At 29.7% G+C, this 144,179-nt stretch overlaps 5 protein-coding genes across 9 annotated transcripts; 3 read left to right on the top strand and 2 right to left on the bottom strand.

The window, feature by feature from the left end:
• Positions 1 to 40,312: 40,312 nt before the first annotated feature.
• Positions 40,313 to 55,005, top strand: LOC107453565 (speckle-type POZ protein B). The gene is made up of 2 exons (XM_016070437.4): positions 40,313 to 42,454; positions 54,398 to 55,005. Exon 1 carries the CDS (start codon positions 40,808 to 40,810, stop codon positions 42,410 to 42,412), a length of 1,605 nt encoding a protein of 534 aa, XP_015925923.1. The 5' UTR covers positions 40,313 to 40,807; the 3' UTR covers positions 42,413 to 42,454; positions 54,398 to 55,005.
• Positions 55,006 to 60,148: 5,143 nt separating this feature from the next.
• Positions 60,149 to 72,300, bottom strand: Hakai (E3 ubiquitin-protein ligase Hakai). Its single transcript, XM_016070436.5, has 7 exons — positions 72,075 to 72,300; positions 71,671 to 71,877; positions 63,576 to 63,697; positions 63,399 to 63,485; positions 62,130 to 62,191; positions 61,921 to 62,047; positions 60,149 to 61,258 (listed from the first exon to the last, which is right to left on the bottom strand). The coding sequence occupies exons 1-7, from the start codon at positions 72,085 to 72,087 to the stop codon at positions 60,329 to 60,331; spliced, it is 1,548 nt and encodes a 515-aa protein (XP_015925922.1). The 5' UTR covers positions 72,088 to 72,300; the 3' UTR covers positions 60,149 to 60,328.
• Positions 72,301 to 72,411: 111 nt separating this feature from the next.
• Positions 72,412 to 102,130, top strand: LOC107453563 (uncharacterized). Of its 5 annotated transcripts, none has more exons than XR_015429342.1 (6): positions 72,412 to 72,511; positions 74,870 to 74,938; positions 76,199 to 76,302; positions 96,871 to 96,955; positions 99,412 to 100,135; positions 100,482 to 102,130. XR_015429342.1 is itself a non-coding variant. In XM_016070431.4 (5 exons), exons 2-5 carry the CDS (start codon positions 74,914 to 74,916, stop codon positions 99,576 to 99,578), a joined length of 381 nt encoding a protein of 126 aa, XP_015925917.2. In that variant the 5' UTR covers positions 72,412 to 72,511; positions 74,870 to 74,913; the 3' UTR covers positions 99,579 to 102,130. The 5 variants fall into 5 exon arrangements, 3 of the variants coding, with proteins under 3 accessions (XP_015925917.2, XP_015925919.2, XP_071042917.1); XR_015429343.1 differs by having other exon boundaries at positions 72,468 to 72,555; XM_016070431.4 differs by having other exon boundaries at positions 99,412 to 102,130.
• Positions 76,309 to 79,564, top strand: mus301 (mutagen-sensitive 301). The gene has a single exon (XM_071186815.1). It carries the CDS (start codon positions 76,393 to 76,395, stop codon positions 79,291 to 79,293), a length of 2,901 nt encoding a protein of 966 aa, XP_071042916.1. The 5' UTR covers positions 76,309 to 76,392; the 3' UTR covers positions 79,294 to 79,564.
• A 30,837-nt stretch (positions 102,131 to 132,967) lies between the features above and the next one.
• On the bottom strand, positions 132,968 to 136,029 carry LOC147804250 (uncharacterized). Its single transcript, XM_087150523.1, has 2 exons — positions 135,598 to 136,029; positions 132,968 to 134,628 (listed from the first exon to the last, which is right to left on the bottom strand). Exons 1-2 carry the CDS (start codon positions 135,895 to 135,897, stop codon positions 133,555 to 133,557), a joined length of 1,374 nt encoding a protein of 457 aa, XP_087006649.1. The 5' UTR covers positions 135,898 to 136,029; the 3' UTR covers positions 132,968 to 133,554.
• Positions 136,030 to 144,179: the final 8,150 nt, after the last annotated feature.

Here is a 144,179-nt window from a genome sequence, read left to right as displayed (position 1 = left end):
AAATAAAAAATATGGTTTTTATTAAATGGGATATATTTTTGTAAATGTAAAAAAATCTGTTAATTTAGTGTAATACCTTGGAGCATGGCATAAAAACCATTTGTTCGATAAAATTTACTTTTCAGTTTTGCAATTTTTACAAATTTTGTTTCAAAGAACTATAATTTTGAAAACCAGAATTTCCGATAAAACGTTATCATATGAAGGAAAATAATATTGAATGAATGTTATAAATACCGTACATTTTGGTTTTATTTACCATAATTATTATTATTATTATTGATTTTAACCAAAAATATCAGTACTATACTGTACGGTAATTTATAATCTCAGTGCAGTATGACACATGTAGATAGTTTAAATAAATATCAAGATACTTCAGTTTTAATTAATTCTAAAAAATATAATACGAACTGTATAAGTACCTAATTATTCTTGAGCTGAAAGGACTCCTTAACATTTTCACAATATTTTAAAGCTGTTCTACGTTGCTCCATTCTGGTTCCAGGCGCGTTAAATATTCATTCATTTCATCTCTGAATACATTGCTACAGCAACAATGTTATAACATTTTATCCGAACCACTCACTGAAAGGGTATTTCTCTTGGTATACTTTGAATTGTGCAGGATGGAACTTTTGAAACAGCGTAATTTACACAAACGTATAGAAAAGTGGTAACAGGTGGAAGTACAAATTTATAGCATGCCATTTTTAGTTTCATAATTAGGCCAGGAGAGCTATCCAAAGTTTGGATCTATTAATGTTAATTTTACTTTTTGCGTATTTCGTCATAACTCGAAAACTTTTAATTTTTGCACATAATTATAAAATAAATTTATTCAAAGATAATTCCGAGTAAAAAATAAATTTTAGTAAATACTAATTATTTTTTATTATTTTATTAATTAGTAGAAAACATTTTAAATTGTAAGGCATCTAACTTTTCCCGTCCTTTTTGAAGTATGTACTCTTGCATGGTAAAACAAAAAAATTTAAGTTAAATCGATCGAATAGTTCCTGAGAAATCAAATTTCAAAAAATTTGTACATTTATAACTCTATTTCTCATGAGCTATAAGACAAATTACGCTCAAATTTTGTATTTTGCCGCGTAAAATTACATAATTTAAAGTAACGTAAAAATTGTATAGCTTACAATTTAAAGTTAGTAAGACTATTATTAAATAAAACAATAAAAAATAATAAATATTTACTAAACTTTATTTTTTGCATGGAATTATCTTCGGGTACATTTTTATAATTGTGTGCAAAAATTGTTTCAATTCACTTAAAAAGTTCAAAAAATATGGCGAAATAAACAAAAAGTGAAAGCATTCTTGACCAAACTGTGAGGACTATATTTTCCAGATTGCGGTAACCCCATATATTTAGGGGTTCGGAAATCGGAATTCGTTAAAAAAAAGGTATGTTTATTCATAGAAAATACATTTTTCTACTAGATTTTGTGACTTAAATTATCTTCTGCTCTAATTAATTAGCATATTTGAGGTCACCCCCTTGAACCGTCAAGAATGAGTACTAGAACGTGAAGATCCGATCATTAGATCAAAAGTTATTCAGTCTTGTTCGCTCTGTGGCGCACTGTACATTTAAAGTTAAATTTGAAATATTTAAAAAAATGTTTTAGATTTAAACGATTTTTTTAAATGTAAATTTAACTATTGTAGTTGCAAAGTATGATAAATTGCATTTAAAACATGCTCAAGAGACCCAAAACACCCCATAATAAAATGTTTTATTAATTATTGATATATCACCGGTTAACTAATTTAGGGTAACATTTTGTAAACATTAAAAATGTATCACTAACTTGCAGGCATTTTGATATTCGTAGGTAGTGTTATAACAAAAATTTTTACAAGAAAATTTTTGCATTTCAAAAACTAATCAGTAAAATAATAAAATTATTCAAACTGTCGCAAAAATCTCTCTTTAGGAAATTGTAATATTTGCTTCCTGGCAGTCTGAATGCTGTGAAATGATAAAAAGCTTTCTAAATTTAATTATTTGAAATGTTTACAAATTCATTAAATATTAATAACTAGATAGTTTAAGAATTTCCTAAAAAAATAATTAATAGTTAATAATGAAACTACTACCGCTGGGGTAAATCAATTTTATTTTATTTACAAATTCAGCAGATTATACGAGTTTTATGTTTCATTTACGTCTTCAAGATATTTTTATTTCAAATTGTTTTTTTTTAATTTTAGTTATTTCTATGAAAAAAAGCGTAATAAACTAGCTTGAAACAAATATTTAATCGTTTTTATTATTATGCTTTAAATAGCTTCCAGACATATAGCATGAGATATTGTTAATTTAAATAATTGCATTTCTTAATTTAAATAATTGCTCATTATTTTGAATAATGTTCTTCAATAAATAAGTATTTTTTCCTTAAACAATTATCTTTTCATTGATGGAGCGTGGCTTGTAATTAAGTGTGGCTTTTTATGCATTAACTATTTTTCCCATTCAAATTTTGACGTTTACACATTGCATATTTATGGTCTAGAATAGATGTGGTCTGGAATGTGGTTCTATAAATTAAATGTTAAAATGTTTGATACAGATGTTTAATATAAATGTCTTAACTTATTTTTTTAATAGATCGGAATTCGTCTTTAAACTATTCTTATTTCATTGGTTTAGACATGCTTGAACTTAAGCACTGCTTTTCATGCAGTACTGTATTTCCCATTTACCCCATTTAACTTATTTCACTTAAGCATTTGGTTAAAAACCAATCCACACCTTTATGCTCTAGATTTCTGTAAATTGAATGTTAAAATGCTTAATATAAATGTCTTAACTTATTTCTTTTTAATGGATGAGAATGTTTTCAAGCTTTCTTATTTCATTGCTTTAGCGGCACATGAACTTAAGCACGGCTTTTCATGGGGTACTGTATTTCCTATTTATCCCCATTTAACTTACTTCACTAACGCATTTGGTTACAAGCTAGTCTACAGCATTTTGCATTTTTGCTCTAGATCTCTATTGAATGAAATGTTAAAAAGTTTAAGTAAAATGGTTTAAGCATGTTTTTGATAAATGTGATTTTTTTTTCTTGTAATTGGCAGTCTTTAACATTTTATCTTTGTATTTTTTGCTTTCTGAAAATTAAATGCTAGAATGATTAATATAAATGTTTTAAAAAACTTTTTTTTGATAAATGTAAATTTTTTTCAACTATTCCCATTTATTTTCTTCGATGGTTTTTGCCCTTAAGTGCGTCTATGAATTACTATTATATTTCGCTTTAGCCTTGGCACTTATACAGTTGATTATTGGCCAGTTTATGGCATATACACTGGTGTGCAAAACTTAAGCAACAAGTGGTTTTTCGGCCACAGCTCCCTAACAACGTATAAGATAGCCATGAAATTGCAGTATAATATGCACGTAATTCAGTAGAAAGATTATTTGTATGCAAATTTTAGAAATAAAACGTCGTAGGTGATGTAAGTGTACGTAAACCTTGTGGGTCGGCGCGCGCAGGTCAAAGCTGTGATAAAAGGATGAAGAACACCGTAGTTAAAGACATTCGCTACAAGTGCAAGTGATTTGTTTTGGGAACATGTCTTCAAGAAATCATTTAGACGACTTTACTCGAGGAAGAATGATTGGGAAGCTTGAGGAGGGGCGCAGTGTGACCAGTGTCGCCGAAGAGCTCGGGATCAGCAAAAGTGTTGTTTCTCGTGCTTGGAATGCCTTTAAAATTACTGGTACAGCTGTTCGGAAGGTTGGTGGTGGCCGTCCAAGGAAAACAACACCAAGAGATGACCGTTACATTGTCCTCCAGGCGAAAAGAAACCGTTTTCAGTCAGCGAGCGTCATATCTCAGCAACTGTGCACAGCCACAGGACGACAAGTATCAAGATTTACAGTGGCCAGACGCCTCCACAAAGGTGGCCTATTTTCTAGACGTCCTGAACGCTGCATACCTTTGAAAGTTAGCCATCGGCGGCACCGTTTAGAGTGGTGCAGAAAACACGAAACCTGGACACCTCATCAATGGAGTCGCGTCCTCTTCACAGATGAGAGTCGTTTAAGTGCTACAAGCGATTCTCAACGTCAGTTATTCTGGAGAGAGGTTAGAGCTCGATTTCATCCCAATAACATCGTGGGAAAGAGGTCTTTACGTTGGTCCTGGAGTTGTCGTCTGGGGTGGCATTATGTTGAACGGGCGGACTGAGCTTCAGATCTTCAACCGAGGTTCTGTAACTGGAGACCGCTACTGCAATGAGGTAATCCTTCCCCATGTGCGTCTGTTCCGAGGGGCCATTGGACCAGACTTCATTTTTAAGGATGACAATGCCTGGCCACACAGTACTGCTAATGTTCAAGAGCTACTGGAAAGTGAAGATATCACACGAATGGGTTGGTCAGCTTACTCTCTAGTTCTAAATCCCATAGAGCATGTGTGGGATGCATTAGGGAGACGTCTTGCGACACGACAGTATCCTCCTGGTAACACCCATCAGCTGAAAGATGCGTTAAAGGAGGAATGGAGACGTTTACCCTAAGAACTCCTGGATAATCTGGTGCTTAGCATGGAGAGACGATGCCAAGCAACAATTACAGTAAGAGGAGGGCATATACCATACTAGGGAACATCTGCCAGTTGTACTTACGCTTCTTCAGGCAATCATGTGAAACGCCACTATATGCAAATAAAGCCTTTTTTTGTTCTGTACCCTACTTTAAGCTTTATATTCATTTCTGCGCCATTATTCTTTTACCATCGTTTAAGTACAAAATAATGTACATCATATTCAAATTTCATGTCAATCGGATGATTTCTTGTAGAGTTATGACAAAAAACGCACTTGTTGCTTAAGTTTTGCTCACCAGTGTATGTTCTAGATTTCTAAAATTTATCTTAGATCTTCTTTCTGCTGCTTCTCAAACTAAATAGAGTTAAGTTTGGGAAAACGTTTAGGCGTTAAATTCGACAAGATACGGACTTGACATTAATGCAAATGAATTCAATTTCAAAAATCCTTCTTATCCATTTAAATCTTTGAAGTTGTTGCAAGAGTTTTTGTTTTTATTTAATGCGTTTATTTACACTGCAAAATCTATGAGGTATCACCTATTCGAATTTGGCGTTGAAAAACTTTAAAAATTATCAGTCATGTGCATGTGATGTTATATGATACAGAACAGAACATTAATACTCGGTTTATGAAACGTATTTAAATCCCGACTCCAATAAATGATATAGGTTACTTCAAATTATAGTGTTTTACACCATTAATGAATTATTTTAGCCAATCTTGGCGTTAATTTCTTACGAAGTCAGACGATCGTTATTTTTTGCTTACAATCGGGGAAGTGAAAGTTTGATTTCTAAGCAAGATGATCAAAATTTCACATCGGTCAATTATCATAAAAAGTTATCAATAATTCTAGTTTTATAAAAAAAGATAGATTTGTGATTTTTATAATGTGTACATAAATTCATAAATTGTATTAAAGAGTTTAATGATACTTAATGTTTATCTGCTTCGGCTTTGTTAAGCCTAGTTCAAATTTGTTTCAGGATTCCCTCTGTGCTAATGTTTGAATCGCGAATTAATTTTATTTTATGAATTAGTGCATATTTATGAATATAAGTTAGTAATTTATGTTGCTTTATGTTGCATAGGAAAAACAATTTACTGACTCTTATTTACATCTTATCTTATTGTAATTATGAATGTTAGTGTTAATGAATAGACAAAAACTTTGGCTGCTACTTCACATCAAGTTATGTGCAGTAATGAAAAAATAATGTTTTGTAAGGCGTTTCACTGAACCACTTTGTTGTAATTAAGTTGCCACCATTTTTGGTGCTGACATACGCTAACATTTTTTACAGAGTGCCTCTCTTATAACTCTAAGACCCGTGATGGCTCAGGGGATAGATCATTTGTCTTCCAATGAGGTGATTCGGGTTCGAATCCCAGAGATAGCTGATCGATACGAATTGCGCAACCAGCTTACAGTGAGCACAGTGCTGACGTAAAGTATCCTCAATATTAGAAGATTCATGGGTTAGAAGATTCATGGGGTTCACGGAACTTCAGGGGAACCACGTAGTTTTGAATGGCTAACTTCAGCACATTTTTTAATGATAAATTTGGCTTATCATCTTCAATATTTTCTTTCCAGTATCCTTGTTTCCTGATCGGGCTGTTCCTGATTATGCAGATATAAACACAAGTTGTATTCATTCTTCTCTGTTGAATGCTAATTTGAAGAGCAATTTTCATATGTTCTCTTAAGTCTGCTTTCTGACTATCAATTTGCTCAACAAAGCCTTCATTATTGCATTGGCTATTAACAAATTGTTGCCGCATTGGCAAAGACTTTTGACAGCTGTTCTAACTGGCTGCAGAGCATGTACAATTACAGAAACTTGACTCGATGTTTCCTCAAAAACAGTTGCTGCCTACTTTGTATCCATCAAAGCTTTTCTATGGAGTCTTCAAGTTTAAGGAATTGTTCTAGCATACGAAATAGGCTGTTTCATCTTGTCTTACAATCCAAAATTAATGATAGTTCTTTTTTAAATTCTTCGTTGCCGTTTTTCTGTCATTTTTAAAAGCAGAATGGTCTAAATATTTTGCATAGGGTGCGCACATATTTGATTAGAGAATTAGAATTGGGCAAAAATTTAAGCTCCTCTTTTTCGACCTTCACGTATCTATTATTTTCTATCATCATTTTTCCATCATAATCTGCCTTCAGAACGAGGCGTTAAGTGATCTAGATATCAGTAAAAGACATTAAAAAGCATTTCAAAACTGAAAAATTCTTCAAATTTTTAAGTTTTGATTCTGTGGGACTGAGATTTAATCTCGTGGGACTAGTACCGCAAACATCGGTGCGGGATCCTAACTGAACTCGATCCCGTGGGATCGGGTTTGCATTTCCAATACCAAACGTACCGTTGCACACACAGGGAAAAATACGACAAGGAACACGTATGTGGTAGTGACATGTGTGAGAATCGTTATAATCATTAAGCAAAGACTTCAAGATGTGCGCTTCTCTGAAGGGCTGAGTCCATCCAATCCATTTAATCTAGTCTTTCCGTAGTATCCTGCAGCCGTTTGTAAAACTATTCATTTGAAAGTCCTTTTGTGCTTTTAATTCAACTCCTTTTAGAATAATTTTGACCGGATGGAGAATCACGCTTGACTTTTACTGAGAACTTTTAACTGGTTTTACTTTATGGTTAAATGACTTTACTCCCGGACTTATTAATTGTAATGCATTTATTTTATCATCTCACGTAGTTCAATTGTGGTTTTACTCCTCGCTATATTTTTAGCTTCGAATTTCAGTGGTCTGTATCATTTTATTAATTTTAACCTAGATTTTACTCTCTGGCTTCTCACGTGATTTTATTGATAACCTACCTTTTAACTCATTATGCAATTTTAACTTTCTTTATTCTTCTTTCAGGAAAAATGATTTGTCGTTTCCTATTTTACTTCCTCAATGTAAACTTCACGTTTAGGTGACTGGATAATTGCCATCAGATTTATTGCCATTGTCAATATTGCACACAAGTGTAATATTGCATCCGATTTCTAATCTATCTATTAATTATATTATTTGAAGGTGGGATTATAATGTCTAAACTATTATAATATGAACTATTATGCATATTACAGTTGATAACTATTGTATTTAATGCTTAATTAATGAATATTAATTATTACTGTGAACCCTGAATATAATGTAACCTAACGGAGCCAATTCCAACCACCAGAATGTTTCAAGACTATGTAAACAAGTAATGTAATAATTGGAAACCATACGTGTTTGAATATGAGACAATAGCCAATGAACTTGTAAACTTTGGTTTTTAATAAATGCCGCAGCAGGCTCTAGACCGGACATTACCAGTAGGGACCTGAAACACTTCTCCTAAGAGGCATGTCATGGTGACAGGTAAGCATATCTCCCCGTCCCCTATTTAGGAGAGGCGAGACTGAAAATCTTATAATAACATTCCTATAAATAATATTACCCCTATAAATAATATTACCCCTAATATTGACCCTAGAATTGCGTGTGTAAATAAATTAACTTGTTTAATTTATACTAGAAAACAAATTCCCCACAATTTAATGAGACAGAGATCTCTAGGATTAGGTTATATTTTACCCAGACCCATTTAAACATTACCCTAAATGAAACAAATAACTCCAAACCATCTGTTGTTTCCCATTATTAATATAATATTTCCAGAGTTAAATTCGTTATAAATTAAAGCATTTAACAAAACGACTGCGAGAGATTCAGACATTAACAGAGAACGAAACAAGATAGCCCACTTCCAGAGTAGCCAAAGATAATAAAACATTTGTCCCAAACACAATCCGCTCGAGCAAGGAAATTCGGGAATTTAATTAAATCCCGCAGGAGAAAAGAAAGAAAGCTGGGCTCTAACTTCGCAAAAATGGCTTCCAACATTTCACGCTTAGCAAATGAAGTTTCGCAATTTTCTGGAATCGAAACGTAAAAGTGGAGTCTATACTTCCTTACTTAGGACAGAAATTCGGAAAGGGGGCGAGGGTAAATAGAGCTATTTCCTACCCAAACGAATAGTTCTACATTTTTGTTTGCTTTTAACTGAACTTTCTCTATGGTCTTTTAACTTTTGTTCTTAACTTTTTTCAGATAAAGTGGTAGATAAAAACAGATATTTCCGATTAGTGAGCCACTGGAGAAAAAGTTAAGAGTGAAATAAAGCGAAAGTTTGTTTTCACCTCTTTTCGTTTCTTTGTTTCTTTATTGCTTGGGGGGAAATATTGCTTTTTTTATTTTTAAAACTTAGATTAGGATTTTTTTCAAAGGTTTTATCTGAAAACTGAGAAAAATAGATGAATGATAATAGTTCTTTATTTTGTATTTATCCTGCAATTGTGAACTCGTATAGAATTTTAGCTTCAATTTTAAATTTATGGCATTAACGTATTCTAGTCTTGTTTAATATTTCAAGACTAAGTCATCATAAACAGGGTAGGGCACAATTAAGAAAAAAGGAATAAGAAATTAATAACATATATACAGGGTGTTCCATAACCCCTATTCTTAACACATATTTTCTTAGAAGCATGGTTAAAAATGGTGCAAATGGTTAGGGTTAACAAAGTAATATTCAAGCAAGGAAAAAGGGTAATAAAAGCTTGCCCAATCATTTCCGATCGGGATGCAATTAAAAACAATAAAAATCGTTCAATTATCCGAGAAAAGCAAAAAGAGGGGGAAATTTAGCATTAAAAACACTTTGAAGTTTTAACCAGCTATCAAGCTAGTTTTGGATTTATGTCCGCTCTTTTTATTAATATTTTATCGCAGCTGTTCAAAAATGGTGTTGAGGAGTAGAAGGAGTTCTGAGAGTTAGTACTTTTTATAACAAGTGATGAATTTTTTAACCTCTGATTATATTTAGATACGACCTATGTTTCGTAAATTATCTAATCTTACGGTTGCCTTTATGAAATTATTTCAAGTAAAGCGCTAGAGAAAAGGAAATAGTATTTTTAAAAGAAAATGTATCAAATAGCAACAGATTGAGCAATTTATGAGAAGAATAAGCACTTATACAATATTACATTAGTATCTCCATGGCCCATTTAAAATAAAAGTAAAATAATTCCTCAACAAAGAAATGTGTTTCTCTACTAATCATTTTCAATAGCATTTTTCCTCTCTAAGTAAACCGTAATTCAGCTTATTTAGTTCATTAATGTATTTACACCAAAAACAAATTCATAACTAGACTGGATGTAGAACAAGGACAGCAAATTTAACGTGTCGGAAATGAAACCTTATTTAAAATTATGAATGATAAAACCATGACAAATCTTCATACTTCTAATTATATATTTATAAATTTCATTTATAAAGTCAGGGTTCTGCCGAAAGATGATTTATAACCAAAATTTTACAGGGAGAATCCAGTTTTACAGTAGGGCACATTTACACACCATCCATCCGTATCAGATCGTAGTTCTGACCTGAACCAGAGCATGATCAATCTCCGATCCAGTACTCCCAGAGAAATTGATTAGTTATGGGAATATGAAACACTTTGAGTGCCCAACAGATTTAGCGTGCACTAGCCACCATTTTGTACACGGGGAGTCTCCGGCAGGCCAGAATCGAACTCACGACCTCTCGAACACGGGCCCAACTCTCTATCACCCAGACTATCTCGGGCTCTGCGTTAATCTATCTTGAAAGTAAATTTATGGAAAATACTAACTGTAAATACAGTTTCTCAAAATTGAGCTAGAGTATGTTGAAATAGCTTAAAAACAAATGGCAGTCGAATTTTAAAAAACCCGTGCATTCAAAATTGAAACAGCATGTAGTCATTTTTGAGCAAAATACGTTGTCTCAAAAGTAATGAAGAAGGAGAAATTTGTGACAGAGATTTTCGTTGTTTGCCGGCAAAATTCGAACCAAAGCCCTCCGGGTTCATAGTAGGAAGCTCTAACTGGCAATAATTGTTTATACAAGTCCAGGTAGAATTAGGAAGTTTTGTACAGCGGCTGATATACTGACACATCATGACACATTCATTTCTAATTTCAATGGCACAAAGAGTTGCAAATCGGAAAATTTGATCCCAACATCTTAGTCAGGAGATCGGTAATTTTAATTTCACTTTTTGCTTAATTTGCTATATCCTAAAACTTTTAAGCGAGTGGAATATATAAATATTTCTAACTCATTGTATAACTGTGGTGGTTGGAGCATTTTACTACAAATCTGGTGATCTTTTGTTCAATCTTGTCAACAGCCAACGAACAACTCTCTCTGACGCATTTCTCCCTTAGAAGAAAGTATAGGCAATTTCAATGTTGAATACATAAAGTATTAGACTATTATTCTGAATACATGGAGTAAATAGACTATTATTTGTTTCGGAGCATATAGCTCTGAAACAAATAATAGTCTAACACATTTTTGCTCAGTTTTGAGAAACCCTTTTTTACACTGTTCTTCAGAGCTTTTCTTTCTTCCTCTTTTTTTAAAAAAAATAATTTATATAATAGAGTCCTAATTGATATTTTTATCATCCGTCTTATTGATACTTCACAGTAAAGTTTGAGCAAATACGTATTTATGTTCATGCATGAAGTTACTAAACATAATGCTCGAGATTAATTTGCTTGTTTGAGTTTAGTTGTAAATTCATGCTCTATGATAAATATGAGTTACAACTTTTAGTACGATGTTGTAAAATGTTCATTTACTATCTAGTTAAATAAATAAGCAATTAAATATAGAAGGAACAATACTTTTTTTGAAAAATTTTCTGTTGTGTTCTCTTATTTGTTAATAATTAGGCTTTATTAAATATCAAAAACTGAAATGGTTAAATTTTAAAATGAGCTAAATATTTTTTATCAATTGTTTTATATACATGTCAAGGTTTGGAACTTTAGTTTGACCATCATTTTAATAAGAAACCTTTTATTTACGTACTTTAGCTCATTTAAGAGTAGAATATTTATTTGGAAACTAGTATTTTATGTCAAATCATTCAACAATAATACATCAATTGTTGAGCATAAAGATTAATTATTGAGCAGCTGCTATTACTAATAATAACTACATGTGTTGTTTTTCTTAATAATGGGGAATATTATTGCAGTTTTATTACTAAATCACAAAATGTTTTTTATTTACGGTATGCATATTTGTTTATAAAATTGTAATTGGTTGGTCAAGAACTTTTCTGTATGATGGTTCTATTCATAAATTCCATCCGCTATTATGTGGAAAGATTCTATCATCTTTTTAGACATACTCTTAGATATATTAGAGATACCTTTTGTAGATTCATTAGATATGTAAGAAATTATTTGATTAAAACCTCTCCGGAAAGGGATGAGTTAATGAAGGATTTTCAAGAATCTGCATTGGTGTTCGAAGAATCCTATGAATCATCGGGTACTCAAACAGAATCTCAAGCCTATGTTTCAGCAACTACTCAATCGGAGCTTATGACCTCTGAGTCATCAACTACTCAAACAGAATCCCAAGTCTATGATTCAGCAACTACTCAAACAAAACCTAGGACATATAATCCAGCAATTACTCAAACATATTCCCAAACTTACCATTCGACTGACACACAAACAGAGCATTCTTCTGATGCATATTATTCTGCTAATAGTCAACCAGAACATTCCTCTGAAGCTTACTATTCTGCCAATATTCAACCAGAACATTCTTCTGAAGCATACTATTCTGCTAATAGTCAACCAGAACATTCTTCTGAAGCTTACTATTTTGCTAATAGTCAACCAGAACATTCATCTGAAGCATACTATTCTGCTAATAGTCAACCAGAACATTCATCTGAAGCATACTATTCTGAGTCTAGTAGTTTGTTTACTAATTTGGGAAGTAGAAAATGATAAACCAAGTTGTAAGTACTGAGAATTTCCATCAATTTGATTGTAAAAATAAAATGATTATCAAATCAATCGCCGGAATAGTTTTGAACAATGCAATGATGTTTTGAAATTTTATGGAATGCTTTGATCAATGAAAACATGTATCAAATAAAAAAATTATATATTTTTTGACACTTAAATTGACGCATAAAACTTTAAATAAAATATATTGAAATTCATAGTGAAAAAGAATACTATATTTTTGAGCGTTAAAACTTCAAGTTTTTATCATCTCTTTGTGAGAAGGAACAAAAATGATTTAAAACTGATTAATCTATATTTTGTTACTAAGCAGAAAAGAGGGATAAAAATAATCTAAACCAGTTAACTTAAGAAAAAAGCGGCTCCAAGCGAAATGGGAATACACTGCAGCCCCACCAGACAAATAAACTAACTTTTAATGGTTTTACTCTCTTTATTGTTTTATTAACTCCAATGATTGTTGACTAGAGGTTTGAGAGATTTGTTTGACTTTATTTTGGAGTTATGAAAAGGGCATAGTTTTTCACCTTTTTATTTTTACAAGGATACTTCAATTAAATAGTAAGGGCAGAATTACGTAACACCATGACTCAGTATTTCATTATTAAGTCTTAAGAAAAGCATTTTGGTGTCTTTATACCTTGTTAAATAAACATATTTGTTGTCTTTATACCTTGTTAAATAAACATTATCCTTACTGAGCTACCCACTGCAATGTTTAATGGTATTTAAGTAAAATCCAGCTTGTTAAATCAAACAGGGCATTAGATCTAGAATATATTTTTTAAGACTTTGTACGTATTCCAAATAAAATTTGTACTTATCAAAATATTAAATCGATTAGAAATTAGAAATTATATTTCTCATAGGATGTTAAACAGAAGTGACATATAATGGAAATTGGCTTTTTCGTGTCCCGCTTTTTAGTTTTGTACCAAACATAGAACGCAAAGTAATTCCTGAGTCAACTTAATCGAAAAACTTAGTGGATGATTTTTTGCATGAAACAAAATTCATTTGCGCTATATGCAGAAATTATGATCAATATTAAATTAACTACTATGATCCCATATGCTCAATTGCTTACCACAGGGGACATTTTGGTCGATATAACAGTATACGAATCAGCTAACAACCGTAACAACTATCATATAATGAAGATAATAAAAATGAAATTGATAAATAAATGTGAACACAACTGAAATTATAAAAGGAATGCAGGGAAAAGTTGCATGTAACTGAATCCTCTAGTTTTCTTTTTATTTCCTAAACAACTCCGTGAAATAAATTACTTACGATCTTTATTGAACTCTTAGCACTTTGATTGATAATTTAATCATTTAATTCCAAAAATAAATATTATTCAATGTATTCAAATTAACTTTTTAAACGCGAAAAACAACATACAGTACCGGTTTTATCCAACCTGGTCGCATAAATCTGAATATTTATTGTATATCATCCAGGGGCTTCAAAAATTCGAAGGTATAATTATAGGAGAAAGTAGCTTAATTGTGAAACAATTTAAATGTCATGAGTGGCCTCGAGCAACTGTATTATGCAAGGTGATACTGAATACTGTAAGTCTGTGTTTTTAAGGGATGAACAACAAAAATGTGTTTTGCTTAATCTAATAATGTAAAGTCACAGAGAAAGGCAACAAATCTGTAAATATAAGAAAATAATGTGCGTGGGTGCATCTATCTGTGTGTCTGCATACCGAATTGCGGATGTAGAACCTTAAGCTCTAGAAATACGATATTCAAAATAAATTAAAATGTTCATTTTTTATTGTATTTTAAACTCAGACATTTTAAAAATGGAATTTTCTCATTGCTTAGCGAAATTTGTTGTTTTAAAATAAGCTGCATACGGTTTAGTTTTTTTGAATATTTTAAAGGTAACGAACTAATGCTTCCTAGCTTTTATTTTTAATAAAAAAAGGTTGCTAATTTTCGTTTTGTTATACTTAATTATATTTTAATTGCTCTGCCAGGTTATTGGAATTATCAACGTGATCCTGGTAGCATAAGCAGACTATGTCACCAAATTATTATTCTTAAGGTTGTTTGAAACCACTTGTTAATCCACGTGTTTTTTCGAATATTTTAAAGGTAACGCAGCAATGTTTTCTAACTTATATCTTTAATCAAAAAAGTTTGTTTATTTTAGTTCTGCTACACTTAATTATATTTTCTTTGTTATGAAAGGTTACTGGAATTATCAACGTGATCGTGGTAGCATAAGCAGACTATGTCACCAAATTATTATTCTTAAGGTAGGTTGAAACCACGTGTTTATTTTGATCATATGATTTTAAAACGCGTTTTTATAAAACTTAATAATTTGAAATCAACGGTATGTTAAATTAAAAAAAAAGTTTAGTACTAAAAAGTAAAATGATCCGTTGAACTAATCCGTTGAACATAAGCACGCAAAAAACACCAATATTATTGTTGACGTAATTGATAATTTTGATAAATTACTAATTGTAAAGTAACTAAATTACTAAGGTAAAATAATAAGCTATGTACTAAAAGACAAAATTCATGGATAAATGTTACTAATTCTTTGAGGACAAACATTTAAAACATTAATATTATTATTGATGCCAATGACAAATTTGGTATTAGTTATTAATTGAAGTAAATTAATAAGCTATGAACTAAAGGGTAAAATTGAAGGAGAAATGTTACTAATTCGTTTAATATATCTTAAAATATCAGCAAACTATTATTACCAATAATGATTCTAAATTAATTCTGGTAATAAGTTCTAATTGAAATAAAAAAATGGCTATGCTCTGAAAAGCAAAACTAATGGGAAAATGCACAAATTCATTGTACAGAGCCGTTAAAAGTCATCAAGTTATTATTGACACCAATGATTCTTAATTTTGGTGATTTGCGCTATTGGCATCATTGTAATTGGTACAGTTTTAATAGATACCAAGTATACTCTCATACAAGTACATAATTTGTCAGAGTAAATTTCATGCCAACTACAGCTGCACCAATACTTTAAAGTTTTATGATAGATTTTTACGGCTACCTGAAGATATAAGCACTTCATGTCAGATGATACGACTGTTAATCTTTATTTTGATGATGAGATGAACGTCTTTTGTTACGTGTTTTGCTTATATAATTACGTGTTCTGCTATATCTAATAATGTAAATCCACCGTAAAAGGCAACAAATAATAATAAACAATAAAAAAGCATTGAGATTATTATAGCTTTATTTGTTTCCAAGTCTATTTAAAAGTATTTTAATCGAATTTGTAGTGTTGTCCTGATGCTTATTTTTTCTACCCATATGAACAACGGGTATTCTGCTAGTTATAACTTTTAATAAACTAGTTGTTGAGATTTAACTATGAAATTAGGAATAAAAATTATGTATCACACTACTCTGGATTGCTGCAGGTTTTATGTGCCAATCCTTTACATCTGAGACACAGCATCCAAATTCCCAAGCATTTTGACTCTGCTTAGACTGCGGGGTTATACTACTCTTATACTACCCGATATTAAACTATTGACAAGGACCCAATTTAATTCGACGACACCCTTAAACAAAAAAGAATTAGAAAATTTTAAACCTGGTACTAATCATGTTTCTAACTATTTAAAATAATAAATTAAATTTTTCATGAGATGTTGAACAAACCAAAAACTTCACACAATTGGAAACTGCAGAGTAAAATCGGCTGTAAAAAAAATCGAATTAAATTTTTCTAAACATTGGCGCGGAAAAAGAAACAGTCAACACTGTCTTCCATATATCTTGAAACATTAATGTTTCTGTCTGCAATTAGGTTCATGTGATTTAGGTCCGGGATAGCCTGGTTGGAAGGGCGCTGGGCCCATGTCCAAGCGTTCGTGGGTTCGATCCCAGCCGGCCGAATAGCAAATGGTGACTGATGCACGTAAATCTATCGAGTCGAAAAGTCCTCCATGTTCCCATAACAAATCAATACCTCTGGGGATACTGATCCAGGAGTTTCCTTGTCTTCTGGATTGGTTCAAAATCACAAGGCTACGGAGTTGAACATTAGTAAAATTGGGTCTGCTGTTCAACGACGGATATAAAAAATAAAAAATTTAAATTAAAATGATACTTATGCTCAGTATGAAGTTCTCAAGTCCTCCGCGAAGGGAAAATTTCTCAAAATACTTGATTCAGGAATTCCTATGTCTTCTGGATAAGGTTCAAAATTAAAAGGCTATGGAGTTGAACAGTGGTAGCCTTAAACTCAAATTTAGGTTGGCTGTTTAAAGATGGTTATAAAAAAATGGCAGAAGTAGTTTAATCAAAAGTGCCGAATTCTGGCTTTGTTTAATAAGTTCTAATAAGTATTATTCCGAAAATCAAGGTTGCAAAGAGGCATCCTAATAAAAGTGCAATTTTCTGAGATAAACTTTTTTTTAAAAGATATTTACGTAATTGTAAATAAGGAATAAACTGTGAAAAATTCCGGATCAAATTTCGGTATTAAGTACCGGCACTTTAAGTGAATTATTCGTAAATTCCATTTTTACCGATAAATATCATGCCGTGATTTTTGCTGTAATATTTATTTAAGAAGTACCGGCACTACAGGTGCCGGTAATTTTAATTGTCATTTAAACAGGTTTTTTTTGCAAATTTGATACATTAATAGATTTTCTTTCAAGTATTATTTTCTTTGAGAGAACAGCTTTTTAATATTAAAAAGTGGGTAAATAAGCGATTGCCAAGTGTAGATTTAAGTATTTTTATTGAATTGTTTACATAATATGCAATCAAAATAAATTCCAATTTATATTCTGTATTATAAATTTTTGTTTTAAAAATAAATAATTCTTGACACTCAATTTAAAATATAAAAAAAAATTTCTACTACATTTATGGTTATCAAAAACATGCATTGCTTTATTAATTAAAACATTTGGTGCTTTTTTACATATAACTTCTACACAACACAAAGGCAAATACAGTATTGCATTTTTATTAAAAGCTATTGCTTAAAAGAATTATAGAAAAAAAATTCTCATTGGCTACAAAAGAGTAATGGCGTGATAGTATCTGAAAAAATTTTCAGATAGTGTTACATGCAAAAGTAAATAAGCCTTGTCAAGAAAAAAATAATATTCTTTTCTTTTCGAAAAGCGTGTTTTTTTTCGTTAAAAAATTAATTACATAAGAAAAGAAAAAATAGCACAAATAGAGTGGAAATAACTCAAAACGTGTTAAAGGGGGGGGGGTTAAAATAAAATAACTTTAAAATCTTCTCAAAAAACAGTTTGTCGACAATAAAAATTTTTTCATCGGAAATTACTTGCGTTAAAAAAACCTATTTGTAACAAAATACTTTTACAAGAAGTATTGCGGTTCTTTATTTCATTTACTTTTAAAAAAATAATTCAAGGATTTAAAAATAGGAGTATGCTTGATTAAAACTCAAAAAAAAAACATTAGCTCTTCAAAATCTATTAAATGTAACTGGAAAAAAAGAAAGAAAAAACTTTTCAAATTAATTTTTTTTTTGCTTGAACACTTCAACATTGTCAAAAGGAGGGGAAAAACAACGCAAAAATAATCCACAGCCCACAAAAAAAAAAATTTCCCCAGCATTTAATTGTATTCAACAACTTTTTTTTTTCCATTTCAACCATTCGTGATACAAGAAATACTTAATACAAGAAGCTAATATTTGTGAGTTATTTTAACAAATAATTTTCACAAATCATTAAAAATTGACAATATATTATTCATACATACTTCAAATGTAATCATACAGAAATAAACTTTTGAAATATGAGTGTCCACTATTCAAATCTACATTGCTAAATAGCAGTTTCCTCTTTGTGACGTTAGAGGGTGCAGCTGCTCATTGGGGGAATAGAAACTATGAGAAAAGCATTGTCATGAATTTTACTTCTATGTTAACTATCGGAGAATTATTTATCCTTAACAAGTTAATATTTTATTCAATAACTAATTAATATTTTATTTAATAACTAATTAATATATTTCTAATTTTTTTAAATGTGTTCGTTTGATCGTACTTACCCAACATTTTATTTTAAGATTTTAAGTATTTTTCGAAATGTGCACTTTGAGAAACCATCAACTTTAAATAAAAAGTATGCATTTACTACTTTAAAATTTGCAAACTACGTTCAATAGATTATCTTTCAATGAATAAAGTGTAACAAAAATTATTCAAAAATATTAATTATTTACTCAATGTTTAAGAAAATTCCGGACATAACATGAAAGAGTGGATAGCTGCAGGGGACGTAGTGTAGGTATCTTGATCCTAATGAGTTGATGAAACGTGGCACTGGCTTATGTTAGTTTGAAGATAGGATTTGTAGTTAGGGAGCCAATAATGTTAAGATGGAATAGGCAGGTGCTGTAGAATATTGACAAATTGAAGAATTATGCTGAAATCAGGAGATGTTGGAGGTTGTATTCGTATAGTGGGCCAGTTGAAGAATACATGAAAACAGAAGGGTGATGAAAATAATAGTTGAGCCGGATTAGAATTAATAAAAAGGCTTTTATTTAGTAGTATATTTGCAGAGCTCGAGTTACAAAATATAAAAAATATATTATCCATAAGAATTTCAGTTGAATCAATTTTGTATAATAATATTAATAAGGACAGGCCATGGGAGACGAATCCCCCACAACCTGCCTAGTCAAAAGCCAAATTTAAAAGTACATGTAATTTGTTCCCGACGGACACAGAAGCATTGGTAGGAGATCCAAAATTGGCGATTTATTAAAATATAGCATAGCCAAAACAAGGCCAACCAGCATATCAATATAGAGTTAAAATAATACCTTGGCGATCACGAGTCGCCAACAAATTTATGTGAATTATTATAACCATGCAACCGAAACATTTAGCCGTTGGAAAATTAGAATAAAAAGTTATAAATAGATTTTTGTTTTCGATTAAAGGCGACAGCGAATATATAAGTCTGCATTAGTCATGAAATAAAAAAAGTATCCGTTACATTGATCTAGAAGAGAAGAAATAAATATTTTATGTTTGTTTTAAAAAGATTAAGTTTGTGATTTATTTTAAATGTAATTCTATTAATAAAAAATCAGCTTAAGTAATGAAAGATATTTTAAAAGATAGAAAATAAATATGTGTATGCCAATTCTGGCATCACAGTTAGTGTCTTCTTTCTATTCTATTTCGTGTAAGCTAAGCCCTTTAGGCATTAGTTCTTTTAAGTGACACATTCTAGATTCTTTCCCAAAGATTTCGATTCTTTCACTATATATTCCTTATTTAACACAAACACAGGCACGAAGCGATGCAGAACTAAACAAACTAATTATACATCAATGTTGCCAGGTGCATAAAACTAAAATATATCACGGTTAAAATAAAATATTCAAATAATAAATCTAATTTTAGTAAAAGACGTAAGGGAGAAAGAATTATATTTTAAAAAATTCGATGTGGGATATGGTGTTGTATTTAATTAACTTGACGCTAATTAACATTCAAACTCATATGGAGACACTTATTTCGAATTTAACACACCATTTTGTTTAAAAATGATCAGCTGGCGCTGAGGCTATAGGTCACGTGCCTGTGTATCAGTAATCATCTTCTTCTCGAGTTTCAAGATCCAAATAAAAAAAATGTCTGTCTGAAGAAGACCCAAATCAGTGAAAGGAACTCTAAACTAAAAATAAAAAAGCATACGAATACGAACAAATGTGAAAAATAAATATGGGTCTCAATTTGTAAATTTTGTTTATTTCAGTTTCATTAAATTAAAATTTTATATCAAAATTTTTACTATAACTTTGGTTTTCACTATTTTTACGTTCTTTTACAAAGTCAAAATATGGTGAAATTTACCATGTTTCTGGCTGTATAGAAACTCCAAAAAACTTGGTAATTGTTTCCGAAGTACTTAGGTAGTAATTTTAGTAAAATTAACAATTTGGTTAATTCACCTAACATTTATTAAAGTGAGATCTTGGTGTAGTAAGGGTTATTTAATCAAAAATAACATCTTTGTACTGATTGAAATATTTGTAATGTAAAATGCAACTGCTTCTACGAGTTTTATTCATTTTGTTTTTTAAATTTACGAAAAAGCACTTTGCTTACCAGAGATACATTATTACATCATCTATGGCATTTCTTGATTATGGTAATTTATTCACTGAGAAAATAAAATATGGTCAAAACTACCAGAATATGGTAAAATTTACTGCGTTTCCTTCTCTATGGGAACACCAAAAAAGCTCGTTAGTTAATACCGAAGCGTTGTAGTAATGACTTTGGTAAAATTAATAATAAAATATAATTTTGATATATATATGCAACCGGCAAAGTACGAACTCCGGCATTGTGTAGAATGCCTAGACATTGTATAAAATGATAAAATTAGCCGGCAAAGTATGAAATGATTTATATTTCACACATTGCCTAGTCATTCTATAGAATGCCAACTGAGAAACCGGCAAAGTATGAAATACATCTCAGATACTCACCGAAATCTGGAGAATGTCGACTTTCACCGGTGAATGTCAACAATCACATAGTCGCTTTGGTGAATGTCCGAAATATTTATTACATCCGACTTGATATTAATTTATTCGTGGATATAATTACATTTATTCGATATTTTGATACTTACGGACGATAGATTACATTTGATATTTTAATGCTTACTGAAGATAGATTAGAAGATGAATACCGGGCAAATGTATACCGGGCAGTGGCATGAACCTTAAAAAAACATCAGTGTAGAGTATACCGGGCAAATACATACCGGCAATGGCCCTTGAACTTAAAAAAATATCATTGTAGGGTATACCGGGCAAATGTATACCGGGCAGTGGCACTTAACTAGACCTAGTATATATTTCGGACATTTACCAAAGATCTAGTCATACTAGGTCTAGTTAAGTTCCACTGCCCTGTATACATTTGCCCGGTATATCCTGCACTGATGTTTTTTTAAGGTTCAGTGCCACTGCCCGGTATACCCTACACTGATAATTTTTTAAGGTCAAGTGCCATTGCCCCGTATAAATTTGCCCGATAGTCCAAACACTGATGTTTCTTCTAATATATCGTCAGCAAGTATTAAAATATCGAATAAATGTAATTATATCCACAAATAATTTAATATCAAATCGGATGTAATCAATATTTCAGACATTCACCAAAGCGACTATGTTATTGTCAAGATTCACAGGTGAAATTCAACAACCACCGATTTCGATCATTCACAGTAACATGCACATCATTTACATAATAACATCATCAGGAAGTTTATTTCATACTTTGCCTAAATAGCATTTGTCATTCTATAGAATGCCTAGGCATTATATACAATGCCTAGGGAAAGTATGTAAGAATTCTCACATTTTATATTTTGCGTAAAAACATCCAGCATTCTATACAATGCCGGAGTTTCATACTTGCCGGTAACATGAATAATAAAACTTGGTAAGCAATGCAATATTTGATAACTTAATCATGTTACCTTAGAGCAGGGTATTAAAACCATTTATTCAATTAATTTTACTTTTCAGTTTTGCATTTTTAACTAAACGTGTATTAAATAAGTAGTACAATTTTTAAAACCATTATGACATAAACGGAAAAATTACCAAATGAATGATTTAAATACAGTATATTTTAGTTTAATTAACCAGAATTATTAACCAGGTTTTATTAACCAGTATTTTATTAACAAGGTTTTTTTTTGACCAGAAATGTCATTACCATACAGTATAGTAATTTTAAAAGAACTTTTTTCTTCGTGTACATTTATTCATATAAAATATATTCTATATTTAGATAAAATCTCCAATAATTGTAATCAAATTTAGATATTCAAAATTAGGCAATTCTAAACAAAATATAGATCTAATTTAAACGTTAGAACTACTAAAACAAGTGAAGTACAGTACATTATTAAAAAAGCCTTCCCCCAATTTAAAGAATATATATACAAGAAACAGTAGCTGTTTGCAAGAATAAATGTGGGGAAAATAATGGACTTCGCGTCTTTCTTCCTTTTTCGGGCTTAAGTTAGGCGACAACTGAGACAAATGTGTCTATTCCATTAACATTGTCAGCAAACATTATTCTTATTTCGCTTACCTTCTAAAATATATCTATTGCCTTTCTAATGTGCTTAGAATTTCTTGATAAGCATTTCCTTAGCTTCTTATGATTGTTAAATGACAACAGTTATTTCTGTAAGTTAAATCCGATTTATTTAAGCGCAGAATATTTTTTCCAGCATTACACTGGGGGACAAAGGTTTTTGCTGCATTTATACAATTGCTCGACCTTGCCTAATTTGGGTGTGAGGATTTCAAATCCACTGCTTCATTGCTTCTAAATCAACAACTTTTTCTAATGTCATTTTTTGTTGAAATGTATAATTTTGTAATTAATAATAATAACCCGCGATGACATCTTTTTTCAAGAAGACATCCAATTTATTAGGAAAATCGCTAAATTGTGGTAAATCTAAACTATTATGTGTTGGCTGGTATATATCAGGGCTAAAGAGAATAGAAGGGCTAGTTCACTCCGCTCTTAGAGCTGAAGCTACGATTTCCCTCCTCATGACGTCACTGTGTCCACAGATCTCGGAGATCGCAAGCAAAGATATGATAACTTCGCATCTTTCTCTTTGTAAAAATAAGTTAGACTTTTTCTGCTTATTAGCCTTCAAACTTTACGTAATTAACACATTATTTCCATTCATAAACATAGTTCAAAAAAAAACTTTCTTGGTTATTATATTAAAAAAAATACCATTTTAAGCTTATAAAAATGTTTTGCTAGTTGGTGAAAATGACACGATAAATACTTTATTTTAAAAAGTTCAGTTTTAACTTTAACTATTAAGAAAAATGAAGGCATATATCGACACTTTTTTTATCTACATATTCTTTTATAACGATAAGTTAAGTTAAATTTAGAATCCCTGATTTTAAAATATGTCGTTAATAGCAATTTGTTCATACTTAATCATTAGGAAAGATCAACCTTAAACGCTAATTACTGAAACAAAATAATAATTTAGGTTCATAATGAAATTAGAAATTTTACAATTGTTTATAGACATTTAAATTTATGATGATATAATTTATACATATTTAAATTGAAGAGAATATAATTTTTAAAAAAAATCATAAATATTTAGAATAACTACATTAAAAAATATGTTATGAAATTAGGAGAATTCCAACTATATACTATATATTTTATTTATACTTTTTATTTACATTTTAATTTTCTTTGACTTTATCCATTTTTTAATTCTTTTCACCTGCCTTTCTTTATGAAGTAACGAGGCGGTTTCTATTTAGATAATGAATTTTTATAAAAGTTCTTTACGACAGAATAAACATATTGCTGTTTTATATTAACTGTGTCATTTCGGAATCCATTCTTTACATAGTTGTTCTTTTACTTTAGGGAACACACGAAAAAATATTCATTTTCCTTTTGTTTTGTATCAGAATTTTTGCAAGTTGCAATCGCGCAAACTGGCATTTCGATAATAGTTTTAAATTCTTGCAAATTCACTGCAAAAACTGAGAAAAGTCATTATAGAAAATAACAAATGTCTTAGAATATCTCGCAAAAAAAAAAGATCCAATATTAGTTAGAGCTAGTAAGGCCAAACGCTCCGTTCTTGAAGTAAAAGTGCGAGCTTTGCGCCAAAGTGACGTCACTAGAGTGACGTCGGATGATCGGCGCGGCGAGAGATACTTCAAAGGAGTGAACCAGCCCTTCTATTCTCTTTAGCCCTGGCTATATATAGCCAAGAGCATATCATTTTTGGTGCTAAATAATACCGAGCATAGCTGGACAAATTGAACTGCTAAAAAATGTGTTCTACTTAATCTAATAGCGTATAATGACACCTGGTGTATCTACCAATAAAAATAATTTAAAAAGAAATTATTTAAGCTGTTAAGATTCAAAATTATTTAAGCTTTCAGATTCCAGAAAAATTGCAATGATTTATGTCGATTTTTTAACGATTATCTTTCTATTTTACCCCATAAAAAGAACGCTGGTGATTCAAAAGCGCAAAATAAATTAAAGCTCACTAATAATTTATTTTTCACTATTGGAAAAATATATATCTCTTTACCTCATATAAATCTACAGGGAAATATATATTTTTCGCCAAAGCCGAAACTAAACCTACAAATCATTTTCGAAGAAGTTGTGACCAAGTGCTCTTCGATGTAGATAAAATTAGAGATTAATGTATCTCAAAGCGTCGGAAGAAATATTTTATACTTTCGTCGAGTACATAATTCAAGCCATATCATGGTATCCAACTGCTTTGTGACAGATTTACTTTTCTAACTTTCTGTTCTTCAAACATTTACCGCGAAAAATGGATGTGATTACTCCAAAAACGAAACGCAAATAAATAATATACGAACGCGCACCATATAAACGACGGAGAAAACTATTAAACCATGTCATTTGTTCAAGAGAAGAAAATCATATTTATCTCGAAAGTTATTTTTATTTCGATTTACACTAATGGTTTGTAGTTAAAAGAATATTTATTTGCTTGAGATCATAAACCGTATTTTTGAGAGTTTTTATTCGTTTGATAAAGTTTAGTTATTTGTTTTAAACAGTTTCTTCAACCTGACTTCATCAGCTAATTCTTAACAACAGTAGTTAAATTTACAAATGATGCAAGATAACTAATCTACAAGATTTATTAGAAGAAAATAAAGGTAAACATAATAGGATAAATCAAATAGTTAATAAAATTCCTTTTACTCTCTGTTGTCACTCAAAAATATTTAAGACAATAAATTACAAAAAATTAGTAAAATACGCATCAATAAAACGAATTATGTAAATAAAATTTTAAAACTCAATTGAAGAGCTTGGTACAGGTAATTACTTTATTAACGTCGTATTTGAGTTGCACAATGGCGATCATCTGGGAAACATTCCTGAGAAAAAGCGAGAAAACACAATTTTTGATCATTTGCAGAAATCTCATTTGTGAGGGAATTTCAATTTAGACACAGGGCACGAGTACGTTTATCGCATGCACTCGGTGGGTCTTAGCGGAGTCAAGGATCGAGCCCGGGACCTTTCGGACCGGAGTCCGATTCTTTAAAGACTAGGTTACCACAGCCCAAGCTTGGTAAAAGAACATTTTAATTGTTGCGTATTTTCATATTATAGGACTTTCCACACATTCACCAGGTCTGCTTCGATTTAGAAAAAATAAGGGTGAGACAAGACAAAAGATGCACCAAATCAAAGTAGAATCATTCTGGAATCCAGATTTCAAAATAACAAGCAAACTGCGCCATTTCTTCCTTTCTAAAAAAATACTGCAGAAAATTCTGCTAAAATACGGCAGACAGAACTAAATTTTGATAACAGAAGTCGCAAATCAAAAATGAAATTTCACATCAGCAGTAATATATACATGCGCATATACAGTTATCTTATTTATTTATTTAATTTAATTATACTTATTCATATTTTTCAGTAGTTGTGATAATTCCTTTTCCCGAAGACGGCTACAAATTTCACACAATTTAGAATAAAAGAAGTGTCAGTGTAGGAATAACTCATCAATAGCCTGCACACTCACAAAGATTTCACTGTAAAGAATGCCAGGGAATGGCACTTAATCATGGGAATATCTGGCAACAATCCCGGTCAATCACCCATAAGTTTAAAAAACATCAGTATTAGAAATACCGGGCAAGTTTATACCGATCAATGGTATTTTACTTTAAGAAAACCTCAAAGATAGGATTAAGATGCATTTCCAACTTTTTCCAACATGTAAAAAAAGCTATAATCCAAACCGTATAGAAAGGCAACTTGGAATTGAAGGACTGCACGTTTGTAATTATGAAATCTTGCGTTAAAAATATAATTGATCTTGCTTTATGAAACAAGCCGCAAGCTGTATGAAACAAGAAGTAAGCAAAGTCACAAATTTTTGGGAAGAGCCAAATGAAATTAACTACTATAATAGGTTTACATAGTTTCCTCCTCGCCATTTACGACATGAGTTGTTACGTTGTAGTCATTTTTTTACCAATTCAGATATCGTCGAAAGTCAAAAATGCAGCAACAAAATTTCAAAAATTTAGTTTTAAGTTGTTCTTACTTATGTATACAAAGTGAGTTTCAAATTAGAGCATTTCAGAACGAAAATTAGAACGTCTACTCTGAATTGTATTTATTTCTTTGTAATTTGATCGAATATCGATTAAAACATCTCGATAAAAATGTTTCAGAAAAAATGCTGACATGACTGTGTAAAGGTCAGGGAACTGGCCTTGCATCAGAAAGGTTCTGGATTCAATTCCCGGGAAAGGCATGGATACTCTTTCATCTACTGTACTATCTGTCCTTAGTGTGGGAGCAGCGTTTGCCCAGCTTATATGGTGTCTCTGAAAGAGTGGCCAACACATCTGCCCTCCAGATGCCTGTATGACAAAAGGTCATTTCCCAGGTATGCGATGGAAAAAAAATCAGAAAAAATTATGCTATTTAAAAATAATATTTGCACTTAGATAAAAGATGTCTAATTTGTGACACGAGATCTTTATAGTAATTAAAAGAGATGGTGGACTCAACCTAAACTAATATAAATTCATACGAGGGTTGTGTGAAGAGAGAAAACAGAAGTATGCGAGCATGACTGGTACTTCAAAAAATTTTCTGTACACAGTATTTAAATTCGTCATTAAAGTTATTATCTTCAGCCAAATGCGAGTGGATACTTTGTTATGGTTAATACTTTCTTTTTGTCATAAAGTTGTCTATAAGTATATGGCCCAAAGTTATAACAGTTAGAGCTGACTTATTTAATCCGTTTTGGCTCAAACTTGTTACTGTCTCATAAAAGGACAACTTATCCTTAATTTGCAGATGTGTTAACGTTATTATTTTTTTTTCTTTTGAGCCTTATTTTAGTTTAGATATTAGAGCCTTATTTAGACCTTATATTATATTATTTTTATATCTTCACGGAGCTTTTGAGATCAGCAAATTTGGCCGATTCCTAACAGTTTACCCCGGTGATATAAATCTCCATATAACATAAAAACATTAAAGGTCAGGCACAGTTTTCCATTGTTGTCGATGTATTTTTATAGGCCAGAAAATCACATGGTAGGATTCAGTTTTCCCACATTGATTTAAATATTGTTCTGGTTGTCATCAGCCTAAAACTAATAAAAGTCATAAAGTTATTGTTTTCCATTCAATATTTTCGTATTCCTAATTGATAAGGCTCCTATACTATTAGAGCTGACCTATCAAGCAATATTGGAGCAAAAAAGTTCACAAGTTAAAGTATGTTGGCATTGTGCTTATGTTAGCTCTTTGGAGCAAAAATAGATGATGAGTCGGCCTGTCTAATTCAGGGGCTCTACTAATTAAGTATACTATAGCTTACGTCACAGTTCGTGTTATTCCTTCTAAATTTTACCAGTAAACGGCAACAAACTAGCAACAAATAAGCATTAAACGAAGTGTGTTGTTAAAAGTCGCTGCTCGCCTGGTAGGAATTGCAATAGCCGAATTCCTTTGAAATAATCGAATTTGTTGTTTCGTCCAAGTTTATGCATTTAGTAAACAGATTTAAAACTCAGTTTAATAATTAAACTAAATGGTAAATGTTATTCCTAGTAAAATATTTGAAGTGAAAGCAGTTGTGTTGTTTCTATATTAAACCCAATTTAAAGTTATTTACCAGTATTGCTATTATAATGTTTTTGATTTTAAGCATTTTCAAAAGTAAGAGTTTAAAACTAAGAAAATTATTATTATAACGAAATTTTATGCTACAGTTTAAAATGAAGTGATTTAAATCGGTGTCTGATCCTACTGACCGCCTTATAATTATTATTTTTTGAAAAATTACGTTAATATACTTTATAAGTTGCAGTTTAAGAGATTCGCTAAATGATTTAGAACTTTTCGATAAGCTTTATGTACAATGTGATACTTGCAAAAATTGTAGTACTTAAACTATCTTTCCATTTGGTAGCGACAATATTAAATAACAATTGTGAACTTTCCAATTTTGTTGTAAAAATATACTTTTAATGTTAAATATTATTTTAAAAAAGTAAAACTTGGAAAAATAATGTTCACTAATAAATCTAATATAATCGTAGGGGAAATATTTGGACGTGGGAAATGGGAGCCTCTTAGTACATATATTTTAGTCATTTTTAGTACTTATATTTAAAGTGAGTGATCTCAAGTTTTGTAGAATAAAAAATGATTTATGCCAAGAAAAAACAATTTTTGCGGAACAATCATCGGGGTTGCGGTGAGGGGCAGCGAACAAAGGGCTTAGCCCTCCTAATATTAGATATAATAGTATTAGATATACGTGGCTGGGTGGCGCTGTTGTTTTGTCGTCAGCCATCTGAGCCCAAGTCTGCGGGTTCGATCCCCGACCCAGACACCGGATTTTCGGGATGCAGAAAATCCTCAGCCGCCATGTCGTATGATTATGCGGCATGTAAAAGATCCCTGGAGTGCCTTAGTGCCTGGAGTGCTCTTGGCATTTCCAGCAAAATTGAATTCCTAGTGCACTTTAGCATCCAAATAGAGTCTCGGTGCTGCCATCTAGTGTGACAGAAACTAGACGTCCAAATTAACATGGCCAACGGTATCTCACCCAATGTGGTGGTCCTGAACGAGTGGATACCACTTCTGGAGAACGCACTAGGTCTGCTCATCGGGAAGACTGATTGTGCAGCTCATAGGAAATAAAAAAAAGTATTAGATATATTAAACAATCTTATAATTGTAATGCTTTAATAATTATTTTAAAAACAGTACCTCATATCCTAGCTCTATACCCTAGAAACCTTCTTAGAGAAAATTGCCGCAAATGTAAACAAATGACAAAAAATCAAGTTTATACAAACTAGAAGTGCAATGAAATAATATTTATGGTGTATGTATTTAATTTTAAAACACTGAGAAACGTTAAAGTGTTAAAATTTCCGCAAATAATCAAGTACTAATTTTACATTTTTCTAGCACTAGCAGCAGCATATAAGAGATTTAATTTTATAACATTAAAACAAAAATCCTTGCACTTGGAGAAATTGAATCTAATATTTAACAAGTCATCTTTATTATAATTGCAAAGTATTGTTTAAATTAGAGCATTTAGGAAGAAAAAGAGCGTGAATATGCTTTTATCTTGGTTAATATTCTATTAAAAGGCAACTTTTCTGTATTTTTCTGACTTTAATTTTTTTAAAGATAACTCTATAAACATAGTGCTTTTGAGAATTTAGTAAACTTGACCAATTCCAAAAAGTTGACATCAGTGATATGCAAATTAGATATAATAATGATGAACAATTTAATGAGAGCTTCGCACTCATCCTAATTTTAAAAAGAGTATCTCACATTCAAGGAACCTTCTCAGAAAAAATTGGTTTGAACATGAACCAGGGTTTCCGCTACGGTAGCTTTTTTCGCAAAATGCGAAAAGACCCCTCAAAAATGCTAAAATTCAACAAAGCATTTTCGCATTTTTGCTAAAGGATTTTACTAAATTCCATTAAAAAAAAGCTTCCGCGGAAAACCATGACGCTAACATCCATGAAAAAAACTTGATCTAACAAGAAGGAGAAAAAATCTAAATATCTTTAGCAAGAAGAACCATGACGCTAGCGTTCACGAAAACCAAAATGTTTTGATAAATAATAAATGTGTTTTTTTTTTGTTATAGTTATTCTTTTTGATATTCTTGTACATTAAGCTATTCTTTGTCAGATAACTTACAATACTTGTTTGATATAAAGTAATTTTATAAGCCTAATGGCATTTTAGCATTTTGCTAAAACTTTTTTTCAGATTTTAGCTTTTTTGCTAATGAATTTTTAGACTCAGCTTAAACCCTGACATGAACATATGAAGGAAAACAAAGCAGACACATAAAAATGAGAAGTACAATGGAATATAATATTTATGGTGCATCTATTTAATTTTGAAACACTGAAAAACGTTAATCTGTTAATATTTCTGCACAGTATCGAGTATTAATTTCATACTTTAGCAGAAATGGAAATAAAGCAGACATACAAAAACGTGAAGTAAATGGAATATAATAATTACTGTGCTAGTATTTTATTTTAAAATAATAATAAACGTAATTATGATGAAATTTCTGAAAAGAATCTAGTACTAATTTTGTACTTTAGCAGAAATGAAAATAAAGCAGACATATTAAAACGTGAAGTAAATGGAATATAATAATTACGGTGTTAGTACTTTAATTTAAAATAATGATAAACGTAAATATGATAAAATTTCTGCAAACAATCGAGTACTAATTTTATACTTTAGCAGAAATGAAAATAAGGCAGACATAAAAACGTGAAGTAAATGGAATATAATATTTACTGTGATAGTTGGATGTTAAAACAATGAAAAACGTAAAACTGTTTAAAATTTCTGCAAGAAATCAAAGTACTAATTTGACGCTTTTCAAGTACTACAATTTGCAAATAAGAGATTTAATTTCATCCCTAACATGAAACAAAACAGATCGAGGATCTAATTCCACGAAAATAGCTTCTAGCATTTCACATTTAGAAAACGAGCTTCTAGCAATGTGTGGAAATAAAAAAATAAAACTCAGGCTCTTATAAACTTTGAGCTAATATCCGAAGAGAGAGGAAAAAGGTAAATAGAACTATCTTTAACATCGAGTGAATAGTTTTGCTTGTTTTTGTTTTAATCGAAGTTTTCGACAGTTTTCTCTTATTTTTGTTCCATTGTTTCGCTTGTTGATAAATAAGTCGATAAAAACAGGTATTTCGGATCAATGAGACGCCGGAGTGGAACTCATAAACTGAAGAAAGCGGAAATTCTCCTATTTCCTAATCTATTTTAATTTTATTACTTTAATTTATTTTGTGCGAAATATTTTTGAGCAATGAAGCCAATAAACTGATACTAATGCTCATGAAAATATGTGTTGCCAATAAATCGTAAAAAAATGAATAAATAAATAAAATTATAACATTGAAAAAGTAAATAAAAAATGTGACTACATGCTATCCTTAAAATTTTAGTTAACCTTAAACACCAAAAACGGTGGCAGCTATAACTATTTTTTACAGTGCACGTGAAAGATGTGTTTCCATTTATAATAATGAAAGGTAGAGTTACAGTTACTTTGTGGCTCCCTTACAACTCCAGAACCATTTGGTACTAGAGAAAATTTTAGCCTTCGATCCTAGAAATGGTTAAAAAAATGTAAGCACTTATGCGAAATACTTTGGAAACATTAAGTACTAAGTGAGAAACTTCTAAAAAACAAATTTTTTTTGCTTTGTTTCAGCATTATGCAGTGTTACAGATTAAACTTCTGACAATTGCGCGTTATCAATGATTTAAAAGATAACATCAGTGGTGTTTGTCAGCTTATAGCTCTATTTTATCAAAAGCGATTATGAGTTAATTACATGTTCTCCGACAATTAAATACTTGTATGTGACGTCAACGTGTGTATCGATCCTAATTGGTTGTTGAAACGTTGCATTTGTTTATTTTAGCAATTGTTCGTTTAATTTTATTTCGAGTTAGCCTAGCTCGTCAAATATGTCTATTCTATGCACACGGTATAGAATTTCGATTTATAGCCTACTTCACACAAAGAAAGACACAAAGCCTTGTAGTACTTAAACAAATTATTATGCAAAGAAGTTGACAGATACACAAAACAAAAATAATTACGGTTTATATAAAATACATCAATAAATAATAAATATAGGTTAAATAAAAGAGATTGACAATAAAGAATTTTATTTTAACAGTTTTAATAAGTGATACGCCCTTACATTCAATTAACTTCACGTTAATTAGAATTCTAACTTATGCGAAGAAACTTAGAAAGCAATATCCTAAGTATTAACACGCCATCTTGTTCGTAAACATCCTGCTGGGGCTGAGGTTATAAGTTAGGGTCTGTGTGTCAGTAGACTTCTGGAATTGCAAGTACCCAAATATCCCTTTTTCATTCCTTATATAAAACAAAATGAACATGGAACATTTAGTAAGTAAATTGGAAAACTATATTAAACTACCTGATTATTTTCTATAAAATTACGCTATGAAACTTGTTTCTATAAACCTGAAGGTGTAAAAAGCAACAATAACTGAAATTAAAAAAAAGTTATTTTCTAAACTTTAAATTCATTTGAAAATTTCTTAATCGTGATAAATCTTGACTACGATGTATTGACAGCTATTATTTATCAAAAGCATTGTTATAGGTGCTCGATTATGATTAATATTGATTTAAGAATTCAAAACATTTCTTACGCCGTACGAAGAACCAGTATTCTATTATTGAAACTTATTTCCAATGTCCTGATAATAAGATAAGGTTTTTATGAATATGCAATAATTTTCTTAGTTAAAAATGCAATCTTCTTACATTTCTTATTCAATGAAAAATAAAAACAAATTTACGTACTTAACTTATGCAATATGCTTTAAAGCTATATATATTAGAAATTCCCATATTTTGTCTATGAAGAATTTTTTAAACATTAACTAATATATTTTGAATTGGATGATAAAATTTAAACTTTTAAAGAAATGACTTGCTTATTTCTTTAGTCAGCTGGCTTACCCTTAGATTTAACTAAGTGTTCAAATAACGATAAAAAATAATGTTTTTGAGGTACGGCTGAGGTATGTAAATTGAGCGTTATGCAGATTATTTTAGATAGCCACAAACTTTATAATATTTAAAAAAAATCACTGCAGTTCCTTAATACTCGTCAAAACTTTTATATTGCCACAACAACATAGTTTGGTTCACTAACGAGTTAATTAAAAAGTATAATTTCATAAAAGGATATTGGATTTTTTTTATTAGACAAATTAGCCATTACTAAAAAGTATAATTTCTAATAAAAGGATCTACATATATTTGTTGACCATTGTATTTTATTTACTAATTTAATTCATGCCGAATTTCTATTTTTAATTATATAAACTTTACTTTAATTAAAAATTTTAATTATAATTTAATTTCAATTATATAAAATACCAGCCAACTATTGTTAACCATGTGATGCCAGAATTGGCATACACATATTTATTTTCTATCTTTTAAAATATCCTTAATTACTTAAGCTTATTTTTATTAATGGAAGAATTACTTTTAAAATAAATCAAAAACTTAATCTTTTTAAACGAACATAAAATATTTATTTCTTCTCTTCCAGATCAATGTAACGGATACTTTCTTTTTATTTCATTATTATGCAGACATATAAATTCACTGTCGCCTCTAATCGAAAACAAAAATCTATTTTATAACTTTTTATTCTAATTTTCCAACGGCTAAATGTTTCGGTTGCATGGTTATAATATTTCACATAAATTTGTTGGCGACTCGTGATCGCCAAGGTGTTCTTTTTAACCCATGTGGACATGCTAGTTGGCTTTGTTTTTGGCTATGATATATTATGATAAATCGCCAAATTTTGGATCTCCTACCCATACTCTTTCTCTGTCCGTTGAGAATAAATATATTCACTTTTAATTTCAAATTGGTGGAGGCTGGGGGCCTTTGGGCCTCCCAGTCTTAATTTTCTAACGGTCAGAAATGTTGTTCTGGCTTTATGATCTCTCATTAGAGAGTATTCTTATTTCATCCCTTTAAGGGATTTCTTATTTTTTGAAGAAATGGCCATTTCATAATTTACAAAATTATGCTTAATAAAATCTAAATTTACATTCAACGATTTGTACATCATTTCCTGGAAACGTTATTGTTTTTATTCATTCAATATTGGCCAAAATGAACATTCATAATTCCACTATACATTAACCACGCCTAATGAGGGAAGCAGCAAGCTTTCATCATTACAAAAATGGTGCCTTAAGACGGGGAAACGTATCTTTGAAGAAAATTGCCAACCATGTAGAATTCCTATTCCTATTTGCATCCTGTTTGAAACTCCAGCCGATGTCAAAATCTTCAAGATCCTGATAAAAATTTCCGAATGTCATCAGCAGCCTACCAGTGCGCTTGAAAAACGAGTCTTCTGTGCTTCTCATATTATTCCAAAAGATTGAAATCAATTTCTATGGTGTTTTTTTTTACTTCTTCAAAAGTGTGAATTCCGGTTTCATCAGTTTCAGCATGTTATTCAAGAAAGTGTTTCTCACTTTGAAAAGATGAAAGTCAACTGTGTGTGTGTCTCTCAACAGTGAATTTTTTTTCTCTCTCTCTTTCATCAAAATCGGAGAGAAATTTTTTTTTCACAAACTGCAGTGCTTTTTGTTTTGCAGTAAAATTTTTTTTTAAAATTACACAATTATAAGATAATTGCATTTAGTGCTTTTCAATTTCTAACTGACTATTTTACAGATTCAGTACTTAATATTTTCAATGCATAACATTTTTTAAAGCAATTATTTCTTATTCTCATTAAATATTTTTGGAATTAATTTTCATTTAATATGAATATCTTATATTCTATTTATTTTAATGATTACAATTTATTATTGCTGTTATATGTTCATTTTTTTAAAAATGATTATTATTTTTCTTAACTTGATATTTTAGTTGGTATAACTATTTTTCATTTATATATATCTATATATAATTTTAAGTTATCTGATTATTAAATATGTCTAAACGTAAAAACAATATAAACTTTCATATTCAACCCTTTGCTGGTGATCCAACCACATCAAAGTTTTTCTTTCTTCAATTAGAAGATTATGTTAAGATTAATTCTTTAGATGAAGAACAAGCTATTGCAACTTTTAGATCTTTAATCTCAGGCAATGCTTTAAAATTTTATATTGAAGAACCTTCATTGGTTAAAATGAAAACACTGAATGAAATAAAACATAAATTTTTGGATTTTTTTAGACAAGATGATAATTCATCTATTTTTGCTTTGAATAATATTTTGTTGAAACCTCAGGAGACAATAAGATCCTTAGCTCATAGGATAAACATAACTTTCCATAAAGTGTATCCTAACTTAAATGATTCAGATGCAATTGATACTTTAAAGTACACGCATCTAATGGGAGCTCTTCCTCATGATATTAAGGTCACAATTTTGAAAGAAAATATAAAAACTTATGAGAATGCTGTCGAAAGAGCACAACAACTTCAGAATATAGACTCGGCTATTAACAACCAATTTAAAGGTAATGATGAGATCTTAAATCTAAATTCGGAAATTTCAAATTTAAAAGAGCAGATAAACAATATTGTTTCAAATAATAATGATAATAAAAATAAATCTGATGGAAATAAGAGACAATTTGAAAACAAAAATAGAAATTTTAAATCGAAAACTTATTCGAATAGTAGTAATTATCGTAAGGCCCCTTATCATAATAACCAACATACCTTTCGGCAGAATTTTTGTGTTTTCTGTGGCAAGCATGGTCACATTATGAAATTTTGTAGAGAATTTTTGAATATTTCTCAATCGGATGTGCAGATTAATCAACATAATAGAAATTTTCAAACTCGAAGGAACTTTAGAAGCAATAGATTCTACCCCAATAGAAGTTACCAAAATAATAGAGATCACTCGTATAATAATCCTAATTATAATAATGACAGTAGACAACAAACTTATCCAAATCCTAATGCCACCACTTTTAACCCCAATTTAAACTAAATTTTAGCTCAAATAAGGCTGATGCATTTGAGCTATCACCTAATATTGTGTCATCAGCTAATATTAAGTCAAGCATTAATGAAAAGAAAGATAATTTTACCCAAACAATTAATAAAGTAAAAATGCAAAATGAATGTTTTACTCAAACTAATGAACTTAATGAAATTATTGCAAATGTACACAATGAAATACCTAAACTACCCCTCATTAATGTACAACTTAAAGATTATTCTGTCCCATTTCTGATTGATTCAGGCTCTTCTCTTTCAATAATTTCTAATGAAACATTTAATAAACTTAAACATAACATTAAATATAAATATATTTCACGTTCAGTTTCAATTAGTACTATAAACTCTAAGGTTTCATTTTTAGGTTGTATTCAAATCTCATTTAAAATTAACAACAAACTATACAAACATACACTTTTTGTTACACATTTAGATAATTCAGTTTTTGAAGGGATATTGGGATATGATTTTATGCTAATGCATAACATTCAATTGTCACCTAAGGGAAATTTTATAACAATTAATGGCGAAAAAGTACCATTAATAGGACAAAAACAAACTACGGATAATGTAGACATTGATTTTGATGGAGATATTGTGTCGGATATTTGTGGAGAGATTCATAATGTAAATAAACAAAATGTAAACAAACAAAATTTGGACACTAAACAAAATGGACAAGCTGTACTAAATCATAAAATTTTGTTGAATCCTGAAGAATATATTTATGCTAAAGTAATAGTTAAGAATCCTTTGAATACTAATGTAATTTTTGAACCAAGAATAGACTATAAAAATATTGAAATTTATTCTTCAATACATAATTTAGAACAGGTTAAAAATTTTCATGGATTCTATAACAAAAAGAATAAGTACTATGTTTGTAATATTTTTCTTAAAAATAAATCTGAAGAGACTTTGCATTTACTTATAATCCCGATATTCAAGTACAACAAATAGATAAAGGCCATTATTTGGATAAAATTCTTTCGGATTTAAATAAAATTTATGATAAAACTTATGAAAATATTGCAGACGCCCAATGTAAACAAAACAAAAGTAATAATGAAAAATCAAAACTCAGATGCTTAAAACCTAATGATATTGTGTATATTAATTCAAGGGATAAATATAACAAAAAGTTTTCTGGTCCTTACAAGGTTATTAAAAAGCATACTGATGTAACATATTCAATTCAAATGTTAGATAATCATCATGGTAGGATTTTTAAAATACATATTGATAGATTATTATTAATGAATAAAAGAAAGGAACATTTAAATGATAACGATAATGTCTCTAGGAATAATGATAATTATAAATCTCATTACAATTTAAGGAATAGAATTGTTTAAAAATTTTTTTTTTGGTTTTGTGAATGAAAGATATATGATTTTTCGAGTCTTTCCTGCTGTAAAGGCAGTAACATTTTGTTTACAAATATAAAGTAAAACATTTTTTTTCATTCATATAAATATCTTTTTATTTCAAGTGTATTTTCAATTTATATATTTACTATTTTTGCATTTCAAGTATATATTTTTATTTGGTTTTCATATGTGATAATGAAAACAGACTTAAACAAGTTGCAATCACAGTAAAGCTTTGGTGTAAAGATATTTTGTGCAGTTTAAATATGAAGAACTGTATAATTGATTAAAAGTTCAAGCAATATAAATATTTACATGAAAGAAATCGTTTACTCTAAGAACTTTTCAAATTTTTATAGTTCAATCTTTAACCCTTATGCACAATGGATGCTAACACAAAGCATTCTAGGATTAGTTGGTAAACAATGAATATTTTATAAGATATGGAATTCATAAATAATACTTGTATTTATATATATAATTGAATTTCAACCACATGCTCACATTTAACTAGTACTATAGTACATTATAAATAAGTTTGATATCTATATTGATTAAACTCTATCTCATTGTTGCTGTTGTTTTGCATGGAGGCATCTATGCGGAATGATTTATGGTGATTTTCTTTACTTAGGCGCCAGGTAATTAAATTCATTAAGTGACGTAGAGATAAGATTTTTTATTACAATGTAAATAAACATGAATAATTAATTCAATGGTAATATTTTTTTTAAATTTAGAACAACCGTAAAGATTACATGGATTATAAGTTGTAATAATGTAACAACAAGTATTTTTATTAACAATATTGGACATGTTACTTCAGTCCTAAATTTTTTAAACGTGAATTGAAATAAGATAATATATTTATACTTTCCTGTGCATAAGAAAAGGGTTATTTAATACAAGTAATACACACCAAAATACTACTTTTTGATTTAAATACTTTTACTGTGAAAAGCTAATGCAACTTTTAGTGAATGTTTTTAAATGAGCTATTTAATAATTGTTTAAAATAAAGATAAGAATTCTTTTTGCTGAGTATAAATATTTAGATGAACATAATAAAATGTTCAGATTTTTTTTTCATGCTGAAATATATAAGTTTGAAATAATGGAGGCAAACAAAACTGAAGTAAATTATTTTTCTCAAGAAAAGGACTTGTACGAAAAGGAAGAAATAATAATATTGTAAGTTTGCTCTTCTCTCTGAGTTGAGAGAAATTAAAAATATCCTGGCCAGGTCATGACAATGCTAAGCAAATGTAGCATTTTAAATACTCAGCAAAGATTTTTCATGTATAGCTCAGAACATTTACATAGGATATTTAGTAACTTGAGTGTTAAAAGTATATCTTAGAACTACAACTGTATGTTCTAAAATTTTTTCGAATAATAATTTTACTTTGATATTTAATTATACATAAGTGTATATTTCATATTTTGTTCCTTGAATATATTATGTTTCAATGCATAAAATTTTTTGTAACATGGGGGGAGATCCAATTTTAAAAAAAAAAAAAAATATGTATATATATTTTTTTTTCTGTGTCCAGCGGGGATATATGTGATGCCAGAATTGGCATACACATATTTATTTTCTATCTTTTAAAATATCCTTAATTACTTAAGCTTATTTTTATTAATGGAAGAATTACTTTTAAAATAAATCAAAAACTTAATCTTTTTAAACGAACATAAAATATTTATTTCTTCTCTTCCAGATCAATGTAACGGATACTTTCTTTTTATTTCATTATTATGCAGACATATAAATTCACTGTCGCCTCTAATCGAAAACAAAAATCTATTTTATAACTTTTTATTCTAATTTTCCAACGGCTAAATGTTTCGGTTGCATGGTTATAATATTTCACATAAATTTGTTGGCGACTCGTGATCGCCAAGGTGTTCTTTTTAACCCATGTGGACATGCTAGTTGGCTTTGTTTTTGGCTATGATATATTATGATAAATCGCCAAATTTTGGATCTCCTACCCATACTCTTTCTCTGTCCGTTGAGAATAAATATATTCACTTTTAATTTCAAATTGGTGGAGGCTGGGGGCCTTTGGGCCTCCCAGTCTTAATTTTCTAACGGTCAGAAATGTTGTTCTGGCTTTATGATCTCTCATTAGAGAGTATTCTTATTTCATCCCTTTAAGGGATTTCTTATTTTTTGAAGAAATGGCCATTTCATAATTTACAAAATTATGCTTAATAAAATCTAAATTTACATTCAACGATTTGTACATCATTTCCTGGAAACGTTATTGTTTTTATTCATTCAATATTGGCCAAAATGAACATTCATAATTCCACTATACATTAACCACGCCTAATGAGGGAAGCAGCAAGCTTTCATCATTACAAACCATTTTTATTTATATTCTATTGACAAAATTATATTTGTAGTTAAGTTCTGTAATGAAACATTTCCTGTCTACTCTAATAAAACATTTTGAAAAATGCATGTTGATATTTTCAGCGTTTGCACGAATCAAACTGATCATTCAATTTAAATAATACTTTATTCGCATCAAAAGTTATGAATGGAGGGAAAAAAACTGCTTCACTTTTGTAGGTTTACAAGGTCATTTTTAGCTGCTGATAAAACTGGGTAATCGCTTATAAGAGAGAATAAAACATGAAAGGTAAGCGTTATCATGCAACAGACCTTATCTTATTGTTATAAAAATTGTGGATCCAGAAATCGAAACAGCTGCGTGTGTCAATAAGATATGTCAAGTCCGGCGAAGAATGTACTATGCATTTTCAAAAGCGGCAAGAATAAAATTTCCTTTTGATTCAAGTGGATTTTCTAAGGTAGAGATGAGTCTTATAATTTTGGTGTTATTTTGATAAATCAATGATTAGATAGCAATATCAACTCACTTATACCTGTTTAAACCAATCAGTGATATCATCTTTCGTGAAATATTGACTGTCATTTCTTATTCAGTAGTGCAACTCGTAAAAACGTCATTTGCTTTGTATTAATGTTTTAAAGGAAATAAGATCTGTATTTCCGTTAAAATTGTCAAGATATTGCTGAATTTCATGCATGTAATCATTTCTTGTTTACTAGTGCAATCTCTGAAAGCGTCATTCGCTTTAAACTAATATTTTAAAGACTGTATTTCCGTTAATGTTGTCGAAATATTAGTTGTTGCATTTTATATTGCTTCAAAACTTCATTTGAACTGAGTTCATCACCATGTGGAATGAATCTGACGTCATAGCTCATGAGCTATGTAGCGTCGAAAGCGAGAACCAGGAGAATTCGGAAAGGGAACCTGCAGCGACGGATTCGATGTTCGTTATGGGAAAGTCGGCAATCGATGAACTCAGACGTGATGGGTTCACATTCACTTGGCGGATTGAAAACTTCAGCTCGTTTGGTAGAAAAACTGGCGAATACATCCAAAGCCCTACTTTTTTAGTAGAAAAGCTAGACAAAACTGAATGGTATTTGCGTTTGTACCCTAGAGGTGATGTTGATCATAATTATACAGCTTGTTACCTTTACAGAAAAAAGAATGACGAGGGACCATCAAAAATTGTCATAGGCTATAAAATATCTTTTATAACTGTAGATGGAACACCTAACTTATCAGGCCAGGTTGAAAAGCTTACATTTGCTAAGAACAAAGGTTTTGGCAATACTAAATTTATAAAACGAGACGAAATTTTAAAGAAGAAAAAGGCTTTCCTCCCCAAAGACACCTTAACTGTTCGATGCCATATGTGGAAATGCTTTTTTGAGAAATCAGTTGCAAAAGAATGTTTTGCTTCAACTAGGATAGATGTCGAGCGATGCTACTTAACATGGTCTGTGAAAAATTTTAGCGCCTGCGAATCGGGGGTAAAGCAAGAGGTTCCTTTTGTGCCTGCGTCAACCAAAGTACCGCCTTTAGACATTAAATGGTTTATAAATAAGGAAGATGGTACAATCAATATTGAGATTATACTCCGCGGAAAAAAAGTTTCAGTGACAACGTACGTAATCTGTAACATATCTATCCTCGATTCCAAAAGCAATAGTCAAGTTTTAGTTCAAAATGATCATTTTTTCGAACCTTACAAAGATGAACAGGTTTGGAGCTTGCCACCGTTGATTGAAAAAGAGGAATTGCTTTTAAACCGAGATCAGTACTTGTCAGATGATTCTTTATCTTTGACTTGCGAATTGGCAATATCACTTGGCGAAGAATCGTCCACAATCGAAGAGTCAAATTTCAAACCTTTCCCAGAAAACGATTCCAAACAGAATAAGAATATGGCAAACACATTAAAAAGTGATTTGTTGTCCCTTTACACAAACAAGAAATATTGTGATGTAACTCTTCAAAGTTCAAGTAAATCCTTCCCTGCCCATAAAGCAATTTTGTCTGCCAGATCCTTAGTATTGTCTACTATGATAGAAGATGAAAAAGGTGATGAAACTAGACATATTCTAAATATACCTGATATAGATGAGAACACTTTAAATGATATGTTGATATACATGTATTCTGAGAAATTAGATCATTTGAATTTAGAAAGTGCTATAAAATTGTATTGTGCTGCTGATAGGTACCAAGTACTCTCTTTGAAAGCCATCTGTACCGATTTTTTGAAATCTATTTTAACTCCATCAAGTGTTTGTCTCTTACTAGCACTTGCGGATGAACACAAAGACAACGATATGAAAAAGTATATTCAAGATTATATATGTAATAATGCAAGTGAAATTTTTCATTCGAAACTATGGAAGGAATTCATGGATAAGAAAGCAACTTTAGCAGGTGAAATTATGCATGGCGTCTTGAAAAAGAATTGAAAATCATCTTATCTGGAAGAAGGGATAATCTATCTAGATTAGGTAAATAACTTATTTACTAATTTTATTTGTGACTAATTTCAGTTTTATTTGAATACCCCATTTTCTAAATCTATGCAAGTTAAACAATACCTGGTGAACAAGTTACTTTTATGACTAATTTTAATTTTATTTCAATACCTCTTTAGCCAAATTGATAATTTAACAAGAAGTGAATAATTCACTAATTAATTTTAGTTTTCGGGGAATGCCTCACTGCATATTCGATAAAAATTTAACTAGAATACCTGATCAATTAAATTATTTGATTAATTTTAGTTTTATTTGAATGCTTTACTTGCCTAATCAATTAATGACTTATCGATTAGAAATTAACTAGGTTAAGGGAACAATTTAGCCTGGTCTATTTAGTTTGGTAACTTATCTTAGTTTTATTTAAATGCTTTATTTGCCAACCCGATTAACAGAATAAAAAAATAAAGACGGAACAAATAAGTAAAATTAGTTATTATTCAAGGGCTATATTTTTTTCATTAAGTGTTGTTAATACTTATTGATAGAGAAATTTATTTTGAATTGCCAGGTGTTCTACAAAGGCCTCCCTTAAAAGTATTTTTAAAATTCTCGTCAACAATGAAGATTACAAACCAACTTTAAAGCGATAGGGAAAAACCGCTATTGAAATTAGAAAAATTTCTATCTAGGAACGCGAGTGAACAGAAAATTAAAACTTGTTTAATTGCTGGTTCAAACTTGAGGGTATTTTGAATAATCACTTTTCAATTCCACTGTTTTCTATAAGGAATCTAAAAATATATTATCAAAGCAGTCACTTCTGAGCTCCCTGAACAAAATTCAAAATTACTCAAGTGCTTCAAAATCTATACATAATAATAAACGCGGCTGTGTGTGTGTCTGTTCGTTTGTCTGTCTGTCTGTAATCACAATATATCGCCCCAGAAGTCTCGCCCAGGCACGAAACTCGGCATATAATTGTGTTTTGACATAATGAAGAAGTATTTTTTTTCTTTTTCAAAAATTTGGATTGGTTTTTTAGTTATCAGTCATTTTGTAAGAAAATCTATGTTTTTTCGTCTTCAAAGAGCCATATTCAAAAAACTATTAAAAAATGCATATACTTTTCTCCACTCTTATAAATGTATGCTAATGCGAACCTTACAATTGAAATATTAATTTTCGACAACTTAAACCAATAATATACGAAGGAATTAATAATTTAATTGTAAGGTTATTCGCATTAGTTTACATTTATCAAAGTGGAGAAAAGTTTAACTTTTGTATTAAAAATGTGGCAACATATTCGATACGTAAATAGAACCAAAGAACTTACACGCTTCGTATACTTATACACTCCCTTATACAATCTTTGATAGAACGCTTCGCTTTGATATATTTGTCGCTGTACGCAGTGCTATAAGCGAAAGCAGAGAGCACGGCGCACTTTACTATACTCATCATACTCATACTTATTTGTCGCTGTTCACAATTGTTATAATAAGTTTTTCTTCTTCTTTCCACGCTCTATTTTTTTTTCTTAAGCGAAGACGATAATTTTTGTAGCGATATAGAAATTGATACCATAAAAAATTATATAGAAATAGAAATTGATACCATAAAAAATTAATTCGTTTTCGTGTTCTTTTCATGTATTTAGCATTTTAGTTTTTTTTTCTTAAGCGTTGTAGCTATATAATATATAAAAGCATATGATGCTACTAATCTTCAGATTTCCTGCTATGTTTTAAAAAACTTTATTTGTGAAAACCTTCAGCGTGACGGACAGCTGACCGCCTTAGGCGGCTAGTTAAAAAATAAATTTAAAAAAAAGCAAAATGGGAATTGAGGTGGTAGGGTAAAAAGTTTTATTTAGTGTTCCCTTTTGAGGCGGTATTTCAATTTTGGCAATACAAACTACTTTGGCTTCAAAAAAAAGTTCTACAATATAACTTATGCGTTAAATATAATGCAACGTATTATTTTATATTGAATTATTCCTCTGTTTTTTCAGCAATTGAGATAAGTTTCATTTCTTTTTATTTTGTTATTTCTCTCTCTATAAATTAAGATTACGGATTAGAGAAATATTTGTGTTGCTGGTAAAAGATGCTGGATTTGGAATGCTGGTAAAAGTGACATAATTACTATTGATAATCGCTGTTTATCTTAACAATAATCTGATTAAGAAAATAACCGGTATTTTCTACACTATTTTAATTTTTTCAAGAATAAAAGCCACTACCTTGTGTATACTTTCCGGTATTCTTTGCATTATTTTTTGAGATAAAGTGCCACTGCCTGGTTTACATTATTTGCCTAGCATTCCTTACGCTGATATTTTATGGTTGATTGCCACATCCCGGTATTGATTACTCTGAAGTTTTTTAAGGCTGAGTTCCATTGCCTGGTATGTACTTGACCAACGTTCCCAACACAAATGTTTGTTTTTTTTAAACTTTTTTCTAAAAACTTTTTTTAGGTTAAGTGACACTTTCTAGTATTCCTAACACAATTTAATCGGCTATTGTTATACGTTATATTAATTATTGATTATTAATGATAACTAAATGAGACCGTTAAAGTAAAATTTGTGCCTCATAAAGATATTGATTTACTTAATAAAAAATTGTATCATTTAATATTAAAAATTCTTCTTGATCATTAACTTAGAAACAATTTTTCTTAAAGAAAGCAATGTTCGCTTCACAAGCCAACTGTAGTAATCTAAAGAATAACCACCTAAACTGGGACGATTTTTTATTACCACTATTCAAATGGGAACTCCTCAAACACCACTAAACCATTTATTTAGTTTCAAACCTTTATTCGACAGCTGAATTAAAAAGAAATAATTTTATCCTTTTTATTCTTTTTGAACATTTACGCAAATATAAAGTGGTTTTGAAATTTTATATGTTCACCCATAACACGCCGCATTAACGTCTTTAAATTTTACTTGAATATGAAAATAATACTTACACACCTCATTTCAACGTTTTCTAATTGAGTGGATCTTTAAGATTTCGGATAGAAATTTTACTTTTTAAAATACAATCTTAATACATTGTTTCAACGCATGCAAACATTTAATTCTGCTTTAAAATAAATAAAATTAAAATGCATAATGAAATATGAATGCATCACTTATAGAAATTATTCCATCAATAGTTGTAATTCTGATGAATATATCAGAAAATAAATATTTTCCTTTAAATGTTTATTATTCAATATAATTATTTCTAATTTATGAATACCAAACTAAAAAGTAAAAAAACAGACGCATTTACCGCATTGTATGGGAGACAAGATATTATTTTCAATTTGCTTCATATTAAGTCAATTCAATATTAAGTCAATTTGCTTCAGTGACTACGAACTATAATTTTGACTTCCATAGAATAAAAAGGATACTTAAAAACTGTGCATTTAATAATGTCTTATTTTTACGTTTAACTATTTCAATTGGAAAATGGAAATTTTAATATTAAACACGCCAACATTTTAATCTATCTTTATAAATTTTATTATTAAATCATTCCTTGAGAGAAATTAAAATAAGTGTTTATGTATTTAAATTTATTTAGTGAATTAAAATTGAATTACATATATTTTCAATTTCATTTATTTTTATAAAGAATAATAAACATCTCAAGGATAAAATATTAAAATGCAATTATGGAATTTAAATATTTATTCTAACTAATGTTAAGATAAATAATATTGAACAAATTGTGCCAAATATAAATGATTCATTTCATTATTGGCAAATCTAATTGTTTCTATCTACATAAATGGAGATGTCGCTTTTAACTTTTGTAAGATAACTATACATCTTCCTGATTAGCGATTTTCTTTGTGCAATAATATTTATGTTTGTCAATCGCTGTTTTTAACTACAAAGCAAAATTATAAGAAAGGCTAGAAATTTGATCGAAGTAACCTTTCAGACAACTGGTACAATTTTTTTCTCCCAAAAGTAAAATGTTGATATTTTTTTCCCCGTTTGTATCCCTTTGCACAGCGATTTTCTATGAATGTAATTAGATTTACCCATGTCAGTCGCTGTTTTTAAATTCATTGAAAAATTATAATAAAGGTAAGAAACTCGATTCAAGTAACCCTTAAGACATTTTAATGGCATATAAATACACTCTATAACAAAAAAATCGAAGCACCAAGAAGGAGTTGTCCGATTGAAACAAAAATTGGGAGAAAGGAAGACAATGTACAGAATAGTAAATGATTAAAATTTCAGAACAATTGAATAATTTATTGCAGAGTTACAGTAACAAGTTCAATAAGGTGTTGACCCGCCTCTAGCCTGGATACAAGCTGCCACACGGCGCGGCATTGACCGATAAAGCTCTCGGATGGTCTCTTGCGGTATTTCCTGCCAAATTCGATCCAATTGTCGAACGAGGTCATCAACATTCTGTGCCAGATGCAATCGCTTTCCCATCATATCCCAGACATGCTCGATGGGAGAGAGATCTGGTGATCTGGCAGGCCAAAGAAGAGTTTGACAAGCTTGCAGACAGTTCATAGCAACACGTGCCGTATGTGGTCTGGCATTGTCCAGCTGAAAACCCAGCCCAGGGTGCTGCAAAAGGAACGGTAGCAAAACAGTTCTTTGGATGTCGTCGACGCACCGCTGTGCGGTAAATGTACCTCTAATGACGACCAAAGGGGTCCGGTTGTCAAAGGAAATGGCACCACAGAACATAATGCCTTGTTGAGGGCCTGTGTTGCGTGCAATAGTGAATGCAGGATCCCCCCTCTACCCTGTGCGTCTTCAAACACGTCTTCGATGATCGTCAGGACACAGTTGGAAGCGGGATTCGTCGCTAAAGACTATACGTCCCCAGTCGGCATCATTCCAACCATATCTGTTCAAAAAATTCATGCATACGAAATTTCAAAGCAATCGAATGATTGCTTCTTGGTGCGTTGATTTTTTTGTTATAGAGTGTACCTTGTTATTTGAGCATAGTTGATTTAGTTTCATGATTAAAATGTGAAGAAATTCAATATACAATTTAATCCCCGCTATAATGAAGCCGGGAAATAGTGAATACTCTGTTGCTGTGAACGTTTTAATGGTCCCGTTCAAATTGCTGTTCAACTAATGTATTGTTTCACTCGCTTATAGTAAATAACTTCGTTTATAGCGGACTCAAATCTATTTCTTGATATTATTAAAATAATGATAAAAAGTCTATGGAATAAGCACTGAAATAGTACACGATTACTATTTTTTATTAAAATTAAATGTATGCACATTATAAATTAGAGTTTAATTTGCGTCATTTTGCTGAAGGGAATAATGGTTGTGATTCAAATAGCAGAGAAATGAGAGAACAAATTGGCTGCATAGAAATTGCACTTCAAAAATAAATAAATGAAATAATTATATAAATGGCAAAAAACTGAAAGTGTAGATAATCTAAAAAATTCATTACACTGAGACAGCCACTTCGTTATATGGAGAAAAAATTGAAGAATTGAAATGACAAAAAATAAATAAATAAAATAATTATATAAATGACAAAATCTGAAAGTGTAAATAATCTAAAAAAGTCATTACAGTGAGACAGCCACTTCGTTATATGGAGATCAAATTGAAGAATTGAAATGACAAAAAATAAATAAATAAAATAATTATATAAACGACAAAATCTGAAAGTGTAAATAATCTAAAAAAGTCATTACAGTGAGACAGCCACTTCGCTATATGGAGAAAAAATTGAAGAATCGAAATGACAAAAAATAAATAAATAAAATAATTATATAAACGACAAAATCTGAAAGTGTAAATAATCTAAAAAAGTCATTACAGTGAGACAGCCACTTCGCTATATGGAGAAAAAATTGAAGAATCGAAATGACAAAAAATAAATAAATAAAATAATTATATAAACGACAAAATCTGAAAGTGTAAATAATCTAAAAAAGTCATTACAGTGAGACAGCCACTTCGTTATATGGAGAAAAAATTGAAGAATTGAAATGACAAAAAATAAATAAAATAATTATATAAACGACAAAATCTGAAAGTGTAAATAATCTAAAAAAGTCATTACAGTGAGACGGCCACTTCGCTATATGGAGAAAAAATTGAAGAATCGAAATGACAAAAAATAAATAAATAAAATAATTATATAAATGACAAAAACTGAAAGTGTAGACAATCTAAAAAATTCATTACAGTGAGACAGCCATTTCGTTATATGGAGAAAAAATTGAATGTTATTTAACGTTAAAATTTTCATTATACTTTGCTGCTGAGAGACTTTATTTAATTAGCTAATAATTGAGAAAACAAATTATGAACTGTTGCAATCACTATTTTCCATTTGAAAATTTTTAAATATAGTGAACTATCTTTTGGACTCTGTGCTAGGTCCGCTGATGGGGTGCTATTACGAGGTTCGATTATATAAATATCCTACAACATACAAAAAATGGTAAAAATTAAAGGTTTTAATTTTCTCCTGTAACAATGAAAAAAATCTAAATTTAATTGAATTTAAAAAAAAAAATTCTTTTGATCGCATATAAGAGTTCACTGTATTTAAAACTAAACTAGTAAAACTCTCATTTTCTGTCATTATTTAAAACATAGATACCAGAAAAATATGATCAGGTTTAGGAAAATAAAAAACAACTTTTAAAATCATTTTTTTAGATTTTAATATTTTCAAGTCTATCGATAGTTAGAAATTTCAATAATGATTTCTTTTTAATGTAGCTTAATAGGATTTAAAATTCAAACGAATATTAAAATAAAATATTTGAGGGAGTGATAAAAAGAATAAACTTGTTCTAACTATAAATAATAACTACTTATACCTACACAAATGGAAGTAATCCTTTACAAACATATTAAAGTTTTTGACTTTTGCAGCTGATCAATAAAATTTAAATTAAAAAAAAACCCTAACTTTTAAGGATCACTTTTTAAATTTTTAACGATATCTTCCTTTAAAGTTTATTGTCACTTCGGGGTTTTAATAATGATTTTTCTTTTGACATCCCGGAATCTTAAGAATTTTAATATTTATTTCACTGCAATTATTTGACATTTTTTTGGTACAATTTGTTCAAAATAATACTCAAAACAGAATGTTTATAAGTAGGGTTGTTCAAATAAGTATTTCCGATAATTTTACAGTGATAAAATGCTTATAGTATTAAAAAAAGTAACGAAATATTTCTTCTACCTTTTTTTTACAAGTATTTATTTTCAATTTACAAATTATGTTTTCTTTTTTTCTGCTTCCACGCTTTGCTATCTTCAAATTTTATTTAAGAATATTTTTGATCATAATATTTTTTAGAAAATATTTGAGATCAAAGAAAATTATTTTTTCAAATAGTTTCTTTTTAGATTTAAAAGAAACTTTTTTTTACAATTAAAAAATCAAATATAAATTATTGATGTTCCTCAAAGTCACAAATATTGAAATCTTTTTTTAATTTTTGTATTATTTTATAGAGCAGTTATTTTTTCCTTGTAGAATGCAGTTCCTTTATTGCTAACAAATTTAATTTTTTAATTTCATTAACAACTAATAAAAAACTGTACTTACTTAATTATTAATATACTACTATTTTATAAATAATTCGAATTTTTTTATTTTACTATTTATTTAACAATAGTAATGTAATGATAGCGTCAAATTAATTTTTTTAAAAGTCTTTGGTATACATGATATTTCGGCTGGTTATATTAATAAAAAATTAATAAAAAAATTTTCAAAGATATTTTGAACATATAATGTAATTAAAATTTAAATTATGATGTGCAATATTATTAAACATTCAAACTTGATTAAGTAAGATTAAATAATTTAATTTAGTTAATGATCTAAATGTATAATTGAATTAATTTAATTAATGAAAAGTTTGACTACTGAATATAGTTATAAAAAGTATTTCGTTTGCTCTTATGATTTCTTACAAATTACACAAGTCTATGACAAAAATTGTTTAAAAACCAATAGCTGATTCTGAAAAATTTACAGAAAAAAAGAAATTTTTTTTTTATCATGTACCATTTTTTCTCAAATTGAACATTTTGTATTCCATAGCCACCGCATTTTATTGCAAAGAAAGAGCTAAGCATTTAGTGTAAAATAATCACCACTACTGGCTAAAACTAGAGGTACAAAGTACTTTGAGTAGCAAATAAATAAAAACAAAATTTTAAGTAATACCACGCGTATACAATTTCATTTTTTGGTATTGTTTAGAAGGATTATAGTTCGATATTGCTCTTATTCACAAGAAGAAACATAAATGTCCTTATTTAAACAAATGAGGTATTGTTTCTAAAGTATTTTATTTCACTGAATTGAATAAAACTAATCCTAAATCAGTAGAACTAATAATTTAAATGTTATTAATGTGAATTTGATCCATTTGCGTACCTCTACATCGCTATCTAAGGCATTTTTTTTTTATGTATTATTTTACGCTGTCCAAGGAAAGCAAAGTTAAAGAGATTGAATATTTTAGAAGAAAGAGGGTTTTATGTATTAAATTTAAAACTTCTATTTAATACGCGTCTAAAAAAAGTCTTATAACTTTGATAAGGCTGATCAAGGGATAGAGCATTCGCCTCATAATGAGGAACCAGGTTCGAATCCCAGCGGTGACTGGTTGATACGAAGTCTGCTCTCGGCTAGTACCGACCACAGTGCTGGCATAAAAAATATCCTCAGTGTTTGACGGATCATGGGTCAGAATCCCCTTGCCAACGAGCTAACTGTGGGAGGTTTTCATGGTTTTCTTCTCAATGTAACACAAATGCGGGTTAGTTCAATTAAAAAGCTCCAAACGAATGAACTTAGCTTATCATAAAGCCAAAATTGGGTCGGCTGTTCAACGACGGTATTAAAATAAAATGATTCCTTTGCCGGTGGGCTAACCGTGAGAGTTTTTCGAGAACTTCCTTGCCATGTAACGCAAATGCTACTTAGTTCCATTAAAAAGTTCACCACGGAGGCCAGTTTGTACCTATGCTTGATTTAGGTTTGCCCGTGTCTGCTTGGTTGAGATTAAATTTACGAAGATTCAGAGTTAAACATTGATAGTCGTAAACTCAGAATTGGGTCGACTGTTCAACACCGGTAATAAACTAAAACTTTGTACCTATTAGTTCGACTCAATTAATTTGCCAACGATTACGAATTAAAAAAAAAACAACATAAATAAGCTAATACCTCATTTATCTATACAGCATCGTCAGACGTGTCAATGGGTAAAAATTCTAAATTATTCTTATTAATTGTACTTCTGATGCATAAAAACTTTTAAACTATTCTAATATTTCAAACTATTAATTGCTAATTTTTGTCCAATTCGAATTAGGGTATAGAAAAAAATACTTCCAATAGCAAAAATAGACTTTGGACGCTTAAATGGAACTGTACAATATAAAATGAGCTATACAAATCTGAACTTTTTAATAAAACCTTAATATCTTCTAAACTATTAGTCCTACAGACTTTTACATTCAAGACAGAGTTTTACATTCACTTTAACATAAAGATATAGATCAGACAATACTTCACTTGTCTATATAGCAATAATTTAAATTTCCCCCACTTCAGAATCTGTAAGATAACTGAAGACTAAGAAAATTAATACCGTAGTTGAAGTCAGCTCACCAAACAATATGAAGAGCAATCAATTGCAAACAAATTTTCATAACTCAAATTTTACAGGTCTGTATCATTTATTATTTTTCTTCCTTTTCCATTGCGCGAGCACAGACGATGACAGTTTGAAAAATAAAATAAAAAAACATAGGTATAAAATAATATTAATAAAAAAATTCTCAATATTTATTATATTTTAGCTGATCTAATATTTGATTGATTGATTGATTTGTTCATTTACGTCGCACTAGAGCTGCACAATGGGCTATTGGCGATTGTCTGGGAAACACCCCTGAGGATGATCCGAAGACATGCCATCACAATTTCGATCCTCTGCAGAGGGGATGGCACCTCCGCTTCGGTATCCCGACGACCTGCACGCGAAGTCGAGCACTTAACAGTAGAACAGTTTAACGAGGACCTATACCGCACATCCTTGGTCCCTACGCAGACTGATCCAAGTGGTCACCCACCCGCACACTGACCGCAGTCAGTGATGCTTGACTTCGGTGATCTGCTGGGAACCGTGTCATAACGATCAGTCCACTGCGGGACGATCTAATATTTAAAAGAACTAAAATAGTAGCAATAGTTATTTTAAAGTTGGGGCATGTGTATCAAATGTTTCAAGTGGCAAAAATTTTATCTTAATAAGTGGAATATTTCCTGAGCTATCAAATCTAAAAAAAATTATATTTATAAATTTCATTTATGAACTACTCGACACATTTCCTTCTAATTTTGATTAATCTTTAATGATAAAATTTAAATTATGTATTTTATCATTTAAATTTACATAATTTAAACTCAGTAAATATTTGCATATCTTTCAAATTAGAGCCTTTTTGACCATATTTAAGTGAAAAAAAAATGTTAAGTAAAAAAAGCAATAAAAGTAATTTCATGGATTTTACATGGCAAAACGTTTTCAATTCACTTAAAAAATCTTAGATAAGGCGATCTACGCAAACAATAAAATTAACATTAAGTCCAAATTTTCGACCAATTCCCTGCTTAAACTATTGGGACTATATTTTATAGATTACCAACCTCTATCTTTTTAGAGTCAAAAATCTAAAACCATCGGAAAAAAAAGTATTACAAAAAGGACATTTTTTATGTGTAATTTCGTAACTTAATTAAAAGTTAGTACTAAATATACTAAACAAATTTGAGAATAATTCTTTGAACCATCAAGATCGGCACTAACTATGTGAAAATCTGATCATTAGAGCAAAAGTTATTTAGGGTAATATACACATATATTTTTTTACCTCTGTACGATTTTGGAATAAAAGAATATCTCTAATTTTTTTAATGCACCGCCGTAGTTTAGTGATGTGTTCTGTTAGGGTAAAAAAATTTTATTTATATTTTAGTGTCTGAGTATGACAATAATATTGTGTAATCAAGTATAATTAGGGTTCATTTACATAATAATAAGGTTCAAAGCGCCCATATTAAAGTTACAGCAAATTTAAACGTTCTTGTTGTTCAACACGATCCAAAAATTTTTGACAGCGTAGAATATACTTTAGACAAAGACTTAGTGTTAAAAAGGAAGATTAACATTTTAAAATAAACTTACCAAAAAAACAAACCCAAAGATAAAAATGAAATCTATAAGTGTATAATTGGATAACTAAGAAAAGAAAAAATAAAGAATGGTCAAAAGTACCAGAATGGGGCAAAATCTACCGTGTTCCTCGTTTAATAAGAACACCAAAAACATCGATAATTTTTGTATTGGTATCGATGCGCCTTGGTAATAATTTTAGTGAAATTATTAAAGTATGGTTCACATAGAATATGATAAAAGTTGATTAATTTTGGTAATATAAACATGACACCTTAAAGCATGGCATAAAAACCATTTATTCAGCTAAATTTGCTTATAAGTTTTCTATTTTTTACTAAAAGTGTGTTAATAAGAACTATAATTTTGAAAACCAGAATTTTCGGTAAACCGTTACCATATAAACGGAAAAATAAAGAAAAAAATGGTTTAAATACCGTATATTTTGACTTTTAAATTCAGAATTATAGTTACCAATGCAGTACGGTAATTTTATTCGAATTTTTTCCTTCGAGTCTACGAAGTCTGTTCCTGTTATAATACTTTCTTCAGTTATAATACTTTCTTCTGTTATAATACTTTCTAGCTTTTAATTCAAGAGTTAAGTTATAAAATAAACTACGAAAAATATGAATCAATTAAATCATGACTTAAAAAGTGTGAATGGTTATAATGATCATTCTTATTCTTATCTGCTCTTCTGAATGTTAATATGCATTTTTTTTTCAGGGTTATTAATTCAAGACTCCAGTTAGAATTTCTTTGGTCGCACTTGAGCACACCCTGTCATTTCAAACATTCTTCTGTGAAATGAGGAATGAAGAAAAGTCATCAAAAATCTGACTTCAGCTACCAAGTCATCAAAAGTCACGAACGATAATTATATAGGGATTATTTCATCTTCCAGTTTAAATTCAAGAAGGACGAATTGATTGGCGAAAACTTTTTAAAAATTCTTTTGGCCATCATTAACAATCAGTTTTTTTTTTCCTTCGTGAATTTAGTTTTGAGCGATTCTTTGAAACTTAAATCTTAATTAACGAGCTGGCAATTGAGTTAAAGATAATATGACATTACTAAGTTTTCTTGTGCATTTCGAAATAAAAAATTATATTTTTTGATGAATAAAATAATGACGTTACGCTTAGAAAATCAAAAAAGCTCTTTATATTATTCTTCATTAAATGCAAGAATACTGTTTTTTGTATGTATTATACATTTATTAGAATTAGATTGTGTAGTAAAAAAGAATTGTTCTCAAAAATACAGAATTAATTTATTTTTTACAATTTTCGATACGTGACATTTAATATACAAAATAAAGATTTTTACTTAAAGAGTCTGTACAGTTTTTTTGCTGCTGTTACATTTTTGCATTTTATGAAGTAGAGAGTACTTATTCATAGAAATTAAATGTCATAAAATAAAAGTGTTTTGAATGCGCAGAAATTATTTTCTATAGTTAAAATAATTTTTCTATAACAATTTACGTTCAATTAATAAAATAATGAAAGCGACTTCATATAAGTCTGGAATGGGAAAATGTTAATAAACTTCTGAAAAAAAGAATTAAATTCTGAAATAGAATTCTAATGCAAGTTTACAAATAGAACGGCTGCAATCAGTGAGCGGAAGGGGAGGGGGGCACGGTTTGATTACCCTGCAAAGCGATCTGTGTGGTATTGGTTCTCGTTTAACTGTTGGACTGTAAAGTGATTGAAAGATCAAAATTGTAAAGGCATGTCTTCTCGGGGATGTTACCCAAGCGGTCGCCAATAGCTCCAGTAAATAAAGTAATTTTACTATTCAAAAATAGAACATTAATTTATCAAAAATGTATAATATAAATATATTTATTTTAATGAGCAGCATTAGCTTACTTTAGATACAAATAATTAATTATAAATTAGTGCTTGAATCTAATTAAATAATTAATAAACATCTAATTATTAAAATAATAAATATAATATCTTAAAGAAACAGGAAGGAATACAAATTTCTTTATATTTTTGAAATGGCAAACTCAGCATAAAATAAATTAGATTATAGAAACATGTTATTGTCTATGTTCGAAATCACTCTCTATGGTTTAATTAAGATTTATGGATTAATTTAAAATCTGAAATATTGATTTTGTGGAATTATATTTGTAATTAATTTTTTGTGTTTATAAAAAAATAATAGAAAGAGAAAAAGAATTTTAATATTCTTTATTATTTAAGATAAAGTGTAAATCGTTCAAAATTAAATAGCAAGCTGTTAACAACGCAAAGTTACACTAAATTTGCCCATTTAGAATCGTCTGCGACATCGAATACAACTTGCTAATAAATTTTATTGTCCACTGCAAAATGTTATTTCTACATTTTTAATTAGACCAGAACAGCTAATCTGAACTTCTATTGTTGGTTTATCATGTACTAAGTGAATTAAAAAGAAAAACAACGAACTTACTTGCAAACGTCAGTAGAATGAAGAATTTTATTTATATTCAGTGTGCATTTGTAAACTGATATTTTCATTCGATTTATTTATAGAATAACATACATATGCAGACTTGTATGCTCATCGCAAAGCACGGCTTATAAATTCTTCTCGGTTGACGAACAGATAGCACTATTTTAAGAACATCTAAGTGTTAAGGTTACAAACTGAAGTCGTAGAGAGAGACTCTAAAAAAGGCCTAGCAATCAAGGCTGAACTTGATCAGTTAACAAACTGAATAAAAAGCATTCCCGCAGTAGTCGGTTGTGCTCTAGGGGATACATGGAGGATAAGGGTTCACAGTTTCATGATCAACGGCATAATTGCAGTAAATAGTCAGCATTGCGCTTAGGCCGCGTTTGCTTCCCAGACAAGCTGGTACCAATCGATCGGAAGTCGGGTGTGCTTGAAGTCGCCATTGGGGTTCAAAATCAGTTTTTTACAAGGACATTGCAGCACAATAAAGTGAAAAATATCAATTTTTAGTTTTTAAAAAAGAGAGACAAATTAATTTGCAAAAACGTACTTTAAGACATGGGTGGAGATGCTATACATGCTGTTAAATCATTTTTTTTTTAAATTTTCTTAATCGACAATTACTCTATATGTTATATAGGCTACCTTACGAAACATGTAAAATAGTACAAAGTTATCACAAAGTAAAAAAGGCGTTATTATAGAAATTCTAGAAAATATTTTTGTCTTAATTACATCCCTACAATTCTGCAATCATCATTTTTTGAAAGATAATTTAGTGATATTTTTTTTTCCAATGCCCACCTGTGTCAACATCCGTCAATTCAGGTATATACAGGGCGATTTTGTTGGTCTCTCTTTCAGGGGCAACATATTAGGTGGGCCAACGTCGCTCCCACAGTGAGGGCAGATAGAACAGAGAAGGAAAGAACATCCATGTCTTGCCCGGGATTCGAACCTAGAACCTTTCTGATGCAAGGACAGTTCCCTCTCCCCTACACAGGCCTGTCGGCATTTAGTGGTATTAAGTTACTTGATTTTAGATTTATGTTGTTGTTGTTGTAGTTCATTTACGTCGCACTAGAGCTGCACAATGGGCTATTGGCGACTGTCTGAGAAACATCCCTGAGGATGATCCGAAGACATGCCATCACAATTTTGATCCTCTGCAGAGGAGATGGCACTTCCGCTTCGGTAGCCCGACTACCTGCACGCGAAATCGAGCACTTTACGGTAGAACAGTTTAACGAGGATCAATACCGCACATCCTTGGTCCCTACACAGACTGATCCAAGTGGTCACCCACCCGCACACTGTTGGCAGGCAGAGATGCTTGACTTCGGTGATCTGTTGGGAACCGTGTCTTAACGATCAGTTCACTGCGGGACTTAGATTTATGTAATCATATAGATTTGTAGGCTTGGGAGCATAGCCCTCAAAAACCACTATCAAACTGTAGAACAGATATCACAGATTAGAGAAGTGCAGCCCAAAAGTACATCCTAGGTGAAAGGAGGGATTCGAACCTGCAACTTTCATGTTTTAAAATGTTTGGTGCAGGAATACTCCTAGGTCACGTATTTTTTGATTTATTACAAATGTAGTTGTAGTTCATTTACGTCGCACTAGAGCTGCACAATGGGATATTGGCGATGGTCTGGGAAACATCCCTGAAGATGATCCGAAGACATACCATCACAATTTTGATCCTCTGCAGAGCGGATGGCTCCCCTGCTTTGGTAGCCCAACGGCCTGTACGCGAAGTCGACCACTTTAACAAGTATCAATGCCGCACACTCTCGCTCCCTAAGCAGATTGATTCAAGGGGTCAGTCACCCACACGCTGACTGCAGTCAGTGATGCTTGACTTCGGTGATCTGCTGGGAACCGTGACTTAACGATCAGTCCACTGCGGGACATTTATGCCAAATGATACTGATTACAGTCAATGCTTATACAGTGCTTATTCATAATTCCCTCCGGGGTTTCGAAGCGTTATAGTAAAAAACGAAGACGAATATGGCAAAAAAGAACACATGAAATTATTCCGAAAGTAATCAAGTTTTAATTTAAGCAGTTGCCGGTAGATGGCAGTAACATGAACCACTGAAGCCCGTTTTAATAAAGAAAACTGGCGTTTACAGGCGGAGGGAATTATGAATAACACTGTATTTAGGATAGGAACTTGTAAAATATTATGTTTAATCTAATAACGTAAAACCATCAGCTGGAGCAGTGTTTCCCAAAGTGTGGTACGCGTACCCCCAGGGGTACGTGAACCGTTTAGCAGGGGTACGCGTTCTTATGCTAATTATCTTGCAACAAACGAAAATTTCAAAAAATTTATTTAAAAACAAAGCTAGCCATACAAATTTACGATTACGTATCTCTCTCTCGGCTATTTTTTGCAGAGTTAATAGTTAATAATTAGTGGTGTCAATAGCCAGGTGTAATTTTTAACTTTTGTACAATTTTTTATAGTGAAAAATACTTTCATTTTCTTTTTAGTGGTACACAGCGTTACAAAAAACTTAGAAAGGGTACACAAAAGTCGTAAGTTTGGGAAACACTGAGCTAGAGCAATGATCAAAAAACAGGGGTAAATTTTCAGCGTTATTGTGCTGAGGTTCGTATGCAGTTTTGTGTATGACACTGTAGTGTTGATTAGAACTGTTGTGTCGTTTGTTGAAATCCAATTCTGAACTTTCCTTGAGTGCTTGATTCATGTTAAAATTAATATAAACATAACATCTGAAAAATTAACCGAGACAATATCAATTCGAATCTTATAATTTACACCATGTTATTCTCAAATAATTTTTCTCTTATTCTGATAATGAGAATTATCTTTTGAAATATTCATAGACATAAAATAGTATAAGAGGGCAATTTAAAAATCGTTGAGAATCAAATTCAGTTATTACATAATATTACACCATTTGATAAATTTTTAATGCTAAATGAGTGCCTTTTCGAAAGTACCCTTTCGAAAGACGTACTTCCTCTCAGAAAAGTACCCTTTTCTGAGAGGTAGTATCCTACTCGTTTTTTTTTTTTTAAATTCCCGACGAGAACTCTCAATATTTGATTATCTGGTTGCGCTCAATATTTGATTTCTTAATTTTTAGTGCAAAACTATAGAAAAGTTTTTTTTTAAAAATTACTTTATTTAGAATTTAATATTACCTGGTTAAGCATGTTATTTTTAGCTTGCATTGATATACAATCACAAATAAATTGATCAGAGCAGGTATGGCTTAGGGCAGTGGTGACAAATATAAAAAGCCAAAATTTTAATTTACCCACTAAGTTACAGATTTATTGACGAGAAAAAGAATTTTTGAAATTTGATGGGGGATCGATAACTAACAAATAACCACTAATGCTAGATATGTTTACAACAAAATAAAAATTGATATTTTGTTTTTTAAGTATCTATACTTTTTGTGCTATAAGCATTCATAAAAGTGTAGATTCAAAAAAAAAAGAATATAAAATATTTTTTTTCTTTCTATGTTTTTATGAGTAATACAAATATAAAATTCCCTCCCCCTCCACAGCAACACATCTAAATATCTATTCTAAGAAATTTTCTTCTTTCTCAAGCTCTCATTCTTTTTATATTTTTTTAAGAAATAAAAAATTAGGTTTCATACTGAATTATATTTAACTTTGAATACTTTTTATTGCTGTGAATATTATATTGATTTGAGTGATTTTAATTTCAAAATTTTATGCCAGAGTTGGAAATAACTTATTGGAATTGTTTAAGAAGCTATTTTGCAAATTCGCCATGTATAAGCAAGACCTTTCAGCCAGCATATAGGGATGAGGTTTTCTTATTAAAATGTAAACATTAAAGAAAGCAATGGAGCATGGGAAATAAAAATATGGTGGTTGGTCCTCTGTTCAACTGCATCTACATATAAGAGTTGTTCACTGAGAAATTATTAAAAATCATTTACTTTTTATTTTATCAAAACTTTACTTCACCAAAAAATTAAAATACGAGGGCAACTATTTTCAAATACTTTTTTAATGTACAAATTTACAAGAAACTGCAGGCTTGCAGGTGTAATAATATAAAATGGTTAGCTCACTTAGACAATTTATAGATGAGAGAAATATATAAAACTTATAAGTTTCAACAATTTATAACTAACAGTTAATATTACATACTGTTTCAAAAACGCATCTCATTCACTGATAATAAGATGGCCTATAAGGCGGTTCTGAAGGTCCTCTAGGAGGCATGTGTCCAACACTAGGATTTTGAGCTGGAGGAGGTGCAGCTATAGGTCTCGGAGGAAGAGCAGTTCGGGTTGGTGGTGGAGGTACACCACTTGGAGGCCACTGCTGCATATATGAAGGAGTTTCTTCATATCCACCAGATGATGGTGGAAAACGCTGGGGAGGAGGCACGGGATGAGGTACATGAGTAGGACCACGAGGAGGAGTATAAGTAGCAGGAGGTGGATGATGCACAACAGGAGGAGGTGTTGAGTATATTGGACCACCTGGTGGAGCATGTGGATGGTTAATTGGAGGTTGGTGATGAACTGGGGGAGGAGGTTGGCTAAAAGCCTGGGTAGTAATGGGTGGTGCTTGGGAATACGTAGGAGCAGTACCTGGATGAGGATGCTGATAAGCATGTGGTGGATAAGTTGCTGGCGGGTGTTGTAGTGGAGGTAAAGGATGAGTCGGTGTGACACCAGCAGAATATTGGGGTGCATGTGGTTGCGGATGAAGGTGTGAAGCTACAGGCGGCACATGATTTGCTCCATCATCTTGAATGGGAACCGTTATCAAATTAGGTCTTGCACTACTGACAGGTATAGTACTGGCATAATTAGCAGGAGAATGAGGGTATTGACGAGACTGTCCAACTGGGCTTCCCAAAGGAATATTAGTATTTCTTGTGTGGTCCACAGGATCCCTGTGTTCTTGAGGATGTTGAATGTGACCACCAACAATAACTGACTGGTGTGAAACATCAACTTGTAAATGAGCTCTTGGATCACGTGGATCCCTAGTCAAAGGAACATGACTAGCGCCAACAGTAGAAACAGGCGGAGGATGTGTAGTGGAGGAGGATGAAGTTGTTTTTAAATGTCGATGATTAACATGAGCCTAAAGATAGTAAGGAATAAGTAAACTTTTAAAACTTTTAACTTTACAGTTTCTTATATATATCTAAATTAGAATTGCTCATTATGTAATTAAAATACAAAAAAGCAGGAACTATTTAAAGTAATTAGATATTGATTAAATGTTTTTGTTAGGATTAGATTCGTAAAGGATTATGAAAGGATCTGAATTTTTTTTCAAAGATCATTTTCTAGACACAAAAGTTCTTGGTAAAAGAAAATTAATAAAAATAATATTTTAAAATGAAGTAAAAATAATACTTTAACAGCATTTATACTTTAGATTTAAAAAATCATCAACATTTGGTACTCCACGAACACCCATGAAATAATAATAATATAAAAAATGCCACTTCAAAACTTAAAATTTTTATATTTTCATTATTTGGATATATTATTTTATAAATTAAATACGCATATTGTACAATGTAATTTGAATGATTTAGTACTTATACATTAGTTCAAACACCATATTAAAGTACTCAGATAACAAAAAAAAAAAAAAAAAAAAACTTAAAAGAGTTATATGTTTACTTTTAAATTTAACTATTATTTTTAATAATGAAAATATAAGCTATAATTAATCAAATTCATCATACACTAATAATTGGTGATTAGAAGAAAAGGGATTTAAGTATTTCATACTTGCAGATCTCTTTGACTGAGGTAAGTTCTCCCACAAGCACCAGGTACATGCCGAGAACCTCCATATGTACACATGAAAACAGTACCTAAAATACTCTGTTCAATTCTTTGAACATTCATATCACACCTGAAACAGTCAGACACAATTAAATAACCAAGAATATTAATAATGACATATATTTAACAAAATACATATTGACAATACTTACTTTGGACAAACCTTTTCCAGTTTTTTAGCACAATCAAAGCATAAAACATGTTTGCAAGGAATCTAAAAAAAAGATAGATATTAAAATAATAAAAACTCTTAGTAAAGCATAGATAAACAAAAGTACCACAAACATTTCCCACTCACCCTCTAAAATATCTTTTTCATTAAAAATGTTAATAATCACGTTAAGTTGAATTTTTTTAGGAATAATTAAGAAACTATACAAAGACAAACACTCAATTTGAAATAAAGAATAAATTAAAAATGAAATTTCTTTTTAAATGTCATAGAGATATCAAGATGGATGGTATTAATTTTTCTTTTATACAGTTAATAATACACAATTAAAATGTTTGTGAAAAAGATTACTTAAACTTCCTACTACTTTTTAAATGATAAAGAATGAGCACTTCTGCAGTAACAATAACTTACTCCTAAAAATGTCACATGATTTTGGTTTACAAAATTAAAAAAAAAAGAAGCTCAATTAATGGAGTCACAATTAGTAAAGTATAAATTTCCATATAGGTTTACTGAAAAAAAAATGTAATTGGGGGAAAAATACATTTTAAGAAGGGAGGAGAGTTATCCAATAAGAGAAGTAGACTTTCTTTTTGCTTAAAGAAAAATTAATAATGCTAAAATTAATATTAGCTAAAAAAAAAAAGAAAAAAAAAAGAAATACCATTAGAAATTTATAAAAAAAGTTTATCCCCAGATTTCCCCCAAAACATTTTCAAAATATTATTAGCTTGAAACTAGAATTATTGCATTTATTTATAACAACTATATTTGCAATATTAAACACTAAATGAAAAAAGAACCACAATTTTATATATTTAAATAACAAAAAGTCTGCATGTTTTAAAAGTTAAAAAAGAGAAAAGAGGATTAATACTGATTGTTTAAGGATTATTACACAACAGATGTCACCATTTAAAATTGATTATTAGAAAGAATTTTTACATGAATGAATTGTAAATTTTAAAAAAAATTTATTAGATAATTTCATTTTATATAGTAAAAAAGAAATAGCTTTCAAAATATGTTTTTAAAACTTAACATTAAAAAGTAACATTTATATGAATGATTCAACTTCTTAAAAGGATGTTAATTGTTACATTTTCACATAATCATTCTAATGTGTCATATCTGTTAATTATTCTTTATTATAACATGATTTTAATACAAATTTTGGGAAATTTTTTTTTTATACTTAGTTAAACAAAGATATCTACACTAAATTAGAATAAAAACTATACATTACCATCCGGCCATAATTTAGAATAGGCAATGAACATTTTTCACAGCAATGAATTAGGGGGTCTATTACTTTTTCCCCAATCAGATTTACCTACAAAATAATTTTTAACAAGAATAAGTCATTTTTTTTTTTTTTTTACAATTACAAATCTAAATAGTTCTAGAATTCAAAATTCCATACTTTGTGATCCCATCTTAATTTTTGGTTTTGGTGCAAAGGTTCAGGAAATGAACGATCCATGGGACTGAAGGCTGGGGTTTTATCAAGCTTAGAAATAACTTCATCAAGGTTTGTATCTGTAACTAAAATATACATATATATATTAGAATTGTTTACAATATATACAATTGTTGTCAAATATTCTACAATTGTCTCTAAAATTATATGCATGGGGGATAAAATTGTCCCCTTGAAATATGTTTGGTTACAAAATAATAAAGAAAAATAGTTTCCTCGCATCAAATTTTATGTGTTAAAAAAAATTTTTTTTTGGTACTAATTTGACTGTTCCACACATTGTTTAGGCTTTAGTTTAGTTAGATCTCAAAAGGAATAATTGAAAGTGTCTGGTACAGAAATGTTTACATGATGGAATTTCAAATTTACATGTTGAGCTGAGCTTTGCATTTATGTACTGGCAGTATAATTGTTCATCAATAAATTTTCACTCTTTTAGAATTGTCTTTTAAAATTTCATAATCTTTAGAAATCTAATTTTAATATAATATTTTGTAAGTCTATGTTCTACTATGTTTTTCTCATTTATTTGATCTTAGCATTTTAAACAATATATGGAATTCACTTACTAATATTATTTTAGCTTTTCTTCATTTAATTTTAATCTTCAACCATTACGGGATAAAGAACATAATTAGTTTTCTTGCATAATAAAAGGCAATTTATAATTTTTTATGCATATCATAACATGAATTAGGCAATTGTGAAGTTTGATTATTTTTCTCATACAGGTTATCTGCTACATTTTAGATTTTCAAATTCATGACTTTCCATTTGAATTTTTCGTGACTTACAGAAGTTACTATTTTCTCCGACAAAAACACAACAAAAAATTTAAAAAAGCGTTACAATAACACTAATTGGCACAACCAAAACTGTTATACTCTGCATCTTTATATTTATTGATTTCAAACTTAAAAAACAAGAAAGAGTTGAAGTAATTAAAGTAGCTAAAAAGATACAAAAGTAAGTAACTAAATACAGTCAGATATATGTAGTTATTTAAACCTGTTTTATTAATTCTTAAAAGTGTAATATAAAAAGCCTAAACTTAGAATTTTAAATTGATTAAATAAAAATAATAAAGAGATAAAAAAATTCTGGAATCACAGAAGTTTAACAGATAATTTGCTCCAGAAATGATGTTCTTCTTTCTCTCATCTTTTGAAAGAACACCATAATTTTTAAAGAACAGGATAAAAACATTTTAAAATTTAATAAAATATGATTATGAGAGGGTATTTTGTTACAAATTCAGATATTCGGAGCACTGTGAAATAAGGGAGGGGGTGGGGGGAACTTTTAAAAATTAGATTTTTTGACAACCAAAATCCCTGATTTTTTAAAAAAAAAAAAAAAAAAGTTAAAATCATGACAAATTTCGCCCCATACCGAAATACATGACTTTCCAGGTGCGCAGATACTCTGTCAAGTATGTAAGCCATATAAAACTTTTGCAGCACTAAATGAATATCTAGGTGGTTTTATTAGACTATTAAATTTTCATTACCCATGTCAACCCTAATCATCTAGTTCAAATTCAACATTAACCTCTTTATCACAACGGCTCACATATGTGGACCTTCGCTTATTAGCATCGAAAAATATGCTATAACAAATTTATAATACAGTACAGAACCCGTTATCCGGAAATCAGGAAACCGGAACGAAATTCGATAAATTTTCCCGCCATTTTCAAAACAAAAAAACATATTTTTCCTCATAAGATTTTAGGATTTTTCTTTCTATTTTGAAAGATGTTTACCTTACCATCATTTTGGAAATAATCATTAGTGTATTACTTCGTTTTTTCTTCGTTTTAAGATTATTTCCAGTTTCTTTTTTTTTAGTTGGGCTTAACAATAAAAAAAACGGCTTTTTGTAGTGATTCAGAAAACCGGAAAAATCAGTTATCCGGAATAGCGATGGTCCCGATCGTTCCGGATAATTGGTCCCCTACTGTATTACCATTACTGAAAAGAAAAATTTGTGGACATTTATCCTAAGTCATGCGAAAAACGTAAACTATTTGGGTAGAATTCTAAATAAACAGATTTTTGAAAAATGACAAAATCCATCTGCTCTCAAAAAAAAAAAATTTTTTAATTTTAAATATTATATAATTTAGTTATTCTGGGAAGAATTTTTTTTCTTTTGGCTTAGCAGTTATGAGTAGGAAGTTTTTAAATTTACATTAATTTATTATTTAAAAACAATGCAGTTAAGAACATGTAGGTCCACGTTTGTGCACCTTGATATCGTATAGCGAAAATTACGACATAGTAGCAAAGAGAAATCTCATAGTATTATGAAATCTATGTAAGATATATCTATTTAGAGACACTACAATGATTTAATAATATTTTTATGTGTATTTTAGTTAATTGTTTTAGATTAAAGTACATACATTTAATAACTCTTAACTTTTCATATACTTTTTTCAATAAATTTAAAATCTTACCCGCGAGAATTAAATATTTTTTTTTAATTTTAGATTTTTTTTCAATAATTATTTATTTTGCATTGCATAATTAAAACAGTTTTGAAACTGATTTTTAAAGCAGTATTGCAACGTGCTTAGAAAAATTTTAGTTTTTCTTCTTCTCTTAAATAATTTTTAAATCTATTCGTCTATTTAATTATACAATTAAATAGACCATTACATAACAATATGCATGTTCATTCCTACTTTAGGTGTGACATAACATTTAAAATAATTATATTCTTTTACTTAATTCAGACCTGAGGTCCAAGTATGTGTATACCAAAAATTATTAGAACGTAGGTAGCATAATTCTTATTTTCTTTATATTATTAGTAATGGCAGTAAAACAGAAATTCGGAATAATTAATATTGTTTCGTTTTATTCCATTATACTTCAGTAGTAAAGAGGTTAAGTACATTTGAACATCGCCTAAAATAATTCCATGCTTCATAATAACTTCACCTTTATCAGTTTATTTTGATAAAGTCAAGTGATACAATTATTGAATTAAATACTAAATTGGTGTTATATACAGGGTTTTCCCTAAGCGCTTTTAGAAGGGTAGTCCGCCCTGCTTGCCCTTTTTATCCCTATAAATGCGTCTTTTTTGTAAAAATAAGACTCGTTCAAAAACACTGCCTTTTTAATCGCATTTCCTTTTTCAAACAATTAATGCATTGTTTAAATAATAATTACACACTGGTAAAATTATCTGTGGTTATAGGTTTAATTCTGATTACTAGAATAGAAATAGATCTCAATTTTTGGAAGAAAACTTCAAAACAATTAATTTTCCAATTTTCGAATTTTTTAGAAAAATTGAAGAAAAAAGTCTAATAGAAACCCTCTTAATTGCAGTGGCCAGGGTTGGGTTTTTGACGTCAAAAAGTGGTTTTTGACATGACAAGGGTATAATACTGGTTTAAACCGTCAAAAATGTCAAAAACTGAAGTTTGCCAAGAAAATATATAAACTTCAAAACTACCAACAGTTGCCATGCATTATATTGAAATTTAATTATACTATAGGTAATCAGCAGGTATTAAAATATTTTTTAATTAAAATTAAGGTAAAATAACAGATTTAAAATCTCAGAAATTTATATTCAAATGCATGGTGCAGAAAAATTTTGCACAAAAATTTTTTAAATATTTATATTTTGAAAAAAAAAAAAAAATTTTTTTTTTTGATACTTAAGAAAATTAAAAGTTTATTACTATGCATTTTTGACATATAAGGAACATATAACTAATATTTATAAGGAACTTACAAGTTATGTTGTATAAATACAAACTTGAAACAAGTGTATAAAATTTTTTTTTTAATGTTATACCGAATATCTTTATTATCCAGTATGTTTATTTGAATTTAAAAGTAGTTATATTTATGAATAATGATAAATATAATTCATATTGTTCATTATATTTATTTATAATTATTACACTTATCATTTTAAAAAAATTTTTATCTCTTAATGTTTTTTTCCTCCACTCGTATTAAGAATACAAATAATGCATATCTTGAAAGCAAGAAGTAATTATTCAACAGCTGAATATTTAGATATTCAACAAAACTATATCATATTCAGCAAAATGAATAGGCTGAATATACTGTAAATTGACACTAACTACTCTGTGTATTTAACAGAAAGCACTTAAATTTGTATTGTCTTATGTTAAAAAGATTATTAAGAAGATTTAAAAAAATATTAAAAAGATTTTTCTTTAAAAGATGTCTAATGTACAAAACTGCTAATGTTTATCTTTAAAAATGTCTAATTTTTAGTATAATCTATACCAGTGGTGCGCAAACTTTTTTCGACCGTGATCCCTTTTGTAGAGAGAAAATTTTTGGCGACCCCTAGAGATAAATGTTCACAAATACGATGTATATTTCGAGCATTTCTTTCGTTTCATCGAATAAAAACATCATCATATTTGACTCATATTAATTTTATTTATAATTTTAAGAAAATACTTTTTGTATAACACAAAACAATCTCATCGATGTTTGGATGTATGTTGCTAATTGCAATTCGCATATCATCTTTAGGTTTTAAACGCGAGTGGTATTTAGTTTTTATTGAAACTAGTTTGCTAAATCCAGTTTCACATAAATACGTTGATGCAAATTGTATTAACACTCTGATGGCATTCTTGCATAAAACGGGCTATTGTTTTTCTACGGATAGCCAAAATGTTTGGCAAGGCTGAGTCTTAAATTGATTTCGAAGAGTATAGTCACTAATCAGATCTATCAATTGCTCTTTCTCACTAATTTGAAGCGTTGAACTGCATATGTCAAAGGAAAATGGATCACGAATCCAACCAAGATCGTTTTCAGGAAAATCCTCGAATCTTCTCGAAAAATTTTTCGTTAACTTTTCAATGTGATTGGAAATTATGTTTTTAAATGTAAATATATCTATATTATTTTCCTTGATAAAATCGTTAAAGCAAGGGAACATGTTGGTGTTGTTTTTATTCAGTTCAGTTTGCCAGAGACTAAACTTATTCTTAAAAGCTTGAATTTTACTGGCTGTAGTTATGATAGTTGAATTCTCACTCTGCAAGCTCAAATTTAAGTCGTTAAGTTTTTCGAAAATATCAACTAAATAGCTCAGCTTCCCTAGCCAAACTTCATTGATATAATAATTTGCCAATCTATGTTTCTTTTCGATTTAGAACATGTACACTTCATTTCTCAAATCAAATATCCGTCGTAGTATTTTCCCACGTGAAAGCCATCTGACTTTGATGTGTAACAGTAATTTCTCATACGTTGAGCCCATCTCATTGCAAAGTATTGAAAAGAGACGGCTGTTGTGGCTGTTGCATTTAATGTAGTTAATTGAACTAACAGCGTCTTGTAATACGTTGTGCACCTCTTCATCCATATCTTTTGCAACAAGAGCTTTCCGATGAATCATACAGTGATTAAATACCATATGAGGTGCCACCTTCTGAATTAAGCCTCTGAGCCCTTTATTCGAACCTGTTAATGCTGCAGCACCATCAGTACAAACCGCAACACAGTTTGCCCAGGTAAGGGACTTTGTTTCAAAATATTCATTTATTACTTCGAATATTTTTTCTCCAGTTGTTTTTCCTTCCAAATTTTTGCAACATAAAAACGTTTCTGTTATATCTTCATTAAAAATAAACCTAACGTAAATAATTAGTTGTGACATTTTAGTAATATTGGTAGTCTCGTCCAGTTGTAAAGCAAATACAGATGAATTTTGTATGCGTTTTATGACTTCTGACTCGATATTTCGTGACATTTCGGAAATCCAATTGCAATTAAACAGTGAGTGATGGCGATTCACTCTTTATATGTACACTGTATGGTATGCAGCATGCAGGGATAATGCATTTCATAAAAATTTTGGCGACCCCCAAAAACTTCTGGCGACCCCTAGTTTGCGCACCACTGATCTATACTATACACTAAATTTGGTTATAAATAAATTTCTTAATAATATCACTGCAGATTTTCAATAACACATGAAAATGAATACATAATATTACAAAAGATGTGAGTTTTCAAAAGTACAAGATTTTGGTTACTATTCAAAATATAAGTGTTTCTTCAAAATTTTAAATTTTTTTTTCTAGAACATATTTAGAAACACTATCCTTTAAAAAATATATAAATTTTATGTATTAATTAAATTTAACATATGAATATAGGTTTTTGACATTTTCGACATTTTTGACAATGAGGTTTTTGACATGACGGTTTAAACCATGGTTTAAACTGTCAAAAACTGTCACATGTCAAAAACCTGCCAACCCTGGCAGTGGCATAATAAAAAGGTCTAAAAAAGTGGAAAATTTTTGAGAAAAAAAAAAGAAAAAAAAAAGCTAGATAGAAACCAAAATAAAAAATGTTCTAAATTTTTAAACGAAAGATTTAACGAAAAAAAAATTTAATTTTAACTTTTTTACATCCCTGAATTTTAGAAAAAAGTTACCATAAAAGAGTAACGTTCATTAGAAACGCTCTTTAAAAATTGCTGTCATAATAAAAACGATAATAGAAAAAATACTAAAAATGAAAAGTAAAACAGGAAAAAATCGTTACTTGGCTCGTAAATATAACTTTAACGTTGAGAATATCAGTTTTCTATGTTACCAGTTATCTATCCAACCGTGCAAGAAATAAAAGAATTAAGTCAATTAGAAAGGCTCCGCTAATATGTTTCGCTTTAGTTAAAACAGAAAAACAAGCATAAACAAAAAAAAAATCTCTATTTCTTAAACTATGTGTTGAAAAACCAATGAAATTGACTTGCTTGAATATAAGTTTAAAAAAAATCAGCATTACAAAACTGATGGTTCAGTATAAAGTAATCTAGTTTCAATTCAAATTTCACTTTTCTATGTGCCTTTCAGAACATAAATTGAAAAGTTTTAGACTAAACTATTTCTTATAATATATAGTATAAAATATGATTTTAGATTCTTATTTATTAAATCACAATACTTCAAAATAAAATTTCCACACAGAAAAAAACTTTGGTGAAAAATAATTTCCCAAATAATATTTTGCCTAATATTTGGCAAAAATGGGGGAAATCGAATTGTGGACGAGTATTCATTACATACTTAAGATACATATTGTTTTCACACATTTTTCTTAATGAATTCTTTTAATTTTCAATTAGTAAATGCACAATCCTAGATCTCAAAATGCAAAGGTTAGTAAAATGTTTTTGTAAGATGATGGACGTACAACTAGCACTAGGTGATAAATCGAAAAATATCAATGTTATGCAATCATCGGCATATTTTTTGGATATCGAAAATTGAGATCTAATGAGATGAGTCCGATGACTATCGATGAATCTTCAACATCAATGATTTCAAGCGTGTGCAAAGAGCACTTCTCTTGAATGTGACATCAATGGCCGCAAGTTTGTGCAAAGAGCATTTTCCTTTGATCATAAACGAACAGTGAGAGTTGCACTGATGATCGTTGTCTTTCCAGTGTTTTGACTAATGTTGCTGACAGTAATCTGATAAATGTTTTTTTTAAGTAAATACATGTTATACAACCTCTAAAACAACAGTATAGTTATAATTATGACTAAATTAAAAATATTTAATATTGAAATAACTGATCTTCGAAACCTTGAATTTTTGATATCACAAAATATTTACTATCTCTCCTATAATTTTATCAACGTTTTCTTACACACATAAAATAAATAAAAAGTTAATAGCAACTCAGCATTTTTAGCAGTAGCAAATAGGAGAACAAAAATACATATAAATCTTTTAAAATGAATTTAATCCTCCTAAAAATAGTTGCAAGTGGGGGACGACCCCTGTAATATAAATGAAAATAAATAACATTTAGAATACGGTTTTCTTTTTTAATAAGAGAGCATCTGTAAACATAAAATACGCGGATATGTGGAAGCAATCATAAAATTATGTTATGAAGAAGGAATCGGATTGATAGTAACAGTTATAAAAATATTATATACGACAATTTCAAATAAATAACTAATAATTTTTTTTTAAATATGGAGAACTCAAACTTACATGTTTTATCAGGAGACGTCTTCTCGCCGGGAGGATCAGTGTTTTCTTCATTGTCATCATTAGCTTTTTTTGTTGAAGTTCGCTTTGCTTTTCCTCCTCGACGACCTCTTCCCCGTCCTTTACCTTTCAGTTTCAATGAAATATTTTTACGCACTCCCTGTGTTTGAGCTGATCCAACATTTGTGTCTGAATATTCTAAATCATCAGCTACGATATAATGTAAACAATGATAAAGCACAGAGAAACAGTGGGCATTTTTAAGAATAATAAATGAAAGACAAATAAATATGAAAAATAATAGAATGTTATTAAACAACTTATTCGCCAAAATTTTTCATACAGCATGGGAATTTAATTACGAAAGATTCTTTAAAAATTACAGTACACATTTTACTCATACTTACTTTCATCCGCCATCTTTCCTTTTAAAATATTTATATATTACAGTTGGCGGTTACGTATAAAATTTCACAATTGAGTTTGCTGTGAACTAATTATTCGTGCGATTCACTCAGAAACCTGAAATCACTAAAAATATTTTATTTTTAAAAACGAAAAAAAGAGAAACTCTCCTTAAGCGAATAAATTTCTTTAAAATCAAATTGCAGGTAAAGAATTATCACAAGCCATCAAATTTTTCACGTTTGTTCCGCATCTACAGTTTGCACTCAATTTTCAGTTTTCGGTTTAAAATTTATAAGAGCATACTTGTAGTTCCAACTCGTTCAGTTTTATTAGTTTTTTTCAGTGCAAATAACGTACAACTTAAAATTTCTTCTGCTAGTACCTAATAGCTGTTTACATTTTTTTCTTCTTTTCTTAACATCATGAAATCATGGAAGTAAGTTTGAATAATTTGAATTTTCGTTTCATAACATTTTAAAAGTAAAGTATTATATTTATTTATAACTTTTAAAAAACTGTCATATTATACTTTCTCTTGCATCACTCATTTTTCTCTTATTATAATGTATTGTATATCCTCGTATTTGATTATAATAATGAATAGCTTTTCAGCCTAATGATTAGTAACGGTTTTTATTTTGTGTCCTATTTTAATTTTTAACTACTTTCTTATAAATTGAATCAATATTTTAATTGTTGTTGTGCTAGTGCTAATAAATAGAGACAAGTGAGTTGATTAAACTCCGTTTCGTATGCAATTTTCAAGAATGAAGAGTCAAATAAATAAAAAAAGAAAAAAAAAACAAATCATATTTTACAAAGAACAAAATTTCTGCTTCGCCATATTAAAGTTTACAATGTTTCGGGGTTTACAATTGTGTATACTTTTCATTTTGGTAATTTTCTTTTCATTTTGGTAATTTTTTTTTTCTTGCAGAAAACAGAAAAAATAACTTAAAATTGGGTTTTTTTTTTCTGTGACTCTGCTACATTGTGAAAAGTAAAGGTCCTTAGGTCTCAGTTTCCAAATTCCTATTTTATAAAAGCGAGTTTCACTTTAAAACATGAATTCTCCACCTTTTCATTCATGTATTAATGTATACATTTATTATTATTCTATTAATTGGGGGACAAAACAAACAATTTGAATTCAGGTCAATATTTGAACAATCACGGGGGATATTTCCATATCCTGATCTGTCGCGCCAACTACAATTGCCAAGGCGCCAAAAGATTTTTTAAAAAAAAGGGACATATAGATGATGTTTTTTTTGGTTTCACGTGGGCCACTGCCCGGAAGTTTCCAAGACTTGGTGACTATTCTGCCACAGAACACAATACGGAAATCTCCCGCAATCAAGCTTAAAACTTAACTAATAATTAGCATTGTGGAAAAGTGGCGATATTTTAATAAGTAACTTAGTAACGAAGAATTTAGTGTACATATATATTTAAAATTTAGGAAATATCTTACATCAATAATTCTGCTGCCATTGTCATTTTTTTTCGCGTTATAAAATTACTCTTCCCAGTGGGCCTGTTACAGCTTATTTTTTGCATTCTACACTGTAACCCTTTGAAATTTCAAAGTGCAATTCAATTTTACAGTCTTTTTTTAATACTGTCTTTTTTTGAAGCATTTTTATACTTTGCGTGTTTCATTCATTTACTCTATTGGTTGAAGATCAATGATAATGTAACATTCGCTTCCTTCAACACCAATTAAACAACTCAGCATCCTTGCAAGTTAACTTTATAGGAAAAAAATCTGTAACCATGTATTTATTTAATTAAGTTAAAATAATCTTAGTATTTCATAATTTTAATCACAAATAACCAAACATGTTTTTTTTTTTTTACTTGCTTAAATTATTTTTGCAAGTAAAAAAAAAAATTATAAATGCAATTTAAAATCGTGTATTTCCACATTGGTACTCATGTCAAAATATTTACCAAATTTTTACAATTTCTGTTCAGTTACATGAGAAAGACCAAAAAATAAATGAATACATAAACAAAATAATAATAATAATAGAATAAGCAAGCTTGCAACCAGTCCAATTTTTGAGGGGAACAAGAATAAATTACACAGCCACAATAGTTTTCAAAATTTCGCTCATCAAAAAAAAATTTTTTAATGTACCAAATACCTGTTGAGCGATTAATTATTTTTATCTCATTCTTGTTTTTAACTTTAAGAAATTAAAATTGATGATAATTTGCAAAATTTTTCTTTATTTGCATGGAATATTGAGAAGGACTTTAGAGGTTTTTAATTATTAGGGAGGGGGATAAACCAACCTTTTCTGCAAGCAAGTACCGATATGAAAATATCTCCAAAAAGTTTTTAATGACTATTTTTATTATAGTAAAGTATTATTTGACATAATTGTATATTAGGAGATTAAGCAAGGCATGTTTTTGAAAGTTCAACTATTCGGAAAAAAATATTATTTCCATTTTCCATTGATGTCATTGATTTTGGCTAATACACAACAGTCAAGATTTAACATAATCAAGTAATTTTTATGATGATTTAACACTTTAGTATGTATCTTAATTTTTTAAAAATCCAATTTACATTTATAGTTAACCGTTATATTTAAGTGCGAGCAAAAAACTCCGAATGCTACTCATTTTTGTTAAAAGGAAGAAAAATCTACACAAAATTCTTTCTTTTATAATTTTAGGTAAAAAAAAACTTCCGAAGCAAAGCCATGTTAATTCATTATTTATTATTTTTTTTATTAAAGTATTGCTTTGATCTTATTTAGTAACTTTTTTGTATTTTTAGGGTAAATAGCTATAAAACTGAGAATTAAAAGGATTCATTTGACCATGACAAGGACATTGTTTTTATCTAGTAAGTATTAATTTGTATAATACCTATACTTATTTCTAAATCTTTATTTAAAAAAATTTGGGAATGCTCAGTCTGGTCGAGTGAAATGAATTATGTTTTATATTTTCGGGGCCGGGATAGCCTGGTCGGTAAGGCGCTGGGCCCATGTCCAAGAGTTTGTGGGTTCGAACCCCGTCGCCCGAAGACTCCCCGTGTAGTAAAGTGACTGATGCACGTTAAATCTGTCGAGTCGCAAAAGTCCTCCATCTCCCCATAACAAATTAAAACCTCTGGGGGTACTGAATTGGGGATCGATCGTTCTCTGATTCAGGTCAAAATTACGATCTGTGGGTGAATGAATGGGTCCGTCCTATAAACGGGTGCGACGTATGGTGTGGCAGAAGTCGAATTCTTGACCATAGATGGCGCCACTGAAAAAAAGAAACGCACACTCTGTCTTAAATTTGCTAGGTTTCACCAAGCAGGCTTGCTAATACGGCAAGTAGCATTAGAAACAACAAAAAAATTTCATATTAAATTCTTTTTAGGGCATTCTTCAAATAGAAGATAAAGAAGAAGTGTCCCAGCTTTAAAATAGACTATTTAGCTTTAATAAAGGAAAATTTAAAAAGGTGCCAATTTAAATTTTTTTTATTAGAGCTTATGATGAATTTTTAATAAATATTTTAATTTAAACATACTCAATTTCATATATTTTTGTGGCCTCAAACATAAAGTAGCTTTTTAATTATTGAATTACAATTTTATTGGAGAGTTCTAAGTCCATCGACATTTACGATGAGCTGATCATCAGCGATTTTTCTGTATCATAACATGTAAAAAAGGTTTCTGTCTAGATAGACAAATAGCATAAATCATTCATAGGTATCTTTTAGTTATACTTTATAATCGCAAACCTTGAAACATGAGGCTTATTGTTACTTAGAATTTAATGTTATGTAGATCATTTCTCATATCATTAAACTTAGCTACTGAGCATGGTAATGTATGGTTACAGATTGATATTAATGCTTAAAAATAATTTTTAAATCAAAATACTTTAAAACTCAAAAATATGTACTACATTTATTTGTTTTCTGCAAAATATTGATTGTGGAGAAAATTTTGTCTCTTGAAGTGATAAAGTGGCTAAATTTATCATGCTTTTATTGCATTCTTATTTTTTGTTGAGTCTTAGTCTTAATTACTATGTAAATTTTGTAATGTAGCATTATAAATAAAGAAAAAATAAAATTAATTATATCACTTCACTTTTTTCAGCTTCAATTTTTTTCTGTTCTCTGGCATTTTCATTAAGCCATGCCTACAGAAATATAAATAGCAATGCAGATGATACCAGTTCTTCCTTGCAGATTCAACCAATGGTGAGTGCTACTTTTCACTATTGGCATGACATTTTGATAGATTTATATTAAATTGCCCACTACATTTAAAAAAAAAAAATCAACAAAATAATGGATTCTCCGAGTTTTTCAGCCTTTCTGAATAATGTCTCAAATTTAAATGAAGATTTTTCTTTTGTTACTTCGACTCCTGTTGCAAAAAAGAGACTAAAGAGAACTTATGATGACTTAGAACAGCTTAATCCCTGCAATATAACTTGTGAGTTCATGGATGGTGGAGATTTTTCTGAATATTTGAAACCACTGGATGAATCAAGTGAAAAAGTGGAAGAAAATAAAGAGGTAGAACCCATCAATGTTATACAAAATAGTTCCTGTCCATTGTTTCCTGATGATTCATTGACACTAAAAGAAAAAGAGGATCTGAACAATTCAAATACATTTTTTCTTTCACAGTCTAAATTTCCAAAAGGACTCCCACAGACTTCAGTTCTCTCTAGTTCTAGAAATTACCCTACTTCTAGTGAAAGTATATCTTCTCGTATTATTCAGAAATTAAAACACAATGTTTCTTCTAGTCCTAAGTCACCATTTTCAAGACAATTAAAACGAACTAGTCTTTTATTTGCTTTAAATGAAGCTCAAAAGTTACATGAACAGCTTTCACAGACATCTGTTGGACCCTTTTTTGGTTTGCCATCGAAAATGATATCTCTACTAAAGTCTCACAAAGGTATTGAAGAATTGTATACTTGGCAAAATGAATGTTTGATGTTGCCAGCTGTAAAACAGAAAAGAAATCTTATTTATTCTTTACCTACTAGTGGAGGTAAAACTTTAGTTGCTGAAATTCTTATTATTAGAGAATTATTATGCTACTTCAAAGATGCTATTTTAGTTTTGCCTTATATATCACTAGTTCAAGAGAAAGTTCGTGGCTTAGCACCATTTGCAGTAGATTTGGATTTTGTGATTGAAGAATGTGCTGGTATTAAAGGGACTATTCCACCTCGAAGACGCCGAAAAAGACACACTCTGTATATTTGCACAATAGAGAAAGCTCATTCCCTTGTTAACTCAATGATTGAGGACAAGCGAATGGGTGAAATTGGTCTTGTAGTTGTTGATGAGCTTCATATGATTGGAGAGAAAGGTGGTCGAGGAGCTGTGCTCGAAAGTTTGTTAACTAAAGTTCTTTTCACTTCTAAGACTACACAAATAATTGGAATGAGCGCTACGCTCAGCAACATGTCCGATCTCCAATCTTTCCTCAATGCTGATATTTATGAAAAAGATTTTAGACCTATTGAATTGAAGGAATTTGTCAAAATTGGCAATGAACTGTATGAAATGGTTGACAAACGAGCTGAGGAATGGCGCCTGGCTCGTACATTAGATTTTGGATATTCAAAGGAAATGTTGTGCCGTGATCCAGATATGGTAACTGGTTTAATAATGGAAGTTATACCAAAAAATTCCTGTTTGGTATTTTGCCCCACAAAAAAACATTGTGAAAATGTAGCTAGGACCATTTGTCAACTAATGCCGGATCACATGACTGATCACAAAAAAGAAGAGAGGGAAGCTCTAATAAAAACATTGATTGAAGATGGCAATGGAAATATTTGTGATATCTTAAAACTATGTTTAAAATATGGGGTTGCTTATCATCACAGTGGACTTACAATGGATGAACGTAAATTAATTGAAGAATCTTATCTTAATGGAACACTTTGCTGTTTAACTTGCACTTCAACATTAGCTGCTGGTGTGAATTTACCTGCTAAAAGAGTTATTCTTCGAGCTCCTTATGTGGGTTCTGAGTTTATCACTTATAGTCGGTATAAACAAATGATAGGCAGAGCTGGAAGGGCAGGAATTGATAGTTCAGGTGAAAGTATATTAATTATTAAACCTTGTGATAAGCTGAATGTTGGTAAACTTCTAACATCTGATATGGATCTGTGTCAAAGTAATTACATTACTGAACCTCAACTTTTAGACATACTTCTATTGAGTTTAGTAGGTTTAAATATTGCCACAACTGTAAAAGAAGTTTATTCTTTTATGGGTCATACCTTAGCATCAATTCAAAACAAAAAAGTTGGCTGTACCCCTAGTACAATTTTTGAAGAGAACATGCAAAACTTATGTGAACATGGGATGTTGCTATGTAAGGAGGATAATGCAGGGGAGAAAAAATTTTGTATTACTGATTTGGGGAAAGCTTCTTTTCGTGGAGGTGTGAATGTTTCAACAATGGAAGAGTTTGTAAAGAGACTGCGTGGGGGATTAAATGGTTTGGCTTTGCATTCCCATTTGCATTTATTATATCTTGTGACGCCTGCAGAATACTCATCATCAATAACCTTTGCCCCTGATATATTTTTTCAAAAGTATTCTAAATTAAGTGCTGTAGATATTGTTGCTGCTGAACAAATTGGCATAACAGAACGGATGGTTATGCTTATGGCTAGTGGACGCTCATTAGGCAAAAAACAAACTGTTATGCATCATTTTTATATTACTTTAATCTTGTATGATTTGTGGAATCAAGAGACTATATGGTCAGTGTCCCAAAAATACCAGGTGCATCGTGGTGTTATTCAAAATTTGCTCAATAGCACTACTGCCTTAGCTGGTACATTGAGTAATTTTTGTAAAGAGCTTAAAGAATTTTGGGCTTACCAACAATTGTTGCCAGATTTTGTTAAAATGTTATCTTACTGTGTCACAATGGAGTTGATACCTCTCATGGAGCTGCCGGCTGTCAAGCGTGGAAGAGCTAAGCAACTGTATGTGGCTGGTTTTAAAACGCTGGCAGATGTGGCTAGAGCTCATCCTAGAGACTTAGTTGACAAATTGATGCACATGAATTATAAAACTGCTAATCAAATTATTTCTGCTGCCAAAATGATTATTATGGAGAAAGCTGAAGCTTTGCAAGAAGAGGCTGAGAACCTAATGGAAGAGTTTGATAAAAACTTCTCATTACTAACAGAAGTTAGTTAGGTGCCATAACACATATATTTTGTTATTTTTTGAAAATCCATTTAATGAAACTTTGTTATCTGAGTTATAAGAGAATTCATATTTTTCATGAAATCTTCTGCTACTAATCATAAACAAGTTAAAGTTTTTTGCATATTGTATCTAGAATTCATTCCAAAGATTTATGTGCTATGATTAAGGCCATCACTTTTATAATTAGGATGGAAATTGTATCTGCTGCTAAAATAATTATTGTGAAGAAAAGAAAAGCTTAAACAGTAAAAGAAAAATTCACTAAAGCTTACTATCAAAACTTAGCAACAAAAAAAGCAGTGCTTTATTTTGTTTTATACTTAAATGTTTTGAATTCGTTTGATAAAGTATTTTTCCAAGAAAATTTGTTATGTTTCAAAATTTTCATTTTATTTTCAAAATTATATGTTGATTAGGTTTATAATCTACAAAAATGTAGCTCTTTATTTTAAATCTTCTTTGCCAGTTCCTTACTTCACTATTAATGAAAAGTTTAGAATTGCAAACGTTACTAATAACTTGGAGAAACAATATTTTATTGGTTATCAGAAAAATTATTTTAAGCTTTAGAAAAGCTATAATTTTGAAAATAGAATGTTACTTATTTTGAGTTAGAAAATGGTTGTTAGTTCCATGTTGTTTGAGTTATGTATATAAAATTTCTGATTTTGAGGAAATATAATTGTTTATAGTTTTATTTTGCAAGTAAAAACTAATGTGACAAAAAAAAATTTAAAATTAAAAAAAAAAGTTCATATTTGATATGATATTGTAGTTATTCACTTTGTCTTCCTCCGCAGAAGTTCAATTTTAAAGATTAAGTTATGATTTTTATTTCAGTTAGCAGTTTAAGCATTCCTTTATTACTATAGCAATGGATAACATTGCTCATTTTGTTGAATTATTGTATAAGGGAAGTCTCCATTTTTTGCATGTAACAAAATTATTAATAGGTTAAGATTTATATTTTTCATTTCAAAAAATATATTTAATTTATTATAGAACATATTGTTGTAAAATTTGATTTGTTTAGTTCTTATTTGGCTCTGAAATTTTTTTTTGTAATTGAGGTTTCTTATAAAAATAAAAGTGAGAAGAAAGATGCCATGGCAAGCCAATTATTACATCCGAGATGCTCACCCATTTTTAGATAGCTGCCACAATATATTAAAAATTACAAAATTGAGAGTCAATTTTAACAAAAATCTATAATCATACATCTGAAGGATGAATTTTATTTTTATTTGAAAATACTATGGCTATAACGTAATTTTTTTAAAATTAAATAAATAATAAAATAAAAATTAAAATAATGTAATAAAAATAATTTGATGTAATCAAATTATAACAATGAATATTAAGAGTATTAAGTCAACTATGACAAAAATCAATAATCATACATCTGACAGATGAATTTCATTTTTATTTGAAAATACTATGGCTATAACGTAATTTTTTTAAAATTAAATAAATAATAAAATAAAAATTAAAATAATGTAATAAAAATAATTTAATGTAATCAAATTATAACAATGAATATTAAGACTACTGAGTCAACTATAACAAAAATCAATAATCATACATATGAAGGATGAATTTCATTTTTATTTGAAAGTACTATGTCTGAAATGTAATTCTTTTTACTCAAGTATATTTAATAAAAATTATAAAAATGTAATAAAAATTATTCTATGTAAACAAATTATAACAATGAATATATCGGTATACAGGAGGGGGGAATGGGAAATAAGAATTTTCACTAATTCTAACTTGTTCACTAATTTGCCACAGAGCACAATAGATTTCCTTTTTTTTTTTTTTTTTTTTCTTTACTTATTCTCACATATTTACATCTAGTAATGTAGGACAATTAAGGGGTCACTTTTGATCCATGAGTTGTAACTCATGCATTATTATACTACAGTAACAGAAAACAACCAGGGGTTTGTCTAGATTTTTCTGAGAGGTACCTATTTTGTGAAAATTTAGACATAATTTGTGAAAAATTAAAATTTATAGTAAAAAATCAACACAAAAAATGTAGTAAAAGTATGGATTTGTCATTTCTTACGGGATGCAAAAATAAAAATTTAAGAAAAAGTATTTTGTGAAATTTTCCTAAAGTTGAATTTGAGAAGGTACCGCTAAACGGTAGTAAATTTGGTCTGGACGGACACCTGACAACAGATTATATTATGAATTATATTTTAATGAAGAAAAACCAAGAAAAATGTATACTTAAAAAAAGAAGAAATAAATTACTTAACTATAACTTATTCGTTAAATTGAATTTTGGACTGTTTAAATACTAGGAATGGTTTACTCATTTTTCATTATAGAATGTATTTGTTAAAGACTAGAATTTCAATTTCTCAAAAGAAATTTATTGACTGTATTGTTCTGTAATATCTGTCATTCATATAATTTTCTGGTGTTATGTTTGTTTATCTTTTATGTTAAAATATATCTAAATCAATATTGTTTTTACAAATTAAAAAATAAAAAAAGAATGATGAATGCTATAAATTTTATTATTTATGTAGTTTTGCATCACTTTTTTAAAAATTCGGCATGTCGTGAAGAAGAATTGGTTTTCCAGTGCATTTGTAGAAATTGTTAAAACATCAAAAAAAAAAAAAAAAAAAAAAAATGAAAATTCTCTGAAATGTATGATATGAGGTTTTTAAATAAAAAGACTTTCATCCGTCTTTGAAATTTTTCTACGAAAAAAAAATATATGTAACGTTTCATAACAATACAATAAATGAAGTTCTTTAAAATAAAATCAAAATTGAGAAATGTTAAAATCATTGTATATAACACACTCAGTTTTAATATCTACATTTTTAAGTAATGTGTAGTTTAAAGTTGAGACCCTTAGGTATTATTATGGGATATATTGGAATGGGTACTATTTGCTATGTTTTACTTTAATATGAATTTTAACTCTCAATATCATTTTGAAACACAGTTTGTGATATCTTGATTTTGTATTTAAATTAAAAAATCTGATTTGTTTTATTGAAATCAGAATTTTTCATTGAAATTGGACGATTTAATTAATTTGTAATATGCATTAAGAACTTAAGCTTATAATCAGTTAAATTTAAATTTTTTAAATCTAATTATACAATATTTTTGTTTTTCAGTTCTTATTCAGTAACAGCATTAAAAATCATTTCCATAAATCATGGAAATGTGTGATTCAAAATTATTACTTATGGAAGAAAAATATGTATCGTTACTAACTGTAGGAAAACAGGTTAAACTGAACAAATCACAAAATTTATTTCACATGTTATTTTTTTTCAAACCTTTTAAGTAACAAAATAAATTGTATTGTCTTTTACCTTGCTTCAATTGCACTTTGACAAATATTTCTATATAGAATAACTTCATTAATTTATTAAAAAAATATAGGTAATCTGAATTTAACTTTAAACAGTTTTTTTATACCCAAGAAAAATGTGAATCAGAAAGATTTTTTCTACATTAAAATAATTGCAGGGTTCGTAGTAATCCTGATTTTTCCTGGTGAAAAATATTTTATCCTTCATTGTCCTGAGATTCCTAATTTCTGTATGTCTAAAGAACATGTTTCAATAAATATAAATGCGGATTTTAAAGCAATCGATTTAAAGAAGCAAATTTGTATTTTCAATGCCATTTTATTTTAAGAAATCATGTTGATAAAAATGCCAAAATTCGATAGTTCAAACTTGAAGACCATCCACATGTCCTTATCCACAGGTTTCATTTTCAAACTTATTTCGCAATTTCGTCATCTTGTGAAAAAGTAAACTTGTTACAATTTTAAGTTATCGAATTTTTATGATGAATTCTGGGGTCGAACGCGTATTTATTATTTTCAGCAAATGCAGTAATAAATCTCTTGGAATGGAATTCTGTACTTTCAAAATTATTGATTCATGTCTTTCATCTGATTTTAAAAAAGATCGATTCTAATCAGCAATACCGTTATCACATCGTAGAAATTTTGAACACTGAGTTTAAGAACCATCCACTAAAATACTTCTATACTTACATGCTAAGAGGCACAGAATGTTTACTATGTTTTAATTAGGAATTATTGAAACCCAACTTTGAAATTATTTGGTTTAGAAACTCTTGAACTTGATTACTAAATTAGATAAATCTTGGAATGAGGGAATATTAACTAATTTATTTAATATCTGTTCCTTTTTAAGGTGACAGTATTATAAATATTTTCTATATTTAATGTGCTCAAATTATTATGAATTGTTCAGTGTTCCAATTATAAAAATGTGAGAGAAAAAAAAACTTTATATTTTAAGCTAAGTAATTCTGAAGAAATTAATAATAAATATTTTAATAATTTTTTGTGATAAAATTTGACTTTATGTACTTAAAGTAGAGCAAATTATTATTTTTTTCCTCAGTTTCTCGTTTTTTTTTTTTTATTTTTTTTTAAAACATATTTTTTCTTTTTATTATAACCATTGTTGAACAGCAAACCCAATTTTTGGGTTTCCGACTACTAGTGTTCAACTGCGTATCCTGGGTAATTTTGAAGCCAATCCAGAAGACAAGGGAACTCCTTGTACTCCTTGTCCTCCAAGGTCAAGTACTGGGACAAACTTTGCTTTCATGGAGGACTTTTTGATGGAGCTAACCGCATTTGCGTTACATGGAAAGGAAGATCACGAGAACCTCCCACGATTAGCCAGACGGCAAGGGGACTCTAACTCATTATCCGTCTACCACTGAGGATATTTTACGTCAGCATTCTGGTTGGTGCAAGCCGGATGCGGAATTCGTATCTACCAACCATCGCTGGGATTCGAACCCGGATCCCTCATTGGAAGGTGAACGCTCTATCCTCTGAGCCATCGCGGCTCAAAAAATATATCTGTAGCCAGATGACGGCTACAGATATATTTTTTGACGACTACAAAACGGTATATCCGCTTTTACTTACCAGGTTTTGAACATGAGACCTACCGCATGTCAGGCGGATGTGATAACCACTACACCATAGGATGTGAACCACTACACAACCTCGTTTTTTTAATTTTTTTTATTTTTATATAGTCTTTGTTATGTCTTCAGCTAAATATAAAACAAAACAAAAAAATTTTTTTTTTTCTTTAGCGCGCTACAAAGCAAAGTTGGTAGGATTTTTATTACCATTTATCATCATGTTTTTGAAGGGAAAAAATTCGTATTCTATAACTACATTTTACTATTTATAAAAGAAACTGCATTAAAATATCCCTTTGTTCTTAGTTTGCATTCTGAAAAAAATAACAAATTCTTTCTTTTTTCAATTTAGTAAATTTAAATCAACGAAGCCTTCTTAAAAACTCCATGATCCAATGACTAGGGGGAGAAATAAAATAAACGCTTGATTTATTTATTTATTTATTTTTTTAATGTTTGTCTATGTCTCCAGAATTACATACGTCTATGTACTCTCCAAAATTACGTAATATCATAAATATCTTATGATGTACAGTAGATTTGAGCTCAGATATTCTATAATTTATTTTTTAATATTAAAAACATTTATTTGTTTGAAAATATTGCCTCGCAGAATAAGCCGTAGTAAGCAGTTGTATACTTTTTAACCCGAGGTAGAGCAGGTCAAAAGCTAAAGATTGTTTTACATTTATATTAAAAACTCCGTCCATTAAAAAAAAATATATGTCGCACTTTTAAAGTACTCGAAGATTCTGAACAAATTAAAACACATTGTATATTGTGAAATAATGCTAGAAATAACGGTACCGTAGAACCTCTTCTATCTGACTTTCCGCCTCACTAAATTAAAAATTACTTGATGAGATTGCTTATCTCTTTAATCGATTTTTTTAAAATAATTATTGTGATTCTCCCTAATTGTCATTAACGCTAATCGTGTGCGATTCTTATATTATGGCGTGTGACTCAAAGAACGCGTAGGAAAGTCAGGCAAAGCATGATGGGCATAGCCTCATAAAACTGTTTCGTTTTCACTGTAAACTTTGCCTCCTAAATCTTTATGGATGGTGTTTTCTACACTAGGGAACGCTGCAAGCTCCATACCGCCTATACTTCCGGGTTACTGTTTCCGGTGTATTTTCACAACGTGATCATTGTGTTTTGGGATTCTTGCAAACGTGGTATTTGATTACTTATAACTTGTGTTTACAATGCTAACAATAATTGTGTTTACAATGCTAAAGGTGCTAACACTAACGTAAGATGGCGCACAGCTTGCAACAAGAACAAACAGTAATAAACAAATGGAAAGAGGCCAAATCAGGACTGCCAAAAAAGCGAGTTATTCAAAATCTAGCAACCATGTCACTTTTTTTAACAATATATCTATAAATAACTCAAACAAATTTTCATTTCAAACTCACCAGAATTACTTAATAACATTAATATCTTATGAAATGCGGCAGATTTGAGCTCAGAAATTATCTAATTTACTTCTTTTATTGAAAACAAAATTATCCGTTTGAAAATAGCGCCTCGCAGAATAAGCTGTAGTAAACAGTTGCAAACTTTCTAACCGGAACTGCAGCAGGTATAGAGCTCGAGATTGTTATTGTTTACATTTATATTGAAAACACCATCCATAGCCGGAAAAATAGTTCAACCGGTTTTATTACATTATGAGTTTCTGTCTGAGGAAAAAGTGTTGATCCCTCATGCAGGTGGGGAAAACGATTTTTTTTTTCTTCCTGATAGTGAACGAAAGTGAGACAAATATAAACGTTTTGGCTTTAAGATTGGTTAGCTGTTAATTTTGCAACGTCCTAAAATGACAAAAATTACGCATTATCATTCCGATTTTTATGGATGGGTGATCGTGTAAAGCTAAGGGTGGTGGCGCTAGTGGTAAAATTGCTCTTTCGAGACTTCCGGGTTACTGCGTCCGATATATTTTTACGCCGCTGATTGAAAAAACGCGCCATCATATTATTGCATCATATCTTTTGCAGTATTTCACATGTACCGAGTTCTTTCTTTCAGCCTTTAAACTTCAGCATTATCATATTAATATTATAATCATTAGAATATTTTCTAATTAGGCTAACTTAAAAAGATATTTTTGGCGACATTTTATTCAAATGTAGCCAAATAAGGGATAAAATACGAAACATGGCAAACCTTAAGAATTATTCACAATGAGATATTAACTTTCCAAAATTTTTTTTGGCCTTACGACCTCTGAGAATCAATACATTTCTGAAAGCTCTTATGAATGGTACAATTATGTTTAGATTTGAACCCAAATTACAATAACAAAACTGCATAGAAAATTAGGCTTGTTCACACATCGCCTCGTAGTCATAACATAAGCGGAGGGATACACCGGAAATTTTCTAAATTTCTTCCGGTTTAAGGACGCTTGTTATTGTTTACATTAGTCTCTATATACTTTATACTATTATAAATCTCTTCAGTATTGTGATTCGCAATATATGAATCGCTCGCATTAAAACGCGCTATAATAAGATTTATTCTATAATTGAATGCGTGTCGTGATGTGAGATTCTTAAATCGCTTGAATATGAATCGCTATGTATACTTGAACACGTGATGTGCTATTCTTTAATTGCGTAAAAATAAATCATGTTGGGATGTGGGAATTGTTAGTACAAAATTATTATTATTATTTTTTAAAGAAAGATTTTATTTTAAAAGAAAACGACTTTATTTTTGGGTAAGATGTGTTCATCATTCAAATGCAAATTATTTTTGTTTTCGAATAATACTATTTTAAAATTAAAATCGTCTGCTGTCCTATTTTATACATCTTACATAAAAATGTTGTAGCTTTCACTAAAATACACAAAGAATTTTTTTTTTTTAAACTCATCGTAAGTCATTTCCTAATTAAAACCAGAATGAGACAGGAGAAGAAAAAAATGGCAGAATATTATTATGCTGTGTCGGGAATTCTCTAACGACGCCGTTTCTCCGACAGAAGACAATTAACATAAAAATACAATGAGAGAGGAAACTAACCGAAAACTTTCTCTTCTTATTCTTTTAAAAACCGTAAATACGCGAGCAAAAGTTTTTTTGCAATGACGTTAAAAAGACGCCGTAAAGATCTTCAGTCAGGCGTTTGAAAGGCCAATTATAACTAAGCATTTATTAACTTTTTCTCTTGAAATTGCTGCATCAGAATTTCAAAAAGGCATGTAACTATAAGGAAAATGCCATAGCACTATCATTTTTTAGCAAATCGTTAAGTAGGGAAATAGATTGGGTGCGAAAAGTGCCTAAAGCTGGAATTAGTCCTCTTTTTTTTTTATATTCTGAGCAATTTTTTGATGTTTTAATGCTTATTGTTCGAATTATTTAACGGCTTTTATTTCAAATGATGCAGCCTGGTACAAAAGAAAAAAGTAACGACCATGAAGTAATGATTCTGAAAATCTCCGAAGGATTTTGGCAATTATTTTAAAGTAGCCGTTTCGGATTTTTTGATGAGGGCAGTTCTTGAAGAAATTGTTGAATATTCGTTATTTTAAATGAGGCCTTTTACTTTTTCCTATTTGTTTTAACTTTGATTTTAATGCGTAAAAATTTGAAGTTATTGCCTGATATTTCTGTGTCTTTTGTACGGATTTAGGGGCTTTTGGGATATCTTAGATGAAATTATAGTTGGGGTTTTTAATTTTATTTCTTCGCAGTTTTTGAGTTTGGGGAAATGTTGGTTTTGTAACATCGGAATTTATTGCTTCACAATTTTTATGTTTGTTTTTACGTTCGTTTTGTGGATTGTAACAGTGGTAAATACTTGGAATTAAATGGTATTGAATCAAAAGTTATCGGTTTCGTAATGGCAGATTTTAGAATGTTTGGCGAATGCAATAATGCTTATGTGGTTAAATTACTAATTTGTGGCCCTGAAGCTGATTCGAAACTCTTTTGAGAATAAAAATGATTTCTAAAAAATTAGATTTTTATGTTTGAAAAATCCAAATAAAGTGACCATTTAAATACCACATATATTTTTTAAACTCAAATACTTATTTTTAATGAAAGCTACTCATTAAGCTGAATTAGTATCTCAATAGACGGTTTTCTTGAGGTGTTGATGGCAAATTTTTTTTATCCTCTTTCCTAAGGAATTGATTGAAAAAAGACAACGGTCCCCAAACACTGTTCCGTGGAACCCTAGGGTTCCGTGGGAAAGAAAAAGAGGTTCCGTGAGTTATTAGTTTTTATAACAAGTGATGAGTTTTAAAACCTCTGATCATATTTAAATGCAACCTATAATTTGTAATTTAACTGGCGCTTATAAAATATTGCATTATTTCCTATCGCACTTTTCGCATGAAAATAAAATGATTCTTTAATAAAGAAATGTGTTTCCCTAATAACAATTTTCAACCACAGTTTTCAGCTCTAAGTAAACCATATTTTATTCATTAATATGTTAACACAAAAAACATATTCATAACTAGACTAGATATAGAACAAGGACTGCAAATTTAACTGTCGGAAATAAGATCCAATTTAAGATTATTACTGTTAAAACTTTTGCTATCAGCTGGTGCTATCAGGCACCGTAGGCAAATGGTTAAAACGATGAAAAATCTTATTCCTCGAATTAAATATTTTAAAAATAGTTTTTTTATAGGTTATAACCTTCACAACTACTACTTACGTTTTTAATAGGGCTAAAGAGAATAGAAGGGCTAGTTCACTCCGCTCTTAGAGCTGAAACTACAATTTCCCTCCTCATGAAGTCACTGTGTCCACAGATCTCTGAGATCGCAAGCAAAGATATTATGATAACTTTGCATCTTTCTCTTTGTAAAAATAAGTTAGACTTTTTCTGGTTATTAGATTTCAAACTTTACGTAATTAACACATTATTTCCGTTCATAAACATAGTTCAAAAAAACTTTCTTGGCCATTATATTAAAAAAAATACCATTTTAAACTTATAAAAATGTTTTACTAGTTGGCGAAAATGACACTATAAATACTTTATTTTAAAAAGTTCAGTTTTAACTTTAATTATTAAGAAAAATGAAAGCATATATCGACACTTTTTTTTATCTACATATTCTTTTATAACAATAAGTTGAGTTAAATTTAGAATCCCTGATTTTAAAATATGCCGTTAATAGCAATTTGTTCATACTTAATCATTAGGAAACATCAACCTTAAACGCTAATTGCTGAAACAAAATAATAATTTAGGTTCATAATGACATTAGAAATTTTACAATTGTTTATAGATATTTAAATTTACGATGATATAATTTATAGATATTTAAATTTACGAGAATATAATTTTTTAAAAAAATCATAAATATTTAGAATGCCTACATTAAAAATATGTTATGAAATTAGGAGAATTCCAACTATATACTATATATTTTATTTATACTTTTTATTTACATTTTAATTTTCTTTGACTTTTTCCATTTTTTAAATTTTTTCACCTGCCTTTCTTTTTGAAGTAACGAGGCGGTTTCTATTTAGATAATGAATTTTTATAAAAGTTCTTAACGACAGAATAAACGTATTGCTGTTTTATATTAACTGTGTCATTTCGAAATCCATTCTTTACATAGTTGTTCATTTACTTTAGGGAACACTCGGAAAATTATATTTTTTCCTTTTGTTTTTCTATCAAAATTTTTTCAAGTTACAATCGCGCAAACTGGCATTTCGATAATAGTTTTAAATTCACTGCAAAAACTGAGGACAGTCATTATTGAAAATAACAAATGTCTTAGAATATCTCGCAAAAAGAAATGCTCCAATATTAGTTAGAGCTAGTAAGGCCGAACGCTGCGCTCTTGAAGTATAAGTGCAAGCTTTGAGCCAAAGTGACGTCACTAGAGAAAATCGGAGGATTGGCGCGGCGAGAGCTACTTCAAAGTAGTGAACCAGCAAAGTAGCTTCTATTCTCTTTAGCCCTGCGTTTTTAAGAAATTTTTTATCTCCATTTGTAAATTTTCCTGCCAAATCAAGTTAATGAGTTAATACAAGCTTCTAAAGATTTAATATTTTATAACGATTAAAGATTTAGTGTAAAATATATTAACCTTAAAAAAATTCGCTAATCAGTTTCTTATTCGCATACCAAAAAAATCGAGAGCAGTGAAAATATTCTGTATTATTTTTATTTGCACTGGAATTTATCATGTTTATTTTCACCAGTCAGTTGCATTTTGTGTGGTATCAAATTTTATAGGCAGTTACTACACCACTTATTTATTGTATTGTTTAATTAATTTATGATTTGATCAAATTAGGAATTTCATTCGACAAAATAGAAATTTTCCTCCTCCCAAAAATACAAGTTCGTGGTGCCCCTACTGGTAAAAACTAATTTGAATGATGCTGAACATTTATATTACGAACTTATGCCAAACTAAAGATGTTTACTATAAATCTAAAAGCAGATAAATGCTGTATCTATTATTAGATTTTCAAAAAATAAATATTATGTTTGTTTAAACTGATGAAAACTGATTTGGATGATGTAAAACATTTGTTTTTACGTATGTTATGCAAAACTAAAAATGTTTACAGACACATGCTGTCTATTTTTAGATTTTTAAAAATTAAATTTTAATATTGATTAAATTAGTGAAAACCAATTTGGATGACACTAAACATTTCGTTTAATGTAAGGTATGCAAAAATAAAGATGTTTATCATAAAAACAGTCAACTGCTGTCTGTTTCTAGATTTTAAAAAATTATTATTTATTTTTTTAGTGTTCAAACGGATGAAAACCAATTTCGGCTGGTAATGAACATTTCGTATAATGTAAACTATGCAAAATATAAGATATTTATCATGAATATAAAGCAGACAAATAATGTTGTATTAAAAAATAAATATTTTCTTATTGTTTAAATTGGTAAAAACCATTTTGGATGATGCTGAACGTATCGTTAAAACTGAAGATATTTATTATAAATATAAAAATATCCTTTTTTTATTTTTAAAAATTATATTTTAAAAATCACACAGCGGAAAAGATTTTTGAAAAAATAATAATTCCTATGCGAAGTTCTGTAACGAAAACGGCTTTGAGAAAACGGTTTCTGTAGACGGAACTCCGATTTTCGATTTTAACTACCACCGTTCATTATGCCGAACAGCATTATTGGAATAAAGAACTAAAATTTAGTTTCGTCTTAGAAATTCTTTGATAACAAAAGTCGTTATCCTGAAATCGTTAAAGTTCTGTTACACCACCTTTACTACTAGCCATTTGGAAATTTTGCGATTGGTTCTGTATGAAGCATTTGGTTCTTGTTCTTCTCTTTGAAGTGTTCTCCTTCAGAACTTTGACATTTCCGCCAAAGATATAAAAGAATTTTATGTTGAAACTCATAATACGTGAGAATAAAGTGGAAAACTTTAAAATTTGAGAGTTGTGATAAGATGTATGAGGAAGGCAATAAAGATAATTATGATAACATGATATATACCTCTGTTTATACCCTAGAAATATTTTTTTTTGTGTTTGATTAATTGAATTTGAGAAAGTATTTTTTTAAAAAAAATTTCTGTAGCATTGTTATTATGCAATTGAAGAAAATGGAACATTGGAAAAATATTTTTGTTGATGCAGGTGTGAAAACTACTGGGTTAGAAAGAAATAGTTATGTGTCCTAATAGTTACACTCTCTTTACACTGACATTAATTTAGAGTTTATATATTTAGTTTTTAATATTATAAAGAAATACTATTGCAATAGTCACATCTTAATATATGACTTGTTGTATAACTAATTCCTGTGCAAATTCCCATTACGAAACTGCTTTTGCAACTGCAGTAGATAGTGCTCAGATTTTCGAATTTAAATACCGTCGCTCATTATGTTAAATATAGTTTTTGGAATAGGAGACACCTACTTAGTTTCGTCTTTGAAATTCCTTGATAACGGAAGTCGTAAAGCTGAAATTGTTAAAACGATCTTTCACACCACCTACTAGACGAATTTCCAATGGTCTACTATAGCCATTTAGAAATGCTGAGATTGGTGCTGGACGAAGCTTTTAGTCGAAACTTTTCTTCGGAACTTAGATATTCTCGTGAAAAACATGAATGAATTTCATGTCGGAACTCATGATACGTGAGAATAAATTGGAAAATTTTGGGATAAATTGTGTGAATAAGATAATCAAGATAATTATAATAACTTGATATATCAATGAGTTATTAGCTTACTCTCCATGTAATTAGTAAAATTAAAACGTCGAAACAAAATTTTTATTGATAAGTTTAAAAGAATTATACAGGGTAAAAAAAGAATTGAAGCATCAAAAGATAAGTTTTGAATGAAACAAAGAATGGGATAAATTGTATGAATAAGATAATCAAGATATTTATAATAACTTGATATATCAATGAGTTATTATCTTACTCTCCATGTAATTAGTAAAATTAAAGCGTCGAAACAAAATTTTTATTGATAAGTTTAAAAGAATTATACAGGGTAAAAAAAGATAAATTTTGAATGAAACAAAGAATGGGATAAATTGTATGAATAAGATAATCAAGATAATTATAATAACTTGATATATCAATGAGTTATTAGCTTACTCTCCATGTAATTAGTAAAATTAAAACGTCGAAACAAAATTTTTATTGATAAGTTTAAAAGAGTTATACAGGGTAAAAAAAGAATTGAAGCATCAAAAGATAAATTTTGAATGAAACAAAGAATGGGATAAATTGTATGAATAAGATAATCAAGATAATTATAATAACTTGATATATCAATGAGTTATTAGCTTACTCTCCATGTAATTAGTAAAATTAAAACGTCGAAACAAAATTTTTATTGATAAGTTTAAAAGAGTTATACAGGGTAAAAAAAGAATTGAAGCATCAAAAGATAAATTTTGAATGAAACAAAGAAACTGATGCATGTTATGTCAATACTAGGCGTATAATGTCGATTCATGAAAGAGCTCTTGAAAATGGAGAGTCAAGTGGCTTCTTTATTTTTGAAGTTTCAAATGGAAATATAGATCTTGTGATGGATCGATTGTAACACCTTTTTAAGACTAAACATTTAAAGAAAAAGGATTTTGGTCGTTTAATGAATTTTGAGGATTTATTCCCGTAATAAATGTTGGTCTTGTGATACATCATTTGAACAGAGTTAAAAACTTAAATATTTTTTTCTTTCTGTCCAATGATTTTTTAGGAAGTAACGGTTTATCCCAATACAAATTTGAGTCTCGAGATACATTGTAGGAAATGTCTTATCGCGGGTAAACATTTAAAAGAAAAAGGAATTTGTTCGCCTAATAAATTTTAAGGAAGGGACGATTAATTCCGATTTTAAATGTGGTTCTTGTGGTATATTACTATAAAAAAGTTCACTAACCTTAAAATATATTTTTTTTAGGAAAGGGTTTCTGTTGTCCTATGATTTATAAATTGGTAATGATTTGATTTTATAACCGTAAACAGCCGAACCAATTTTGGGTTTACGACTACTAATGTTTAACTCCGTAGTCTTGTAATTGTGAACCCAATCCAAAAGACAAGGGAACTCCTGGATCAAGTATTGGGAGTAAAATTTGCCTCCGTTGAGAGATTTTTGAGGGAACTAACCCACATTTGCGTTACATGGAGAGGAAGACCACGAGAACCTCCCACGGTTTGTATGATGACAAAGGTACTCTAATCCATGATCCGTCTATCACTGAGGATATTTCACGTCAGCACTGTAGTCGCTGTAATCCGGATGCGGATTTGTATCGACCAGCCATCGCTGGGATTCGAACCCTGTTGACCTCATTGGAAGGCGAACGTTCTATCTCCTGAGCCATCGTGACTCATAATATTGCCTGATAGATATATTCGGGTCTATCTCTTAAATAATACCTTGTGTAGATTGTTACTGAGAACTTAAAGTCGTTCGCTGTTTTAGACATAATTTCAAAAAATATGAGACCCCGAGATATGAAAAAATCAGTGTTATAACAAATTATTATTGAATATAAAAGTTAAGGTATTAAGATATGTTTTGTGCTACGTTTAAATAAAGCTAGGCAACATAAATAAAGCACAAATATATGAATACTTAAGTTTCAGTTATGTAAACAACGTTCTTGTAATTACTTTTGTAATATTTTTTATTTAAAGCTGATTCTTTTGTCTGAACTTAAGTAAAATATAGATTAAGAGTGGTTTGCCAGGATGTAATTATATATTTTCCCCTTCAAGTTAACCTCTTCCTGAGATGAAGTTAATTTTTGTGTTCCACTGTTAGGATTTTACCTAATTAAGTGCAAGATTTGATTTTAAATAGGCGTTTCGTGTCGTCATAATTTTGGTAATAATCATTCCGAATCATCTATAATTCGTCTCTTACATATAAAAGACAAGCTTTCTTATGTTCCTTTTTTAAATTTATTTTCAAAACTAATGTGCAACATGCATTTATCTACTGAATTATCAATAATCTACAATTTCGCAAGCTGCTTTTTTCGGTTGTCGCACAAGAAATAAAAACCAGGCAATAATAAATGTAACTGTATAAACTTTTTTTGTATTTCCTTAAAAATATAACTTGAAATCATATTTCAAGACAAACATGAGATGTTTGGCTCAATATAATTTGCAAGTTAATATAATCTGATAGATTTAAAATCTAATACGTTTGATGATTGTATTGATTGAGAAAAAATTGTAAACAAAATCTAAATTCGAGCTAACTAAAACATTCTTGTGATTTATGTTTTATCTTCTATTGTTAAAGAGAACAAAGTTATGTCTCTTCCTTCCAGTGTTAAGTGGATATCACTTTTACCTCATTTCCTCAAAACCTCTGCAGGGGACACTCGTTAACACCCCCGCAGTTCCCTGTCCCTACTGCATCCAAATGGGGAGAAAATCTTCATTTCTCGACTGAGTCATGGGGTATTTCTTTACACCCTCCAAGGTAATCATTTTTATGATTGCAATAATCACGCCAATCATCCCTTCCCACATCATAATCCTTCTTCGATATCTTACTGTTTGATTGAAAGGGCGCAATTCGAATAATAATGCACTGTCTTTAATCACTTTTATGTCTAAGAAGGATAAGAAATGTTTTTTGAAATGATAGATAAGGTAACTTTTTTAGCCATCCATTTTTAATATAACTTAAACTTTTTTTGTGAAAAAAAAATAATTATAATTTTATTGTCGGATAGTTTTTTTTTTTTTTTTTTTTTTTTTTACAGTGAAAAAAATTGATCATCAAAATGTTCCTTAGTATTGCGTGTAAGTTTCAGAAATTCCAACTAGATGGCAGCACACTACAAACAAGCATCGATTTGCCCTGAAATTTGCCTTGAAATTTTTCATCTCGAAAACACTTTAGAACAAACGCGGTTAAACACTCTTCTGAACTATCCGAAAAATGTGGCTTATTATTATATTGTCCAAAATCTTTAAATCGGAAATGAATGGGAAAAAATAAGAATCCAATATAGTATTTACAAAAATAATTTGTCATTTGAAAAAGTGCTGTCATAAAGTCATTCGAAATTCGCTTACTTTATGTTTAAGAAGGATAAGAAAGAGTGGTTGAGATGATAGATAAGGTAATTTTTTTAGCCATGCATTTTTAATATAACTTGTACTTCTTTTGTGATAAAAAAATAGACTATCACTTTGATGTCCAGTTTTTTCTTCTCTTTTTTTACGGTGAAAAAAAAATCAAATAGATCATCGAACTGTTCTTTTGTATTGAGTATAGATATTTACAAATTTCCGATATTCCAACTAGGTGGCAGCACATTTCAAACAAACATCGATTGCCATGAAATCCTAAACTTTTAATCTCGAAACCACTTTAGAACAAACGCGGTTAAACACTCTTTAAACTATCTGGCTTATATAGCATATATATTGAATAAAACCTTTTAATCGAAAAGAAATTAAATAAAATTATTCTGTAAAATAAAAAGCCAAGATCGTATTTACAAAAATAATTTGTCGTTTGAAAAAATGCTGTCATAAATAAACATTCGAAATTCGCTTATTAAAATACAAAAACAAATATTTAAAATTCATTAAGTAAACAGTGCATTTTTCTATCATTTCTTCCTTTTATGTCTAGAAGGTTAATTTTTAATGGATTTCATAAAGCTCACTATAGATAAATTTTATTTTTAAGTTGGTTTTTCCTAAAGTAAATTACGATCTTTTAAAAAAATCCCTTTTCTTACTTAGTTAACTTTTAAATACTTTATCATTCAACATCATTAAATATTAAAATTTAATATTTTCCTGAATTGAAACAATTACTTTCCTCAAAAACTAATCATTTTAGTATCTTCCGTTAAAGCATTTTCTTTCATCATCAAATAAATTTTTTAATTCTATTAATTTTAGTTGGTTTTTTTCTCCTTTAAAGAATGTCTTTTTTTATCTTCTTTTCCTAAAGTTTAATTAATGGTTATTTTTTTTATAAGTCAAGATTATTTAATAATTAAATTTATTTAATATGTATAGTTTTTATAAAAAGTATGTATTTTAGGTACGTTTTTATATGGTGTATGATTCGATTAATCTTTTTTATTTTATTTTAGGATCTTCCTGGAGCTAGACGAATATTTCATGATTTTGTTCAAATGAAACCTGTATCTGAATCAGTTCTTCCAAACATAATTAAAAGTAAACAACTTTAATTTATAATTTAATTGTCTAACATTGTGTAAATGTGCAAATAATCTGAATTCTTTATTTAAACGAGATATTTTCTTTATTGAACTAATACCCCTTTTTTGTTTAATGTTTATTTTCATTTCTATGCCATGATACTGACAAACCAAATGAAATTAAATTTAAAAAAAAAAGACAATTTTTTAATTTAATGTTTCATACTTTAATATTAAATACATTTAAGAATATTGTCATAAAAATACTCACTGAAATTTATATAAATAAAAAAAATACACCTCGTTTTGGATTGATTGCAATATAAAGGGTGTTTATAAATGGTCGCCTTTAATATATATTTTTAGATTATGTGCGGAAAATTTCTATACATTATCGTGAAAAAAGAGGAGAAAATAAAAACATTATCGCAATCCAATGAACCCATCACGGAGGCAGGCGCAACTGAAATTATCATGATCCGTTTGATTGCCGATGGAAATAGAGAAGAGTTTAAAAGTGATTATCAAAAACAATTCCAATCAAACTGGTTTCGATGTTACTTTATGTCCCATCTTCATGACTACTGATTCAAATGATTTCGATTTCGTTTTTTCCTCGCTTAATGATTGAGTATCCTTCATTGTGCTTACCTTTTTTACTCATTTGTGACAAATGTTCTAAAAATGCATGTAAAGTGCGGTTATTACAGAACACTCGTTGCAGGGAATAATCTCCGTGAGTAAGTTCTCAGAACAAACGTTTTAGTTTTTTTTTGTGTGCATATTTTTGACAAATATTCTAAAAATACATTTCAAGTGCGGTCATTACGGAACACTCGTTGTAAGATATAACCTCTATGAATAAATTCTCAAAACAAATGTTTTAGTTTTTTTACTCATTTTTGACAAATACTCTAAAAATACATATCAAGTGCTGTCATTATGGAACACTCGTTGTAAGAAATTACCTCTATGAATAAATTCTCAAAACAAATGTTTTAGTTTTTTTGCTAATTTTTGACAAATGTTCTAAAAATACATATCAAGTGCAGTCATTATGGAACACTCGTTATAAGAAATTACCTCTATGAATAAATTCTCAAGACAAATGTTTTAGTTTTTTTACTCATTTTTGTCAAATGTTTTAAAAATACATATCAAGTGGGGTCATTATGGAACACTCGTTATAAGAAATAACCTCTATGAATAAATTCTCAAAACAAACGTTTTGGTTTTTTTACTTATTTTTGGCAAATGTTCTAAAAGTACATTCAAGTGCGGTCATTATGGAACACAGTTTGTAAGAAATCTTCAATTATACTTTCTGACAGTTGATACAGTTAAATCTTCAATAAAAAATTTTTAGAAAACTGTAAATGCACATTCATTATATGGCATATGCAAATTTGTCGCTCACTCTCAGAAAACTCGGTTTATCGTCAAAAGATAATATTGGTATTTTGAACCATAATATCTTGCAAAATTGTTGCACCCTTTTAAGGTGTGAAATCGATGACGGTATCAATTAAATTTAAGAAAGACGACAATGTGGCTCAACTTGAGCGCCATGTTAAGGTTGCAGGAAATTTTTATTATGGTTAAAACATTGTATCAGTTATCAAGTTTTAGAAAAATGATATTATGGCTCACTGGAGCCCCATATTAAGGTAATATAACGTTCGTATTATGTTATGGTTTAAACGTAGTATCAGCTAATCAAGTTGAAAATTTATGATATGGCTCAACTTGAACACCGAGTACCATATTAAGGTTACAGCAAATGGGTATCATGTTTTGGTTCAAACACACTATCGGTTAATGAAGTTTAAGAACTGCGATAATATAACTCAACATTAGCATGATATTAAGGTAACAAATTTGAACGATGTAGTGGTTCAACATGCTCCGATCCGGAGAAAAAACTTCTGGTAAAATTACCGTTCTATATGGTAGTGACATTTCTGGATAAAAGGGAAAAAAAACAAACATAATTTTGGTGAATAAGACCAAAATGTATGGTATTCAAACATATGATTTGATAATTTTTCAGTTCATGTGGTAACGTTTACCGGAAATTCTGGTTTTCAAAATTATAGTTCTTATTATCATGCAGTTAGTAAAAAGTAAAAAAAAAAAAAAAAAATTTAAATTTATACGTATGAATAGTTTTTAGGCCATGTTCTGAGGTAATGTTAATAATGATGAATTTACCAAATTTTACAGCATTCATCAAATTTTTTCACATATTATCAGAGCATGTTTTATGGTTAATTTTGCCAAAATCATTCCCAAAGCTCTTTGATAGAAATTACTGTTTTTTGGTATTCCCATAGAGCCAGAAACGTGGCAAATGTTACAATATTCTTTGGTAGTCTTGACCATACCTTTCATCTCTGTAAAGTTATTACCAATTTATAAATTTTGAAAAAATTGATACACTGCTAGCATATATAAATCTTTTTTTAAATGTAGTTTCAGGTAAGCATTTTGAAAACAGTGATGCAATGTTTCAGAAGAATCATCTTCGCTACTTGATGTCTAGCACTGCCGAACAACCTGACAATAGTAGTCGATCATCTGCATTTAGCATTTGGCTGACTATACTGATTGCTGCTCTTGCCGCTGCAATTATGTCATGATCTTCCCTTATTGCAGACTTTTATTCCAATTTATATCAGCTTCCATTTTTTAATGATCGTTAAAGAAAGAAAAATATTTTTACCTAATTTAATGAACTTAAGCTTAAAGATGACTCATTTTACTAATTTTCTGACTTTTTTAATTTTGGTCAAAAGATCATTTAAATTTTTATTAAGTATTCTTTGACTATTAAACAATCCCGAGAAACTAAAGCAGTAAGATATTACTTGATTATTTCACTTGCTTCAAAATTATATAAATTGGAAATAACAGTCAACATGTTACAAGTGGTCAAAAATAGGCCCCATTTTAAGAGTTGCTTGACGGAAATGAGAAGAAACGATGCTAATGTGTTTTCTTTTCCACGTCTGGCAAGTCTTGAAAATGGCCGCCTATTTTTGCGCGCTTGAAACATGTCGACTGTTATTTCAACTCTGTATATTTTCGAAGCGAATGTAGTTTTTTAGTCAAGTAATATTCTTTGATTAGTTTTGAGTTTTTTTTTCAATAACTACATTTTTCTAACTACTCTTGCCTTATACAATGGTCTAAAGCAGTGTTTCCCAAAGTGTGGTACGCGTACCCCCAGGGGTACAGGAACAGTTCAGCGGGGGTACGCTCTCCTATGAAAAGTAGCTTGCGACATATGAAAATTTCAAAAACTTTTATTTAAAAACAAAACTACCCATGAAAATTTACGATTACGTATTTTTCTATTAGCTATTTTTTGGCAGAGTTAACAGTTAATAATTAGTGTTGTTAACAGCCAGGAGTGATTTTTAAATTTTGTGCATTTTTTATAGTAAAAAATACATAAATTTTTTTATTAGGGGTACACTGTGTTACGAAAAATTAAGAAAGGGTACAAAAAATTCATAAGTTTGGGAAACACTGGTCTAAAGCATGCATTTAAAATAATAAAGGCTTCCTTTAAATTATAAATTTTAGAATGATGTAATTGGTTCTCTTACTTTTTAACTCAACTCTATGTAAGCATTTACTTTTCCAGGAAGTTTATGAACGTATTTTCTCTTTTCATTATTTTGAATTAAATTTTTTTACTCAATTTTAGTTTTCCGAATTTTTATCAGCTTCCAATTCTTCTTATAGAATTAATATTTATTAGCTTCTAAGCCTAGATAAATTTTAATGTGTTTTTAAATTTAACTAGGTTTTGTAGCTAATAAATATAAACAATCGAAAACTTTTTATTAAACCGTATCATTGATTTTTTTTTTTTAGCTTGTTATAGTCAATGTAAAGCAATAATTTTTACACTTTAAACTGATCTGTTTTAAAATTTTAGTATGCCGATTTCAGACTTGCTTAGCTGAAATTTTTGAAAAAAAAAATATTAATAGAAAAAGTCTTTATAAAAAAAAGATTATTAGGTATTTTTTTTCCCTTTTTTTTTGAAACGGAAATGAAAAAAAAAAAAAAAAAAAGGGAATCGTTGAACTTCTAAATCTTTATAAGTGTAGTTATTTAAATTTTTGTCTCTTACATGCTTACTTTGCTAGTCAAGGAAATATTTTATTGACTGACGAACTTGATAGAAAAGATTTTTTTTTTCAAATGAATGTAAACTGTTCAGTATTAACTATTGTATTTTGTTCTCAGCTTTTAATATATTAAATTGTTTTCTGTCTCAAAATAAATACATTAGTTGAACAAATCAAAACCCTAGTGTACTTTATAACTTTGTTTTGCGTGTATCAAAAATTAACATTTTTTGAATGTACATTTTACTCGTTTCTAAAACTATTTATTATTTTTTAAATTACATTTCCAGTTTTAACAATATAATGTGTGGTTTAATGTGTGACGTTTTATGTGACTTATTAATTTTATTATATTTAGTTTGACAACTGCCTTTAATTTAAAAACTTTTTAATTGTGATTATCGTTATATATTATAAAATAGGCATTAAAGAGTTAAATTGTCTTATGTCTTAAACAAATAAAATAGTTGAACAAATCAAAACGTAAATCTGTACTTTTGCTGTGTGCTTAACAAATTTAAATTTTTTATAAACAATATTAATTTATTTCCTATTTAAAATTATATAAATTTTTTTGTGTTACTTTTCCAGTATTAACAATATAATGTGTGACGTTTTTTGTGACTTATTAATTTTATTGTGTTTAGTTTGACAGCTGCCTTTAACTTTATAGTTTTTTAATAATGATTATCGTTATTTAATATAAAATAGGCATTAAAGAGTTAAATTGTCTTATGTCTCAAACAAATAAAATAGTTGAACAAATCAAAACGTAAATGTGTACTTTTTATGTTTGCTTAACAAATTTACTTTTTTGTAAACAATATTTATTTATTTCACTTGTATTTCAAATTATATACATTTTCTTGTGCTACCTTTCCAGTATTAACTATTATAACTTAGGTGACATGTTGTTTTTGTGCCTTATTTATTTAAATCTCCTACAACTGCCTTTTAGTTATAACATGTTATTATGGTTCATGTTATATTACATTTGTTAATAACGTTTGCTGTGTGTTAAAAAAAATAAAATATATCTATTCACTTTTTTTGCCATGCCCTTTTTTGTTAAGATGATGAAAGAAAATAATGAAAGAAATTCAATACATTTAATAAGCATAAACATCAACCAATAAATATAAACGTTTTATTATAATTTTTACGTATCATAACGCCGCATGCACATGCTCACAATGTGGCTTCTAACGTATATGTCTCATAACGTGGTCATGTATAGAGAGACCATGTGTTTCAAACTTTAAAATAAACCTTTTTTAAATTGGTTTTTGGAAGATCATGAAAAATGGCATCGGTGCGGGTCATGTGATTAAGACATAAATTCCTAAAATTTGACATCTTGAACATATGGAATTATCACGTTAATAAAATAAAGTGTTCGAAACATAAATACAAATTTTCAATAATAATTGGAGAAAAGTGCATTTAGCAATATTACAAGAAATAAATACAACTATCTTAGACATTTTCTGAACATTGTTAGGTGACCAATTCTAGAGCAATAGTTCAAGGTAATTCTTATCTCTAATCGAGGCATTAATTCCTAGAATTTTACGTCTTAAACGTATGGAATTGTCGCATTTATTCTAAATAATAAAATAAAGTGTTCGAAACCCAAATACAAAATTTGAATTATATTTGGAGAAAAGGGCATCTCGCGATATTAAAGGAAATAAATACAACCATCTTAGACATTTTCTGAACATTGTTTCTTAGGTAACCAATTTTACAGCAACAGTTTAATACAAGGCAATTCTTATCTCTAATCGAGGCATTAATTCCTAGAATTTTACGTCCTAAACGTATGGAATTGTCGCATTTATTCTAAATAATAAAATAAAGTGTTCGAAACCTAAATACAAAATTTGAATTATATTTGGAGAAAAGGGCATCTCGCGATATTAAAAGAAATAGATACAGCCATCTTAGACATTTTCTGAACATTGTTTTTTAGGCAACCAATTCTAGAGCAACAGTTTAATACAAGGTAACTCTTATCTCTGATCGAGGCATAAATTCCTAAAATTTGATGTCTTGAACACCATTCCAAATTTTTAAAAAAATGGAAAAAACTTGCATTTTAGGAAAGGTCTGGACTCTATGGATCTTCTCTTGGCAACGTTAACTGCTGCTAACTTTTTTTTAACGAATGCTATTTTTCTTCTTCTTTCTTTTTGAATTCAGCAGAGGGGATAAAAGGGTTAAAACTCCAGTCGTATGTACCTCGCAGTAAAATTAGAGATAAAACTAACAGTATTCTTATATTTTCACATAGCCATTTATTTCATCAAAACTCGATCAAACCCAGTGAATATTCTCGCTGCAGTCGACATTCCATTATATCCACGTCATTTTCGTTCGGAATATATCGATATTTTGTATCGGCTCTTTTCTCCTTTCGACTACCATTTACAGCAAAGGCTGTTCGGTCATTTTTTTCCCCTGTCCGCGAATTGAGAATTTTGTATAGGATCTGAACGAAACCGTGAATCGTGAAATTTTAGCGATTGAATGAGGAAGTTCTTTTTTATTGTATGGCTATTCTCTGTTTTTCTCTTCATACTTTTTGCCATTTATTTCAGTTGAGAGGAAATAAGTTATCGATTTGAGCAACAGAATATCGAATGATTGGTTTCAATTCAAGATTGTCCAATCTTCTTTGCTTTTAAGAACGGTTTCACTTTCTTTTTAGCTCAATCCTATGGAGATTTATTGGAAATATCCGATTTGCGTCCTTATATGCATTTTCAAACATATTTGAGATAGTTGGAATGTTTGGTTAAATGGTTATTTTAAAAAAAGATAAATCATTCTCTTGAAAAGAATTGTATCAGTATTTTGACTCATTTACATTTTGCTTAAATCTACTTTTTAAATGGTTAAATCTAATCTCAAATGATGTTTTGTTAAAAAGAAATGAAACGATTGCTTTTAATATTTTAAGGTAAGATATTGATTTAATCTCCTACTGTTTTACTCATTCTGTTTATTTTTTAATTTTTTTTTTTTTAATATAAACCGCTGAAACAAAATAAAGTGTTTTTCTTCCATAGCATGCATTTCATAGATCTTGCACGAACTCTTTCGGACCCAATATGTCCCCATCACAAATTTTTGTGACAAATCTTCACTGATTCCTGTCAGATTTATAAGTGAATGTATAAATGTTACGGTGAAACATCGAAATCTGGAGAATGTTGACATTTACCGGTGAATGTCAACATTCACGTAGTCGCTTGGTGTATGTCCGAAGTATTTGCTAAATACCCTTATTTCTGACTCTCACCGGTGAATGTCAAAATATTTGTTATATCCAATTTTATATTTATTCGTTAATATTATTATATTTATATTTATTCGATATTTTAATACTTACTGACGATAGATTAGAAGAAACATCAGTATTTGGAAATCGGGCAAATATATACCGGGCAATGGCACTTGACCTTAAAAAAACTTCAGTGAAGGGTATACCGGGCAAATGTATACCGGGCAGTGGCACTAAACCTTAAAAAACATCAGTGTAGGGTTAAAATATCGAATAAATGCAATTATATCCACGAATAAATTCATATCAAATCGAATGTAATAAATATTTTGGACATTCACCAAAGCATATCTGATTGTCGACATACACCGGTGAGGGTCCGTGTGATGCCACAATTGGCATTACATATTTATTTTCTATCCTTTTAAAATATCTTTCATTACTTAAGCTTTTTTTTATTAATAGAAGAATTATATTTAAAATAAATCAAAAACTTAATCTTTTTAAACGAACATAAAATATTTATTTCTTCTCTTCTAGATCAATGTAACGGATACTTTTTTTATTTCAATAATAATGCAGACTTATAAATTCACTGTCGCCTCTAATCGAAAACAAAAATCTATTTATAACTTTTTAGTCTAAATTTCCAACTGCTTAATGTTTCGGTTGCATGGTTGCAATAATTCTCATAAATTTGTTGGCGACTCGTGATCGCCAAGGTGTTCTTTTAAACCCATGTTGATATGCTAGTTGGCTTTGTTTTGGCTATGATATATAATGATAAAATCGCCAAATTATGGATCTCCTACCCATACTTTCTACGTCCGTTGGGAATAATTATATTCACTTGGAATTCAAAATTTGTGGTGACTAGGAGTCCCCTTTGGGGGGTTCCTGTCCCAGTCATCCTAACGGTTCAAAAAGATATGCAATCGTAACAAAAACTTCTTAATGTGGGAGTTATATTTCCTTGATCCCTTCAAAGGATTTATTTTTGATAATTGGTAATTATCATGATGATTTGTATTGATGGCCATTCTATACAGTCTTCAAGAAATATTGCTTAATAAATAGGATTTTCATATTCACGATTCATGTTAATTTCCTGGATTCATGTTAATTTCCTGTTTCATCCATTTACTTTTATTAATGGCCTAAATGAACATTCATGTATAACACTATACGATAATTGGCGGCTACTGACGGAGACACAAAGCTTCCGTCACAGTCCGAATGTACAAGAATGTAATGAAATATTCGATCTTTCACCGACGTATTTGGTGTTTGCCGACATTCACCGGTGAAAGTCAACAACCACCGATTTCGGTCTTTCGCCGTGACATAAACAAATTATAGTAAAAATCATTTGTAAAGATGATTCAATAAATACACATCTCAACTAAAGAAATATCGTTTAAGTGTGTCATGTGTTTGTTTTGATGATTGGTTTTATATTGTAAATTGTGTTCATGAAAAGTTACTTCGAGAACTAATCGAACCCGAGAAAAAAAAATTTGCCATGACAAATTGCGTCTAGGACTTTCTACGGATAACGACAAAATATACAGCGTCAGTCTGTCTATTCAATTAACTGTAAAATTAACGGTTAGAAACATTTCTTTACCTTTACGGGTTTGCAACCATTTACAACTAGTATTGTTTAAAAACCATTAAAATGAAATTTAACTGGACATTGGAGTTAGGAGTTTGATTAGATAATATAGATTTTAGAGTTAGATTGTGGTTGAATTGTATTTTATCAAGTAAACCATGGAATGTAGCTTAATTTGTTTATCAAGTGATGCCATCTATCGTGAGAAATGGGAAATACTTCACCTTTTTGTGGTAAATAGCTCTTAGGTGTAATCATCTATGCGCAAATACGAGTTTCTTATTTCAATAGTCCAAGGTTACTAATTGAGGAGTGCAGGACACTGTAAATCCGTCACGCGTTGAAGGAATGGAGGAAATATTGTGGTGACAATTCTGGGATTCGAAACCCCATTCAGCTGGTTATGAGATTTACAGATGATCTATCTCTGTTAAAGTATGTACCCAGCTGCAAAGAGGAAAATAGTTTCTTAAGTTGTTCATCACACATTAAAATAAGATTAATCACAAGCGATGATGGAAAATAAAAATATAAATTCGCAATTTTTGCTATTTGTATCCTTAGCCGATTTGGCGCTGATATAATTCTAGTTGTTTAACCGTAATAGGTGAAAACAGTCAATAAACGATTTTCTCACAGTTAATAGTTTGAATACCATATTTTATGGTTACTTGACTGTTTTCGTGGAATACGGTAAAATTGAAATTTTGATACTGTAATTTTGAAAAAAGTAAAGGTGGTACGAACGGGATAAAAGTAATAAGATTAGTTAATTAATTCGAAAATTATTAACTATTAAACTAGGTTAAGCTTGTAGGGAAAGAAAATACCATGTTTAGGTAAGCTGTGTCCCGCTAAAGCTCAACTACAGAGTTAAAATTCAGGGTGGTAAAAGAGGCATTTTTATTTGCAAACTTAATTCAAATTTTTTTTTGAAAGTTACAATTTGCTCGAAAATAATGAAAAATTTAAAATGCTAAGAACCATTTCCTAATTGAATGGTTATAAGTTTCGTCAACGAGCAAAAATATGTCTTTATTTCTTTTCATTGAGTAACACATTCTGTGTTCTTTAGGTTGAATATTATTTAGGTTCAGATGATTATTTTTCAAATTCATTTAATAGTAAATTTCGTTAAAATTAACCTGATAACAAAGTATTCTGATATAAAAATACAATAATTGTATATTTTGAAAACAAAATATTCTGAGTTTTCGCGGAAAATATTCATCTTTAAGGGAAAAGAAAACAATGATGAATAAGAAGCAATTACAATGGTTGGGGAGCGGAGCCTCCTAGTAATTAGAAAAGATACTATCTCCCCTCTATTATTATTTGAGGAAAAATTGTAAGTTTCTATTAAATCTACTACCTTATGTTTCACGTTAATGCTTAAAAGAATGTAACATAACTTACACTCTAGTTAAATTTACACTGTAAGTTTCTAACATTGCACTTTGTAAAATTATGTAGAGAAATAAAGCTTAATACAGGTTAGATAAAGTGGGAAAAGATAGCAGAGGAGAAGGCTGACAGCGAAGCTAAATTTTAAATGTTTCTACATTGTAAATTGCTGAGTTTTAGTCACAGAAATATTGATGTATACCAACATTTATTTTAACAAACTTAATATTTACTGAAATACAAAACGAAAAGTCAATAAATGAAATTGCAATGAACATAGCAACAAGGTAGAAGAGAAAAAAAGAGACTGCAAATAAATTTACTTAGATTCCATTGAAAAAAAGAAAGGTATATATAAAACTAAAGAAGTATAATTTGATCTTACCATAGAAATAGTAAATGAATATTAAAAAAAGAAAATTAAAATAATTTTGCTAGTTTTAGAAAAGAAAGTAAATAGAATATTCTTACCTTGTTAAAACGTTATTTTCTTAGAATGCAGAAAATCTGACAATTTTGAAATGGCTGCCTAATCTACAAATAGAACATCCATTTGACAACTAAACAGAAATAATTTGATACAGTAATTCTGCCGTGCAATTGAAAAAACAACGAAAATGATTCATGACAGATTTTAAAAAAAGTGGTTTAGCAACTCTTTTTTTATTACTACACTGTTAGAATTTTCATTCTAAAATTTTGGTAAAAAAAACAGCAGCAGTCTGTCCATCCAATTAACCGTAAAATTTACGGTAAAGAACATTTTTTACCTTTACGGTTTTGAAACCGTTACTAACTAGTATGGTTAAAAAAACATGAATATAAAATTATACGGACAACTAAATTATGTATTTTCCAACCATTTACAACTAGCATGGTTTCAAAAACATAAAAATAATTAACTGGGCATTGGAGCTAGGCTTTTCGTTAGGTAATGGCCATTGGAGTTAGATTGTAGTTAATCAAGACGAAATATTGTGGTGTCAACACTGGAACTCGAACTCCGAGCCTCTGGAATATATATACCCAGCTGGATGGAACTAATTAGCTTCATTAGGTGGACCTAGTTGGTGCGATAAAACTCTGCTTGTTAAATTGTATTAGAAAGCAGTTAATAAAATGTTTTTTTCACAGTTAACAGTTTGAATACCATCTTATTTAACGTTATTCAGCTGTTTTGTTTGAATATAGTAAACAAAATACTGAAAAAAATTTTTATTTAACCATTTTGTCGGTGAAATTTGTCACAGTGTAAAATAAAAGTTTAGAAAATAGACATGAAAAATTATTTTTGTAAAAAAATTTTTATGAAGAATTTTTTTAGCAATAAGTAGTTTATCTCGCAAAAATACCGAATATATAAAAATCTCAGTTTTCAATATTCTGTCGACTACGTTAATTATTCCACTACATGGCAGAATTTAGTTAACATAGAGGAAAAAAAGTTCTAATTTTTCAAACTGTTAAACTGTTTTATTTTTATCAAAAAAGAATTTTGAAACTGTATATTAGATAAACTGGGCTATAATATAAAACAATTTCCTCCACTACAGAAATGAATACTGTAATTTGAATTATTTTCAATTAACAGTTGGTTTAATTGCAGTTAAATAAGAAGCAAAGAGGGTTAGGACCAAGCATTAAGAAGGTTATAGACATAAAATTATATCTGACTTATTAAAAAAGATTGTTTCAAACTCCTTTTTTTAAAAAACATTCCAATTTCTAAGTATCTATATTTACTAAACACTTTTTAAGCATTAAAATTAAATTACTATATGTTTTAACTTAAAATTTTGTTTCAGTAAATAAAATTAATTAAATTAATACGAAATTAAAACTACGCGTTTTTTTTTAAAAAAATACTTAGGCAGGGTATTGTCATTCATCTTGACATATATTAAGGCAATTTAAAATCAGATAAAAAAAATTGTGTTTAAAAATGATTGATTTTACTTAATAAAATTCATCACAAGGAATTATATAACAAATGGGTGTTCAATAATCAATAATCTTTTGCTTATAATGGTTCCCTTAGGAAAACAGGCAAACGATTTTTCACTGAGCGAAATGCTGATTAAATTGTTAAAGGTGACAAAGGGCAATCGAAACTTTATCGAGCTAAAACCAATACACCAACAGTCTTGATTAATGGATCATTGGAGGACATGAAACTTCAGATTTGGTAGAACAAATTATAAAAAATGAAACAAAGCATCAAAAATACTCGAAACCAAAAATGTGACTGTATCGATTTCATCTTTATCATAAGGGAGCAGTAAATTAAATCTCTTTTTAGTTTTGTCCATTTTTTTCATTAGTATCTCACTCTCTTTATAGGTTAAGTCTAGGTTATATGGCCACAGAGAAGAGATGGCCAGTTTTAATATCTCCGATTTTTTTTATAAATTGCAATTTGGACAAAGTATTGCTTTTCGTGATGACAAAAAGCATGTAAAGTTTTAATGCTCATGTTATTTAAGAGTCAAATATTTTTCGTGAATTCCGTTGTAGTTTTAAAAGTAGGTTATATTTTTTCTAACTAGTTGGACCTTGTAAGCAAAAATATAGTCAAAGGTTTGTTCCTGAGTAAAAAACAGATAACTATTATAGTGGAGTCACGCCATAAATTCGGTGGCCACCTTATCATCAAATTTAGGAGACATTGGCTACATAAAAATCGATGAGCGATTGTCATTTCTTATTAATACATACTGACATATCAAGGATTTTAGGGTCCTTAAAATTTTTAAAAATAGGTAGGAAAAGTAAGAATATAAAATGTATCTTCGCCACTGCAACATATCTCGAAACAAAGAAATCAAGTTATGAAATATTTGGGTTCTTTAATTATTTTTATTTGATTTGGTTTTGTTTCATAATTTTAAGGTGAAAGCTAATAAAAAAGAAATCTTCAGCTTTTTCATTACAATCTGTAAAACACTTTTCTAAATTTTTGAGGACCACACAAACCCTGCATATTACATTCGGATTCTATAGATGTAACATATTATCCGATCTAACACTTTAACCTGCTTGAGAGAACCCTACATATCATCCGAAGAATACAATACCATAAATGATGACTGGAAGAGTTGTATAAGTTTCATACAATGGCTCCGTGAAATATGTACTGTACAGTGAGCAAAAAAAGATATCACCCTTAATTATTTTTTGATCTAATGATCGGATTTTCAAAAACATTTGAAATAAAAAATAAAAATAAAATAAACAAATGAATAAATAAAAATGTACTGCTTTAAATTTTTTAAAAAATTTGACGAATTATATATTGGGAGGACAAATTAGTTTGGTCCGTTTTTTTTGTGGTCAAAAGTGCATTTATTTCAGAACAAAATGAATGAGCAGATTAATTAAAGTATTGTCCACTACTTTTTTCCACCTCTTAGGTAATTTTCGTATTCCATCGCGAAAAAATATCTCGTCTTTTGAGGCGATCCAAGTTAGGAGCCAATATTCGATTTCTGTGAAAGAAGTGGACCGGTGACCTGAAAAATCGCGCTGCATCTGCCGGAACAACCACTAATTGGAAGGAGCAATGTCCGGCGAATACGGCGGGTGCTGTAAAATATCTCACTTAAACGTTTCCAAGTAATTTTTTACGACTTCTTCGACATGAGGCCAACAGTTATCATGCAGAGGAATAATTTTGTCATGACTTTGCTCGTATTCCAGCCATTTTTCCCGTATTGCACGGCTCAAACGAATTAATTGTAATCTATACCGATCGCCCGTAATAGAATCTCCAGATTGTAGCAGCTCATAGTATACAACACCATTCACCATTCTTGAAACGTCGAAACCATTCCCTACATGATTTATCAGTTGGAACATTGTCACCGTAAACTTCTACAAGCATTCAATGCGCTTCAGCTGCACTTTCCTTCCAATTAAAGCAGAAACATTAAGCCTCCCGCAAATGCTGCCTAGTTACCACAAAATTTGACATATTCAGCAATGTAAAAAGCAGGGTTTTGTATGAAACTCAAACAGATATAAACTGAATATTATTGACAGATATTTAACTTCTCTGAAACCACCGAAACCAGCTGTGACGATGAAACAATCATAACAGTCAGAGCCATCTTTTGAAAACGGGCCGAACTAATTTGTACTCCCAAAATTATTATGCTTTTTTTTCAATCTAAGAACCATAACCTTTATCTTACGTAAAACCAATTTTAATGTCGCATTAAGTATTTTAATTTGATATACTGCATAATTAGATGAACAATCCCCAGAAACTAAAGCGGGAAAATAAAAATTTCATTAACTTCAAATTTTGAGCATTCAAAAATTCATGCCACGTCTAGCGAGCCCTAATAATGGCAATGTTTGAAGCAAATGTTTAGCGCTTAGTGCGCTCAAACGACTAAAGGACTCATTCAGGCTAAAGGATCACGGTAGATAAGTTCCTCTTAAAGAATATGATAAATCTATTGCTACACATTTTTTGCATTTTGGGGATAAATTTAATCTCTATAATGCTAAAATTCTATCCACCCCGTCCACATCAGCTCATTCTGATACCCGGGAATCTTTTTCACTTTCCTTCCAATTAAAGTTCATATGAATGCCGAATCTCTTGTTAACGATATTAGTTTCATACCATCTCTCCATGAAACGTGGCAATGCATTTTGCCCTGATTTGCCTTTACGGGCTATTGCAGTTTTCTAGTTTTAATTTTATTTTCTATTTCACTCTGGGGTACTGAGGTTTATCCAGTTTTATTTTCGACTTCTATTTCTGTTTTGTTGTTGCAACTTCATATTTCTGTTTTATATCACTTCCAGATATTTCAAAATTTTTACGGAATATATTATTTCGTGATTTGCCCTATAACCCTGTATATAATTAAAATAATGCGAATTTAGTTTTATTATAAAATCTTCGTATTTATGGAAGTTAAAAACAACTTAAATACAAATAATGCCTTATAAAAAGTTCATGTGTTTAAATATTAAAATCTTGGAATATATATATATATATATATATATATATATATATATATATATATATATATATATATATATATATATATATATATATATATATATATATATATATATATATATATATATATATATATATATGTATATATATATATATATATATATATATATATATATATATATATATATATATATATATATATATATATATATATGTATATGTATGTATAGTCCCGCAGTAGACTGATCGTTAAGACATGGTTCCCAACTGATCACCGGAGTCAAGCATCACTGGTTGCGATCAGTGTGCGGTTTGGTGATCATTTGGATTAGTCTGCGTAGGGTCCGAGGGTGTGCGGTATTGATCCTCATTAAACTGTTCTACCGTAAAGTGCTCGACTTCGCGTCCAGGTCGTTCGGCTACCGAAGCGGGGGTGCCATCCCGTCTGCAGAGGATCAAAATTGTGATGGCATGTCTTCGGATCATCCTCAGGGATGTTTCTCAGACCGTCGCCAATAGCCCATTGTGCAGCTCTAGTGCGACGTAAATGAACTGCAACAACGAAACAATATATATATATATATATATATATATATATATATATATATATATATATATATATATATATATATATATATATATATATATATATATATATATATATATATATATATATATATATATATATATATATATATGTAATATTGCATTTTCTCTGGAGAGATTCTTAAAATCAATTTAAAAAATACTATAACCAAAAACTAAAATTTTTTTTCAGGATGAATCAGAAAGTTTTTAATACTGTAACATGATATTGTCTATTATATAAAAAATTCGTAACATTGATTTTCTTTTAAAAGTCTTTTAAAAATGATTTTTGAGATTTTTTTTGCATACTGTTTGGATGGAATTGCGGGGAAAAAACAATAAATAGCGATCCATGTATAATTAAAAGAAATTCTGAAACCATAACCGGGAGGCTTTCTTGATACACATTTACATTATTGGAATTTTAAGATTTCATTTATGATACAGTTTTGCAAGCACCCAAATTCACAGCTTATCGCTATTCTTTTCAGAAGAAATAACACCACTGTATTCAATATAAAAAAATTGGAAAGTTATATACTAAAGAAAGTGGATAAATATAAAGATCATTTGTTTTCTAGTTTTCTTATTTAAATTTACTTCTGCGATTTCTCATGCAAAAACGTAATTTATTTTCTTAAAAAAAATAGAATTAATAAAATTTGGGAAAACATATAAAAGGAAAATACCTGAAAATTATTGCAGCTTTTAAAACAAGGAACTTGCAATATTTTTAAAAATGCATTAAAAAATTACTTTAAACGAGCGGAAGGCGTCGAAGGTATTTATTTCATCATTTCTTTCCTACTGACTTGGTGAACTAGAAAGAGATGATGCCTACATATTTATATGGCTGGAATATAAGGGATTCGTCTATGAGATGGTGTTGAAACATTTCCATTTCCACACATATTTTAAAAAAAAATAATACCATAAAAATAATAATATTTAAGCAGTAAATTTTATGAAGATACGTACAAAAAAAATATTTAGAAAGAGTGGAAAAATGTCGTGGGCATTCCTTTTACTGGATGGGTGTTCTAGAAGGAGATGAATGAGGCTAATCTATTAAGTAAGTTTGGTGATCTTTCTTCTTCTACAAGAAAGTCGTCTTACTTATTTACATTTATTTAAGCATTTTCTTTAATATAAGCTTCATTATTTTGCTGCTGTGAAAGGAATTCGTTTTTTTTTTAATAATTTAACATTATAAACCTTTTTTAAAGAATGCAGTTTATTTTTAAACTGAAAAATATATTTTTACACCGAAGAAAAAGTATATTCAAAGCTAACAATGATAAAATTTACCATGTTTCTGGTTCTTATAGTCACACGATAAAAGCTCGGTAATTTTTACCGAAGCGCTTTAGTAAGGCATTTCGGTAAAATAAGCAATAAAATATGGTTTTATAATATGTGCTGAAATTTAGTAAATGCGGTAAAATTTGGTAATTTTATCAGTATTTCTTACATCAGGGCATAAAACCCAGTTAAAACCGCGCATAAAAATTTGGTTATATTTATTTTTAAATTTTATATTTTTTACTAAATGTGTGGTATTAAGGACTATTGAAAATTAGATTTTATTTGAATTTGAAATTTTGAAAATAGGTAAACCGTTCTATAGCGAACGGAAAAGTTATCAAATGAATAATTTAAATACTGAATATTTTAACTTTTATCCGTATATTTTACCGCATATTTTAGCTTTTTTTAAAATTTTATTTTTACCAGAAATGTTACTTTACGATTATATTGTACTTTAATTTTAATAGAATTTCTTTCCCCGTGTATTATAGAAAGTTCATCAGTTTAAATTTGTATGTAAATATGCTTACAAAATTTTTTGTTTTTAACTCAAAAATTGTAAATGATTTTAGTGTGTATTTTAGCTTTTTAAAGCATACTACCTTTATAATTTTTTTGCTTTAATATTTTAATTATATTTTGCGTGTTAAATATTTTTATGAATATTATCTTGTTTTGTGCTTTGTCATAACTCCCTCCCTAAAAAAAGATATTGAATCTGATCAGATCCTTTACTGAAACTACAATAAAATGTTCAGCATTGCTGAATTAATTGGAATCAGAGAAGACCACTTCATCTATCAAATCAGCTGATATAAAATTGAGAAAATCCTAAATAAACAAAGTTTGTCATTCAAAAATTGGGAATTGAAGTTAAAAATACAAAACAGCTTTTTCTTAAGGGTGTAATATCACAAGGGTGTAAACGAAACTACGCATTAGGGCTTTTGATGAAAGTGCTCGCTTAGCTATTAATGGCTACGTGATTTTGTAGAGTGCCCACACTTTCTCTTTGGCTAAGTGCTGCCATCTATTTAATCACATACAGATCAAAGGAATAATGTTTTTAGTTAGTTAAATAGGATAGATAAATGTGGTATGGTAATCTATTGTGACAAGATGTTACCATCTAAAAATAAATTGAAAAACACTAGGATAGTGAAATCATACATCACTAATAGTTCAGCTTTCATTTTCTTCCTTTTTCTCCATCTGACTCACTAGAGGGCAGCTCCTTACTGCATGCAGCTCACCAATTCTATTAGAGTTAAAATTAGAGGCTCCAGTAGACCGAAAAAACAATTAGATAATATATTTGAATCTTTCTACTTTTTTATTTAAGAACTTAAGCAAAAAATCATATTTTAAAAACTTTTTGAAATGTTCTCGCTGTTGCTGCTGAACTAGATATAATTAGACAAGTAGCCCCGATCTCAAACTACATCGTAGAGTTGATTAGAGTTGAAACATACGATCATACATAAATTAACTCACATCATAGACCAAAATAATTTTTTTTTGCATTAACACATAAAGTTACTAACGTTGCATATTATATTACACAACTTTACTTATTCTGTATTATCATTGACATAATTGTCCCATGTAAGAAATAAAGCTGTTAGAAGAGCTGTTTTAGCTTTAATGCAATTTTAATATCACTCACACCAAAATTCCTTTGAGATTAAAAATGAACAGAGATCAAAACTCGAAGATGTATACTAAGAGAAAATTTCAATTACAAGATAATTGTATTGTACTTTTGACGTTTAAAGCTCGCAATTGTTAATTGTGTTTCTCGTGTGAGTTCTATGACTACATAGGACCAGCAAAAGTTGTCGTTGTGGCATTTGACTGAGCAAAACAATTAATTTATTGCTATCTTTTAACATTTCCACTCAGCCTCTTTTGTTAAAATTTTGTCACAAATTCACAGAATGAGTATTCATTTATTCCTCATGGAAAACTGCTTATTTATAATGACAAAGAAAGGGGATATTCTATAAAGTCTTAAACATCCATCTGTTATTCATTAGAAAAGCTTATGTCGAAGCAAAACTAAATATGGCACGCACATTGTCCTATGTTTTAATAAAAGGGGTAATAATGATCGGGATAACCTGGTTGGTAGGGCATTAGGGGATCGTGATCCAAGGGATCGTGAGTTTGATTCCTGCAGGCCGAAGAATTCCCGCGTAGTAAATGATGACTGCTGCGTGTTAATTCTGTAGGGTCACAAAGTAATCCATGTTCCCATAACAAATCAATACCTCCTGGGTACTGAATTGGAGATTGGTCTTTCTCCAGTTTAGATAAAAATTACAATCTGTGGATTAATAAATGGATGTTTGAATGTTTCCGCCTTATAAACGGGCTGTGACATGTGTGTGGTTAAAGTCGTAGTTTTAGACAGATGGAGTCACTGAAAAACAAGAAACGCGCGCTCTACCTTAAATTCGCTTGGTTTCACCCTGCAGGCTTGCTGGTATTTAGCAAGTAGCATAAGAAACAACAAAAACATCACAAAATACGTTTTTATAACATCACAAAATACGTATAATATACGTTTTTTTTTTAAAAAAAAATTTGTATTAATTTCTACTATTGAAAAAAAATACTCGGATTTACTGCAGCTGTAATTTTATTTAGAAATCTTACCAATGTTTGATATGCTATCAAATTTTTAGCATATATTAAACTTGGATGGCTCGATTGAGAATGTAGAAATTTGGGGTTTATCAAATACTAGCAATGAATCAGCTTGATTTAGTTATCAAAATTTTACTGAAAATTTCTGTGCGAATACAGAGAGAAAAACGAAAAATTATTTTTTTAAATTATGTAAGTTCTTATTCAGACGTTCAGATCCGAATTTCTCAAGAACTGAGATAAAGAAGTTACCAGTAGGTTTCTCAAAAGAAAATATACATAAGGGAAGAAGTCTAGTTTCAATTGATGTAATGTAAACCAGTCCCCCAAGGTTGGATTTGGTCCCTGTGTATAAAGAAAAAAGCAACGTTTAGGTACACAACAGCAGAAGTTCTTGAAACGGGTTTGAACCCTCCTCTCCTTTAAACTAATCTTGGGGTTGGGGTAGCGTTCGGCTGAAGAAAAAATAGTTCTGGTTTTTCATTGTTGGTTTGTTCTGTATTTTTACACTATTGACACACAGTACTGTACTATATTAAGATATTTCTTTGAGAATACATTTATATCATTTATGTTTATTAAATCTTCAAACACATTTTGACATGGAAGGGAAGAATAAAATGGCGGTTGGCAAGAAACAGCGTACCTAACCTTGCATGTATAGTTGTATGATAACTGCTTCACAGGTGACGTACCTCCTGACTCTCACTTTACTTCCTGTGCGCATGCGGTGCATATTAGTTCAAATGACGCTCTGATAAATCTGAGCATGTTGCTCTTCCTGTAAGTTGTCTTTCTGGTATAGCACACATAACCGAGCAGTTCTCCGCGCTAGTTAGGCATTAGAAGAACTAGAACTTCTTCTCTCCTTTCTATATTCTTTGCTCAAAAGAAACTTTTTTTCAGATATTTCAATTTATTTTGTTGTTTCTTATGACACTTGGACAAGACAATTATGACAGCCATTGGCCATTGCGAATTAAGTCAAGAATGCGCACTTTTTTGTTTGACAAGGAAAGAACCACCGCAAGGGTGACAGTAAGTTTTAGGTCAGAACCTCCCAGACACATTGCAGCACTACCTATTCGTGAAGTCACTTCCACAATTTCAAAATACAGTTGTGGCCAAAAGTGTGGACACTTTTTGAAAGTTTCATGATTTTCAACTTTGTGTGCTTGTAGAATATATTAATTTCCTTTTAAATATAAACGTTTATATATCAAATTGAAGATAATTTAATGCAAAATGTAATAATAAATGCCAAATAATGAGTGCCAAAAAATACATCGAAACTGCCCTGAAACCAAAATTGATACCTTCAAACACGGATCTCTTCTCCAACAACGCACCATTTATTTTTCAGCAGGATTCAGCTCCATGCCACACAGCAAAAGTATGCAAAGCATAGTTTCAAAATAAAGGCATAGATATATTACCATGGCCAGGAAACAGCCCTAATCTCAATCCAATTGAAAATTTGTGGCGACGTTTGAAAATTCTTGTACGAAAAAAACGCCCATCCAATAAAAGACAACTAGGTGAAGCTATAATTGATTCTTGGCACCATGTGATTACGAAAGATGAACTCCAAACACTCGTTCACTCGATATGAAAAGACGCTATGAAGCTGTCTTAAAAAATAAGGGTTATCCTACTAAGTATTGATTGTGCAAGCATCACTTTAAAAAAATGCAAATCTAAGATAGATCTTACTTATAGTTGCATAACTTTTTTTGTAATCGAGATATTGTAATACTGTATTTATTATTACATTTTGCATTAAATTATCTTCAATTTGATATATAAACGTTTATATTTAAAGAGAAATTAATATATTCTACAAGCACACAAAGTTGAAAAACATGAAACTTTCCAAAAGAGTCCACACTTTTGGCCACCACTGTAGATCTGAAGGGGAAGGTAAATTTCTCCTGATCTCTGTACGCAAGGTACAGCTCAGTGATAGACCACACGACTTTCGATATCACAGATTTTATAAGCATGTACAGTGCATATATTCTGTGGGTCTTAAAAGCATCGAGGATAAAGCATCGGCAGTAGTCCGTTTCTCAAACCACTGGACTACCATGATATTTTTTATTTAATTTGTACGTGGCTTTCTTGGTGTGGTAGGTGGATTCTTCGTCTACCATAACTACAGCCAGAAATTGATTCCCCGTGCCAAAAAACGATATTGTTTGTTTGATTTTCTTTTCCTCTTCTAGTGTCTTAGTGGTTCGAGCTCCACTAGAATGAAACGTTTTCAGTGGTTTCAGAACCGGAATCATTCCTCTTTCAGTGAGGTAATGTTTTAATTACATTGGAGTACAAAACTAATTGAATTTTATGCTTTGGCTCATTATCTTCGTAGCTCCTGAGCATATTATACTAAAATATATAATTAAAAATAAATATAGATACTGACATAGTTTGACATAATACTAATAAAGAAATCTTACAAGTGTTGTATTAGACATGCGTAATCGGGCGTAACACTCAATGGAGTTCTAAAGATATAAAATATCTTCACAGAACCTGTTTGATAAGGACATGAAAGTCTGACAATTTATGATTTCATTCTGCACGGCAAAAAAAATTCTGGTAAAACTACCAGACCCTACTTGTATTGAGCGACATTTCTAGTAAAATAAAACCATAATTCTGGTTAATAAAACCAAAATACACGGCATGTGAACTTTTCATTAGATAATTTTACGTTTGAACATGGTAACGGTTTATTGAAAATTCCGGTTATTAGGCACCATCATGAGAACCTAATACAACTGTTGATAAATTATTTGTATTTAGATATGCAGTGGTATGTAGCACTCAACAAGCTATATCTACACCAAATTGTTTTGATATATGCCTTGTAACTCTGGAAGTAATCAACCATCATGAGAATCTAATGAATCTAATACAACTGTTGATAAATTATTTGTATATAGATATGCATGGTGGTATGAAGCACTCATCAACCTATATCCACACCAAATTGTATTGATATATGCCTTGTAACTCTGGAAGTAATGAACCATCATAAGAATCTAAAAAAACTGTTGATAAATTATTTGTATATAGATATGCATGGTGGTATGAAGCACTCATCAACCTATATCCACACCAAATTGTATTGATATATGCCTTGTAACTTTGGAAGTAATCAACCATCATGAGAATCTAATACAACTGTTGATAAATTATTTATATATAGATATGCATGGTGGTATGAAGCACTCATCAACCTATATCCACACCAAATTGTATTGATATATGCCTTGTAACTCTGGAAGTAATGAACCATCATGAGAATCTAATAAAACTGTTGATAAATTATTTGTATATAGATATGCATGGTGGTATGTAGTACTCATCAACCTATATCCAAACCAAATTGTATTAATATATGCCTTGTAACACTGGAAGTAATCAATCGAATCTAAATATTCGTTTTATTGTGAGCACAAGCATTTAGATATTACGGAAAATATTAAATCATTTCTGCCAATTTTTTCTGGTTTCTCAAGCATTAAATAATGATTTATTGTGCGTGAAGTATAATAATATTATTGAAAAAATATTTGTTGCATTGATACAAATACTTGATTTAATTTAATTTGAGCATGTGGATTTCAAATATATGCTTCTAATGCTACTGATTTTTTAAATGAAATTTTTAATCTATTTTTCATCGAAATATACAAGTTTAAAAACTTTATATATAATCGTATAAATGCGTAAATGTTGCGATTATTTTATAAGGAAATCAGGGCTCAACATAAGAATTAAAACTGCAACGGGACCCATGAGCGGAAATCTTGTTGTACACGGATGTGGGCACTTCCCTATTATAACCTGTTCAGAAGCACAGGAAGAAATCGATAGTAATAGGGAAGCGCCTTTAACGGCGTATGACGAAGTTTATGAGCAATTTTTATCCTCGTAATTTGCCCTAACTCAATCTGAAAGTTTGTCGCATCTTTTTCGCGACCCCCGTTATGTTCAGCGCTTTGAAACTTGTACATTTCGACAAAGAATAGAGTAAAATTGCCATTCAAGAAATTCTGTAGTTTGGATAGAAGCTGATTGCAGATTTGAAATTAGAGATCCGTAAATATTTAAGCTGTTAAAAAATCTGCCACAACAGAAGGAAAAAAATGTTCCCCGGTGTAATTAACGTTACATTACGCAGTTTGGAATAAATGTGGCATTTGAAATAAATAATACTCTAGGTATCATGTTTATCACAATTTTATTTTTCTCATCTCTATGGTTACAGCTCATTGAAATATCAAGATTAATAACGTATAAGTTTATAAAATGTTGAAAGTAGTGAAAATGATATAAAACATCCGTTGTTCAACGAAGAAATCCCAATTTTTAGCATATTTTTTTTATTTTCATTTTCCTTCAAAAAATAAAAAAACTTTCTCACTAAAAAATAAGGCAAAGAATTTTATACCTGACTTGGCATCAACTCGACAGCTTGTCTAGGTATTCGATTCCAAAATCTTTACTCAATTCTTTATTCTGCCATCAGTTCCACAGATGCAATTTCAACTCAGACATTGTATTTTCTTGTGTAAAAAAGTACTTGAGAAAAAGTTACAAATGCAGCATTTTGCTTAAAAAGAGAAGAGCAATTTTGAAAAATGAAAAATTGCTCGAGGAAGAAAAAATTCGCATTCTGTAATAGTTTTTACTTTGGCACTGATGCTTTCATATTTAATATTTTACACTTATGAATAAAGTAAGAAAAAGGTTTATGCTATTACTTCATGCTCCATAAGAAATATTTAAAGAATGTATATTTATTAAAGCTTTTTTGGAGGTTGGAAAAAATTTTCATGCTTTTGGTTACATAATATTTCTATGCATTTTGTATTAAATAAGACCTACTCTTTTCAATATTGCGGATGTTTAAGTGGAAAAATTTTAAAAATGTTTCACTAAATATGCAGCATATGTTTTTAAGAAAAATATTAATTAGTAAATTATTTTGTTGAATTTCAAAATGAATTAAGCAACGAAATGGCAATTTTAAAATGTTTTATTAATAATATTTCTGCTTTAGTGACTCAGAAAAAAAAACTCAATCTACAAATCTTTGAACTTTTACACTCCAAAAAAGTCTTATGATTGATAAAAAATCACGAATAAATATTTAGAACTCTAAAAAATATTTAAATGCTACAAAATGAATTAATACTCCGAAAAGAACTAAATTTTAAACAATACTTAACATGAAACCAAGCAATATTTACAACTGTTTAAAATGTTCCAAAACATGCATTCATCCTTCAAGCATGAAAACTATACGCACTTAATATAGAAATATTTACAATGGTGAGTTTTAAAGTAAAGTTAATGCTATTAAGATTAGAAATAATAACATAATATGATAGGAATCTGAAATGTGTAAGTTTTCAACGGTCTATAAAGAAACAAAACATAAATTTTTGGAGAGACTTATTGCAAAACATGGAAAGATTTCTTGTATTTCTCAACATAATCACCCTAACTGTATTTTTTCCCATGAGATCTATAATTTTTACTATACTATGAGATTTGTAACTTTTACCATGAGTTTTATATATAGTCTTTTCTATAATATCACCGAAGCCTGTAGCAACGTTTCACAGCTGTCTTCATGTTTTTGTCTGTGGTATATCACTGCTTGGTCAGGTGAATGTTGCTGAAAAAAGGTTGGAAATATTAAGTGGATGGTAAATTAACTTGCAGTGAAAAATTCTGCAGCCGATTTTTGGCAAAATGTGAAGTAAGCGGGCGAGTGTTGTCTTTGTAGAGCAAAACACCATCACCGATCACCCCTCGTTTCATTTAGTGGGCGAGTTCTTGCTCTTGCACCCGAAGAAACGGGCATTCGGGAGTGGGAAATGAACCCGAAGAAACGGTGCATTTCCCGCACAAGAAATGAGGATCTTAAGGCTGACTAGCTCTTTTTGTGGCTGGCAAAATTTTGTAATACTGGGCTACAAATACTTATACAGTGGTATGATTCTTGTATTGAAAAGTCGATAAAGTTTAGATCTTTTTTCTATAAATCTTCCAATGGAATTATGTTTTGTTTAATTTTATGGATCGTGGGAAACTTGTAAGCTGAATAACCCTCTCATTTATATTTACTTAAAACAATACAAAAGAAATAATATTATTTAATGAAATAGCTCAATGTCTAAGTAAACTTTTGACGATTACATCATTGATAGTTTTTTTGTGCGTCTTCTACCTCTACGATTTATAATTTAATCACAGTAATAATACATTAAACACATTTATAAGTAGATGGTTATTTTTTGGCATGTGGGAGTATTACATCATTTATAGCAGCATTACTGATTTTGACTTTCATGTCGCGTCGAGAATATTTTATGTTTGTGCATAAATGTGTACATAACTTTAGAAGATGTACGAAACTTCGAAGATAGGTACAAACGTTAATGAAAGAGAGAAAAGCGATAAGTGTTCTATAGCATGATCGAATTACATCATGCAAGTATAACAAATAAACTGCAAGAAGAATCTTATTCACGATTCACTCATTTGTATGATTATATATAGAAATGAAAGTATTTACCCCATCACTGGAACCATATAAGATAATGAAATAGTTTTTGAACACAAATACAAATCCCGTCTACACAAAAATATCCCGTTTAATAATTATTTATAATTTAAAATAATTTTGATTAATTATTTTAATCGATTTTAATCATTTATAATTTTTTTAATTAATTATTTTAATTAGGTTCAATTATTTATAATTCCTAATTTTAATTATTTATGATTTTAATTAATTTGAATTAATTATATTTTGTACTTAATTTTAATGTTTTAAATTTTTTTAAAAAAATTTTTAAACCTTATGATTTTTAATTATTCATAATTTTTACACAAAATTGATTATTTATAATTCTTAATTGATTTTAATTATTAAAGTTTCAATAAATTTTAATTAAATGTAATTATTTATAAATTTAAATAATGTCCCAACCTGTTTTAACCAATAAGGAATACAATATGTAGAAATCATCTAATACTAATTATGAATACCTATACTCTAATACTTTTCCAATACTGAATTATTGCTCATTTGTGTAGACATTAGTGAAAGCCGAAAAATATCGAAATTTTTTTTTATAATATCGTAATATAACGATAACTATTACGATAACTAACGATAACCTAATAGGAAAAGGAATTTTTTTTAAATAACTAAAGCTACATGTAAACTTTAATAAAAATCCCTTACTGGCGACTAAACAAAATTAGAATAAATGAAAAAAAGACAATTACAGTTTTTGATACTGCAATCGAGTTGTAGTGTTCATTTATTTACTTTTTGCTAATTTTAGTTAAAAAATCAAATCTATTACTAGATTTCTGACTCCCTTATAACTCCGATACTCAAGCCTGTTTCATCGGTTCAGGCAGGAAAAAATAATAATAATACAGATTTTAAATATTTTTTAATATTTTAATTACTGCAATTCAAATATTAATCTACTTTGTAAGAATATGATTTCAAAAATAATACGAAACAGTAAATATATGAATATGAAATAATATAATATTTCTGGTTTGGGGAAGTAAACAACAACAATTTAACTAACGAAAAAAAATCGCGATACATCAGCTACTATAAATTGTTTTTAAGACTATTCCATAAACTATCGTTTCTTACTGCATGACATGGGGCTATAAAAGATCTATAGAAATAAATGGCAAACATAAACTAAGGCTTATTTTTGAAGATTTTCTATAGGAAAAGTCGTAACCTTCAAATCTTGTAAAAGTTCCATAAATACACCACTTTTACTACCCTCAACAAGTAAAACTTAGTGGAAGTTCTCATAAAATCCAGCGAACTTTTATATTGAGGCAATTCTGAGATATTTCCAACCGAACATGTATTGCAGTTTTCAAAATTAATAAAACGCAATAGAAGAATATATTGAAAAAAAAAACATAAACAGTACGTGTTTGGTTAAATACCTGTAAATGGTTAAATAGTAAAGTTTTGCCGAGAATATAGTTTTTAATAGAAAGTGAGTAATTTATATAATTTTAAAGCCAATATAAAAAAAAAAAACTAGCTGTGTGAATTTGAATCTAATCTTCCTAAATTGCCAAATTTACAAAATTTTCATTGAATTTTTTTGCTGGTTGTCTCAAAAATCACCTGCGATTTTAAAAAATCAATTAAAGAAGGATTCGAAAATGATCTGCAGCGTTTTCTTTCTAAGAAACTAGAAAACTGATTCGCTCCAATTTGCGAAGCTAGTTACAAAGTTTAGCTACAGATGGCACTACTGATAAATAACACTAAATAATGGATGTTTGCAGTGGCGCTGTCTGAGGGCAAAATTAAAATAATATCTGTGCAAACATCTTAGTTGAATGATATGATGCAGCAGAAAACATTGCTTTATCATTTCCTAATTTAACCATGATACCTTAATAATTGTATCATGATAATTTTATCATGATACCTTAGTAGATTATGGCTTAAAAATCATTCAGTTTTCTAAATTCACTTTTCAGTTTTATATTTTTAACTAAATGTATGATAATAAGAGCAATAATTTTTAAATCTAGAATTTCCATTTATAATTTTCATTGAAAAATTTTCCGTCGATATGGTGCCATTATCTGTTACCATATCAATGCAAAAATTACCAAGTGAGTAGCGGAAATACCGTATAATTCGTTTTTAATACCAAAATTATGTTTTTCTTTTATCACTACTAACTGACCATAATGCACGTAGCGGTACATTATAGAACGGTAATCTTACCTGACAGTATGATAATTTTACTGTACAGTGAGGTAATTTTACCAGAATTTTTTCCTCCGTGTAATAGATTAATAGTTTCTAATTTATATGATATAAAAATACTCTGCATAAATTAACGTAAAGGTGTTCATAGCCTTTCGTGTTCTAGACGTGTGTTTTTCTTTAAGTATGCCTTACTTAAGTATGCCTTACTTTAAAGGTATATTTTTTAATTGCATGGATATTAGTTTATTTCTTTTTTAAATAGAAAATTTAATAAATAGTAATATTTTAGAACTTTTTCTTACAATTTTGATTTCTAGTTTCATTTTTAAATTTCAAAAATCTCCAATGGTTAAAAAAGTGCATCTTAATCTGATATTCAGAAAAATTTAAAGGATTTTCTAAAAATATGGTATTCCAATAATTTTTTTGAAGAATTCTCCCACAAAATATATTCTTAAAAATAAATCAATATTCTTTCTGAATAAATCTAACTAAGCCAAGAAACAAATAAGCTTAAAAGGAAAAAATTTATGCAATATTGAAATCAATAACTTTTCGCAATATTTGTGTGAAACGCAAATTCAATTTACATCTTTGGAAACTCTGCCTTTTCTAAAATGCACAATACAACCACTATTGCAGTTATCAAACATTAATACTGTGTTAAATTTTCGTTTGTTCATCGCGTCATTTTTCATATCATTTAGTGGGTTAGTAAACATTGCTCTGTAATGAAGCTAGCACTTTTTTGATTAAGTAAATAAGAAATTATTTAACTTTTTTTGATAAAAAAAATTCGATATTAACATTTACGTTTTTATTCTTTGCATATCTACATCTTTGTATATCAATTTAAATCTCTGCTTTACAGAAAAAAGTTTAGCGGAAATTACCGTACTGTATAGTAATGACATTTCCGGTAGAAAAACATTAACCTCTGGCAATGAAATCAAAAAATACGGTATTAAAACGATTATTTGCCAGTTTTTTCGTTCACTTGGTTACGGTTTAATGGAAATTCCAGTATTTAAAATGTATAGTTCCTATTTCCAATCATTTTATTAAGAAAAAGACAAAGCTAAAAGGTAAATCTAACCAAAAAAATGCTTTTTCTGTCATGTTCTCAGGTGTTGAAGATAAAATACCAATTTTTACCACATTTTCAAAATTTTATCACATATTATAAAACCTAATTCTTTTTTGTTCTAAAATAGTAACCAAAACATTTCGGTAAAATTAGAGAGCTTTTTTATCTCCCCATAGAGCCAGAAACACAGTAAATTTCTCCATATTCTGGTAGTTTTGACCATTTTTTTCCTAAAAGTACGTCAATATTCTTACGTTAATAAATTAAAATAGAAACATTAATTGCATTTATTTCATGTTATGGTTATGGAGGTGGAGAGCGATTATTTATTTTAGCTCCTGAGTAAAAAAAAATCAATTTGAAAACAAAGTTTAAAATCAAAAATTATTTATTCGATTTGACACACTACATAATATGAAAATTTCATAGAAAAAATCTTATTTTGCTATTGTTTTTATGTTTGATGTGTCAATGCAAACAAAATAATTTTTAATTAGTATGACTTCAAATAAAAAAGCAAGAGAATAAAGATCACTTGTAATATTTGTAAAAAACAAATGCAGGTATATCGACTTATAATAAATTACCTTCTTTCTTTCTTTTCCTTCAAAACTCTTTTCGAATTGTCTAATGAAATACGACAATTTAAAGCAATTGTTTTATTTTAAGAGGATCTAGAAAAAAGAATCACTGCTTGCTGCTCTTTTTTTTTAAAGCTACCTGATATATGATGTCACATCAAACTCAATTAGTTAGGCTGAAAGTGATCAACGTTTTTATAGCTGTAATAAAATAAGTAATTGAGGGTATCAATTTTAATTATTTTGACGCATTGATAAAGTTCAAATCTATATTAATTAAGAATTACGTGCTTCTAGAAACTTATATTTTGTTAGTTTATCCAAGGAATTTTCTAGCACGAGCATAGTACGGTTATCTTAACACGAAACACTTAATTAAATTGGATTTTTGTATCGTACAATCTAAAAGTGTGACGTTTTAAGCACTATATTTTCGAAGCGTAACTCCAAATTTTTCTACTAAGGAATCAGACAAAAATGTTCTGTAGTAATCTACGGCATGATTAGCTTTTCTTATAGGAATTTTCAGTAATTACAGAGATTTTGCATTCTGTCTCAGCATCTCGTTCGGGTATGTATGTTGATTCTAAAAATTGCTACAGAACTATCTCGATTCTCAACCTAAACATTACTCACGCTGAAATTATGGGTATGTATGTAAACGCGGGTCGTAATGGTGAGCGAACCTGATGTCATGTTTGCTTACGAATCCTCCCTAGATATCTTATTATATACTTATAACTGTCGGTGCATGATATTTCGGTCCAGCCATTTTGGTCCCACCATTCCGCTCCCAACGCTTCCGTCTCGCCATTTTGGTCCGTTTGCCATCTCGGTTCCTTCCCGATTCAGTTCCGCCTGGGAGAAGATTTACCCATAGAATTATTCCGTATTTTGAATTGTTTGGAGATTATTATATTAGAAGACCACGTCAAAGAAATATGAGTAAAATGCTGTTTTTTTCTTCTGAAGCATGGTAACCTCGTACGGACAATTATGCAGAAGTTACTCATCAAGAAATGCTGAAGGAGTTCAGCATGGATCATCCAACAATAGCATGGCCGTAACTAATTGTATAACGATTTTTTCTCGGGCAAAGGAACCTTTAAGAAAAGGAATATATAAAAACAATGAAAGAATTTTGAAAATCCGTACAGATTTTCAAAATTCTTTCTCGTGGTGAGTGAATAAAAGCTCTTTTCAAAAAATTCCTATCTGGAAAAAAATATTTGAAACGAGACTAAATTTTAACAGCCAAAAATAAATAAAATGGAAATAAGGATTATTACATTTACACTGAAATGATTTGCATATTTGGTAATATTTCTTAAATTTCAATATCTGAAAGAGAAAATATGAAACGGCAGTGTAAGAAACGTGAACAGAAATTGTGGGGCCGAATCGGCAACGGAATCAAAATGGCGGGACTTAAAGAGTGGGACTAAAACGGCGGGTCCAAACTGTCTTGCTTCGATAATCGGTGGGCACGATGGCTGATTAAAAAAGACAAAGTTGCACGAGATTTCATTGGATATTTAAAAACAAAAGCAATTAAAAACAATTGAAATTAAAATCACTTTCAAGTAATGCCGATGTATCTTGCAGATTTATGAGATTTAGAATAAGAATATTTTAGATTTATTCATTCGAAACTTACAGATGCAATGTTAAATAATGAAGGTATATATTTAAATAAAATATTATCAGACATTTGTAAGCAATTATGAGAGCCATACACAAGCTATAAAAAAAGTATGGTCAAAACTATCAGAATATGGTAAAATTTACCGTGTTTCTGGCGTCATGGGAAAACCAAAAAGCTCCGTAATTTTCGAAGAAGTGCTTTGCTAATATTCTGGTAAAGTTAACATTAAAAATGATTGTACAATATGTGATAAAATTTGGAAAATGCGATAGTAATTCGGATAAGTTCACTTTTATGTTTTGTATTTTATACTAAATGTGTTGCAATAAGACCTTCCTGTATAACTTTGAAAACCTGATTTTCTGGTAAATCACTACCTGACATATAAATTCCTAAATAAATGGTTTAAAACCATATATTTTGGTTTTATAGCCAGAAATGTGATTTTTTTACCAGAAAAGTTAATACCTTACATTGCGATGATTTCATCAGATTTTGTTTCCTCCGTGTGGAATTATCCACTCAACTAAGCCACTGCTCTTAAAAGAATTATACCGTCAAATTGTTCAATTTGCGAAAAGAAAATGTTAAATTTGATGCATTGAACTTATTCTCCGTTTTTATTAATTTTTATTTTAAAATATAATCAATACTTGTAAGTAGATAAATTCTGGAACACATAAATACAGTAAAGCTTCAAATCAAATTGATAATCTGAAAAAATTTGTGCTCTGCTATAATATTCCATTAGTAATAGGAAATTATAATACATTGAGTTGGTACTGCAGTCAAACTATGGAAATGATAGACAGGATGTGCTATGCTAATATGTAGACAGGATATGCTAATATGTAGCATATACGTTGAATGGGAATAACGTCAAACAGTTGAAGTAAACCTCTTTTCAAAATCTCCGAGATTATCGTAAGAATTTTAAGAAAAGTGATGTTTGAATGTCTGCAGCATTTTCAGAAGTCGTATTCACAAAAGTCGTAAAATGCTTGCTCTCCGTTTGCTGAGTTATAATTATTGGAATGCTGCTTTTAATGCTGACAAAATCTAAACATGCGTTAACGAGGAAAAATCTTTCTTCCTTAATTGTAGAACATTAGTATTTATTTAACTGTTTCTTAAATAAATAAACACATCTATTGGTGCTGCTTTGCTATTCCCTGTGTTTGGGTTGCAAAGTAAATTTATAAATAGAAATAATTCAAATTTTTATAGATGACTTGTTGAATACTCATACCTGTTCTTTCTACGTGGTGAAAAAAGTAATTAATAAGTAAATCAGTATTGAATAAGAACGACGAAATCATGCACTTAACTTATCGACTTACACCAACACAATTATAAAGCTTAAAAAATTTCATTTTTATGTTATTGCTCTTTTACTTTTTGCCATTCCCATTGGCTTTACGTTAAGCTAAAGAAGTTTTTAGTAATTCATTCCTTTGAAACAAAGATCAACACAATCAGTATTAAATAGCATGATGTTGTTGCTTGTGGTCAATTCAAGATAGGCAAATTTACCACAATGTGAAGGGCCATAAAAAATCTTTTTCAACAGTATCTATATTAAAACTATGCAATATTGTTGCTGTGTTAGTATTTTTAATACCTATTAAAACTTCAATTACTATAATTTCAGTAGTGCCTATTACCAAAATTAATAAAATATCATTCACGACGTTAATAATAGCATGGTGAATTTTTTTAAAATTTTCTTCCAAAAGATTTAGTTTCTGTTTCTCCATTAATTATGATTTAGTACATAGCTTGCTTTTATCAATGAGTACTTATTATCAATATTAATCAAGCCTCCTTGGCGTCAAAAATAGTATGGCGAATTTTTACTTTTCTCTTAAACGAATTAGTATCATTTCTCCATTAGTTTTACTTTCTAACACATAGTTAATTCGTTTCTTTAAATTAGAACCTATTACAAAAAGTAATTAATATTCATTGGCGCCAATTGTAGAATGATTATTTTTCATGCTATTCCTAAATGAATAAGTTCCATTTCTCCAGTAGTTTTGTTTTCGTAAATAGTTCATTTTTTATTTCAATTAATACCTATATATTAATAATATATTAATAATGAAAATGTTAAAAAAGCATCATTTGAGTTAAAAATAGCATTGAAATTTTTTATATTTTTCTTAAACGAATTAGTACTATTTCTCTAATTTTTCTTTAATATGTAGCTGATTTTTTTTATTTAATTCAACGTTAATTTTAAACTATTTAGTTTCATAGAAACACGTTTAAAAAGAATAGCCATAAACAAAATAAACACTTGGCTTAAGATAACTTTAAGAAATACTCTTCATTTTATTATTATAGGTATGAAGAAAGAAAATTAGATACTATGAACCTCATAAGTTTATTGTTATTTTCATTGTAACCATATAAAATGTTGATCTGATTCATATGCTGCGATTCAGCTAATCGAGTATTGATTTACTCTTCTTTTTTAATTTACTTAAAATGGAACATAAATATAGGATGTATTAGAAATTGAAATATTGATGCTCTTTCATTTATTGTGTGATTCATAACTGCTTATTGAGTTTTCATTTACTCTTCCTGTTTAATTTACTTAAAAAAATCAATTTTAAATGTTCAAAAAATTGTAAGAATCAAATTCCTGTTTATGAAATGTAAAGTACATTTTACATAAAAAAAGTTTTTTCAATTTGCACGATAAATAATGCATTCTATATGATTTTTGTTTTAATTTTCCACTCAAAAACATCCATGTATTTTGTAAAGTCCTATCTACTGAGATTTATTGAACATTAAAAATTCAGGAGTAATTGAGTTTTTTTAATTTTTTTTAATCATTTTCTGTCAGATGATGCTATTAGTTTTCGCAAAATTCTACAAAATACATAAAAATACTTAATACTGTTAGGACACAAGAGGATGAAAAGAAACATCATCACACTTATTATTAAAACACATCATATTTATATATAACATATAAAACATCTTACACACATCATATTTACACTTCGTGGCATTAAATTTTATACAACATTTGGATGGATGCGAGAGGATGGAGGGTAACACCATCACACTTGGAAGTCAGAAAAACGCTATTGTTATTGTTTTTTCCTTGGCGAACAAAAAACAAGGGGTGCGCTCAAATGATCAGAAAGTCGAGTCCACAATCGTGGTTGCCGGGAGAAAAGTGTTGCACCAAGCAGACTCCTCAATTCTGCTTTTAACATGTAAAGTCTATGGCGGGCTTGTCATACTTTGAATCGATTTTTCTTGTTCAAGAATCGGAGTGATCAATTAAAAAAAAAAACTAATAATTTTTTCAATCTTTCCTATCCACGAAAATGTAGGTTAATTTTTTTAATCTTTGTTACTTTTTGTAATATTGCCTTTGAAACACAAGTCACTTTCTACCTTTGAGTAAGGGAGGAAGGCAACTTCCACCCCCAAGTTCACTAATCTTCTCGGTGGGAGGTCTTGCTCCCTTTTGAAAATCTTTTTCTCTCTCTGTCCTTCTGAAGAACTGATATGGGGAACGCTTTAAAACCCGATAGCTTTCTTTTTAGTTATAAGCTTGTAATTTATTATGAAAATTATATTTGCTGATAATTCGTTCATTCTATATACATTTTATTTATTTAGTAGTAATAATTTTCTTGTTTTTATTCATTTTGAGAATGGAATTTATTTTTTAAATACATGATTCCCCTTTTTTTAAACTTTGTTTCTTGTTTTTTAGAGATGTTTCAGAATTAAAAAAATTAGCTGCTGAATAAAGTGAGATTAATTAAAATCGAATAAATGACGTAAAGATCTTCCAATATACTATAAAGCATCACAAAACTGCAGTTTTCCTTTTTTTTAAAAAAAATATATCGTACACTCATTTGTAGGTTTAAAAAAACATTTAACATTAATACAATAAATATTAAAGGTATTTATGGGATTCTCGTGCACGTTTGATGAATCAGATTCATCATATACTCAAGATGACCCTCGACTTCAACATATAAAACAACTGATACATCTATATCTAAGGTATTTGGTTTCTTTTTATCAAAAGAGGTTGTATAGAATGACAATGTTGCGAAAAATCGCTCTTTTTGCATGATCCATGGCATAAATTGACATGGCAAGGAAAAGGATATCCTTTTTCTTTTTGGAAAAAAGGAAAACTAAACATTTTTTATAAGCACTCAAAGAAAAATAAGCATTTTTAAAAGCACTTTACCCTTGTCATTTCACAACAAGTATTACCGCAAGTAAAAGGATGTGTTTTGTCAAAATTCTGGAGGATCTTCAGTTTTGACAACCATAAAGCCTGAGAACAAAAAACAGGGAGAGAAACAAAGGAGCAACAAAACACATGCCTAATAGCTTTATATAAAGAGCATATCTTTTGTACTGTAATTAATACTAACATGATGCACAATAAAGAAGCATTTTATATCAAATAATAACACAAATCTTAATAAACAGTATAAAGTAACAGAAATATTAATAAAAACAAAACAAAAAAAATTTTCTTATTGAGATATAAGTAACTTCAAATAATATTTAAAATAAAAAGACTTTAAATTAGGTAGCATAGATAGCCAAAAATCATTATTAAATGGAACCACTTCCATATGCATTTGGTTGGCATTGAAATGCAGTACAAATAAACACTTGTGCAAATTACTGATCGCCATCTGGCCCTGAATTTGATAATAGTATCTATGATTTTTTTTGATTTTATATTGTTGGTCACTATCATCAAAGTGTAGACAAAAGTCACTTCTCTGTTTACATAAGTCGTCTAAAGACTGCCTCTTTGGATTGAATATAGTTTTAATTTCAACCAATAGTGGCCCTTCTACAGCAGAAAATATGAGTGCATCCGGAGAGCAACCCAAATAAGGGTACATAGGATTCACAACCAAACCAACTCTTCTCACATTCCGGTCCAAATACAAATTTCGAATTTTGTTCCTGACGACAGGCTCCATTTTCTGACCCCATTGCACTGCAGGAAGCTTGGAAATATCAGGTGGTGACAAAATTTGCTTCGCCAATGCGTTCATATCTTTAGTATATTTTAGGATTTTATAAAAATTAGATGCAGTTATCCTACACTTCCGTTCTTTTATCCATAAAGGATTGTCAGATTGGCCGACAGTGTTTTTTTCTAACACGTAACAATCAGTCACTTCATAATAAAGATTTGAAATGATAAATGTTATTTCATCGAAACTCAATTCAACCTCAAATTTACTTTTAACACTACCTGCAAAAGGTATAGCTGGCAAAGGGATTGTTTCATTTAAGAAATGACTGTTATCTACGACATGAAAAATTGAAAAATTTGGCGGAAGTGCATTCAGTGAAGAAAAATGTAACTCTTTACTCACACTTTGACAACTTTTAACATTGAAGACGGTTTCAGCCTTTTTTGGGGAGAACTTTTTCTTAGAAGGTTGATGCCATCTCTGAAGTTTTTCAGTTGGAGCTGAAAACATCTCTTTCTTGCTGTAATCCTCAAGCAAGGCCGCTAAAGCAAAGAAATGCTTGCAAATCGCTGGATTCGCACCAACGGGACACTCACAAGTTCCGCTCACAATCTGAAATAAATATATATATCCTAAATACCAAGACATTTAAAAAAAATAATATGCACAGCTTAAAAGAAGCATAAAGGCTATTATTATTGAATGGAACAAGAGGGGGCAGATATATGAAAAACAAAGAAACAATAGCAAAGTGTAGTATTAAATTATATATAATGATCAAGGATTTATTACTTTATTCCTTCAAGCAGGATTTAGGTTGATCAAACCAACTTATACACTTGATACAGAATACATATATCCTAAATACTTATGCTCACACACAAAACAAAAAGGGTAAGTATTACGTTAAAAACCTAAATTCAAGTCAGCTAGCACTTTACGTTCATAATTACTTACATTTCAAACAAATTGGTCTAAAGATTTCTATTTTAAACAGAGCATAGTGATGATACTAATAGATAATAAAAAAGTTTTAACATTAATTATAAATACTAAATAAATTTTAAAACAGATAAATAAAATTTTAAAAATATTTGCACTTCTGTTACCTAAGCTAACAGTTAAGTATCCCTTTGAAATTTTTGTTACTTAATATTATTGCTTTACACATTACACTATAATTAAGAGATAACTGTCAATTAGATGGTTAACAAATTGTTTCTGTAGTGTATATGATTGCAAACTTCATAAAATGGTCAACTCTGTTAAAAAATTAATACGTAATACATAGAAACAAATTTTTGATATGATTTATTGTCAAAAATCAAAGTTAAAAAGAAACTTTTTGATTATATGAAAAGTCATTAGTAAATTATACTTCAGCCACAACATATAAATTAATTAGTCGTTAACAACATACACTGTTACATTCTTCATTCAATAATCAACAATTTGTATTTGCTGTTATTTTAATATGCTTTTTATCTTCACAGTTTACAGCAACGCATTTTACTATTTCAAGTTATAATAAATAATGAGTAATGCGTGAACCTAGGCAAAAATAATAATAAAAACACCTACCTCACAATCATCTTGTTGAATATCCATCTCAACTTTATATACTTGCGATACTTTCATTACTGCTCTAACTTTCGCATGAATTGTAAATATCGGGACATTATTATCCCCCACAAAATCAACAAATTCTACGTTGCTCACAAAATGTTCTAAAAACATCTTAAAACCTTTAGTATTTTCATTCATGAACATAGTATCACTGTTGCAATTCTGTCTACTTTCGTTTATTTTCGCTCTATAATTCAAAATCGTCAATGAATTAAAATTTGTAACGTGTAACGGTGTTTCACTAAGTTTATACATAGTATAATTTGTACAATTAAAGAGATTAAAAATAGAGAGAACAGAAGATTATGATTAATACACTGTAGAAACACGTGTAGGTATTGGAATGTTTATTCCTACACCCCGGGAGTGTGACGTCACGTGGGAAGAGCCCATTGAAATGAAAAGGCCTCCTTAGGTATTCTTTGGCCAAGGTTTTTTCCCTTACTGATAGAGGGGATAGCGCCATCTGGTGAGCTGCGAACTATATGTTAAAATTTTTTTTGGCCAAGTTAACTATTAAAAATGCTGACTACATTTGTTTTTTTTTATGCATTTTCATTATCATTTTGTTGTTAGGTTGTAATTTTAACAACAATAGCTGTGATGAAAGCAAGGAGGCTCTATGTAGCAATCACACAGCAAAAAATTCCGAATCAAATTTCGGTGAATGTAATTACGGTAAATGTACTGTAAATGTCAAATTACTGTCTGATGAACGGTCATATTTACAGTAACAATTACCATAAAATGATTGAATCACTATAATTAAACAAATATTACTGTAGAAATTGCAAATAATAATTTATGGTGAAAATGGATTTCATGATAAAATGGATTTTACGGATTATATACTCAAAAAGCTGGAAGTTTAGACTGTCAGTTGATCCGCAATTCTTTACAGTACATTCTTCTCACGGTAGGGGAGATTGTTAATAGTGAAATCTACACTTAAATATGCCAGGATAGCCTGGTCGGTAGGGTGCTGGGCCCATGTCTGAGAGTTTGTGGGTTCGACCCCCCCCCCCGGCTAAAGACTCCCCGTGTAGTTGGTGACTGATGCACGTTAAAATTCAGTCGAGTCGCAAAGTCCTCCATGTTCCCATAATAAATCAATACCTCTGGGGTCACTGGATTGGAGATCGATCATTCTCTGATTCAGGTCAAAATTACGATCTGCGGATGAACGAATGGACGCATTAATGGGTCCGCTCTATAAACGGATGTGACGGATGGTGTGGCTGAAGTCGAATTCTTGGCCATAGATGGTGCCACTGAAAAACAAGAAATGTACACTCTGCCTTAAATTTGTTCGGTTTCACCAAGCAGGCTTGCTAGTGGCATTAGAAACAACAATGCAACACAATTAAATATTTAACAAAAATAGCGAAATTAATTGAAGTGTTTGTAAGGGTTTCGTAAAGGAATATCATCATATTAAAAGCTAATATAATTATCAAAAAGCCTTTGCTTAAGTAAATTGAGATCTTTTGACAGGTGTTACTATATTGCGTCACCATCTTTTTCAAATGATTAATCAATTTTCAGATTTGTTAGATTTATGGTACTGAAATATTAATCTATTTAACATACAAAAATCATTATTAATCATGAATAATTATTTTAAAATAATTACAAAAACACGGACTCTTCTTAGTTAGAAAAATAACTATAGATAATTATAAAATGTTAATATTCCACTATACATAACCAAATTTATTTTGTAACATTAATGAAATATAAAAGAGAGTGTTATTCTCTTTTTTAGATGATTAATATACTTTAAAATTTGTAGATTTATAAAATTTATGCCATTAAAACATTCATTTATTTAGTACACAAAATCATAATTAATCAATAAAAATAATTACAAAAACACGGACTCTTCTTAGCTAAAAAAATAACTGTAGAACATTATTCAATGTTAATACTCTGCTATTTATAACCAAATTTATTTTGTAACATTTAAAGAAATGCAAAATATAGTGTCCTCTCTTTTTTAGCTAAATAATATTTTATTTGATTTGTAGATTTTTTGCATTGAAATATGAATTTATTTAGTATAAAAAATTTATTATTAATTATGATTAATTAATAAAAATAATTATAAAAACCCGGGCTCACCTTAGTTAGAAAAATAACCATAAATAATTATTCAATGTTAATATTCTACTCTGTATAACCAAATTTATTTTGAAACATTTAAAGGAGTAGAAAAAAAAATCTTATCTCAGAAAATACTATTAACAGTGATACTATTACTACGAACAATGAAACTCAGAAAATATTATTAATTATGATTAATTAATAATTATAATTACAAAGACCCGGACTCCCTTTAGTTAGTTAGAAAAATAATTATAGATCATTATTCAATGTTAATATTCTGCTATGTATAACCAAATTTATTTTGTAACATTTAAAGAAACAGAAAAAAAAATCTTATCTCAGAAAATACGTGAGGTTATTATCATGGAATAAAGATGTTTTTGATGATAAGGCCGATTTTGTTTTCTTTTTTGATCTTAAGGCTATACTAATCGACTAACAAAAGAAAGTGATTACGGATAGTGCTCCTTAATGACGAAAAGAACATCTATTCTTCGTTTATGTATTTTTCTTGCAACCAAGATGCAAAAATATGTGCAATCTTTAATATCTGAAAATGACCTTTCCTCATTAGTTGGGGGAAATAACTTACTTAAACTTGATAAGAGTTGCGAAAACAGTTGATGAGATTTTGGAATTTGATAATAATATTAAAGAAACTGTACTATACTGGGTTATGGATATAATTATGGAGAGAAAGCAGAAACTTTTCTTGAGTTTAGTTTAATGTGTTATAAAAGACATTAGAAACTGAAAAAATACAGATTACCTTAAAGAGAATTAAGTTTTAGCCATATTCTTTTTTCATTTCAAGACACTAGGAAAGGGTTAATCATTAGTTTATAGAACAACTGAGAATTCTTTTAAGAACAGCAAGATTTAAAAACCACGTCTTATAGATGAGAAAATTTCGTTTATCTAAGATAAAATAAAGTTTTAGCCATAAGTCATGACATCAGCACTGAGTTTGCTTACAGAACACTTAATAACGGGAATTAGCCTAATAGTTAGTATTAGAAGTCATGTATTTTTAAACTAGAAAAAATTGCGAATTAAATGAAAATAAGAGTTAAGTTATATTTATTCTTTTTCCATAATATCAGAAACGGGTTGGTTACTATTAGTTCACTGAATAACTGATTCTAACAACATACGGTGAAAAGAATTCTGGTAAAATTATTGGTAACTATATGGTAAGGACATTTCTTGTAAAAAAATACAAGTCAGGTAATAAAGACCAAAATATACAGTATTAAATCCATTAATTTGGCAATTTTTCCTTTCATATAGTAACGCTTCTTCTGGAAATACCGTTTTTCAAAATTATAGTACTCATTATCTCACATTTAGCAAAACATACAAAAGGGCAAAATAAATTCAGCCAAATAAATGGTTTAATGCCATTTTCTAAGGTATCATGATAAAATTATCGCATTTACCAAATGTTATCGCATGTTGTTCAGATTACAATAATGAGTAGAAGTCTTTTATTTAATTGTAATTTAAATGTTTTTCTTATGAAAAAATAAGTAAAAGACATATTTCTTTATTGAATTAAAAAAATTATCCTTGGTTATGTTGCCTTAAATTATTCCTCTCATTCAACTTTGCAATTTTTTTTATTTATGCTCATGAAGGATTTTGCCTCTGTTTTCACGAACATGAAGTTCGACATATTACTTTATTAAATAGTTCATTCCCTTTAAAAATATATAAATAGGAAATAACAGTCGACATATTTAAAGCGTACAAGAACAGGCTCCCTCTTTTAAGAATTGCCAAACGTGAATAAGAAGAAACAAAAGTGATTTGAAATATAAAACGTAACGCTGCCAACAAAAATTTGAAAAAATTAAGGGGGGGGGGGACAATACTAGAAAAGCAATAGTAACCGAGAGAGGCAAAACAAAGAAGGAAGAGGATAAGCAGAACCAGAAAAACCACGAGAGGGGTAAATCAGGATAAAATAAAATTTCCACGCTCGATAATTATAAAATTGTAGAGTTTAAAACATGTCGTTTCTGCGCATTATCATATTCCTTGTAGTTCATTCGCTTATTGAGTACTTCAAAGTTGTTCTAAAGAGATGTAATATTAGAGAAACTTGCTTACTCGTAAAAGATTAAATCGTATCTTTTGTTTGAAACTTTTGGTGAAATGACGAGCCATATACCACATGAGCCTCATGTATCCAGCATTATATGCTTTTTGAGTTTCAAAAGAATAGTAAAGTTATTGTTGCAGTCCAAAACATTTACGATGCTCATCTAAGTGCGTTTGTAAATGCAAACAGATATTTTCTAAGTAAAAATCCGGTAATTTTGGTCTTTCCGACTTGTATGAATCAGGTACACCAATCTCATAAGAAAAAAGTAAAGATGTATTGCCCCATCCTCCGCATTTGCTCGATATTGTGTCATCAGATTTACATTTATTTCGATTGTTACAACATTTTCTTCGAGGCAAAAAAATTTGAAGGTCTGCATGATGTCCGAAATTTTATCTCCTAGCATTTAACTCTCAAATCAATTGATTTTTATCGATCCAGTATCGGAAATTCTCCACTAAATTTAAAAAGATTGTTGATAAGGAATGTATTTACACAACTGATTGAAAATAAAAAAAAATCTAATGATTTATCTGTTTGAATTTAATTAAAGAAAATAAAATAACAATCCTGTCGGAATTTTCTACGTAAATTCGATCGTGATAGAACTTGCCCCTCTGATTTTTTTGAAGAACAGGGGAAAATTTTCAGTAGAATATTTTACTTCACTTTTTTTGCCTGAAGTAGAGTTTTATACAGATTAAATCATGTAAATTGCAAAAATCATATATGTATTCTATAAATTTCAAAGGAAATTTGTAAGTACTACTTCTGAATGCGTTTAAGATGTACTAAAAATGGCATTGACAATGAAGAACGTTATTTACTGTCTCTAAAGAGAAGAAATCTTTAGGGTCATAATAACTGTAAAGTATTATATGATTGTAGGGAGTATATAACAAAATACTTCACTTTATTTTGCTCAAATGTACACACATGCTCCTAAAGTTTCAAGATTTAAACCAAATTAAAGTGCAGTTAGTATAATTAAGGTGCAGTTAACTTTTCAACTTCATATTGTCAAAGAGACAGGCTACTATCTCATGGCTTAAACTATACCTAGTGAGGCTTACTTTTACTGGTAAATAAGTATGTAAAAATGTTAATTTTTCTCCTAAAGATGTACATGAGCGAACGAATAAATTTCTTAAAAGTAGTTTATGTAAATATTACAGGCTAAAACACTTCACTTCCTTTTTACTCTGATCTCTTACATACTTATATCCTCCATTTTCACACCAAAAGTCAGAAAAATAAAATTTTCATCGCTGCGTTGGTTCGAAAAACCAAGCTAGGGTCTCATAGCTAAAGTTATCCTTAGTGCTCGGCGAACCAAATTCTGGTGTACCGTTACCCCTCTAGCTGTGATCTCTAAATTTAACTTTAGTAACGGTTACCCAGGTTATACAGTAGGCAAGTATCGAATGAATCACAGGAAACTCTTAACATTTAAGACTCATTTTTATTGCAACTCTAAATCTTCAAAAAACATAATTCCACACATTTCCAAATGCTAACATGGGAATAAACACTTCCCCTTATACATTAATTAAAACAACATGCAACCTTAAAACACTCAAGCATAACCTTCAATTCATACAGTTCAAAAAAAGACATTTAAGAAATAAACACTGCATTTAACATTACTAAAAGCACTTAAGACTTGGTTTATGATGTCTATAAATCACACTTATATACTCATTGTTCTCCTACACAAAAAAACACAACATAAACAGTTCAGAATTTACGGTAAATGATTCCTCTAAAATGTTAACGAAATAAAATTTAAAGTTTTATAAGTACCCAAAAGATTTTACTGTTAGCCCTCTGGAAACGCCCACCGGAATGGTAGATGAGCTCGTGGGCAAACTCCTCGGCTAGGCTCTCAAAATTTCTCCAGCTATTCTAACTTCATTAGGCTTCAACATGCAGAAGGGGAACACCGGACTTCCAGCATAGATACGTTCGGACTTGGCCCACCGTCTCGAAGATATCGGACTTCGGCAAATCACGGTCGTTCTTCACGCTAGAGACTTCAGTTTAGCTTTCCTTAAGTTCACGATCCATCATCTTCGAGGTGCTGTCACGGACCACCTTTCCTGCGGACAAGCTCCGTATCCTCCGGGTTACTGCTTTAGCCACTGTAACTGTAACTATTAAATTTTTTCAGAGTACCTAGCCTGATAAGTCTATCTGCTCTTTCATCTCGGTTGAAAAGATGACTTAAGGAAAGCTAAACTGAAGTCTCTAGCGTGAAGAACGACTGTGATTTGGTCGGTGAAGGACCGTGATTTGGAAGAAGACGGTGGGCCAAGTCCGAACGTATCTATGCTGGAAGTCCGGTGTTCCCCCTTCTGCATGCCTAAGCCTAATGAAGTTAGAATAGCTGGAGAACTGCTTTAGCCACACTCTTCACTTCTCTTTTATCCTCCCTTCAGCAAGGCGAAAGAATCTAGATTGACCTGTTTACCAACTACAGAGTCATCCCGCATCCGGCGGACGTCAGAACCAAAATATAAGATCCCTGCGAAAAAGCAATCATAAACCCACTAATACCCTATAGAAGTTATAATACCATCCTCAATAAATATTAATAAATTTAGTTACCCAGGTTTCACCCCAAAAATCCCAATTTAAAAGACTAATTCAAAATTTCTGAAAAAAATATCATTATTATGATTGACTTTAAACTTTACCATAGTGGTGCCGTCTACAGAAAAATAATCTATCTTTAAAAGTATTGAAAAAAACCTATAATAAATTTCTATTTATTACACTGGTAAAATTACCGTACTGTATGATTTCTGAAAAAAAAATTCTATTTAATAAACAAAAACATACGGTATTCAAACCAATTATTTGGTAATTTTTCCGTTCATATGTTAACGGGTTAACGGAAATTCTGGTTTTTAAAATTATAGTTCTTATTATCACAGATTTAGGGAAATAAAAAGAAAAGTGAACTGAAAAGTGATTTTAACCCAATATATGGATTATTTGCCGTGCTCTAAAGTACCATGATAACATTATCAAATTGTATCACATTTACCGAATTTTACCACATATTACAAAAAATATCATTAACTTTAAAAAAATCATTAATAGGGAAGATGAATAAAAATTTCCGAACGTTTCGGCGTTCACAGAGATCCAAAAACACTGCGTTTTACCATATTCTGGTAATTTTGATGACATTTTTTTCTCGGTATAAGATTTATTTACTTTGACTAAATGATTTACTTCTGAATATGCTGTAAAACCCGAGAACTTGACATACAATATACTTATAAGCCGAATTTGTATGTTTATTCATTTACTTTTTTTTCCGGGAATTTGTGTTGTAATCCAGTATTGCTCAGTTTATATTACAATACAGTTATTGCAATACGAATATGCTGTGATAAAAATATAAAAACAATTAATCATGTGTTTTTAAGTATTAGAATTACATAATAACGCATTGTTATTTTTGCACAAAATCTTTTCTTTAGTTTTAATATTTCTTGCGTTAACCAAAAAAAATAGTTTTTTGAGGACGTTTCCTTTCGCAATGATTCTCCTTTATACTTAACAGAATTTACAAATGCAATGCAATTACGGTAAAATATAATGTAAAAAAAAAAAACCTAGTACAACATTGACGGTAAAATATAATGTAAAAAAAAAAAAAAAACCTAGTACAACATTGACAGTCCGTTTTTAACCGGGGAACTACACTTTTAAAATAGTAAAGCTATTACGAAAAAAAAATGTTTTCCCGAAAAATTTGTTTTGCAATTTAGCTGAAAGGGCAAATTTTAATAATAATATAATTATAAAAAAACAGTACATTTTTTTAAAAAAGATATTTATCCCCCTAACAATCCATAAAAAAGAAATACTTAAGAACTCCCCTTTTAGAATAGAAAATTTTAGTTTATTTACTAATCTTGAAATATAAAAACTGATATGAAAAACTGCATGAAAGCAATATGAATTTTCCTCAACATTTCTCTTCTTTTTTCACAGTATAGTTTAACTATAAAAGAAAAACTACATTTTTAGTTTACTGGAAAAAGATTTTTAGAAAAATCGACACTAATCAGAAAACTTCCTTTATTTTAAAAGTCATTATAAATTATAAAGAAACATATGTTATCATAATTCTTATATCAATCATAATTTATTTTCATCTTATACTATTCCTTGATTTATTTCTTTTGATGCAAGAACCAAAGCACTATCCTACCAAATCAGATTACAAGAAAAATCCCTTTTACAAGACATTTAAAGATTGATTTGAACAAATCCACGTAATCTGGAAACAACGAAGAAGTGTCCAAAC

The sequence above is a fragment of the Parasteatoda tepidariorum genome, chromosome 9, assembly GCF_982258835.1.
Source record: "Parasteatoda tepidariorum strain Cologne lab strain chromosome 9, Ptep-v5.0, whole genome shotgun sequence".
Taxonomy (NCBI): domain Eukaryota; kingdom Metazoa; phylum Arthropoda; class Arachnida; order Araneae; family Theridiidae; genus Parasteatoda; species Parasteatoda tepidariorum.
This window is presented reverse-complemented; position numbering and strand designations above follow the sequence as displayed.

Coding starts and splice junctions, on each gene's coding strand:
- LOC107453565 (XM_016070437.4), top strand. CDS start 40,808: ATGTGGAATGAATCTGACGTCATAGCTCATGAGCTATGTAGCGTCGAA.
- Hakai (XM_016070436.5), bottom strand. Junction 62,192..63,398: donor TTCTAAATTATGGCCGGATG/GTAATGTATAGT, acceptor TCTTTTTTTTAG/ATTCCTTGCAAACATGTTTT. Junction 61,259..61,920: donor TCAGTCAAAGAGATCTGCAA/GTATGAAATACT, acceptor TACTATCTTTAG/GCTCATGTTAATCATCGACA.
- LOC107453563 (XM_016070431.4), top strand. CDS start 74,914: ATGACAAGGACATTGTTTTTATCTA. Junction 74,939..76,198: donor AAGGACATTGTTTTTATCTA/GTAAGTATTAAT, acceptor CACTTTTTTCAG/CTTCAATTTTTTTCTGTTCT. Junction 96,956..99,411: donor TCTTCCAAACATAATTAAAA/GTAAACAACTTT, acceptor TTTTAAATGTAG/TTTCAGGTAAGCATTTTGAA.
- mus301 (XM_071186815.1), top strand. CDS start 76,393: ATGGATTCTCCGAGTTTTTCAGCCTTTCTGAATAATGTCTCAAATTTA.
- LOC147804250 (XM_087150523.1), bottom strand. CDS start 135,897: ATGTATAAACTTAGTGAAACACCGTTACACGTTACAAATTTTAATTCA. Junction 134,629..135,597: donor TTCAACAAGATGATTGTGAG/GTAGGTGTTTTT, acceptor TATTTATTTCAG/ATTGTGAGCGGAACTTGTGA.